General features: G+C 42.9%; 1 protein-coding gene across 1 annotated transcript; it reads left to right on the forward strand.

Moving 5' to 3' along the window:
• The first annotated feature begins 35,563 nt into the window (after nt 1–35,563).
• LOC126273159 (DNA-dependent metalloprotease dvc-1-like) lies at nt 35,564–111,730 on the forward strand. Its single transcript, XM_049976625.1, has 5 exons — nt 35,564–35,615; nt 69,646–69,872; nt 80,232–80,340; nt 93,025–93,364; nt 111,643–111,730. Exons 2-5 carry the CDS (start codon nt 69,709–69,711, stop codon nt 111,672–111,674), a joined length of 645 nt encoding a protein of 214 aa, XP_049832582.1. The 5' UTR covers nt 35,564–35,615; nt 69,646–69,708; the 3' UTR covers nt 111,675–111,730.
• The last annotated feature ends 10,166 nt before the right edge of the window (nt 111,731–121,896 follow it).

Here is a 121,896-nt window from a genome sequence, read left to right on the forward strand (position 1 = left end):
TTGAAAAATAAGCAGCAGTATGAACAGCTTCATACAGAACTGAAGCAGTGTATTGAGAACCGTACATAAAGCAGTAATGAGGTGACGAAATCGGTAGTATCATCTGACGTAGTTGTGGAAAAAAGTCCAGATGTAACCAAGCCCCTTCCTTGTCAGTTGTGAAAACGCAAAAAAGTCATGAGATTCCACTTGAATGTCCACAGGATGTTGTGTTAGTATTTTCCAATCAGAAAGAGAAACAGATGGTAGAAGCAGAGTTGAGACAGGTGAGGGGAGCAGATAATGTGCGTTCACAGCCGACAGCAGTGCAATAAGCATTAACTGCGCGCATACCAACAGAGCGGCAGCCAACCCAGCAAATGATGCGGTAACAGAGCAGTTTATTTCGCCACGCGTAACAAATTCTCAATTTACGAGTTACAGCACAACCGGCCATATAACGAGGTCGATATGAAGCAAGTACAGAGACAAAACACTGATCTTGTAACGGGAAATATAAACGTGTCTTTCAGTCCGATACACGAGGAACGGTACGGTGTAGATAATTGCACACTATTGCGTAGATACGATGCTCGATGGGACTCAAATATGTCGTCTCAGGATCCAAATATGGTAGTACGAATAAAGAAAAATATGATGCAACTGAAGGGAACGAAAAATGGTGCGAAAACACAAACGCCATATGGTGCAATAGAGAAATTTGACAATGATCATTTTTTGACAGTCAGAAAATTCCAACATTACAAAGATACCGGGAACGGCTTACACTCCCGCAAGTTTATACATCAATTCCAAATCAGTTTACCAGAACATTCGCCACTTAGACATAAACTTGATTTCATTTGTGCTCATATGGAAGGGGCAATAGCGGAAACGATGGAAAGATTCGCTGCAATCTGTCAGTCGTATGGACAATCCAGGTCTGCATTCTTGGAGCGATACCCACAATAGGATAAAATATGAATTGTTACAGAAGACGTCATTCGAAAATTCGGGAGAACAGAAGCTTGTTAGCCTTTTGAAGAAATGACGAAAAAGAATCAGTGTTTAGACAGTCCATTCAGTGATGGGGGACTGATACGTATGTGCACAATGAAGTTACTCTAGCGTTATCAGCAATCTTTGGTTGGCATAGCTGGGCATAATATACAGGCATTTAAGGGGACGTTAAGAGAACCTGAATTTATCTTCAGTGAAGATGACGTGAGGAAACAACGTGCAGTGAGAGAAACCAATGCTTACAAAGGAAATAGTAATGTTGGGAAAGGTAATCGATTCGGGAAGAATAGTAATCGCCCATGAGATAATAGCTACGGTTTTTGCAACTCACAGAGGCCAAACAACTGTTATGGTTTTGGTGAGCCACTGAATTACAATAATGACTATGGTTCCAAAAATTACGGAGGTAACTATAATTGGCTATATGACCACCATGCAAACGAAGCAGAAAGGTTCAGAGGTTTTCCAACACAAAACCCAAATTATTCGGGTGGGAGTAGAATGCCTATAACGCAGAAAGGTGAGGAGAATTAGACTTCAGCAGGACGACACACTCGAGATGAACCGGTACAAGAAGTAGAGTTGAGGCCACCAAACCCTGGTACAAGAAGTAGAGTTGAGGCCACCAGACCCTGGTACAAGAAGTAGAGTTGAGGCCAGCAAGCCCTGGTACAAGAAGTAGAGTTGAGGCCACCAAACCCTGGTACAAGAAGTAGTGTTGAGGTCACCAAACCCTGGTAAAAAACGGAACTGACGAGAGGAACGGTACGAAGATCAGTCAGAAGACATTCAGTCGCCATATGAAGTTGATTTTATAATTCAATGTATAAATAGACTTAGCTTTGATCAACAACATTTTGAAGTAGGTTTAGGGGTTGATCAAATACAAATGCCAGCATACTGGGATACAGTTGACTGGGAATCGTCCGCTGATAAGAAACAAGAGTTGTCAACAGTTAATGTAAGCAGGTTCACAAAAACTGATGATGTCCAAATTGTGGACGATGTAGTTCCTCTATACGAAACCGAGAGAGAAATGGTATGCACCATTGGCAACACCAGTATTCATATGCAAGTCAGATGATGTATATAGGACAGGGTCTTATGAAGAGATCATAGAGGCGTATGATAAAGAATATGGGAAAGTAAATTCATCCCAGAACATTCTCGTGTTAAGAGTGATGAGGAGAATAAGATGACTAGCAAACCAATGGGAAATGCAGACAAAACACATTGACAGATTAACGTATGACTCGACAGTGGATGCTTTAATGCATGAAAATAAAACTAAAGCTCCTCGTGAGATTCAACCGATCGTTCGAGCTGAGATACGTGGCACGCTTGTGGATGCCATCCTTGATACGGGAAACGAAATGAAGGCTATTTCGGAAGAACTTTTTGAGAAATGTAACGCTGAACATGCGCTACCAGCGTTGCGGACGGAGCGTGTTAAAGTACCAATTATCGGTTCGTCGACGTTGGTTACTAGACAGACGCGTGTAGATTTTTTCTGTCAGTGTTGAAATAGAAACTAACATGGTAACTGTGCCGAAATCATTGGAGCCGATTTCATGTTTGAAAGTCGTGTTGCATTCAATATGGACGAGGGGTATATGATGCTCTGGAAGATACGTCTTAGATTTGAAGAAAAATTCAGTCATGAAGAGATGCCAAGTGGTTACAAGCAACTGATTATGCAACTGGATCTGTATCAATCGAAGAAGGGCCATCCACGGAATAGGTGGGCGGAAGAAACAATTCCCGCATATGACGAAGTAATGGTGGAAATTCATCAAGAAATAGACAATAAGTTGCTAAAAGCAAGGGATATTTCAGATACAGACAAAGCCGAATTGGAAGGAGTAACACGGAAAAATGTCGAGGTGTTTCTACCCAAATCATGTGCCATAAAAAATTTCAATACTAATTTAAAGTTAGAAATCACAAACCAGTCGGAGTACCGCCTTATACTATTCCATTGTGTTACCGAAGACAAGTATTTTTAGAATTACACTAGACTATGACATTATTGAAACTTCAACCCCGACATACAGCAGTCCATTGCAAATTGCGGATAAGAAGGATGGCAGTATGAGGTTGGTGATTGACGCACGACAGGGAAATTCCATTATCATTCCTGAAACCGATCGCCGAGAAAATTTAGAAGACCTTTTACAAAAGTTCTTTGGGGTCAAGATTTTCTCTTCTCTTGATTTGAGGGATAGTTTATGGCAAATAGAACTAGCACCTGAACTTAGAACATTTGCGGCTTTTATCGCGTTTGGATTAAGTTATCATTCTAAAAGGCTCCCTTTCAGACTGAACATATTCTCTGCTGCCTTTATAAGAGGTTTAGGAACTACACTCCTGGAAATGGAAAAACGAACACATTGACACCGGTGTGTCAGACCCACCATACTTGCTCCGGACACTGCGAGACGGCTGTACAAGCAATGATCACACGCACGGCACAGCGGACACACCAGGAACCGCGGTGTTGGCCGTCGAATGGCGCTAGCTGCGCAGCATTTGTGCACCGCCGCCGTCAGTGTCAGCCAGTTTGCCGTGGCATACGGAGCTCCATCGTAGTCTTTAACACTGGTAGCATGCCGCGACAGCGTGGACGTGAACCGTATGTGCAGTTGACGGACTTTGAGCGAGGGCGTATAGTGGGCATGCGGGAGGCCGGGTGGACGTACCGCCGAATTGCTCAACACGTGGGGCGTGAGGTCTCCACAGTACATCGATGTTGTCGCCAGTGGTCGGCGGAAAGTGCACGTGCTCGTCGACCTGGAACCGGACCGCAACGACGCACGGATGCACGCCAAGACCGTAGGATCCTACGCAGTGCCGTAGGGGACCGCACCGCCACTTCCCAGCAAATTAGGGACACTGTTGCTCCTGGGGTATTGGCGAGGACCATTCGCAACCGTCTCCATGAAGCTGGGCTACGGTCCCGCACACCGTTAGGCCGTCTTCCGCTCTCGCCCCAACATCGTGCAGCCAGCCTGCAGTGGTGTCGCGACAGGCGTGTCGTCTTCAGCGATGAGAGTCGCTTCTGCCTTGGTGCCAATGATGGTCGTATGCGTGTTTGGCGCCATGCAGGTGAGCGCCACAATCAGGACTGCATACGACCGAGGCACACAGGGCAAACACCCGGCATCATGGTGTGGGGAGCGATCTCCTACACTGGCCGTACACCTCTGGTGATCGTCAAAGGGACACTGAATAGTGCACGGTACATCCAAACCGTCATCGAACGCATCGTTCTACCATTCCTAGACCGGCAAGGGAACTTGCTGTTCCAACAGGACAATGCACGTCCGCATGTATCCCGTGCCACCCAACGTGCTCTAGAAGGTGTAAGTCAACTACCCTGGCCAGCAAGATCTCCGGATCTGTCCCCCATTGAGCATGTTTGGGACTGGATGAAGCGTCGTCTCACGCGGTCTGCACGTCCAGCACGAACGCTGGTCCAACTGAGGCGCCAGGTGGAAATGGCATGGCAAGCCGTTCCACAGGACTACATCCAGCATCTCTACGATCGTCTCCATGGGAGAATAGGAGCCTGCATTGCTGCGAGAGGTGGATATACACTGTACTAGTGCCGACATTGTGCATGCTCTGTTGCCTGTGTCTATGTGCCTGTGGTTCTGTCAGTGTGATCATGTGATGTATCTGACCCCAGGAATGTGCCAATAAAGTTTCCCCTTCCTGCGACAATGAATTCACGGTGTTCTTATTTCAATTTCCAGGAGTGTATAGTGGATAAAGGGCTCCAACAGCGTCTCACCTGTTATGTCGATGACATACTAGTAGTTAAACCATCATGTAAACTGCATAATGAGGTGCTAAATAAATTGCTAAGGACATTAAAAGAATATGGAGTAACTGTGAACATAATTAAGTCCATTTTGGGAATAGGAAGGTTGAGTTTTTAGGCCATATTATTACTGAACAGAGAATTGAAGCAAACCCTAGCAAACCGCAAGGAATACAGAATATAGGTACTCTGTACAACAGAAAGACATTGCGTGGCTTCTTGGAGCTCATTAACTTCTACAAAAGGCTCATTTGGATAGAAACCCTTGCTACCCCAGGTTTATGTGTGTTAACTAGTAAATAGATGCCCTGGGTGTGAGATGCCCAAGCAGGACAGGAGTTCCAACAACTAAAAATGTCACTGGTAAAGGCTCCAACCTCGATCTGACGGAGGAATTCTGTGTGGTGACCGACAGTGCTAAAACAGGCTTGGGTGTGGTACTCTTTTCAACAGTATAAGAAAGACGGTCAGTGGATAAGAAAGACGATAGCTTTCGCTAGTCGAGTACTTACTAAATGTTTAAAAAAATTACTCTATCACAGAGTTAGAAGCCTTGCCAATAGTATGGTGGTTTCATAGATTCAGATACTTCCTGTTTGTTCGAAAAACCAATGTTTTTACTGACCATAAGGCACTGGAATTTATGTTAAGTGGAAAACTGTTGCCAGGAAGATTAGACCGGTGGATGTTATCGCAGGAATGTGATTTTCGAATCACGTACGTGCTTGGGCCATCAAACATCATAGCCCATATCCTATTCAGATTGCCGGAAGAAGATAACGAAAGCAGAGGTGGTGGTGGTTAGTGTTTAACGTCCCGACGACAACGAGGTCATTAGAGACGGAGCGCACGCTCGTGTTAGGGAAGGAAATCGGCCGTGCCCTGTCAAAGGAACCATCCCGGCATTTGCCTGAAACGATTTAGGGAAATCACAGAAAACCCAAATCAGGATGGCCGGAGACGGGATTGAACCGTCGTCCTCCCGAATGCGAGTCCAGTGTGCTAACCACTGCGCCATCCCTCTCGGTTATAACGAAAGCAGAGTGAGCAATAAAGAAGAAGAGAAAGTAGCCATGTATTGCTTGAAAAATGTGCCATTTGAAAATTACGCCACCAATACTTTAAAACAATTAGGCAGGGAACATGATAAAGATCCAGATCTCGCCACAGTTACAGCTAAGTGGAAAAACCGTGAATCAAGGGCCATTAGACAGTTCTGTTTCATAAAGGACGACGTCTTACTCTACAGAATTTTTAACATTGTGCAGCCCTTTCAGCAGATGTTATAATTGAACATGTAACAAGTCAGCGTCAGTTGCAAATAGAAACCAATCTTTACCCGGGCTTCAGCCAAAATAATTTGGCCTTCCTCAGAAGCCTGTGGCACTAAACTATTGCATGCCCAACTTTAGCATGCAATAGTTTAGTGCCACAGGCTTGTGCAGAAGGCCAAATTATTTTGCCTGGAACCTGGGTGAATACTGGTTTCTATTTGCAACTGAGGCTGAAGTGTTACGTGTTCTTATTCTACAGACGTAATACAAATACAAATTTATGGGTCGCATGTATACCACAGGATCTTATTTATATTTGGCATACACATTTGAGTAACAATAATTTTGGTCCTAAGAAATGTTTCTACATATTAAAGATGGGCAGAATGAGATTTTCACTCTGCAGCGGAGTGTGCGCTGATATGAAACTTCCTCGTAGGTTAAAAGTGTATGCCGGACCGAGACACGAACTCGGGGCCTTTACCTTTCCCGAGCAAGTGCTTTTAAATTAAAGATGTCTTGTCACTTCGCAAATATGGAGCGAAGAATCAGACATGTTCTGGATAAATGTGAGAGGTGCCAGAGAACAAAACATGTAATTTTTCAAACGAGAAAAAGAAGTTTATTTTTCTGTATCAAAGAAAGTAAAAAAATGACGCGTGAAGAATTATGTAAGAAAGAAATATTTATTTTAGTTTGTTCCGTCACGGACGGTGAACATTTTGTTCAGGAGATATTTTTGGGAACATGAGTGGTATTTATGATTTGTGGAAGTTACCACAAGTTAATACTAAAAAGAGATGTTAGGGAAATGGATGTTAGGAGATAGGAACTAAGAGAGAGAATTCCAAATGAGTACAAACAGGCTAAAGACACAGTATTTTTTTCGTTTTGTTTTGTTTTTGTTTTGAAATCTTATGGGACTTAACTGCTAAGGTCATCAGTCCCTAAGCTTACACACTACTTAACCTAAATTATCCTAAGGACAAACACACACACCCATAAAGGACATATCAATTGAGTCAGGAAAAATTATAGAATATACTACAATTGTAAACAGATCCGTTTTTCCATCTTTCAGATGGACCGTTCTTCTTTAAGCGAACTTCATTTTCAGAATAGTACTCAACGTACCACGTAAACACAGCTCGGTTCCTGAATCTATCGTGCCCAATGTAGTATTTCAGACCGCTTTTAAGACTAGGGAGGTCTCGAACCTCCGCCGGGACCAGACGCACAGTCCATGACTGCAGCGCCTTAGATCGCTAGAGACACAGTTAAAAGAGAGACGAATTTACTGATCATGTGAAAGGTCTCTGGTTCTCTTACGACGTTCGCGTGTAACTTCTGGTTTCAGGAGGGGGTACAAAATGTCCGATTGTCTGGGATAAACTCAGAAGGAGTAGAAGTGGCGATAGTTCAGCGCAGTTTAATGGGATGCACTTTGGTATTGACGGGGGTAGTTTCCACGAGATGAAAGGAACATTCCCATTGGTCTGAAAAGGCCGTGACGCGAAGCATGAAAGGACACAAGTGGGGGACAGTTTGTTATCAAAGACAGAATACCGAAAACTTAGGGGATTCTTTATGACGCCAAAAGAGGAATTTTGTGTGAACATTGTGTTCACTTTGGCTGACATTCAGCTGAAGCACTGTTTGAGCTCCAATAGTGCAGAAACGAAATAGCCACGAAGTTAATTGTTTTTGTGAGAACTGAGAGAGCGTTGAAGTATAAACGCTGCTCCATCTATGCGCGTGTATATCGCTATATTTTCCAGACTAGGGATAAATGCCTGTTTTATCACCTAACGAGAATCATAGGACGGTTTCAGCTGATAAAATCAGCAAAGACTTTGATTAGCTTTTTATAAGATTTTCAGAGGTCGAGAGCAGCCATGCAACTGACAACACGTCGCACCTAAAGGTAAATGCCACTGGCAGAGGGGTAAAATTATTAGATCACCAGCCTTCATCCACAGTGAACACGAGCAACCTTGAGTAATCTTTTGCACATCTTGTCACAAAACCTAACCATCCTCCATAGGCCCGCATCTCGTGGTCGTGCGGTAGCGTTCTCGCTTCCCGCGCCTTGGTTCCCGGGTTCGATTCCTGGCGGGGTCAGGGATTTTCTCTGCCTCGTGATGGCTGGGTGTTGTGTGTTGTCCTTAGGTTAGTTAGGTTTAAGTAGTTATAAGTTCTAGGGCACTGATGACTATAGATGTTAAGTCCCATAGTGCTCAGAGCTTTTGAACCATTTTGAGCCTCCATAGAATTGATTATCATTGTAAATAGTACAGAATTTACAACCGGAATAGAATGATTTGATGTAATATTGGCCAACTCAGACTGTGCTTCACTCTCTAGATGTAAGAAAAATCTTGTAGAGGACCTTCTATTTAGATTTGATATTGTGTTCAGTGTTATTTCTGTTAATCAGGACGTAATACGTTGTTTTGACAATTGTCCTGAAATTGTCATGTCACACTCTGTGTAAACCAGTGTGCTTCATTGACAACAATACAGAAATTAAATTACGGACAGCTAAACTCCGATGTGCTCTGTTGTACAATAAGAGTCCACTCCTGGTCTCAGTAATTTGTTCTAATGACGCTGATGTACTGACAGGGTGCCTTTGCTGATGTCTGGCGAATGCGAAAAGGAGTGGAGTGTCAGGACTCAGCTCCTGAACAGAGCGAGTTAACTTAGCGTCAGAACGAAATTTGCGGGAGAGTCAACGTCTCATCTCACCAGAGCATACTTAGCTTATGTTTTCTGCTCTCTCGTGATGATTAGTGCTTATGTAAGGACATCCTTTCAGCAGGCGCAAGGCTCGTCTCATCAATCTTAACCTGAGTTGTTTACTCTAAAAACGCATAAAGCGGAGAGTTTATTATTCAAAACTGTAAAACAAAGTCATCACTGCACGAAAGCCTAAGGTAAAGTGTAATCTTCAAGAGACGTCTGAAACTCGGCAGTCTTACTGCCAGAAGTGACAGTCATTGTCCAATGAGCGCGGAGATTTCGAGTTCCGACAAATGAAAAATACATAACAGCATTAAATAATCTCCTACTCTTTTATCTAATTGTATGGTAACCAGCGTCACAGAGGCATGTAGCCAGAGCCAGAGACTTGCCACACTTCATGAAATGATTCTAAAGTTGATGAATGAAAAATTGTGCCTACAGGTACAGTGTGAAATAGTGGGCACTCCCGAAAAGTACACATTGAGCTAATGACCCAATGAGAAGGTGGTATTGCGAGAGTTTAAATAGGATGTTCCTTCTCATGGACTCCTACCTTATCGTGATGAGGCGGTTTGTGTGTCTCAATGATCCACAGAACCATGCTGACAGGAGCTATGCTCCTGGTAGGACCACTCATGCCATATTGGTCTGATGCCGAGAGACCAGACGAAGAGTAGCCCCCACCCCCCTCAGAGGTCTCCCTTCCTTGGAATATGTGGTTAGCAATCACATGTCCCCTTAGCTAAGTCTGACATTACTTCCAGTTGTTTGTGTCAGATTTCTCCTGTCTTTTTTCCTTTCTGCCCCTCTTTGCCAACTCTTGCAGGCTGGTTGCGGGGCCCGTTTATTTACGTTGGCTAGTCTTATCATAGAGATGGGGGGGGGGGGGGTCCCTTTAGGTGTAAAGAAGCAAACCCTTTTTATCAAATCCTGGTGCTCCACGCTGATGGTTGGGTCAATGCACCAGCACCAGATTATTCACAAAAACTCTCTATGGTTTGATAATCTAATGCGAAAGCTCCAAACTTGGATGGAAAAACATTACAACTATTGGCATGGAAACAGTCACTGAGAGTGGGTACAACAAACGTTCAGAGGATGACAAATAAGCACACTGAAACAGGAAATGAACTGCATCGACTGAATATGGACATAATTGCTTTATCTGAAACTAAAAAGAAGGGAGAAGGAAATGAGAAATATGGAAATTTTATTCACTTTTGGCCTGGAGTTGATTGACATTAACAGACAAAAGCAGGGTTTCCATTCTAATTGATACGACTCTGAGCACTTGCAGCCAGGACTGTACATTTTTAAATGAAACAACTGTCACTGCCTCCACTAAGTTATACAGAAACGACAAAGTTATAGTAGGAATACATGCATCGAATGATGATATGGCACAGCAAGCCAAAGATCATTTCTACCAGAAATTAGACCAAGTACTCAACCAAGTTAAGAGCCACAAAGAAGTAATAATAGCAGGAGATTTTAATGCAAGAGTGGGCTCTCAGGTAAGTGGTGCAGTGTTAGGAAGATATAGAGAAAGTGTTAATAGCTCTGGAGAAAATCTTATAGAATTGTGTAAACATTAAAGTTTCTGAATTTTTAATACAAGTATATTTACAAGTATACATGGAAAAGACCCTCATTACAGCGGAAATAGTTAATTGATTACATCATTACTAAGCGAAGATCTTAAGTAGTACGTGACTATCGAGAGCAATGAAGAAGAATTGGAACAGACACGGAACAATCTGTTTCTCCTGAAGCAACTCATCGTAAAGGATTTTTTTTTCAGCGAAGATTAAAGTGTGAACTAAAAATGGTGCGAGAGGATGACAATGTTGAAATATAGGAATATTAACGAAGCAATTAGGAAAATTGCTCTAGAGGTGCTGGGGACTGAGAATAAGAGTGTAGACAAACAGGTTTCTGCATTTATGTCAGCTGAATTTAAGAAGTTGATTTGATAAAATAATAATTTACACAAAAGTGGTTATCAACTAAGTCACCTTAAGACGGACAAAGTTACAAGACAGTAAATCACGACTCAAGAAACAGAATTAAATCAGAAAAGAACAAGACGTGGGAACATAAATGCACCAAAATTGAGAGTTTAACAGGTGGATCACAAACGACAGAAGTATGGAGAACAAACACTGATATGAAGAAAACACCAGGAAACAAAGTAGTAGACAATTTAATCCCCTTAAGCAACTGGAAAAAACGTCATACAGATCTTCTAACTGAAGGCAGACTCCAGCACACTAGACACGAAGAAGGTAGGACTGAACAAACATTTCGAAGTACGACCGTCTCGACGGAGGAAGTACGCAGCGCATTAGCTGGAATAAAGAGTGGCCGATCATCTGGTCCTGGAAATATTTCTGTGGAATTATTGAAAACGGGGGGGGGGGGGGGGGGGGCACCATTTGAAGACAAGAATTGTACGCCTTATGAAAAAAAGCTGTCAATAGGTGAAGTTCCGTCGAAGTTGAAACGATCGTATATAGTCTCCATTTTGAGAAAGGGATGTAGAAGAGACACTAATTGCTATAGAGGCATCAGTGTGATTACAGCATGAGCCGCTTATCCGGGAAAATTGTGTGTGAGAAAATAAGACAGAACGTTGAACACCATATTGGAGAAGACCAGAGAGGGTTCTGACAGAACAGATTTTGCACAGATAACATCTTTATTTTTACAACAGCTAATGGAGAAATTCGTAGTAGTAGGGAGAAGCTTACAAATCATCTTTGTAGATTTAGCTAAATCCTTGTAAATTATATATGGATTATCATCTTTTACAGATTATTTTTGAAATGCACAGAGATAATAAGGTACAGATTAAAAAAGGGTCAAAATTGTCGGAAACTATTGTTACAAAAGGGCTGACACAAGGATTCAGTATGTCTCCCACATTGTTCAATTTATATGTAGTAGTGGCTCCCCAAAGATGGAAAAACATCTGTAGAGGAATGGGAATCTACAGCTGCTTTCGTTAAGTTTTGCTGATGATCAAAATGATCTAGCACAAGATGAATTCGATACTGAGTTCATGATACGGCGTTTAAGTCAGGAAAATGATAAATGGGGATTGCAGATGAGTCCGGCAAAAACCGAATACCTGGTAGTAGTGAATAGTGACACTAAATTTAAAGTTCGCGTCAGTGACGGAGCAGTCATGAAACAGGTAGAAAAACTTAAATGTCTAGGGGCATATAATGACAAAAATGGACTGGATACCACAGAAACAAAGCTCACAATACAGCAAAGCAGAGAAGTAGTACGGTGTATGAATTCTTTTTTGTGGGAGAAGAATGTCTCTAATAACTATAAGAAAAGATTGGTAGGGTAATGGTTGGATCTCTTCTATGCTATGGGTCAGAACTATAGATTTTAAATGCTGACCTGAAAAGAAGAATAACAAAATATCAACAATCGAAAAGAAAACTAATGACAAAGTGCGTGTTCGAGTGAAGACAGATGAAATACTGATAGAATTGAAAGAAACTCTCTAAAGTGGTATGGACATCAGATCATCGATGGCCAAAGAAAATTTTTGAATGGAAACCACCTGGCAACGTAGTCGTGGAAGACCACGACGTTCTTGGAATGACCACACCAACGGAATAATGGAGCGTCGCTGGATAGGCAAGGTGGCGGCACTGAATACAGAGACCTGGCAGAAAATGATCAGAATACAACAGACTGTTGACATTAACCTTGACCTATGCATTAATTAATTAATCATGTACTACTACTACTACTACTACTACTACTACTAATAATAATAATAATAATAATAATAAATTGGACGTTATCTTGAGACATCGTAACGATTACTCTTCACACAGCCTGAGGGAAGCCACACCTATCTAAAGACCTTTTATGTCGCTAAAAGGCTTTTGCAAAAAAATTCCAGATTTAATTCGACACCGCTACCTTTGGCCTGGCACCTGCCCAGAGTACATCTGTTCTGTAGAGGAAAATTCCTCTTAAAAGGACCATTACCTCGCGCATCCAACTTGGAGGCTTCCAGGTCTTCGAAATCTGCACCATAACAAAGGCGAAAGAACAAACATTCGGATGGAAAACATCCACTGGCAATACTAATCCAGAAATGCAGTCACACAGCAGTGGAGCTGGACCGCTGCTTGATAAAGGGAATTTAAATATCATGCTCTGAAATATGTTACTGCACCTTTTCCGAGAAAAATGGACACAATACACTAGCAGTGACAGATAATCACCTTAAGAGCTCATGCATCCAAGCTGCTGAGAAGCCTGGAAAAGAAAACTGAGGAGGCTACAGGGGATGTAAAGAAGGCACTTCTGATGTTATAATTGATAATGGAAACCAAGCTTAAGAAAATTCAAGACATTCTCATACTATTCGTTGAGCTAGAAAAAGCCTTCGATAATGTAAAATGGTGCAAGGTGTTCGAAATTCTAAGGAAATAGGAGTAAGCTATTGATAAACGTCAGTAATGACAATATCTACAAGAACCAAATAGGAACAGTAAGACTGGAAGACCAAGAGCAAAGTGCTCGGATTAAGAAAGGTGTAAAACAGAGAGACGGTGTTTCGTCCCTACTATTCGATCCATACATCGAAGAGCAAATGACGGAAGTAAAAGGGAGGTTCAAGAGTGAGATTAAAATTCGGTGTGAAAGGGTATTACTGATAAGAGTCACTGATGGCATTGCTATCCCGGTGAAATTAAAGAAAAACGACGGGATCTGTCGAATAGAATGAACAGTAGAATGAGTACAGAACATGGATTGAGAAAAGACAAAGATGATGAGACGTAGCAAAACGAGAAAAACGAGAAATTTAACATCAAAACCGGTGACCACGAAGTAGATTAAGGGATTCTGCTACCTTGGAAGCAGAATAACCCTTGACGGACGTATCAAGGAGGACGTAAAAACCTCACTAGTACAGGTAAAGGATAAAGGAAGCATTCTTGTCCAAGAGAAGTGTACTGGTATCAAACATAGGACATAATTTGAGGAACAAATTCTGAGGATGTGCGTTTGGAACACAGTATTCTATGGTAGTGAACTATGGAAAACGGAGAAACAAGAACAGAGGAGAATCGAAGCTTTGGAAATGTTGTTCTACAGAATAATGTTGAGAATTTGGTGTACTGGTAACATAAAGACTGTGGAGGTTATCCACAGAATCGACGAAAGAAGGAAGATAAGGAAATCACTGACAAGAAGGAGGGACAGAATGATAGGACATCTGTTAAGACGCCAGGGAAAGACTTCCATGGTACCAGAGGGAGCCGGAGAGGGTAAAACAGAGATTTGAATACATCCAACTAATAATTCAGGACGTAGGGTGCATGCTCTACTCTGAGATCAAAAGGTCAGTGGAGGATAGGAATTCAGGGCAGCCAGTAAACTGATGCTGATTACTCAATATAAATAAATAAATGTAAACGTTGCTGGTACCCGTCTGTGACTTTCCCTTTGGAAACTACTTGACAGCAATAAATATTTCGTTGCTTGCAGCAATATATAAATGCTGTAATACACACTTTAGCTACTGATAGCCAAATCTGTAGAAAGCTTTCTTTAAATCATTCATGTAATGCTGTGTCAGATAGATTTTTTGTCAGCAGTTTATTTGTTGGCTGGTCCTAAATCTACCAGTGGAAGACGTTATTTCAAGAGCGTTACTTGAGTTGTGCGACTCCTATCCACATGTGAAGAAAACTTCTAGGTGCTTCCTTAGCACGGTTATGGACGCAGAAAGACTGTCAGAGGCAGTGCGAAACATTTGGGAGATCATTTACTACAGATTGTACCAATGAGTTTGGTGGGTCTGTATTCTCCAGTGTGGGTTTTGGCTCGTGTTTGACGTGGCTCTGCTGGCTGTTTCCTGCTGCCCACTATCTACAATACATTGGACAACTGCTTGATGGTTTGTGCCTAGTGAGAGAGAGACTTTCTTCTTCTTCATGCCCGAGGCAGGATTCGATCCTGCACCCGTAGCGGTCGCGCGGGTCCAGACTGAAGCGCCTAGAACCGCTCTGCCACCTCGGCCGGCGTCGGCGATTTATTTATAGCTAAGTCAATCATCCTTGACACTGGTAAACAGTAATGGAGGAATAACATCATTCCTGAGAGTGTTTGCAGAAGTTATAAGCAGGGATGTATTTGTCATTAAATAAATTACGCACGCCGGAAACTGTTTAACGAAGGGTATCGGAATTTCTTTTACAATAATGAGACTGGGGGTGTTGTTTAACTTTGTATTTAGTTACATATCTTACAATGGAAGTATGGGTATTTGGGGGAAAATCTGTCTAAAATTGTAAATAGCTACAGGATAAGGAGCACTTATGACATTGGTTTTAACAGTCTATGATGTCATACATCAGCAATACAAGGACATGTTTCGTCATATCAGTAGTTCATTTGTTGCAATGTGGTAGTTGCAGAACTTGGAATGCAAAATGTCTAATACCTCATTGCAGTGTCTCCAACTAGTTTCAGTAGCACTTAGAATAATTTGTAAGGATCCGCGTTGTGGCATTGGGTCAAGCTAGTGCTGGGCAGCAACCATAATGTGGCGTCATATGAGTTATAGCAACATGTCCGCAAAACACACCGAGACGGACTAGCCGTACTTAGCTGACCTCTGCACTGCACAGTGGTAGTAGCCAAAACGGGCAGCACAGCGTCACCTCACAATGGAAGACTCTTGTTAAGAACTACGTCGTTGGCTGCTGTGGAGTATTAGGGTAACAAGTTGTAAGTCCTTTTTGGACAACAAAAGCACGACTGAAGTACTGTTTCTGATCATAAGATGTGACCTGTAACAATAAATGAACTGTCGTAATAAAACGTGTACTGTCGTGATGGGAAAGCAAAGCTGCATTGTAACAGTAACTAACTGTCGTAATGAAAAGGGAAGTATTTCACACTGTAAAAGTTATCAAACTGGCTGCAAGAATTCTGAACAGTATAAACGGCATGAATAATGAACTTTGTCATAAAACCTACAATAATTAGTTTTGCAAAGCTGATCTGAAAAACTGTCTCTGGATAACAAAAGTTGGCGCTGACTGAATAAATAAATAAAAAAACATCAAAATATTTAGTCCTTACCTCTATTCCGCGTAAATCTGGATAACGCGTTACAGCACTGCTCTGTCTTGTGCGCGGCAACGGTAAGCGGCAAATAACGATAGCTACGCAGATACACACGTGACATGCAATGAGCTCTCTGTTAGTTGCAAATCGAAGTATTTTCCGAACTCACCTGGTTCCTTTTCCATTTAAAATGTCAATTAAAAGTTGTAAGAGAAAGGTAGGTAAAACTCTGAAATACGGGTATAAATGATAAAACAAATTTTTTTATTTTTATTTATTTATTTATTTATTTTTGCAGACTTTGAAACAGTGCTCATGACTGATTTCAAAATTAATTAACGTCTTAACATCCAAGTAATACACTTGCCTATCTTTCAAATCTAGCAAATCTCTGTAAAATAACCAAGATAATCCGATGGCGTAGCAATAGTGAAAAGAAAAGTAATATCATTATAATATTTACCTCTAACATTCTACTTCCGGTATACACTTAGTTCCCCTCCTTCACAAATCAGTTTCCGTTACGATCTTGATACAGACCGATGGCCATCAAAATTGCTACACCACGAAGTTGACGTGTTACAGACGCGAAATTTAACCGACAGGAAGAAGATGCTGTGATATGAAAATGATCAGCTTTTCAGAGCATCCACACAAGGTTGGCGCCGGTGGTGACACCTAAAACGAGCTAACATGAGGAAAGTTTCCAACCGATTTCTCATACACAAACAGCTGTTGACCGGCGTTGCCTGGAGAAACGTTGTTGTGATGTCTCGTGTAAGAAGGAGAAATGCGCACCATCACGTTTCCGACGTTGATAAAGGTCGGTTTGTAGCCTATCGCGATTGTGGTTTATCGTATCGCGACATGGCTGCTCGCGTTGGTCGAGATCCAGTGACTGTTAGGAGAATATGGAATCGGTGGGGTAATACGGAATGCCGTGCTGGATCCCAACGGACTCGTATCACTAGCGGTCGAGAAGGCAGGCATCTTATACGCTTGGCTGTAACGGATCGTGCAGCCACGTCTCGGTCCCTGAGTCAACATACGGGAACATATGCAAGACAACAACCATCTGCACGAACAGTTCGACAACGTTTGCAGCAGCATGGACTATCAGCTCGGAGACCATGGCTGCGGTTACCCTTGACGCTGCATCACAGACAGGAGCGCCTGCGATGGTGTACTCAACAACGAACCTGGGTGCACGACTGGCAAAAGGTTTTTTTTTTTCGGATGAATCCAGGTTCTGTTTACAGCATCATGATGGTCACCTCCCTGTTTGGCGACAGCGCGGTGAACCCACATTGGAAGCGTGTATTCGTCATCGCCATACTGACATATCACCTAGCTTGATGGTATTGGGTGAGATTGGTTACACGTTTCGGTCACCTGTTGTTTCATTGACGGCACTTTGAACAGTGGACGTTACATTTCAGTTGTGTTACGACCCTTGGCTCTACCCTTCATTCAGTCCCTGAGAAAACCCTACATTTCAGCAGGATAATGCACGACGGCATGTTGCAGGTCCTGTACGGGCTTTTCTGGATACAGAAAATGTTCGACTGCTGCCCTGGCCTGCACATTCTCCAGATCTCTCACCAACTGAAAATGTCTGGGCAACGGTGGCCGAGTAACTGGCTCGTAACAATACACCAATCACTACTCTTGATGAACTGTGGTATCGTGTTGAAGCTGCATGGGCAGTTGCACCTGTACACGCCATCCAAGCTCTGTTTGACTCAATGCCCAGGTGTATCAAGGCCGTTATTACGGCCAAATGTGGTTGTTATGGGTACTGATTTATCTGGATCTATGCACCCAAATTGCGTGAAAATGTAGTCACATGTCAGTTCTAGTATAATATATTTGTCCAATGAATACCCGTTTAGCATCTACATTTCTTGTTGGTGTAGCAATTTTAGTGGCCAGTAATGTAATCATATTCATTAAACACATTGATAAAATGAGACTTTACATTTGAACATAACATTACAATTGCTTCCTCACTCCTCCATGGCGTAGCATTTTCTGACCCTGCGCCTCCGCGCACACGACAGATAATTAACTATCTTTTGCGATACAGCTTTACAACATGGCTGCTCGCTCACAATCGATTCAGATACCAAATCTATACCTGACACCTATAAAAGTGCGCACCAGAGCCATACAAATAGTAGCGGATTTTGAGGCAGAGGCATTGGGAGTCCATCAGCAACACCACGACATCAGGGGCACACCAAATGATGAGGGGACTGGGCATCGCCAGCTGAAGCTGTGGGCTCGAAACACGGTGAAGTTAGCCGTGTCCTGCGCTGAGTCCTTTCGGGATATGACGTCTGCCGTCCACGCCTCTCGCCATGTGATTCCTGCCAGGGGGCAGGTGGTGTCCTGTGCACCGCACAATAGACGCCGGGGCAGAGCGCCCAAGTTCACGTGTCCGTCACTGCAGACAGACGTCACAGCACAACACAGAGCGCGGGATTCGAACCTCGACTGGGGGGGGGGGGGGGTGTAGGGCGGGGGGAAGGGCGGGGAGGGGGGGGGGGTGCGAGCCAGCCACGCGAACCGTGGCAAGACGCCCAAGACCGCGTGGCTACCAAGCACAGCACCGAGCCTACCAATTGTACGTGTGACCCAGTTGTCTTTTACTCTTTAAAGTACGAGAATCGTGTGTAATGGACCTTTTTTATGCTTTCGTAATATGCAAAGTATTTCTTTTTAACTACGAACATAGCAATTTTTATCTTTTGTATTAGCTGTGTTTGGTTTCTATGATGCTCAATGTGATACAGAACGCTATGTAAATTGAATCTGCGTAATGTCCCATGTCCAAAAGAACAGACACCATGCATTCATGTAACACAGAATAAAGGTTTAAGTTAGTGAAAGTACATACTTCGACGCCTAGGAGGTGCGAAGAAACAATCTACATCTACACCTACTGCTTGATCTACATACAAACTTCCAAGCCTCCATATGGTGTGTGGCAGTGGGTTTGCTGTACCACTTCTAGTAAGCTCCTTTCCTGTTCCACTTACAAATAGGGCAAGGGAAAAAGACTGTCTTTATGCCATTGTACAAACCTTGATCTCTCTATTCTTATCTTCGTGGTCCTTACGCGAAATGTATGTTGGTGGCAATAGAATCGTTTTGCAGTCAGCCTCAAATACCGGATCTCTAAATTTTTTCAATAGTGTTGAAAAAGAACGTTTCCTTCCCTCCAGTGATATCCCTTTGAGTTCCTGAAGCATCTCCGTAAAACTTGTATGTTAACTGAATCTTCCAGTAGCAAATATAGTAGGTCACCTCTGAAGTGATTCGATGTCTTTCTTTAATGCGATCTGGTGTGAATTACAAACACTCGCAGTATTCAACAGTGGGTCGCATTAGTGTCGTATTTCTGGTCTCCTTTACAGATGAACCACACTTTCCCAAAATTTGAATGAGGTGTGGTTGTTTCAAAAATGAAATACCTGCTTGCGCTGTACTATTAAACAAAGCTGCACCTTAAAACGAGCCACATAGATGATTCAAGACTTCGAATATTGAACTGTATCACGCCCAGTCTTATCAAACTTTCCCACTGTGGACAGTGCTGTGTCTCATTTGCCATTTACGAGAGTGAATTGCACTTCCAGCTCATCAGAATGCAACATATGAACAGGCGGACACCAAATAGATTCACTGACCATATCGCACAAAATAAAACATCCAATACTTCGGCACTGATCAGTGGGTGACTGTGCACTTCCACTATTATAAACATATTAAGAACAAAAGCTATAAGAACGCCTTCAAAATAAAACCAGAAGGAATTCCTGAAATACAAACATTAACTGCTGGTGTCACAAGGTGATTTATTGCACTAAAATGTCACAACCTCCGTTAAAATTAAACTTTGGCAATAAGATGAGACAGTGGAAAAGCTTTTAGTGGATTTTTCAGAAAATTGACAACTCATAGTTGGCAAATGGAAAAAGGGAAAGCAAATCATTAACGCTTCCCAACAAAGTTATTACTGATAACACAAACATATCCGACTTAAACCACAAAGTTCTAATGTAATGAGATGAGTCTGCAGACCCCAAGGAACGAACTATCCCTAGATTTACTGAAGTACCGCGAATTTCAACCTCTGTGCTGCCCTTCGCAATGTGCCGATGATCTTATCTATGCTATACGGGGACTGCCTCAGACGATCGTTGGATGACCAACTCTGGAAACGCTTTTGGTGCGCCCAGAGTCAATGAGTTCTGCGTCCACACCCCGAAAGCAAAGTGGCCTCCACGAAGGACGGATCCCGACTTCTGTCCCTGCACCTAGCCGGCCACAACTAGAAACCCTTGTTCCCATGGTGCAAAACGTTTCTCCCCTACATGAATCACAAGCCTCGCACCACAGACTAAAACTAACATCGTATAGAACTGTGCACAAGGGGCACACCAGCGGCAGAATTATTCAGTTTTTGGGAAATTCCGCCTCACTTCCTGTATAAAACACTCGGCGAATGAGAGACGTGTTCGCAACTCTAGCGTGAGTTTGAGAGCAGTACTCCGACCAATCAATTCTGAAGCCTGTAACTGCATCGTGAAAGCAGTCTGGCGTCGAAAGGAGAGACAAAACACCACCCAGAGGCGCCAGCAAGTCGCCTCCTTCGCTTACGATACAGCCCGACACTGTACTCCCGCGGTCGCTGCCCCCAGACACCACCCACGGTGGTCACCCAAGTGCACCGCTTCCAGTGCCCGTCCTTTGAAGCCTGCTGCAGTTCCGCTGTCTATCGGTGCCAGGGTGTCACAGACCTGGGGGCTATGATTGTTTCGCCTGCTGAAACATCCCTGCTTCCTGCGAACCGGCCTAAAGCATACTCTACACAACGTCGAAAGAGGGCCACCTACCGCTGCCCTGCCTTCTAATCAGCAGCCATAGTGGAAGGCACCACCATACACAGCTCACAGAAAATACATTTCCCAGATTAAAGAATATTATCATTATTGTGCCCACTAACTATAGTCATAATGGTTAGCCTTGTGTGATCTCGTTCTCAGTTAAATTATAACAAAAGCCATACTGCCTTATACTAACATAGATTTTCAATGATAACTGAAAAAAGATTCATAAATGAATATCAGAAAAAAAGTGATACAAGTGACAGGTTGACAGTTGAATAATACAGATCTCTTTCAAATGCGAGTTGGTTATTGGCCTATTCTACAGGCCGCTGTATCACCCTGTTTCACGTCCGTGTAGTCGCTGCCTTGCATATTGTCACGAAAAATCGTCTTACTGGCCTGCCTATCCCTCTCTCTCTCTCTCTCTCTCTCTCTCTCTCTCTCTCTCTCTCTCTCTTACCAGAAAACTAAAGCTTTTTCTTCTCTCAGCTGAGTCTTGTCAGTTAATCTGCACTGTAAAACTGTTTTTAATGCCTCTAGCAATAGTTTTTCACTGATTTGACCATGTGTAACCTAACGGAATGCTGTTAATTTTCGGTGGCTATTTGTCTCTTGAATCCTTCTCCAAAGCGTGATGGGGATAATAAGGCTCGATTTGCACATCTAGCACGTGTGAGACTGGTACTGATCTGCCTTCCTACCACAGTTGCGCAAGGATCCTCTTTGAGTGTTTTCGGAATTTGGTGTTGAACATATGGCCTGCAAGGTAGGAAGATAATATCTCATGCATGCAGAGTTCAGAAGAGAGGAGCAGTACAGACAGTGATGTAATCAGACAATGATCTCAATGTCGGTTCCACTACACTCCCTGTATAAGAAACATTACCGCTAACAGAAATTAGTGTACGGATTCAGGCGTAATGATATGTTAAGGTTTATTTTTACTCTAAATATGACTTCATGACATAGTAATAATTTTAATACACAAAGGATGGTAAAATATTGATATTGGGTGTTCACAACTGTGAAGCGAAATTCCTAACTATTCCAAGGTTCTTTAATACCAGCATGGTTGATGACCATGTCTGTGGGTCAATAAAATACAAAACAAATTAAATACAATTGGGGCTAGATATATCAATCAAGCTAAAATGCACAATTTAAATAACCAAATAATAGATGGGGTCGGTAAATGGCAATCAGAAATTAGTACACAATTAAAACAATTCAATCTCTTCAGAATATTAAGCGCTCTATAGTGGCTGATCAATTATGTCGTTAATCGAATAGCTCGCGTGTCTGCTTTCATTACGCCCGACAGTTGTGAATATGCTTATGACTACAGGTCATGGTTGAATGTACGAAAAAATAGGAGAGACTGAGACGACTACAGTTCATCACTTGCTGGCGTAGCGCAAGCGCGCTTGTTTACCTTCTCTCAGCGGCAGCAGTGGCGGCTGTCGGCGCGAGCTGTGAACCTGGGAATGTATTTTAAATGTCTCTCGACTGTTAAACGCCAGCATGTTACTTTTCCTACGTCTCTGGGGAAGCTGAGACTCCTAGTTTTTCTCTAGCTAAGTTAATTGGCACGGTACACGCTATTTGGCTGGAACAGCGCATGCGTTATTGGCCCCAAATCTCTCGCTATTCTGTGTATTATGAGACTTTACCCTTTAACTCCCTGAGGGTTAAGACGAGCCTGTGGACGAGTGTTCACGTAATCGTCTCAGCATGGCACTAGTTGCCTTGCTCAAAGACGACGATTTCCTGCAACAGAAAAAGTGGAGAGCTTTGGCTACAATTTTTTTGACCGTGACTGTCTCAAGAAATATATAAATGTTTTTAACTACAGCTACTCACGTAACTGGCGACCCTTGCCCTAGGATAGAGGTCCCCCACCCCTCGCCTAGTTTCTTCTTATATCAATGAGTAAATCCTGATTACACATGAAAGTTTTATCACTCCTTTTAGTTTCATGGTAGTATTTAGAGTCTGAGCGACTTTAACTAATCTTTACATTTCAGACCTTTTAGCATGTTATTTATTTGTGTTCACATCTCGGTTTTGTGGGTACTGAACCGCGTCCATAAATTTAACATTTCACTGTTGGTGTCTGCGTTGAAAACGAAGTTTGTAGGGGAAATTCTGTGTTATTTGTTTAGTGACTAGGGTGAGGTAGGAGATCAGGTATACTTCCAAGCGAAATAGCTTTTTCTGGGTTCATGAAAATTTTTTTGCTCTCCCTCTCTTTCGTGAATGTTGATGAAGAGCAGAGTGAGGTTCTTACAAAGTCAAGGGCAATTAGATCCTTGTAATAGTATGGAGCACATAAATAACAGAGGCGTCGACTTACCTGTGGTGTTATAATGTGAAGTCAGTGCCTGCATACCAGCTGGGAACGACAGAGAAGAGAAGGCTGTGAGAGGAGGTCAGCCAATACCAGGCTCACCGACGTCCCTCCAGGACGACAAAGTGACAGCAGAGACCCCTAGATGGAGACGACATAAGTGCTGCGCCCAACTGGTGGCGGCCCACTTCGATAGCAGCTTCAAAGTTAGCCACTTCATTAGCTGATGCATCATAGCCTCTTGTAAGGTGTCAGGCAAATCCAACACCTTCCATGAAAACCCTGACATGATAAGCAAATCCAGTAGTATGTCACATAGCTCCGAGTAAATCGTGACATTAAATTAACCAATTAATACGAGTAACGAGTGAGCAAATGGAATACCACAGACTAACACAAGAATACCTAAATGCATGTCGTACCTTCCCAACCGTGAGACCGACGCAGTTCCGAGGGGAGAAACGAGAACAGAAGCCGAGAGCAGAACCGTGTTAAGCTAGAAGGCCCTACGATAAGGGACGGACTGGACATCCACGTCGCCAGCCTACCTCTAAGACTACCACCCGCACGTTTCAGCGTGAGACTTTTTCGCATCTCTGTTACGTCAAGGACCACCCCCCAGCCCATGTTAAATACTAGAGCCCTCCAGAAAAACGGTATAGATCTTACGACAACACAAAAAGGGCCACTACCACCCGCAAGTTTTAGCGTGAGCCTTTTCACGTGTCTGTTACATTAGGACCACTCCCCAACCCATGTTAAAAGATAGAGTCCTCCAGAAGAACAGTATAGATCTTACGATAACGCTAAAAGGACCACACCAGCTGCAGGTTTTAGCGTGAGCCTTTTTGCATCTCTGTTACGTTGCAAACTTTGAAGACATTGCCCCACCACGAAAAGTATAACGTTTCTCATTGGATAGACAGAATTTATGTAGTCGGAGCTTAAGGTTAACATTGATACCCTGATTGGTCAGATGAAAACACAGCCAGTTCGTTTTTTTAAAACCAACTTCGGTAAATTGTAGTAAGGGAAGTTAGGAGAGAGTTCCTTCGGAGATGGCGAGGTGAGCGGAGCTGTGCTGCCGGCCGCTGCCCTGACGCTGCCTAAACACCGACAAGGTAATGAATGCACGCAGAAGTCTCATCTGTTACACCCCCTTTTTGCGTAATACTAGTGTCAATCGTTAATTAAAACTCATGGTGTTCACATTTGCCACTTGAAGAACAGATATGAAATGCGATGATTTTTCTTTTATATAGTTATTGAGAAGCCACATCAGCCACTGTTATTTACAAGTTAGATAAGTAATTAAAGATAATTGAGGGTTACTGTAGACCATTTTGATAGTTTTCTCTTTTGTGAAACTTAAATTTAACCTAGATTATAGATGTGATATGGCATAGGTCATCCTTCGATCGATTGTAGAACTTGGAAACCCATTCAGGGAATATTCGTTCACATTTTTGTTGAACACAGTTGGTTTTTACCATCCTGTATTAAAACATGTCCTTTTATTAATAGTGTAATTTATAAACGATGTTTTGTGAGTAGAATAAAATTTCCAATGGTAAACTTAACTGCTTTTTCAGCTAACTAAAAATAGGAAAGCCTTGAACCCCTTCCACTAAATTTAGTTAGTATTAAGATTCTTTTACAGGGAGTGTAGTGGAGCTGACGCTGAGATCATTAAGTATTTGGTTATATCAGCGCTAGTCTCACTGAACTCTTCTGAATTCTACATGTCATGTGTGGTCTGGCGTCTCCTTACCAGCAACAGGTCCCAGGTTCAAACTAGTCAATTGCCTAAAAAACACGCTCAGAGCGTCGTTGCGCGAAAGTGGTAGGGAGACACGATATAGAACAGACACCACCATGAATGTTTAGACTCTATCATTAGCAATCTCTATGTAGCTCAGTTAGAGATCAGTAGTCACTGCAGTTCGGCTGACACACTTTTGTTCTTAGCGGTGGCAGGGAACAGAAGTGTTACTCATGTTTGTCTCTTCAGAAGAAGACTGATTATTTTGATGTCGCCCATTGCTTGCGAAACATCTGTGAAATTGGACTTGTGGATGACCATGTATAAAAGACTATTTCTCAGATCAAAGTTAAGTATTTGTACTTGTCTTGCTGTAATGAAACTCATTAATACGAGTTGTTTGATTGTTTGTTTACTGAACCCACTATGCAGAATTCCTAGGTACAACAGTGGACGAACTGGTCGCCTTCCCCATGGAGAAGACTGGAGCGACCACAAATGGCAGCTATTGGGTACCAATACATGATGAAGTATGGGAACCTGGACTTCACAGTAGAATCGAGTCTGCCAATGAAGACAACAGGTACCACATAGAGGCTATGGTCACTGTTAGAAATCCAGAAAAAGAGATAGCTCGATCAGGCAACGCCAGTGCCATAGTACTCACAAATCGTGTGTCACATCACCAATTACAGACAGGCATTGTGAACCACAGCCTGATCCAGAGATCACACTGCTCGGTAAGCTGAAGAAGCAGGCTGAGAAAGCAGAAATGACATGAAAACAGGAGACAGAAGAATCAAAAAGCAGCGACGCACGGATGCACGCCAAGACCGTAGTATCCTACGCAGTGCCGTAGGGGACCGCACCGCCACTTCCCAGCAAATTAGGGACACTGTTGCTCCTGGGGTATCGGCGAGGACCATTCGCAACCGTCTCCATGAAGCTGGGCTACGGTCCCGCACACCGTTAGGCCGTCTTCCGCTCACGCCCCAACATCGTGCAGCCCGCCTCCAGTGGTGTCGCGACAGGCGTGAATGGAGGGACGAATGGAGACGTGTCGTCTTCAGCGATGAGAGTCGCTTCTGCCTTGGTGCCAATGATAGTCGTATGCGTGTTTGGCGCCGTGCAGGTGAGCGCCACAATCAGGACTGCATACGACCGAGGCACACAGGGCCAACACCCTACACTGGCCGTACACCTCTGGTGATCGTCGAGGGGACACTGAATAGTGCACGGTACATCCAAACCGTCATCGAACCCATCGTTCTACCATTCCTAGACCGGCAAGGGAACATGCTGTTCCAACAGGACAATGCACGTCCGCATGTATCCCGTGCCACCCAACGTGCTCTAGAACGTGTAAGTCAACTACCCTGGCCAGCAAGATCTCCTGATCTGTCCCCCATTGAGCATGTTTGGGACTGGATGAAGCGTCGTCTCACGCGGTCTGCACGTCCAGCACGAACGCTGGTCCAACTGAGGCGCCAGGTGGGAATGGCATGGCAAGCCGTTCCACAGGACTACATCCAGCATCTCTACGATCGTCTCTATGGGAGAATAGCAGCCTGCATTGCTGCGAAAGGTGGATATACACTGTACTAGTGCCGACATTGTGCATGCTCTGTTGCCTGTGTCTATGTGCCTGTGGTTCTGTCAGTGTGATCATGTGATGTATCTGACCCCAGGAATGTGTCAATTAAGTTTCCCCTTCCTGGGACAATGAATTCACGGTGTTCTTATTTCAATTTCCAGGAGTGTATTTCGCAAGCAATTCCTCTACTTCTTCAGTAAATGTGCGTGTTTGTGAGGGCATGGTAGAGCTTCATGATTTCAGTTTGGATGTCTGCTGAACCCTGTGGTCTGAGACATTTGTAAGGCGACATTCAGCACAACTTTCAGCCTCGTGCCCAATTTTCGTGTGATTGTGAGACAAGATGGGAGTTTGGATGTGGGTTTCACAGTGAGTGTTGCGAGAGATATTAGTTTCTAGCTGGCTGGGAAATAAGCAATGTTTTCTCCGTTTTTTTCCTCCTTTCACTTCCCATTGTCACCACAGCTAGTGGCTGTTACGATGTTCTTGTCATCTATTTTCATTGTCTGGTTTCACACCATCTCTTGCTCTTAAAAGTAGCTCTTTAATTTTTTTTTAAACACTGACCTATCGAATTTTCCCTGACAAAGACAACTCAGACTTAACCTATTCATTTATTATCCACATTATACAATTGCAACACAATCTGACTGCTATACATTGACTACATGACTTCCAATAATTAACATAACAAAATGGTCCTGAATTGTGGGAAACCCTAACAATAATACAAACCCAAAAAAATATGAAATTAAAGAAATATGAAACTCCCTCCAACTCTGTTAATTGCCTGAACTCATTTCAATCACGAATCCCAATATTGGAAACCCCATTCTGTTTCATAAGTCACTCACATCACATAAAATCTTCATAACACGAACTGCAGCCATTACAGCATATAGCAACAACAGCCAGCTAAATAACTACTATAGACTCTAACTACTAGGATGCATATGGTTGAAGAGCAAACAATGTATTTAGAAAATGTTACCTTATTCATGCGATGTCCAGTTCCAAAAATTATGTAGTTGTCAATAATTCCATTGCTCAAAAATTATCAACAAATATCCATCATCATACATTTCCTTGCGTATTTTCTTATAAACACATAATTTCATCTCACTTTACAATGCACATCCTACCAACACAGACTCGCCACTAAGAATATCATGTCCATACTTTTCCCTATCCACTGACTTACTGCCACTCTGTCTAAGCACAGAATCTCTTGCCGAGGACGCAGTGTGCTGTCAGTGATATTAACACAGTCTGTAGCGTTGCCAACATACAAACAGGCTTCTTACCCCTTTTGTGAGCAGCACATAAATCTCTTGAGAGCGGGAGGGTGGATGGGGTGGGAGGAGGGGTGATAAGAAGGTAGCAGGCCCTTCTGGCTTGTACAGTCCACTTGAAAAGCCCATCAGGCCCTTGTCCTTTCGTTCTTTTCCGTGTCTGTCACGCAAATTTTGAGATCATCGCGTTAAAATGCGGCGGACCATTAGTGGTAGAAGAATCCTGTGATTATCTGCTCTGTATATGGATGACATGGGAGTCTGTATGTAAAGCAAACTCTTTTCTCCATACTATTTTTCACTTGCTGCACGCGACTGCTGCATTTAAGCTGAGACAAGGCAACCAGAGAGTGTGTGCGTGTGTCAGAGGTAGGCACACTGTCTAAATATAGGCTGCGTTCACACTGGCGGCCGGGCCGCGCCGACACGGCGTGAGTCTCCCGGAGCCGAGCCGGCGACATCACGAGTGTTTAATATTGCCGGCGCAAGGCGACCGCAGGCGCGAGCCTGTGGAGCAGCACTACAGCTTCTGCAGTACACGCATCACACGTCTCCCTTCTGTGTGACTGCACACGTCTTTTATTTTAAGATGTTACCTCACATTTCACAATCAGTGAGGAAAAATTGCGTTTCTTATAATGATACACGCGAAATTACTTTTATTTCATTTATTTAATCTACCGTATTTACATGCATTTACAACAATAGCTTGCCAGCGATCGCGGCATTGCCGCCACTGAATAGTTCGCATTTACTTGGAGACAGATGTGAGTGTCACTGAGGGACGGAAATGTGTCCCTACCAGATGATAATGCATTGTAAAGTCATGCTGTGGCATTTCCTTATCAGTGGAAATAGAACCATTGACTCAAAGGGCATTACCTCAAAACTCTTCGCCTATCAATCTGTCTATCTTACAAGGTAATTAAAAGAATTCTGTGCGGTCATCAGTGGTTCCACATGATGAACCATCACCACTGCCAAGCGCTGCATCATGAAGAAAAAAGAAGAAAAAGTTGGAAAATTCTGAAGGAGTATTTCTGAGATTCTTCGTTGAAGGCACAGCAAGACATTACCCAAAACGACGGAGCTAATTACTTACTAATGATTCTCAGGAGTCCCATAAACTCTCTTCGCCTCAGAGGTGAGCGTTTGTGAAATTTAAAATACAAAAGCATGGCTACAATTAATTGGAGGTAGTGAATGCTGCACAAAGTTCTACTGCAAACCAAAAAGTGTGTACTAACGGATCTTACCTTATCGTTATACACCATTTTTCTTCTGCTGTTATACTTCTGCGAAAATTTGTGTACTGGTTAAAAATTTTGTCTTGAATGTTCTGCAGCACATACTGAAATGTATTATGATTCATTCTGTAATTTGAATAAAAATTTTCAGGATAGTTTTTTAATTCTTCATCTAAAGAAAAAAACTCTCCTAAATGTCTGTCGCTATTTATGGGATGAATCCATAACCTGCTAGTTCTTCTGTACTTCAAAACTCGATGAGTTACTGCAGAGTCAAAACAATACCAATAAAAGAGTGAGGACATTGTTCTACACGACAGCACAGACTAGCTAAAGACTGCACCTGCGTCTTCTACTGACTTTCTTGTCAGCTGTCGAACGGTGGAGATCTTTTTAAATTTATTTATTTAGCCTCCGGCCAGCCACTTAGCCAAAGAGTGGGGATTACCTTGACAGTGCAGCGCAGCCCGCCAAGGAAGAAAAAAACAATGAAGAACAATGAAACGCACATCTGCGCCGATCTACAGTAGTTTCATTAACTCTCCATTATTTTTTTATGTCAAAGTAGACAACGAGACTACAGAATTGCGCTTCAGTTATCTTTTATCTCGAAATACAAAATGTACATCATACTAATTGTAGGATGTTGATGACAAATAATTGTTTGTCTTTTGTGATGCAACGTATGGCCAATTATAAAAGCATAGCAGATGATTGTCCAGGAGCCGAGGGAAAAATTCTTATACATTTGGATTTATCTAGACAATGATACCATTAAAATAATACGAGGGACCGACACTAGGTCTGCGCTGATCACTAGTAATTAGTTTTTTTTCTGTCCTGCATTATATGACTACACTAAACCGAGCTGTAGCCGCGCGAACTCCGTGGCTTGCGGACGCGCCGCTGACGCCACTGAGTAGCTCGCATTACTTGTGACCAGAGACAGATATCAGTATCATTACCATTTCAAAAACTTTTTGGTACTTTTAACTACATTACATTCCCAACAATGTATGGTCTAAAACGGATCTAACAGTAAGCTACGCGCTACATAACTTTTTCATTACAAGATTTGTAAATCAAGTACACAACGTTGACAAAGAGCATCATTTCACAATGACTGTTAAGAAATATGGAAAGATAAATGATTCAATACGAAGCTAAGATGTTGCACTACCACGTGTACAAAAATCAGATTGTTTAGCAGCATACTTTCTTCAAAGTCGGTTGGGAAGCGGTACGAAACTAAGAAATCACGCGAAACGAAAAGTAGACTTTTTCTTTTTTCACGACGTAAGTAACGCTTTTAAGGAAAAAATAAGTTCATAAAACGATGTGGCGAAGTCTTATACACCGCTAAGAATTTTTAAAAGATGAGAATCGGAGAAGTGGATTTTCCCCCATTTCGCCGTTCCGGCTCGGCTCGGCGCGGCGCGCAATGTGAATGCACTACACGTCTGCCTGGGCTGGCCAGGCACGAGCCGACCCAGCACGCGTCAGCCCAGCCCGGCCCGGCCCGGCCGGCAGTGTGAACGCTGCCTAGACACAGTCACGACGCTCTCTTGTGTCAAAGTTGTTACCGCTTAACAGCTGGAGCGACAAGAGCGCTGTAAGTGGTGAGAAAACAGCCATACACATGTACCGTAAGGATACTGTACGTTTTTAATTATTTCCTACTTAATTAACGAAATAGTTGTTATATTTTTGTGTACCATGCTTTAGTAAATTACTAAGAGACATCAGTAATGTGAAACAGATTTAAAAACTGCCGAATTAAATTGATTCAATTAAGTGAGCTAGAGCTTATTCACGAAAACATACTTTCCAGTATGTGTATATTGGCTGCCTATTCCGCTGAAAGCAAGAGAATATAAAGATGTATATGCTTCTCATTCGCGAAATATTTCTGTTGTTGTCTATCGTTATCATAATAGGCACTTCCCTTGATACTTAAAAATCTTTTCTGGGGTTTAATGATTCGCCCATTCTTGCACTTCATTCGACTTCCTAATACGCGAATATTTTTGTAAATGTAATTACTCTGGCTTCAAAACCGAATGTGTTAAGCATTCTTGCCTTTTGTGGCTCAGATTTAGCAACAATTGTGGAATTGATTTCTTATGTGCCAGGAAAGAGTTATATGGCTTTTATCGATTTATTATCACGTCTGTGTGGTTTTTCCTTAACCTGCAGTTGTGGTGGCTTATTTGGTACATTAAATAACGTTGGTCTTACATTCCATACAAGTTAAGCATTCTTGCCTTTTGTGGCTCAGATTTAGCAATAATTGTGGAATTGATTTCTTATGTGCCAGGAAAGAGTTATATGGCTTTTATCGATTTATTATCACGTCTGTGTGGTTTTTCCTTAACCTGCAGTTGTGGTGGCTTATTTGGTACATTAAATAACGTTGGTCTTACATTCCATATAAGTTTCCTAAGTTCCACGTTTACTGATTTTCTGTAACTTTGGTGAACAAAACTCTGCTTTGTTGAGTAGTTAGATGATGTTTTCTTCCACAAAAGGTAGGGTCTTCTGGAATTTACTTGCTGTTATTTTTTTGTTTTTAAAGAAAAAAATATATATTCAGTAATGTCTATACATTACAAGAGAATCGTAAATAAACTTTCCTGTAGTGTAGCGTTTCGTACCTCCAACGTCCTTGGCAAACTACATAATGACAAAAATGCTACATACGTTCTCTGTTCTAAACACTACGTTACAAATCAGTATAAAAGTTAGTTAGAAGTAGAAATAGTGTTCAGAAATGCAGCTTCCTAGCCGCTTGAGGTGCTGCTATCGCTGTGAGGAACAAAACGGGAGTGTCGTGACTGTTATGTTAAGCTGGGCTCACAGAGCTAACGAAAGTGTAGCTACTCTACTGCAAGTGGGTTACTGCAGTTGCAATGCTATTGCATGTGTTGAAACGCCCCCTTTGAAAAATGAAGACTGACTGTGATGGTAAACTTCTACGCTATTTGATTTTCAAACAGCTGAGCAAAACTGAACGTACTCAGACATTTCTCTCTTTATTAATTCTGATCATCACTAAACTGACACACAATATTTTTAGCGCAACGCAATCTGACTTCCGATAATCCCTACAAAAGAATGGCCCTGACTAACAATAACCTATACCTTTCACGAATCACTTACCTAACAAACATCTACGTTACTCGAACTACTGCAATACAGCGAGCGCCAATACTCCCAGCTAAATAAAAGATTATAACTGCTGAAGGCACTAACTACTGATAGGCATAGTTAGCAAATGAAAGATTTTGATAGAGAACAAACAATGTATTTACCTTAATAGCGTTCAAAAGTCATAATATATATATATATAATTTTGTGTCATCGAATTAAACAAATTTCCTTATTCTGACGGACTCACGTCCAGATCATCTCCCCACATCCACCACTGCTGGCGTGTCATCTCCAACTGCCCAATGCTACGCTTTGTTCCCATCCAACAGCCCAGCACTACACAAGCGAATATTTCAACAATGGGTCCAACCAGCCACAGACTGCACACAGCACAGTCAGCCGTTTTCATACAAAGCACTATGTGGGATCACAAACATTAAAACCTTAACAGCCAACTTACAGTGTGAACTCCGAATTTTTAGTGGTGCAACTTCAGAAACACAGCTTTTGCCATGCCACAAAAAGTTCAGCTTGGTTGTAGTGTGTCATGCCACTTTATTTCAACCACTGCTCGCTGGTGGGATTATTTTGAAATACGAGCATTGTGTCGCAGTTATCATGGAGCAATTGCTGCTGTACTCCATTAGATTTCAGTTTGTTTCCATTTAAGAGAGAGAGAAGAGATGGCTGTGGAAGGCGTCAGCCAATCGCTCACTGACAGACCCCTCTCCAGGATGACAACGCAACACCAGTGGCCCCTGTGTGGACAAAACATAAGCACAGTGACCGACTGGTGCCGCTCAGCTGCTTAGCAGCATCAAGACTAACGTCTCGGATAGAAGTGTCAACGCTCATTACTTCACTTGTGTGCTCTATGTAGCACAGGCTTGAGACTGTTTGTACTGAATAAGATTTAATATTTCGTATGTCAAGCTTTGCTTGCTCAAAGTTAAGTATTGTAGCTTTACCTTCTGTAATAAAAATCATACATACGACTTGTCTGGTTTGATTGTCTAACAAGTACAAAGGATTCGGAGACAGCCCGTATTTGATGAGAAGCATGGAGATATAGTTTTTGGCAACGAGGATGGGATATAATACTAAACAAAGTTATTCGAAATGCCTAGGTCAGCAAATACAAGAAGATTGTAGAATCTTGGAAGAGTAGCGTGTTTGCAGATGATATTTTCATGCCAACTCTTCGCTACTTTTCCACTGCAGACAGCGTTTTCGGCTCCGACTATTATTTACTGCTGTGCGAAATCTAGTTTCGGATTTCCTTGTATTTAACTCTTGTCGCAGCTTCAACGGCGCACATATGATTTCAATTAACATCATATTGAAAAAGCTGTTCAACTAGGTAGAATTCTTAGCATCGTATCTGGACGGTAACTCATTACAGAAAGCTACTCTACTGGCCATTAAAATTGCTACAAGAAGAAGTACAGATGATAAACAGGTATCATTGGACAAATATATTATACTAGAACTGACATGTGATTACATTTTCACGCAATTTCGGTGAAGTCAGTACCCAGAACAACCACCCCTGGCCGTAATAATGGCCATGATACGCCTGGGCATTGAGTCAAACAGAGCCCTGATGGCGTGTGCAGGTACAGCTGCCTATGCAGTTTCAACACGATACCACAGTTTATCAAGAGTAGTGACTGACGTATTGTAACGACCCAGTTGCTCGGCCACCATTTAGCAGACGTTTTCAATTGGTGAGAGATCTGGAGAACGTGCTGGCCAGGGCAGCAGTCGAACATTTTCTGTACCCAGAAAGGCCTGTACAGGACCTGCAACATGCGGTCGTGCATTATCCTGCTGAAATGTAGAGTTTCTCAGGGATCGAATGAAGGGTAGAGTCAGAGGTCGCAACACATCTGAAATGTAACGTCCACTGTTAAAAGTGCCGTCAATGCGAACAAGAGGTGACCGAGATGAGTAACCAATGGCACCCTATACCATCACGCCTGGTGATACGCCAGTATGGTGATGACGAATACACGCTTCCAATTTGCTTTCACCGCATTGTCGCCAAACACGGATGCGACCATCATGATGCTGTAAACACAACCAGGATTCATCCGAAAAAATGACGTTTGGCATTCGTGCACCCGGGTTGGTCGTCGGGTACACTATCGCAGGCGCTCCTGTCTGTGATGCAGCGTCAAGGATAACCGCAGCCATGATCTCCGAGCTGATATCCATGCTGCTGCAAACGTCGAACTGTTCGTGCAGATGGTTGTTGTCTTGCAAACGTCCCCATCTGTTGACTCAGGGATCGAGACGTGGCAGCACGATCCGTTACAGCTATGCGGATAAGATGCCTGTCATCTCAACAGATAGTGATACAAAGCCGTTGGGATCCAGCACGGCGTCCCGTATTACCCTCCTTAACTCACCGATTCCATATTCTGCTAACAGTCATTGGATCTCGGCCAACGCGAGCAGCAATGTCGCGTTGCGATAAACCGCAATCGCGACAGGCTACAATCCGACCTTTATCAAAGTCGGAAACGTGATGGTACGCATTTCTTCTCCTTACACGAGGCATCACAACAACGTTTCATCAGACAACGCCGGTCAACTGCTGTGTATGAGAAATCGGCTGGAAACTTTCGTCATGTCAGCACGTTGTAGGTATCGCCACCAGCGTCAACCTCGTGTGAATGCTCTGAAAAGCTAATCATTTGCATATCACAGCATCTTCTTCCTGTCGGTCACATTTCGCGTCTGTAGCACGTCATCTTTGTGGGGTAGCTTTTTTAATGGCTTGTAGTGAACAAGCTGTGACGCCACAGTAGTTGCGTGCGTTCACTCGGCTTTAGAATGTGGACGCCGGCTTCCTGGAAAGACCGTTCAGCGCGGACAATGGGGGGAGGGGAGCCTGCGTTCGGTGGCCGGGGGCCGCACGGTTTCCTTTGAGTTACTGCTGGGCTCCGCCAAGTCAGCGCCTAGCAAATCGTTTTACGGCAGGCTCCGTATGCGTTGATAGCCGCTATCTCTCGTAGTGCGGAACGCTGGAGCCCTGGCGACAGTACTTCCTGCCACATTTTGTTGTGCTTCGTAGAAATGTGCGTCCTGCATCGGTAGTGGGAGAGCCGCGCTCTCAGTTCGGTGTGCGACTGGCGCAACGGCAGTTACGTTTCTCGGAGCTTCTGCTGGAGAGTAGAGCCTTCTCACTCGTTGCTTGACCGTCGCCGAGCATAGTCGTTTTATCTCTTCCGCAGCAAAGGAGAGATCTCACGGAAGGTTTCTCGTACGGACGTCCGGACCAAAAGTTAACTTTTCTCGCGGTCGTGGAGCAGACCATCTATTGGTCGGAAGTCATCTGCCGACGCGGAAAGCAGCAGCCCACATTGCAGGTTTGGCATCGTCTTCACACAGTTGACAGCTTCACATCGTATGACTGCTGTAGTGGTAAAATTTCGCTGCTTCCGCAAGTAGGGTGATTCAGGCCGTTAACCCTCGTTGCAGTCTTATTTATGCAGTGGCCGCATTCAGATCCTTTATTTCCGCTCATCTAAACATCCATACGTGTGATAAATCACTCGGACGTGACAGGAAAATCTGTATGTTCCGATCCGAAGCACTCCACTCAAAGTAGGTTGGATTGCTAAGACATTTTCAAGTTAGGTCTCCAGTCATGATTCCCAACCATTTAGCCACATACGTCAATGAAATTTTACGTGGTGTTAGTGTATGTCATTCGATATTGTATGTTATGGCCTTCAGTGCGAAGACTGGTTTGCTGTAGTTCTCCATGATACCCTATCCTGTGCGAGCCTCTTGATCTCCGAATAACTACTACAACCTACATCCTACTGAATCTGCTTGCTGTATTCATATTTTGGTCTTACTCTAAAATTAGTACCTACTGCAACCTACATCCTTCTGAATCTGCTTACTGTATTTATCTCTTGGTCTCCCTCTACGATTTTTACTCACCACGTTACCCTCCAAGACTAAATTGGTGATCCCTTGATACCTCTGACATGTCCTACCAACCGATCCCTTCTACTAGTCAAGTTGTGCCACAAATTTCTCTTCTCCCCAATTCTAGTCAATACTTCCTTATTAGTTATGTGATTTACCCATCTAATCTTCAGCATTCTTCTGTAGCACCACATTTCGGAAGCTTCTATTCTCTTCTTGTCCAAACTATTTATCGTCCATCTTTCACTTCCTTACATGGCTACGCTCCATACAAATAATTTCAGAAACGACTTCCTAACAACTAAATCTATACTCGATGTTAACAAATTTCTCTTCTTCAGAAAAACTTTCCTTGCCATTGCCAGTCTACATTTTATATCCTCTCTACTTCGACCATCATCAGTTATTTTGCTCCCCAAATAGCAAAACTCCTTTACTACTTTAAGTGCCTCATTTCCTAATCTAATTCCCTCAGCATCACCCGACTTAATTCGACTACATTCCATTATCCTCGTGTTGCTTTTGTTGATGTTCATCTTATATACTCCTCTCAAGACACTGTCCATTCCATTCAACTGCTCTTCCAGGTCATTTGCTGTCTCTGACAGAACTACAATGTCATCGGCGACCCTCAAAGTTTTTATTTCTTCTCCATGGATTTTAATACCTACACCGAATTTTTCTTTTTTTCCTTTACTGATTGCTCAATATACAGATTGAATAACATCGGGGATAGGCTAAACCCCTGTCTCACTCTTTTCCCAACCATTGCTTCCCTTTCATGTCCCTCGACTCTCGCAACTGCCTGTACAAATTTCAAACAGCCCTTAGCTCACTGTATTTTACCCCTTCCACCTTCAGAATTCGAAATAGAGTATTTCAGTCAACATTGGCAAAAGCTTTCTCTAAGTCTATAAATGCTGGAAACGTAGGTTTGCCTTTCCTTAATCTTTCTTCTAAGATAAGTCGTAAGGGTAGTATTGCCTCACGTGTTCCAATATTTCTACGGAATCCAAACTGATATTCCCCGAGGTCGGCTTATACGTGTTTTTCCATTCGTCTGTAAGGAATTCGCTTTAGTATTTTGCAGCCGTGACTTATTAAATGGATAGTTCAGTAATTTTCACATCTGTCAACACCTGCTTTCTTTGGGATTGGAATTATTATGTTCTTCTTGAAGTCTTCTGGTATTTCGCCTGTCTGATACATCTTGCTCACCAGATGGTAGAGTTTTGTCAAGGCTAGCTCTTCCAAGGCTATCAGTATTTCTAATGGAATGTTGACTACTCCCGGGGCGTTGCTTTGACATAGCTCTTTGATTGCTCTGTCAAACTGTTCACGCAGCATCAGATCTCCCATTTCATCTTCATCTACGTCCTCTTCCATTTCCATAATACTGTCCTCAAGTACATCGCCCATGTACAGACCTTCTACATACTCCTTCTACCATTCTGCTTTCCCTTCTTTGCTTAGAACTGGGTTTCCATCTGAGCCCTTGATGTTCATACAAGTGGTTCTCTTTTCTCCAAAGGTCTCTTTAATTTTCCTTTAGGCAGTATCTATCTTACCCCTAGTATGCCTCTACATACTTAGATTTGTACTCTAGCCATTCCTGCTTAGCCATTTTGCACTTTCTCTAGATCTCATTTTTGAGACGTTTGTATTCCTTTTTGTCTGCTTCATTTACTGCATTTTTGTATTTTCTCCTTTCATCAGTTAAATTGAATATTTCTTCTGTTACACAAGGATTTATATTAGCCCTCGTCTTTTTACCTACTTGATCCTCTTCTACCATCACTACTTCATCCCTCAGAGCTACCCATTCTTCTTCTACTGTACTTCTTTCCCCCATTCCTGTCAATCGTTCCCTTATGCTCTCCCTGAAACACTGTGCAACCTCTGGTTTAGTCAGTTTATCCAGGTCCCATCTCGTTAAATTCCCACCTTTTTCAGTTTCTGCAGTTTTAATCTACAGTTCATAACCAATAGATTGTGGTCAGAGTCCACATCTGCCCCTGGAAATGTCTTACAATTTAAAACCTAGTTCCTAAATCTCTGTGTCACCGTTATATAATCTATCTGATACCTTCCAGTATACAATCTTCTTTTATGATTTTTGAACCAAGTGTCAGCTATGATTAAGTTATGCTCTGCGCAAAATTCTACCGGAAGCTGCCTCTTTCATTTCTTACTTTCCAATCCATATTCAACTACTACGTTTCCTTCTCTTCCTTTTCCTACTGTCGAATTCCAGTCACCCATGACCATTAAATTTTCGACTCCCTTCACACTCTGAATAATTTTTTTTATCTCATAATACATTTCATCAATCTCTTCGTCATCTGCAGTGCTAGTTGCCATATAAACTTGTACTACTGTAGTAGGCATTGGCTTCGTGTCTATATTGGCCGCAATAATGCGTTCACTATGCTGTTTGTAGTAGCTTACCCGCACTCCTATTTTTTTTTTTATTCATTATTAAACCTACTCCAGCATTTCCTCTATCTGATTTTGTATTTATAACCCTTCATTCACCTGACCAGAAGTCTTGTTCCACCTGCCACCGAACTTCACTAGTTCCCACTTTACCTAACTTTAACCATTTCCCTTTTTAAATTTTTTAACCTACCTGCCCAGTTAAGGGATCTGGCATTCCATGCCCAGATCCGAATAACGCAAGTTTTCTTTCTCCTGATAATGATGTCCTGTTGAGTAGTCCCCTCCTGGAGATCCGAATGGGGGACTATTTTACCTCCGGAATATTTTACGAAAGAGGACGCCATCATCATTTAACCATACAGTAAAGCTGCATGCTGTCGGGTAAAAATTACGACTGTAGTTTCCCCTTGCTTTCAGCCGTTCGCAGTACCAGCACAGCAAGGCTGTTTTGGTTAGTGTTACAAGGCCATATCAGTCAGTCATCCAGACTGTTGCCCCTGCAAGTACTGAAAAGGCTGCTGCCCCTCTTCAGGAACCACAAACCACACGTTTGTCTGGCCTCTCAACAGATACCCCTCCGTTGTGGTTGCACCTACGGTACGGCTATCTGTATCGCTGAGGCACGCAAGCCTCCTCACCAGCGGCAAGCTCCATTTTTCATGGGGGGGGGGGGGGGGGGGAGTCCACGGTTCATATATATATATATGAAATTTCCTTGAATATTAAATAGGGAATCCCTTGATGTCTCATAATGTGTCCTGTCAACTGATCCTTTATTTCGGCCAAGTTGTGCCACAAATTTCTTGTCTCCCTAGTTCTTTTTGTCACCTCCACATTAGTCACGTGACCTATTATTCTTCTGTAGCACCTCAATTTCAAAAGCTTCTACTCTCTTTCTGTCTAAACTGCTTATCGTCCATATTTCACTTGCATACATGGCTGCATTCAAGACAAATACTTTCAGAAACGTTTTTCTAACACATAAATCTTTATTCGATGTTAAGAAATTTTTCTTCTTCTGAAATGCCCTTTTTGCCATTGCTAGTCTACTTTTTATATCCTCTCTACTTCGTCCATCATTAGTTCCCTTGCTGCCCAAATAACAAAACTCATCTACTACTTCAAGTATGTTCTTTCCTAATCTAATTCCCTTTGCATCACCTGATTCAATTCCGCTACATTCCATTGTTCTTATCTTGCTTTTGGTTATGTTCTTCTTATATAATCCTTTCCAGAAAGTGCCCATTCTGTTAAACTGCTCTCCCAAGTCCTTTCCTGTCTCTGGCAGATCTCAAAGATTTTATTTCTTATCCCTGAACTTTTACTCCAAATTTTTTTTGGCTTCCTTTACCGCTTGTTCACTGTACAGATTGAATGACATGAGAGACTGCGTACCATGCTGTCTAATTGCCCTATCAATTGCTGCTTCTCTTTCATGTCCCTCGACTTATTTAACTGCCGTGTGGTTTTTGTACAGGTTGTAGATAGCCATTTTCCTCCCTATTTTTTAACCCCTGTTACCTTCAGAATTTCAAAGAGAGTGGTGTATACCTTTTCCTAATTCGTGACCTAGATTTTATTCAGTAAATATAGTTGTGATATTGTACCACCTTTTTATTCCTTTAAAGCATCAAAGACTCACTTCCCTTATCATGTCACTTATTTTACATTGTCTGTGTCAGGTTAGTCAGCTCATTAGGGGTCTACAATTTAACTAAGCATTTAGATTCCATGCACAACGGTATTCATGTGCAATCTCTGATGTGTTGTGGATATCAAGGACTTCATGTTTGATATTTATCTTATGTAAAGCAGGCAGCCACAAACTGACAGCACCACAGGCTAGCCCACAATTTTACTTTAGGATCATCTTCATTTTTCCCTTAGGAAGTTACTTTCTTTTTGACTGTCTTCTGTAAATGTTGTTCGTATTCAGGGAATGGGATTATCTCATGAAAATGTTTTTGTACTTGCATCTGTGTGCTAGGCTTATTTCTTTCCTCCCTTTTTGCTATTGAGACTAGAGCCTCATCTAGGTCACTGCCTCTGACATCTTGTTCGATTTTTCAGTTTTTGAACCCATCGTACATTTGATAAAGTTTTCCAAATCACTTAACGTCATCTAACTTGTCGTCTATCTCTTATTGTTAGCTTCCGAAACAATATCCCCCTCCTTCAATACTTCCGAACCATCTTCTTCCTGAGCCATGAAGTCTACTTCTTTTTCTCTCACTATACTCCATTCCATTGGATCATTTTCAAATTCATGTACTTTTCTCGCTATCGTTTCTTCTCCAGCTCCATGTATCTTATCCTTCTATTGTGTCAGTTGTGAAACTTGCTTCAATTAACCCCACACGCTTTGTTTATCATCCTATCTTCAGGCTGATAGTTGGTTCAAATGGCTCTGAGTACTATGGGACTTAACTTCTGAGGTTATCAGTCCTCTAGAACTTAGAACTACTTAAACCTAACTAACCTAAGGACATCACACACATCCATGCCCGAGTCAGGATTCGAACCTGCGACCGTAGCAGTGGCGCGGCTCCGAACTGAGCGCCTAGAACCGCGGGACCATCGCGGCCGGCTCAGGCTGATAGTACTTTTGCTGTCGCCATTTCTTTTTTCCGCACCCGACGTATCCGAAACCTGCGTAGACGTTAATTTTCTTTATTTGCGTGCCCCCTCCAAATGTTGACGTTGCGTCTGCCACGATAATCGAGAATTACTCTACCATAACCTTTCATTACGTTTATTTGGTACCCTTTCCGGCCTCCTTTTCCAGGTACATTTCGGTTCCCGAAAGTTCTCTGATCCCGTGTTCCATGACACCTATCTTCGTCTTTGATTTTCTCTAAGAAATCGTCGACCGTTTTGTGATTGTTACCGAAGTGAAGTTTCGAACTATTATGCAGTTTCTTCCATAGCTTCCATACTATCTCTGATTTTGAATGCCTGTCTTTTAAATACTGTAACATCTTAAAACGGGACTTAAAGAAGTCCTGCACAGTGCTACGCCTATGATTTTCTGCCAATTTTGCGACAACGAACGCTCGCCATTGCTTATCCCGTTTTTGCACAGACCAAAACTCCTCTAAAAACTTCTGTATGAGCTCTGATAAAGCCATATTTGAAGCGTCGGAGTTCAAAACATATGTTTTTGCACTATTAGTCATAGAATCAATTGCTAAATTACTATTTCTGTGATCTTTTATATCCTTTGGTAGCATGCATTCGCAGTTCTTTACGAAATCCACCGGATATCAGCTTCTCTGGTCTGATGATTGCCTTTCTCATCTTTCCTCAAAATAGTTCTGATTTTTGCATAACCGAAGCAGCACTAGTCGCTTTGTTTTGTAATTCCATGGCTAATGATACTAATTCATTACGAATTCGTGTAGTCACGTCATCTACACTGCCTTGTAATTTCATTTCATTTTCGTGACTATCTCTGAGTGCCACGACCTCGGGATTCGTTCCATCTGTAGTTTTGGTCTTCATTACCAGAACGACCTGATGCAACTTATTCCCAACTGTTGGTTCCACACTTTCTTATATTATTTGTAATGCAGTACCAAGTATTTCGTTGATGCCTGGTTCTAGACTTTTATTAAGTCACCTTTTACTTAGCAGGTGGAAGTTCAGTAATCTTTTGGCTCTGCAAATACAATATTGCCACATTCATTAAGCTCTCGTCTAGATCAGAGATTTTGGTCTCAAATTTTTGGTTCTCAGGTTTGAATTTGGATATGATTCTGCAGTTTTTGGTTATAATATATTACATTTTTTGTATCTGAGCCTTAATATTAGTTTGAAAAATCACCATATTATGATTCATTGTGGTCATTTTCACGGCTACGTTTTTTCACCATTCCATACTTTCGGATCTAGCAAGTTGCTGTTCTGTCCCTTTTGCTTTATTCTGTTCTGCGAAAAATGCAGTTTCATTCTCAGTTTTGATCACCATCGGTGTGGATTCGCCTAACGCGTGCGCAAAATCAAGCGCGCTGTCACTAGCTAATGATGGTGATACTGTTGGCTGTTGTTTTCACTCTCTTCGCTCACGCATCCGCGATTTGCAAGCTCTTTGTCATTGCTAACATTGTTCAGTTCTTTCTTCACTTTTGCTGGCCCTTGATTAATGATAACTCTTTTTCTTGTCTCGCTAATATAATAATACAATCTAATACATACTGTCGTATAATCAAGAACTGCTTTCGGTCCACTACTTTACAAGTTATCGTCATCTACTTTACCAAACTTTCGGTATTTCGTTTTTTCATGAACAGAAGTCAAGTCCATTTTCACAAGAAAACTCTTAAAATTCAGCCACTGTCGCCACGTGCAACCGAACCCGCCGACTGCACGTGAGACTGATTCGTCCTTTATTTTTAAAGTAAAAGAATCGTTCGTAATCAAACTTTTTAATGTTTTCATACCATTGACAGTATTTCTTTTGAACTACGGAAGTAGTAATTTTTAACTATTGTGCCACCTGTGACTGCTGTCTACGATCTTTGACGTGGCTCAGAATAATGCTTTGAGTTACTGGAAAGAAAATGCTTCGCCCTGCCTTATGTCCACGCAGCGCTCGATCCAAACGCTGCCTCGCTTATCGTCGCAGTAAAACCATTCTACTGGTCTACCTCTCTCCCTCTTCGCAGGAACCGTAATCCCTCTGTTCACTCAGCTGAGTAATGGCGTATAATTTGCGCTATATGTCTGTTACTACTTTTTCTGACTGTAACAATACTTAGATACTGATTTGACCATGTTTAACTTAAAGGAATACTGTTATATTTTGGAAGCTGTTTTTCTCTTGGACCTCTCTCCACAACGCAATGAGGATAACAAGGCGCAATTTGCAATGATTTCGGCACATGACGAAGTATATTATTGTGGATAATCACTTCACAGCCTGCCCTGTAATTTTGTCTTCAGCACAGAAGTGAACGGATTGTAGGCCGATGTGTCCTTACTGTACGACAGCCCCTCTGGAAAACATGCTAATTCTATGGACATAAGTTGTCGCCAGCTCTGAAGGAGCAATTTGACTCTATTGCTTAAGCAGTTATTAACTGTTACTGAAATGAATTTACGGTAGTACAGTTAATTTTGAATGTTCTACTCGGAGTCAGGATGAATGCAAGCTGTGGGATTCTGACCTAGCTCCATGGATACAATCTTTACACTACTGGCCGTAAAACTTGCTACACCACGAAGATGACTTGCTACAGACGCGAAATGTGACCGACAGGAAGAAGATGCTGTAATATGCAAATGATTAGCTTTTCAGAGCATTCACACAAGGTTGGCACCGGTGGCGACACCTACAACGTGCTGACGTGAAGAAACTATCCAACCGATTTCTCATACACAAACAGCAGTTGACCGCCGTTGCCTGGTGAAACGTTGTTGTGATGCCTTGTTTAAGGAGGAGAAATGCGTACCATCACGTTTACGGCTTAAATAAAAGTTCGGTTGTAGCCTATCGCGATTGCGGTTTATCGTATCGCGACATTGCTGCTCGCTTTAGTAGAGATCAAATGACTGTTAGCAGAGTATGGAATCGGTGGGTTCAGGCGGGTAATAACGGAACGCCGTGATGGATCCCAACGACTTCGTATTACTAGCAGTCGAGATGACAGGCATGGCTGTAACGGATCGTGCAGCCGCGTCTCGATCCCTGAGTGAATAGATGGGGACGTTTGCAGGACAACAACCATCTGCACGAACAGTTCGACGACGTTTGCAGCAGCATAGACTATCAGCTCGGAGACCGTGGCTGCGGTTACCATTGACGCTGTATCACAGACAGGAGCGCCTGCGGTAGTGTACTCGACGACCAACCTGGGTGCACGAATGGCAAAACGTCATTTTTTCGGATGAATCCAGGTTCTGTTGACAACATCATGATGGTCACACCCGTGTTTGGCGACATCGCGGTGAACGCACATAGGAAGCGTGTATTCGTCATCTGGCGTATCACCCGGCGTGACGGTATGGGGTGCCACTGGTTACAGATCTCGGTCACCTCTTGTTCTCATTGACGGCACTTTGAACAGTGGACGTTACATTTCAGATGTGTTACGACCCGTGTCTGTACCCTTCATTCGATCCCTACGAAACCCTACATTTCAGCAGGATAATGCACGACCGCATGTTGCAGGTCCAGTAAGGGCTTTTCTGGATACAGGAAATGTTCGACTGCTGCCCTGGCCAGCACATTCTCCAGATCTCTCATCAATTGAAAACGTTTGGTCAATCGTGGCCGAACAACTGGGTCGTCACAATACGTCAGTCACTACTCTTGATGAACTGTGGTATCGTGTTGAAGCTGCATGGGCATGTGTACCTATACACGCCATCCAAGCTGTGTTTAACTCAATGCCCAGGCGTATCAAGGCCGTAATTTCGGCCAGAGGTGGTTGTTCTGGGTACTGATTTCTCAATATCTATGCACCCAAATTGCATGAAAATTTAATCACATGTCAGTTCTAGTATATTATACACTCCTGGAAATGGAAAAAAGAACACATTGACACCGGTGTGTCAGACCCACCACACTTGCTCCGGACACTGAGGGCTGTACAAGCAATGATCACACACACGGCACAGCGGACACACCAGGAACCGCGGTGATGGCCGTCGAATGGCGCAAGCTGCGCGGCATTTGTGCACCGCCGCCGTCAGTGTCAGCCAGTTTGCCGTGGCATTCGGAGCTCCATAGCAGTCTTTAACACTGGTAGCATGCTGCGACAGCGTGGACGTGAACCGTATGTGCAGCTGACGGACTTTGAGCGAGGGCGTATAGTGGGCATGCGGGAGGCCGGGTGGACGTACCGCCGAATTGCTCAACACGTGGGGCGTGAGGTCTCCACAGTACAGCGATGTTGTCGCCAGTGGTCGGCGGAAGGTGCAAGTGCCCGTCGACCTGGGACCGGACCGCAGCGACGCACGGATGCACGCCAAGACCGTAGCATCCTACGCAGTGCCGTAGGGGACCGCACCGCCACTTCCCAGCAAATTAGGGACACTGTTGCTCCTGGGGTATCGGCGAGGACCATTCGCAACCGTCTCCATGAAGCTGGGCTACGGTCCCGCACACCGTTAGGCCGTCTTCCGCTCACGCCCCAACATCGTGCAGCCCGCCTCCAGTGGTGTCGCGACAGGCGTGAATGGAGGGACGAATGGAGACGTGTCGTCTTCAGCGATGAGAATCGCTTCTGCCTTGGTGCCAATGATGGTCATATTCGTGTTTGGCGCCGTGCAGGTGAGCGCCACAATCAGGACTGCATACGACCGAGGCACACAGGGCCAACACCCGGCATCATGGTGTGGGGAGCGATCTCCTACACTGGTCGTACACCTCTGTTGATCGTTGAGGGGACACTGAATAGTGCACGGTACATCCAAACCGTCATCGAACGCATCGTTCTACCATTCCTAGACCGGCAAGGGAACTTGCTGTTCCAACAGGACAATGCACGTCCGCATGTATCCCGTGCCACCCAACGTGCTCTAGAAGGTGTAAGTCAACTACCCTGGCCAGCAAGATCTCCGGATCTGTCCCCCATTGAGCATGTTTGGGACTGGATGAAGCGTCGTCTCACGCGGTCTGCACGTCCAGCACGAACGCTGGTCCAACTGAGGCGCCAGGTGGAAATGGCATGGCAAGCCGTTCCACAGGACTACATCCAGCATCTCTACGATCGTCTCCATGGGAGAATAGCAGCCTGCATTGCTGCGAAAGGTGGATATACACTGTACTAGTGCCGACATTGTGCATGCTCTGTTGCCTGTGTCTATGTGCCTGTGGTTCTGTCAGTGTGATCATGTGATGTATCTGACCCCAGGAATGTGTCAATAAAGTTTCCCCTTCCTGGGACAATGAATTCACGGTGTTCTTATTTCAATTTCCAGGAGAGTATTTGTCCAATGAATACCCGTTTATCATCTGCATTTCTTCTTGGTGTAGCAATTTTAATGGCCAGTAGTGTAAATTTTTGCGTTCGATTTTAATAAAAACTAAATAACTGAAAACCAAGTGTATTAGCAAGGCGATCATACACATGAAATGTAAAACTGTCGTTTCCGGCTAAATACACTTGTGAAAATTTTACGGTGTCATAATTATGAAGTTGTTTTATACAACCTTTTGACCTTTGAGATTTAGTTAAATTTATTGAGACACAGTGACAAGGAAATCGTAATTCAGTTTGTGGCTACACAACAATACATGTAATAAGTACTTTTAAATAACTTATTCTATTAAGTAGTTACATATGAAGCTGGTGTCTAATACTCATTTATTTTCTGCTCAGGTAGTTGTAATGAAAAGTCGTGTCTTGTTTGTCGTGGCTGTTGTGGTGTTGCAACTGAAGCTTGTAGAATTGTAACTGGCTAGGCTCCTAATGTCTCCAGTAAGACGACATCAATTTATTACTACCACGTTGTTTGCGGTAGCCATATTTAGTGGAGTTGCGCTGGCACCAAATTTCATCTGAAATTGATGTTGGATAGATCTTGCTTTCGTAGAACTGCAATTTCTGGAGACGACCTTACGACAGAAATGCCACAACCCCCTCAAATTTCAGTCGATTATGCACAGCTTAAGTATTAAAAAAACTTTAACATCGTCAGATGGGGCACAGTTTCGTACGCCACTAAGCCACCCTGCTTGCATCTTTTCGTTTCGGTCTGTTCTTTCCGCACCACGTATCACCAAGGTCATTAACACAACTCTGGGTTGAAACACCGAAGTGGATTCCGATTTCCTTATTTGGTTTGTTGAAGTATTGTACGTTTTCAATTAACTGATGAACATTACACTCCTTATAATTATTCGGCTCCTGCTTAATCCATAGCGTTTTTGTTTTGCATGTTGGTATTCCAGCTGCTACGGGTTTATTTATCGAGTATCACTTTTTGTTTCTAATTCGGTGTTGCTCTTTCAGCTGACGTATTGTCATTTTGTCGTTTTGGGATAGCAACTGGAGCTGTGAGCGGTAGAAAATGAATGCCAAGTGGCGAGTATCACTTTTTGTTTCTAATTCAATGTTGCTCTTTGAGTTAACGTATTGTCATTTTGTCATTTGGAGATAGTAATTGGAGCTGTAAACGGTAGAAAATGAATGCCAAGTGGCGTAATGGGAGCATTTTCGGCATATTCCTCTGTTTGAGATCACTAGGCGGGTGACAGCAGGGGAGACAGCCAGAAACGTTAGCGCCTTGTGTGGGGATAACACCATTCGATAGATCGCAAGAAAATGGTTTTCTCGGTTTAAGGAGGATATTTTTGACATTACCGACTCCCCACGTTCAGGAAGATCTTCGGAGTTTGAAGAAGATCGTTTAAACGCATTAATCTACAACGACTCAATTCAGTGCACTCGAGAACTGCAAATGTATGAACTGTGATCTTGGCTCCATCGTGTGAGATTTGCGTGCAGTGGGAAATGTTGAAAAATCAAGTGTATGAGTACCGCATGCTCTAAGACAAAATCACAAAGATCAGCAAGCGGGCGTATGTGCAGCTCTGCTTACTCGTCATCGATTGGCTCGTGAACAACACCGACCATTCCTAGCCTGTATCGTTGTATGGTGACGAGAACTGGTGTGTTTATGCTAACGTAACTAAGAGAAAGAAATGGCGGAGCCAAAACAAAGCAGCATCACCCCTTAGAAAGACCTGCGGGCATTCACGACATTTAATGTTATGCCTCTGGTGAGACAGCGACGGTGCGGTGTTCTACGAATTGATTCCCCGAGGCGTCACCATCACTGCGCTCATTTGCTGTCAGCAACTGAAACGCTTCGCAGACGCAATCTAAGAACGACCAGGAATGCTCCGTGAAGTACTGCTACTCCACGGTGACGCTCGCCCACATGATGCTAGAGTGACAAAAAACACTGTACAGGGGTTGGCTTCGGATCTCAATCCGCACCCACCTTATTCATCTGAATTTGAGCCTCAAATTTTCACTTTTTCCACTCTCTATCCAACAACCGTAAAGGAAACAAAAGAAAAATTCGGAGTAGGTATTAAAATCCATGGATTAGAAATAAAAACTTTGATGTTCGCAGATGGCATTGTAATTCTGTCAGAGACAGCAAAGGACTTGGAAGAGCAGTTGAACGGAATGGACAGTGTCTTGAATGGAGGGTATACTATGAACATCAACAAATGCAAAACGAGGATAATGGAATGTAGTCGAATTAAGTCTGGTGATGCTGAAGGAATTAGATTAGGAAAAGGGACGCTTAAAGTAGTAAAGGAGGTTTGCTATTTGGGGAGCGAAATAACTGCTGATGGTCGAAGTAGAGAGGATGTAAAATGTAGACTGGCAATGGGAAGGAAAGCGTTTCTGAAGAAGAGAAATGTGTTAACATCGAGTATAGATTTAAGTGTCAGGAAGTCGTTTCTGAAAGTATTTGTATGGAGTGTAGCCATGTAAGGAAGTGAAACGTGGACGACAAATAGTTTGGACAAGAAGACAATAGAAGCTTTCGAAATGTGGTGCTACAGACGAATGCTGAAGATTAGATGGGTAGATCACATAACTAATGAGGTATTGAATAGGACTGGGGAGAAGAGGAGTTTGTGGCACAACTGGACCAGAAGAAGGGATCGGTTGGTAGGACATGTTCGGAGGCATCAAGGGATCACCAATTTAGTATTGGAGGGTAGCGTGGAGGGTACAAATCATAGAGGGAGATCAAGAGATGAATACACTAAGGAGATTCAGAAGGTAGGTACTGGGAGATGAAGACGCTGGCACAGGAAAAAGTAGCATGGAGAGCTGCATCAAACCAGTCTCTGGACTGAAGACCAGAACAACAACAACAACAACCTTCAAGGATATTCCTTTCCAAATGAAAATGCGATCCGAACATGGCCCTTCGGGTTCTTCGCCTCAAAAGCACGTGATTTCTATAGTGGCGGAGTCGAAAAGTTACCTGAGCGTTGGCAGACTGTTGTAAATAGTGAAGGACAATATATTATAGAAGACTAAAGTCTTCTAATATGTATCTGTTGTCTTTATTTAACTTACCGAAAAACGCTACGAACGTATACACCAACTCATTCATTAGTATGCTTTTGGTTTCTTTTAACAATATCTACTACTTCAGTTACCATTAACATATTGTCAAAGACATTTAACATGGGAAACATCGATACATTTAAAGTAGTTTCAATACATCGATACTTTTATGTAACGATTTTTAGGATTACAGTTTAATCGAAAAATTTAAGCTGTTACTTTACACGTATTGCATCTACATCTACATCCATACTCCGCAAGCCACCTGAAGGTGTGTGGCGGAGGGTACTTTGAGTACCTCTATCGATTCTTCCTTCTATTCCAGTCTCGCATTGTTCGTGGAAAGAAAGATTGTCGGTATGCCTCTGTATGGGCTCTAATCTCTCTGCTTTTATCCTCTTCGCGAGATGTACGTAGGAGGGAGCAATATACTGTTTGACTCCTAGGTGAAGGTATGTTCTCGAAACTTCAACAAAAGCCCGTACCGAGCTACTGAGCGTCTCTCCTGCAAAGTCTTCCACTGGAGTTTATCTATCATCTCCGTAACGCTTTCGCGTTTACTAAATGATCGTGTAACGAAGCGCGCTTCTCTCCGTTGGATCTTCTCTATCACTTCTATCAACCCTATCTGGTACGGATCCCAAACTGGTGAGCAATATTCAAGCAGTGGTCGAACAAATGTACTGTAACTACTTCCTTTGTTTTCGGATTGCTTTTCCTTAGGATTCTTCCAATGAATCTGTCTGGCACCTGCTTTACCGACGATCAACTTTATATGATCATTCCATTTTAAATGACTTCTAATGCCTACTCCCAAATAATTTATGCTTCCAGTTGCTTACCTGCTATACTGTAGCTAAATGATAAAGGATCTTTCTTTCTATGTATCCGCAGCACATTACACTTGTCTACATTGAGATTGAGTTGCCATTCCCTGCACCATGCGTCAATTCGTTGCAGATCCTCCTGTATTTCAGTACAATTATCCATTGTTACAACCTCTCGATATACCACAGCATCATCCGCAAGAAGCCGAACAGCAGCCTAAGATACCCTCATTGTGGGGTGAACGGCTTTGCAGTTTTTTTGTGTGATGATGATGTGGGGTCAAGAGAAAACGGTCGTGGTAACTGTTGAGTTAACTTTTGTGAGGCCTAAAGAACCGGTGGATGTGTCTGAGTTTAAAGGTAATTCTAGGGTACAATGGCTAGAGCCTGTGTGATGCCAACAGTGTACTTTGCTTGGGCATTCTAACCCCTTGTGCCGAATCTGTGGCAGTTTGTTTCTCGTGTCGTCGCCCGTGTTACAGGGCTAGGTAATGTAGGGAGTCCAGGTGATTGATTAATGATTACACAGAAGAAGTTAGCATTGTAGTGTTACTAGCTGACAAGTGTGCTGTTTGTATTATTTTCGAATTGTTATTTCTATGTCGTAAATATGAGTAACAGTGAAGCAATGGCGAAATTAGACATATAAGTTGTCACCGGAGATGAGGGTACGCTGTTGTAAATTAATCAGATAATACAGCTGAAGGCAGAGTATAGGTTTGTGAATAATAAATTAGCAGAGAAGGATGAAGAATTAGGAGTGTTGGAATCACAGAGTCTGAGGTAGATCAGGTGTTGTTAATCATCTTTCTATCTTTTTCTGCGAGTAGCTTGAGGATGTGTAATTATTTATAGACTATCTCGTGTCATCGGCTGAGATATGGGACAGGTCAGACAAACAGTTGTTACAGACAGGAAGATTACTCCTGTCAGGTAAAGCGAAGTCATTCGTACAGTCCACAGTGGCACTGGACAAAGCAGAAACTTTTGAGCAACTCAAGCACAGATTGGTACATAGACCTAAGATGCAAAATAGCGTGCGGTTTTTCCGTGAACAGTTGCGTGGTATTTCTAAGAGGCCTAATGAACACTGGAAGATTTTGCCGACAAAATTAGAAAGCGCAACGTACATACGGATGAGTTAATACGTAGTGAGGAGGTAAACAGGGTGTTGCTACACGAGGCTGAGCAAACGGTACTCTATGTTTTCCTGGGGTTTGGCGCCTTACATGTCTAGGAGGGCGCAGCTATTAGGATGGTTTTGGAATTTTCGGACACTGATGTTGCTACAAGGGTAAGAGAACGTTGAAGTGCATTAACAGCAAATACAAAAAGAGGTTTATTGGTGGATATACGGTTCATATGCATAGGCAGTTCCTCCAGCCACATAATAATAGGGGAGGTATGAACTGTCAGCGGTTTGGTGGGACTAACAGTAGGGGTGCTCTAGACCAGCAACAGTATTGTAGAAATAATGATAGGAATGGTCTGAGTGGTAATAAGCACCTGTTAAATTTAAGAAGGAACTCGAGGCCCAACGAAAGGCGTTCTCTGTAAAAGTGAACGCAGTAAAAACGAATGCAGAGACGAAATGTGTCATAGTGGATGTAATAGGTGGTAATGAATATAAGTTTTTGTTAGACAATGGTGCGCATGTGTCTGAAGTCTAGATAGTTAGTGGAAAAGAGGCAACAGAACCGACAGCTTAATGAGTTGCGTGGGTTAGGGGATAGTGTTATATGATCACGAGGATCGATAATAATGATTTTTCAGTCAGAGGCAACCAAGTTTAAGCAGTGTGTGAAAGTGGTGTCTCGCGTGAGGGCTGTTGCATGATCCTAGGGTTAGACTTTGTGTCTGAATCATGCATAATTGACCTTTGACGACGTATAGCTGAGCTTACAAGTAAATTTAACCAAGAAACACTCTTCGATTTTGATCGGCTTTGAATGTGTTGTAGTACAGAGCAAAACTTATAATATATGCCCATACGGCTGTTAAAGAGGTAGGACAGCTCCTTGAAAAATACTGAATTTATATTTCTGAATGAATAACATTGAAATGGTAACCGATATAAAAAAACTTCAAATAAAAGTTCTATGGTTTTTAATGCGCCTTAAAACAGTGCACCTATGTATGTCGAAAATCGTTTTTTAGAAATCCCCTCCCATTCAACGTCTTTTTGACTTGAAAAATTCTGCATTTTCTCATTATGGTATTGATTTACAATTAAATTACAAAAACAATGTACAAACAATTCCAAATGTAACATAATTAATCTTAAAAGGTTACTACTTGAAAAAATACACAAAATTTAAAAAGAAAACGCAAATACAACACAAGATATTATGCATTTCACAAAATCACAAGAAAAAGTATATGTAGAACAATATATGCAGAATATAGATTTAGAATATATTTATCTGGGAAAGATTACATAAATAACCCAGCATGACATCGGCATTGAATCAGACACATATGGGGCGCTCGTACAGTGATATTGAGATATTTCTAGTGTATTACTGACAAATGTGCCTTTGGAATAGCACTTGATCATATATAATTGAACTTGGTGTTAATGATCCTATACGTTTTGCTCATAGTAAAATGTCGAAATGAAAGACAAAACAGTGTGGGGAGAGGATTTCGAAAAAACCGACTTTTTCGACAAATATGGGTTCGCTGACGGAAAGGACATTAAAAACGATAACACTTTTACTTGATTTCATAAAAATATCTGTTACCGATTCAACGGTAGTCATTCAGGAATGTTGAACTCAGTTTTTTCAAGAGTGTGTATCACCGCCTTAACAGGCGAATGGGAATTTATAAAAAATGTAATTTGCTCTGCTCTACAACATATTCCAAATTGATCATAATCGAAGTATATGCTTTGGGTAGGTTTACTTGTTAGTGGGGAAGTATTCCAGCTGCGGAAAGTCGTCATCAATGTTGATCTGTCAGAAGCAGCATCTGTTGTGAAAGGCTGTCTAATTAAACCGTGAACAATGACGTTAACGATTGATTCGCTTGACTGTGTGTCGGTTGGCACCAGAAAGACGCTGTGAGTGAATGAGGAGCCTGACTTTCCAGTAGGTGTGTTGTGTAAACTGGAACCACCGGAACACAGTGATACAGTAGATGCAGCATTTTGTTTAGTAAAATGAAGTATCGTACCGGCACAGGAGAAGTAGGGAGTTGAGGTAGCACCTTCAGTGTCGATAATTTAGGTGACAGGGAGATTAAGTCGTAGCTGTAGTGGGATGAAAATGGTATATGCCGACATAATTGCAACAGGGGCTGCCAACGTCCTCGTCTGTCTGCAAGTGTACCGTGTATCAGGAGATTTGAGTGATCAGATATTCACTCTTTATTCGTAAGAGGTACATACAGGGATAGGCCGAATAATTTGAACAGTGGTAGTAATGGGAAGGTTGTGTATGACGGTCAACAACGCAAGTAAGGCACATGTCGCGCTGGACTGTGCGCCATCAGTACGGACTACACATCAATGCAGGAGTAGTGCACATTTCGTATTCGCGTTCAGAGGCCCAGTTCGACGTGCAATGAAAGACCTAACAGTTCCAAAGAGGGTAGATTGTGGGTGTGGAGTCACCGCCAGACACCACAGTTGCTAGGTCGTAGCCTTTAAATCGGCCGCGTTCCGTTAATATACGTCGGACCCGCGTGTCGCCACTATCAGTGATTGCAGAACGAGCGCCGCTGCACGGCAGGTCTAGAGACACTCCCTAGCTCTCATTTGCAGAGACGACAGTTTAGCACAGCCTTCAGCTACGTCATTTGCTACGACCTAGCAAGGCGCCATATTATTAAAGAATGTATTCTGAACAAATAAAATTGTGACTCATGTACCGTCAAGAGCGACGTTCATCATTAATGGATTAAAGTTAAGTATCAAACTAATTACGACCGCTTTCTGAATTCTAATTCCTTGTCATGTTCCAGACCTCACGTCAGTATAGTCCTTCCCTCCTCACGCCAGCCTGCGTGAGCTAACACGCGTGCATTCCGGCCTCCACTAGTAACATGGTGTTGGCTCTTCTGCCAATACAACACTGGGGGCCCGATTAGATGGAGCATCAGTAACCAAGACATCCAGCTTATTCAATGTTTCAAGAGCAGCTATTTGAACAGTCATGACAGCCTACACAAAACATGAAAGGACATCATGTAAACGTAATACTGGGCGCAAATCAATACTAAATGACTGAGATCGTCGTACTAGCTAACACGAACTGTGTCAAAACTACGGCAGCGAAAATGACTGCAGAGCTCAATAGCCATCTTAGAGACCCCGTATCTATCGACATTGTCCGCCGAGAACTCCGTAAAGCGAATATTCATGGATGAGCTGCTATACCGAAACCATTAGCGACGACAACCAACGCAAAGAAACGTAAAACATGGTGCCAGGAGCATAAATCCTGGACGGTTGATAAGTGGAAATACAACATATGGTCCGACGAGTCAATGTTTTCGTTATTTCCAACATTGGGCCGGGTTAACGTCTGTAGAATGCCAAAAGAAGCCTACAAGGTGCTTGATTCCAATGGTTAACCACGGAGGTGGAAGTGTGATGGTGTGGGCAGCCATATCATGGTATTCTGCTGGTCCCATCATTACTCTCACAACCATCGATAACATGAACGTTTTAGGTGATCAGCTGCACACCATGATTCAAATGTTGTTCCCCAGGAATGATGCGTATTTCAGGACGGTAATGCATCTATCCGCACAGCCAGGACAGTACAATCGTGGTATGAGGAGCATGCAACTGAACTGCAGTGTCTTTCCTGGCGAGCACAGTTCCAGGACTGGAACATTATCGAACTCTTGTGGGTTCCGCTTGCCTCGTCACTACAGGAGTTAGAAGAGGTTCTGATCGAAGAGTGGCATAACATTCCACTGAAGACTATACAATCATGCCAGTATTCCAAGAAGAACTGCAGCTGTATTACGGGCATATGGGGGTCGAACCCCTTATTTATAAACCATTCCCAAGTAAAGACAGGCGTTCGCATTATTTTGCCAATCCCCTGTATGTAGACATTGGATCTTTTTCATAAGTTTGTCAACTGAGTCTCGTCTACAGCCCCCTTATAAACCTGTAATAGGAGTTGTGAAACACCCTGTGCAGAAGGAAACTCCTAAAAAAGAGTAAGATACAGTGTGCTAGAAAAACCTAAAAGGAATTAAAACGCAGTTAGGTGGATGACCAAGGCTGGTGGCAGAAGAAATATGATGGGCATTCGGGCTCAGCACATGGTGGGAGAAGTCCCTTGTCCCAGTCATGCGACACAAATGTTTGTTTAAAATGAAGTAATACCCGAGAAAACAAAAACTCATAGAGGAAACAAAGAACCAGCGGAGCTGTCCTAGAAGCAAAGTACCCAGGAGCAGACTTTAGTAAATAAGGGAAGGCTGCAGGTTGGATGGAATGTAGGAACGGTCTATATAAAGTCAACGAACATGGAGTCAGTACTGTAAAACATTTAGCCACAAAAGCGGATCACACAATTCAGGCATCATAAATATTCATGATCACCCACCACAGTAATATAGTTAAGTATCTCCAGAGACCCACAGAAATCTGTAAAACGAATTTGGAAACACCTTGTACATTTAAACATGTAGCAGTATAGTTGTTGTAAACTGTTACCAAAAAATAGTTCGGATTTAGTGTCACGTAATCCACTGTAGGCAAATGCAGGAAATCAAGTTTGTGGTACGTCAAAAAGCGTGGTCACAGGTCGATTCTTCTTTTTCCTCCTCCATCCTTTACTCCAAGTAGCAGAGTGGGCTGTCTGAGATGCGACACATCAGTCGCAGTTCTGTTCAACCAAATGTTCCAGAAGGCTGGGAATATTTGGAAAGGGGCTTCCTGCTATGGCGTTCACCTGTTAACCAACGGAAACCTTCATTGGTACCGCGGAATAGGAATATCGAGAGGCGTCAGCTTGAGACTAGGTTCCCTCCGCCCAGTTTTAATTCATTCCTTATTGCCGATCCCCTAATTTGGGAACTAAGTAAATCGTGCTTGTGACATTAAACTTCCTTGCGGGGGTTCATGAGTGTTAAGTGATCCATTTGCAGTTTCACTTTCTCTCCTCCTTTGGTTGAATTTAGGTAAAGTGTGTACAGTGCACGCTTTTAGTAACGTTAATGAATGATAGTGAACATTTATCATTTATTGCTAAATTATAAACCTGTTACCTGATGTTTTAAAACAGGTCGTACATCTTACAAGTTTCTTTTTTCATCTTTTTACAGTTTCCTTTTCTTTTGTTTTATCTACAACATTTGCAAAGGATGACAGTTTTTAAAATAAAAATAATTTAAGGTTGAAATATAAATACATTTTGTTGTTTTTAAGAAGAATATAAAAAGATGACAGGATAGAGGAGAGGTTTGTTAGTACCTTCACTGAATGTGACTGACGGTGAATACCTCGGAATGGTTTCTTCAAGCCGTTGACTTCCATTCACACACACACACACGCACACACACACAGAAACACATGCGCACACGCGCCCTCACACACACACACACACACACACACACACACACACACACACACACACACACACACACACAAATGGTTATTAGTAGAGAAATAGTATAATATTCATTACTAATCCTACGTATTAACTTCAGGTGCCCATCCGTGTACAGCATCTGGTGATTTCTTGGCTAGACCGCCAGCACCTTATGCTCATTTACTGTCACAACTCGGCTTCCTCCCCCTGTTCCCCTTCGTTATCACTGTTTTCGCTGTTCACCCTCTGGAGATTGTTGTTACGTTGCACATAGGCACGTCTGTTATGTCGTGTCCTCATGTACTCTTCATGTGTTGTTTTTGGAATACTGTTTGTCAGTACGTTTAATTGTGCCCATTGTTCTCGTCTCTTATTGCTGCGTATATATCTATGCCTGTATCTGTGTAGTGTAGGTGTAGTGTATGACTTTTGTTAGCGTATAGCCCGCAGAAAAAGACAGTGTGTTCTGGGGAACCTTCTTCCCCGTATGTGCATGTAGGTGTCTGCCTCAGACTCATGTGGTTCAAGTGAGTGAGATAAGGCCCGCGTCCGGTTAAGAAATGTACCATACCGCGGCTGGGATCGATATGTTTCATTCTCAACCGCTCTCTTATGTCAGGGAGGAAGTCGTGCAGTCTACGTCCCTTATTATTTACATCCCAATCAGCCGGCTGCGGTGGCCGAGCGGTTCTAGGCACTTCATTCCGGAACCGCGTGACTGCTACGGTCGCAGGTTCGAATCCTGCCTCGGGCATGGATGTGTGTGATGTCCTTAGGTTAGTTAGGTTTAAGTAGTTCTAAGTTCTAGGAGACTGATGACCTCAGATGTTAAGTCCCATAGTGCTCAGAGCCATTTGAACAATTTGAAATTACATCCCACTCACCTTGCCATGTATCCAGACGCCAACTTTTAAGGTGATGTTTCGTCTCTATCGACACACCGGTTATTGTGTGTACCTTATCTAGTCTGCCCACCTTTAACCAGTACCTTGCAGCTTTGTATTTGATCGTGATATCTACGGGGCATATTCCGAGCGCCACACACAGTGCATCCGCTGAAGGCTCCAGATAGCCTAAGTAGGACACTTCTCTGCCCTCGTCTGATCTGTACTATTTTGAATTTAGCCTCACCAGTTTGTGTAGTATTTTTCTGCTTTGTCTGTTGTTCGCCTTATGTGTTCGTGGAAATTCAATTTTTCATCTATGTGTACCCCAAGATAGCGCGTAACGTGTGCTCGTTTGATGATTGTGTCCCCAATTTTAACCGTAGGGTTCTTTTGAGGTGATCCTTTCAGTAATGTGTATGTTGCTTTATTTTCGGCTATCCTGAGTTTGTTGTTGCCACCATTGTGTAACTGTTTTTAGTATCCCACTGGCTTCCTCTTCTAACTGGGCTCTGTTGTTTGCAGTGACTACAACTAATAGGTCATGTGCGTAGGCGACAATTCCGTCTGGGTCCCCATCCAGAAGTTGAAGGAGGAGTTCGATTGTTATGTACCCGCAGATGGGAGCAGCAGATCGACCCTTGAGGAGTGTCTTTGGTAATTCCTTTAATTACTTTCCGGCTGTCCATCTGCCATTCGACTCTTTACAGTAGTCTAGGAAACTGTTGAACAGTGGCTGCGGTACCTCAAGATGTTTTAACCTTTGAAACAGTGCGGGCCACCAGAGGTTATCGAATGCTCCGGCAATGTCAATCACTATTGCCATGGCGCATTTCTGTTTTGTAATATTAACTATGTGTAGGGCCTGGTTGTTGGCGTCATCTATTGATCTGCCATTATGAGGCCGAATTGGTGTTGGCTCATACCCCTGAGAGTTCTGTGTGTTTGCAGGCGCTTACACAGTAGCTTCTACTGAATCTTTGCTGGGGTGTTTATTAGGCATATTGGCCTGTAAATCTTTGGATCTGAAGGATCTAGTGAGCAACGGAGAAACCTGGTAGGGAGAAGTGGTCCTGTTTACCTGTAGGCCGCCTCGAAGTAGAGGTTTCTGGCCTACGAGGGATCACTGACCGTGGGTCGATAACTATGATAAGGGCGGTGCGTTAGCAGGCTCTGGTGGTGATGCTATGAGCTGGATATCCAGTCCGTGCACGGCAACTGCCTGCAGAAACGGCCTCTCTCCAGAAACATAGCGAGCAACTGATTGAGTTTTAACTGGCAAAATACACTGCTGGCCATTAAAATTGCTACACCAAGATGAACTGCAGATGATAAACGGGTATTCATTGGACAAATATATTATACTAGAACAGATATGTGATTACATTTTCACACAATTTGGGGGCATAGATACTGAGAAATCAATACCCAGAACAATCATCTCTGGCCGTAATAACGGCCTTGATACGTCTGGGCATTGAGTCAGACCTTGAATGGCCTGTACAGGTACAGCTGCCCATGCAGCTTCAACACGATACCACAGTTCATCAAGAGTAGTGACTTGCGTATTGTGACGAGCCAGTTGCTCGGCCACCATTGACCAGACGTTTTCAGTTGGTGAGAGATCTGAAGAATGTGCTGGCCAGGGCAGCAGTCGAACATTTTCTGTATCCAGAAAGGCCTGTACAGGACCTGCAACATACGGTCGTGCATTATCCTGCTGAAATGTAGGGTTTCACAGGGATCGAATGAAGGGTGGAGCCACAGGTCGTAACAGATCTGAAATGTAACGTATACTGTTAAAAGTGTCGTCAGTGCGAACAAGATGTGACCGAGACGTGTAACCAATGGCACCCCATACCATCACGCCGTGTGATATGCCGGTATGGCGATGACAAATACACGCTTCCAATGTGCGATCAAAGCGATGTCGCCAAACACGGATGCGACCATATTGATGCTGTAAACAGAATCTGGATTCAGCCGAAAAAATGACGTTTTGCCATTCGTGCACTCAGGTTCGTCGTTGAGTACACCATCGCGGGCGGTCCTGTTTGTGATGCAGCGTCAAGGGTAACCGCAGCCGTGGTCTCCGAGCTGATAGTCGGTGCTGCTGCAAACGTCGTCGAACTATTCGTGCAGATGGTAGTTGTCTTGCAAACGTACCCATGCGTTGACTCAGGGATCGAGACGTGTCTGCACGATCCGTTACAGCCACGCGGACAAGATGCCTGTCATCTCGACTGCTAGTGGTACGAAGCCGTTGGGATCCAGCACGGCGTTCCGTATTACCCTCCTGAACCCACAGATTACATATTCTGCTAGCAGTGATTGGATCTCGACCAACGCGAGCAGCAATGTCGCGATACGTGGTGGTGGTTAGTGTTTAACGTCCCGTCGACAACGAGGTCATTAGAGACGGAGCGGAAGCTCGGGTTAGGGAAGGATGGGGAAGGAAATCGGCCGTGCCCTTTCAAAGGGACCATCCCGGCATTTGCCTGAAACGATTTAGGGAAATGTCGCGATACGATAAACCGCAATCACGATAGGCTGCAATCCGACCTTGACGAAAGTCGGAAACGTGGTGGTACGCATTTCTCCTCCTTACAAGAGGCATTACAACAACGTATCACCAGGCAACGCCGGTTAACTGCTGTTTGTGTACGAGAAATCGGTTGGAAACTTTCCTCATGTCAGCACGTTGTAGGTGTCGCCACCGGCGCCAACGTTGTGCGAATGCTCTGAAAAGCTAATCATTTCCATATCACAGCATCTTCTTCCTGTCGGTTAAATTTCGCGTCTGTAGCACGTCATCTTCGTGTTGTAGCAATTTTAATGGCCAGCATTGTAACATATTCAGTGAACGCACTGTGGTTATAGAAAACTTGAAGACAGCTTTTTTTGCCAGAAGGACGCATTCCTGATCGTCTGACTGAAAACGATACAAGATAACTTCTTTCCATGTTGCACGGAAGCCATCACGAGCAATATATTGTTTTCTGTTTTGTGGGGGCGGAAGGGAAACAGCCTTGTTCTGAACCGGGAAGAAATTTTGGGCGGGAATTTCCGTATTCGTGAACGCAGTGTATTGGCTCATTCAAAAGGTTACTGTATCCAGAGGAAACGATTTCGTTATTAAACTTTCCATTGGACGGAAGCGGGAAAGTGAGCACTCAGACTGGCGGATGGAGATGTACGAAATTATAAACACAACTCTGAAGATGAGGAGTCTCGAGGGCTGCACAGCAGGCACTTGTGGAGTGAGAATGCTGAGAGCGTTGGCTTTCAGTACACACGTTTTGTACTCGATATGGATCCTGCCTCACGACGATAATCTGCAGACAAAAGCCGTCGGAGACGATGTATATCTGGCCGTCCTGCGACTGATGCTTGTGGCTTATCTGGCTGTGGTCACACACGTCATGCAGTTGCAGTTTCCTGCACACCACAGTAACATGTGCCTGCAGTAGGGGGTTTTGAGACTTTGATGAAGTTCAGGCGCAATTGGAACATTCCATATACACTGATGGAAAACAAAAATCGCAACACGGAGGAGGAGTTGTGCCACATAAACGGACAAGCGTGTTTCTTTATTTGAAAGATGTCTGTTGAAATTCGCAACGATGTTATAAGAGTGGCGCTTGTAGTGTTACTATGAGGATGAAAATCAGATTTGTTTTAAATACAGGCTGTAACGGTCGTGGACATTAATTACCTTCTAAATTCGACGTGGCGAGTTGATGCCTTTAAGGCCACAGAGACACCATAATCAACACCTCACTGGCATTGAACGAGGTCGTGTAATAGGGTTATGAGAAGCTGAAGGTTTCTACTGCGATACTGCAGAGAGGCCTGGCAGGAATGTAGCCACTGTTCATGACTGCTGACAGCGGTGGTCACGAGAATGTATGGTCGCAAAATGTGTGAGCTCTGGACGGCCATGTGGCACTACCAGGAGGGAAGACCATCGTCTTAAGCCTAATGTTATGGCACGTCGTACTGCATCTGCAGCAGCTGGCACCACAGTGACACAACGAAGTGTTATGAATCGGTTACTTCGAGGACGGCTCCGAGCTAAATATCCTGTAGCGAGCATTCCACTGACCCAAAGCTATGTGCGACTAAAGTGGTGTCAAGCGATATCTGATTGGAGGGCGGGGTGGAGGTCTGTTGCGTTTTCTGATGAAAAACTGGTTCTGCCTCAGAGCCTGTGATTGCTAAGTGATGGTCAGCTGCAGGCCAGTTGGGAGACTGCAGCCAACCTATCCACGTGCTCGACATGCTGCAACTACGCCTGGAGTTACGGTCTAGGATGTGATTTCGTGTGACAGCAGGAACACTCTCGTCATTACCCCACACACCCTGACTGCAAATTTATACTTCAGTTGGGTGATTCGACCTGTTATGGCGCCATTCATGAACAACGTTTCTGAGGGTGTCTTCCAACAGTTTGAAGTTCGCACACATGTCGCTGTTGTAAAACCACGTGCTCTAAACGGTGTCGACTTGTTGCCTTGGGATGCTCGAACACAAGATCTTTCTCCGCTCGAGTACATATGGGACATCATCGTAAGACAACTCCAGCATCATTGACAACCAGCATTAACCATACCTGTACTGACCCATAAAGAGCAACAGGAATGCATCCCTATTCCACAAACTGACATCCAGCACATGTACAGTACAGTACAGAATATGCACATTTGAATGCTTGCATTCAATGTTCTGGCGGTTACACCAGTTATTAATGTAGCAGCATTTCAAATTTGCTATGGCTTACCTTGCAGTTACATTAACCGGTGATCTTGCAATGTTAATAATTTCAATATGTTATCTAGACAAATGTATTCCCAAATTTTCATTATTCCACTTTTTTTGCTGTTGCTGTTGTGTTGTTGTTGTTGTGGTCTTCAGTCCAGAGACTGGGTTGATGCATCTCTCCATGCTACTCTATCCTGTGCAAGCTTCTTCATCTCCCAGTACCTACTGCAACCCACATCCTTCTGAATCTGCTTAGTGTATTCATCTCTTGGTCTCCGTCTACGATTTTTATTCTCAACGCTGCTCACAAATACTAAATTCGTGATCCCTTGTTGCCTCAGAACCAACCAACCAATCCCTTCTTCTAGTCAAACTGTACCACAAATTCTATTCAGTACTTCCTCATTAGTTATGTTATCTACCCAACTAATCTTCAACATTCTTCTGTGGCACCGCATTTCGAAAGCGTCTATTCTCTTCTTGTCTAAACTACAGTCCTGGAAATGGAAAAAAGAACACATTGACACCGGTGTGTCAGACCCACCATACTTGCTCCGGACACTGCGAGAGGGCTGTACAAGCAATGATCACACGTACGGCACCGCGGACACACCAGGAACCGCGGTGTTGGCCGTCGAATGGCGCTAGCTGCGCAGCATTTGTGCACCGCCGCCGTCAGTGTCAGCCAGTTTGCCGTGGCATACGGAGCTCCATCGCAGTCTTTAACACTGGTAGCATGCCGCGACAGCGTGGACGTGAACCGTATGTGCAGTTGACGGACTTTGAGCGAGGGCGTATAGTGGGCATGCGGGAGGCCGGGTGGACGTACCGCCGAATTGCTCAACACGTGGGGCGTGAGGTCTCCACAGTACAGCGATGTTGTCGCCAGTGGTCGGCGGAAGGTGCAAGTGCCCGTCGACCTGGGACCGGACCGCAGCGACGCACGGATGCACGCCAAGACCGTAGCATCCTACGCAGTGCCGTAGGGGACCGCACCGCCACTTCCCAGCAAATTAGGGACACTGTTGCTCCTGGGGTATCGGCGAGGACCATTCGCAACCGTCTCCATGAAGCTGGGCTACGGTCCCGCACACCGTTAGGCCGTCTTCCGCTCACGCCCCAACATCGTGCAGCCCGCCTCCAGTGGTGTCGCGACAGGCGTGAATGGAGGGACGAATGGAGACGTGTCGTCTTCAGCGATGAGAATCGCTTCTGCCTTGGTGCCAATGATGGTCGTATTCGTGTTTGGCGCCGTGCAGGTGAGCGCCACAATCAAAACTGCATACGACCGAGGCACACAGGGCCAACACCCGGCATCATGGTGTGGGGAGCGATCTCCTACACTGGCCGTACACCTCTGGTGATCGTCGAGGGGACACTGAATAGTGCACGGTACATCCAAACCGTCATCGAACCCATCGTTCTACCATTCCTAGACCGGCAAGGGAACTTGCTGTTCCAACAGGACAATGCACGTCCGCATGTATCCCGTGCCACCCAACGTGCTCTAGAAGGTGTAATTCAACTACCCTGGCCAGCAAGATCTCCAGATCTGTCCCCCATTGAGCATGTTTGGGGCTGGATGAAGCGTCGTCTCACGCGGTCTGCACGTCCAGCACGAACGCTGGTCCAACTGAGGCGACAGGTGGAAGTGCCATGGCAAGCCGTTCCACAGGACTACATCCAGCATCTCTACGATCGTCTCCATGGGTGAATAGCAGCCTGCATTGCTGCGAAAGGTGGATATACACTGTACTAGTGCCGACATTATGCATGCTCTGTTGTCTGTGTCTATGTGCCTGTGGTTCTGTCAGTGTGACCATGTTATGTATCTGACCCCTGGAATGTGTCAATAAAGTTTCCCCTTCCTGTGACAATGAATTCACGGTGTTCTTATTTCAATTTCCAGGAGTGTATTTATCGTCCATGTTTCAGTTCCATACATCGCTACACTCCATACAAATACTTTCAGAAACGGCTTCCTGACATTTAAATCTATACTTGATGTTAACAAATTTCTCTTTCTCAGAAACACTTTCCTTGTCATTGGGAGTCTACATTTGTATCCTCTCTACTTCGACCATCATTAGTTATCTTGCTCCCCAAATAGCAAAACTCATCTACTACTTTAAGTGTCTCATTTCCTAATCTAATTCCCTCAGCATCACCCAATTTAATTCGACTACATTCCATTATCACCGAGCGAGGTGGCGCAGTGGTTAAACACTGGACTCGCATTCGGGAGGGCGACGGTTCAATCCCGAGTCCGGCCATCCTGATTTAGGTTTTCCGTGATATCCCAAAGTCGCTCCAGGCAAATGGCAGGATGGTTCCTCTGAAAGGGCACGGCCGACTTCCTTCCCCATCCTTCCCTAATCCGATGAGACCGATGACTACGCTGTCTCGTCTCCTTCCCCAAACCAACCAATCAACCATTCCATTATCCTCGTCTTTCTTTTGTTGAGGTTCATCTTATATCCTCCTTTCAAGACACTGTCCATTCCGTTCAACTGGTCTTCCAAGTACTTTGCTGTCTCTGACAGAATTACAATGTCATCGGGAAACCTCAAAGTTTTTATTCCTTCTCCATGGATTTTAATTACTATTCCGAATTTTTGTTTTGTGTCTTTTACTGCTTGCTCACTATACATCTTCAGTAACATCGGGGAGAGACTACAACCCTGTCTCACTCCCTTTCCAACCACTGCTTCCCTTTGATGCCCTGTCCATCTTATAACTGCCATCTGGTGGCTGTACAAATTGTAAATAGCCTTGCGTTCCCTATATTTGACCCCGGTCACCTTCAGAATTTGAAAGAAAGTTTTCCAGTCAACAGTGTTAAAAGTTATCTATAAGTTTACAAATACTAGAAACGTAAATTTGCCTTTCCTTAATCTATCTTCGATAGGTCGTAGGGTAAAAAAATGGTTCAAATGGTTCTGATCACTATGGAACCTAACATCTAAGCTCATTAATCTCTAAGTTCTAGGAGAACTTAGAACTACTTAAACCTAATTAACCTTAGGACATCACACACATTCATACCCGATGCAGTATTCGAAATTGCGACCGTAGCGGTCCACACTGTAGCGCCTAGAACCACTCGGCCACACAGGCCAGCCTCGTGGGGTCAGTATTGCCTCATGTGTTCCAACATTTCTAAGCAATCCAAACTGATCTTCCCCGAGTTCGTCTGTAAAGAATTCGTGTTAGTATTCTGCAGCCGTGACTTATTACACTGATAGTTCGGTAATTTTCACATCTGTAAACACCTGCTTTCTTTGAGACTGGAATTATTATATACTTCTTGAAGTCTGAGGGTATGTCGCCTGCCTGATACGTCTTGCTCACCAGATAGTAGAGTTTTGTCAGGGCTGGCTCTCCCAAGGCCGTCAGTAGTTCTAATAGAATGTTGTCTACTCCCGGGGCCTTGATCGGACTTACGTCTGTCATACTGTTCACGCAGTATCGTATCTCCCATTTCGTCATCATCTACGTCCTCTTCCATTTCCATAATATTGTCCTCAAGAACATCGTATAGACCCTCTATATACTCCTTCCACCTTTCTGCTTTCCCTTCTTTGCTTAGAACTGGGTTTCCATCTGATCTCTTGATATTCATACAATTGGTTCTCTTTTCTCCAAAAGTCTCTTTAAGTTTCATGTAGGCAGTATCTATCTTTCCCCTTTGATACATGCCTCTACATCCTTACATTTGTCCTCTACTCATACCTGCTTAGCCATTTTGCATTTCCTGTCGATCTCATTTTTGAGACGTTTGTATTCCTTTTTGCCTGCTTCATTTACTGCATTTTGATATATTCTCATTTCATCAATTAAATTCAATAGTTCTCCTGTTACGCAAGGATTTCTACTAGCCCTCGTCTTTTTACCTACTTGATTGCTTCCTTCGCTATTTCATCCCTCAAAGCTACCCATTCTTCTTCTACTGTATTTCTTTCCCCCATTCTTGTCAATCGTTCCCTATTGCTCTCCTTGGAGCTCTCTACAAATTCTGGTTCTTTCACTTTATCCAGTTCCCATCTCCTTAAATTCCCACCTTTTTGCGGCTGTCTGTATTGCTGAGGCACGCAGATTCCTTGACTTGCGCCGTAGGGTGGTGGGGTTTCGGGTTCCGCTGAATAGGAGTTCACTACACTCAGCTGGCGGCTACACGGGTAGTGGAGGCTGTGTGGCGTGGACTGGGCGGTTTTTTAGGTTAGAAGGCCTCGGGAAAGTATGGAGTGAGCTGCAATCTCAAAGGGTGCATGGTAAATACAGGACGTGCTTGGATCTAGGAACATTCGGAATTGTAGTTGTAAATTGTTGTAGTTGTGCTGGGAAAGTCCCTGAGCATCAAGCGCTAAAAGAAAGCACAGAAGCTGAAATTGTTATAGGTACAGAAAGCTGGCTAAAGCCTGAAATAAGTTCTGCAGAAATTTTTACGAAGTCGTAGACGGTGTTCGGGAAAGATAGATTAGGCAGAATTGGTGGTGGAGTGTTTGTGTCTGTCAGTAGTGGTTTATCTTGTAGTGAAACAGAAGTAGATACTCCGTGCGAATTGGTATTGGTGGAGGTTATACTTAACAGCCGAACTAAGTTAATAATTGGCTCCTTCTACCGACCCCCAGACTCCGATGATATAGTTGTGGAACAGTTCAGAGAAATTTGAGTCTCGTAACGAATAAATACCCGACTCATACGGTTATAGTTGGTGGGGACTTCAACCTTCCCTCGATATGTTGGCAAAAATACTTGTTCATAACCGGTGGTAGGCAGAAAACATCTTCCGAGATTGTCCTAAATGCTTTCTCCGAAAATTATTTGGAGCAGTTAGTCCACGAACCCACGCGAATTGTAAATGGTTGCGAAAACATACTTGACCTCTTAGCCGCAAACAATCCAGAGCTGATAGAGAGCATCATGACTGATACAGGGATTAGTGATCACAAGGTCGTTGTAGCTAGGCTCAATACCATTTCTTCCAAATCCACCAGAAACTAACGCAAAATAATTTTGTTTAAAAAAGCGGATAAAGTGTCACTAGAATCCTTCCTAAGAGACAATCTCCATTCCTTCCGAACTGACTATGCAAATGTAGACGAGATGTGGCTCAAATTCAAAGATATAGTAGCAACAGCAATTGAGAGATTCATACCTCATAAATTGGTAAGAGATGGAACGGATCCTCCGTGGTACACAAAACAGATCCGAACGCTGTTGCAGAGGCAACGGAAAAAGCATGCGAAGTTCAGAAGAACGCGAAATCCCGAAGATTGGCTAAAATTTACAGACGCGCGAAACTTGGCACGGACTTCAATGCGAGATGCCTTTAATAGGTTCCACAACGAAACATTGTCTCGAAATTTAGTAAAAAATCCGAAGAAATTCTGGTCGTATGTAAAGTGCACAAGCGGCAAGACGCAATCAATGACTTCGCTGCGCTAGCATGAGTTTCTTAGAAGTAGATACCTTAGGGGTTGCGAAGCAACTCAAATCGCTTGATACGGGCAAGTTGGAAAGACCACATAGATAATATTGTGGGGAAGGCGAGCCAAAGATTGCGTTTCATTGGCAGGACACTTATAAGATGCAACAAGTCCACTAAAGAGACGCTTACACTACACTCGTTCGTCCTCTGTTAGAATATTGCTGCGCGGTGTGGTATCCTTACGAGGAGGGATTGACGGAGGACATCGAAAGGGTGCAAAAAATGGCAGCTCGTTTTGTATTATCACGTAATAGGGGAGAGAGTGTGGCAGATATGATACGCGAATTGGGATGGAAGTCATTACAGCAAAGACGTTTTTCGTTGCGGCGAGATCTTTACGAAATTTCAGTCACCAACTTTCTCTTCTGAATGCGAAAATATTTTGTTGAGCCCAACCTACATAGGTAGGAATGATCATCAAAATAAAATACGAGAAATCAGAGCTCGAACTGAAAGGTTTAGGTGTTCGTTTTTCCCGCGCCCTGTTAGGGAGTGGAATGGTAGAGAGATAGTATGATTGTGGTTCGATGAACCCTCTGCCAGTGACTTAAATATGAATTGCAGAGTAGTCATGTAGATGTAGATGTAGATGTAGATGTAGAAGCCTCCCACCAACGGTAAGGTCCATTTTTCATGGGCTGAGCATTATTTGCTATTTTCATTCTTTTTTTCTGTCAGTGTTTGTAAGTATTTGTGTGGCTCACCAGCGACCCACTGATGTGTGGTGCCAGGGACTATGTATAACATAGTGGTCAGAATCCTGTAATTGCTCAAGCAGATAGTCTCAAAAGGTAAATTCTGTGATTGTCATTTCAGCCCAATATGCTTACATCTGTGTTCACTTGCAACCAATACAGTGTTTCCATTCTAATTGTATGTCAAACTATTATATAAATGTTTGTTAGTGGTAGAAACTCAACATTCTGCTGTACTTCATAATATCGAATCATTGTACCTTGTTGTCATGTGAACTTAAATAAGAAATAATATGATTTCACTGGATCTTGAATTCAGTGTTATAACTTAAAATATCTGTCCCACTTCGTGTTAGGCACTTTAAATGCAGGGACCAACACCATAACATTGTACTTGGACCTAGCTTGGTATCATTTAAACAATCTTAATTAAAATTATTATTATTTATGTTGTGTACACTCTCTGTAGATAGATAGGTTCGAGGGAGCTGACTGTCTCATGAAGGTACAAGTGCAGCAGACTCCTTCCATCGTACACAGAGTCGTAGCTCGGTTGGTATCTTGCAACGTTTCTGAGACAATATTATCAATTTACAAACAAACGCCAGCCGGTGTGGCCGAGCGGTTCTAGGCACTTCAGTCTGGAACCGCGCGACCGCTACATATAATGAATTACATTCAGTGCATGAATTGTCTCGAATACCTTGTATATGCGAGATATTGTGACCAGTACGTAACAGTGGGTCTCATTTGATTTCAGTGAGCAGTGGTGAGTCAGCGGGCAGACAGGCCACATCTGGCCAGGAAACGCTCAGCAGCAGACATGTGCTGCCCTAAATGTGGAAGACGTTTGTCACTGGTGGACCCATCCCTGGAGTACACGGACCCTACCCCAGACATCCACGCACTCTTCCTACAGTTTAACGACCGCTTCTTTAAGGGGCGCCTCGGCGCAGTGGTGGTGGAATGGAGTTCCAAAATGACAAAGTAAGTATGGCGAATGGAGACGTCAGAGTCGAATGCTTTATCTTAGAATTCCTCTCGTGACTGTCGTGCACATGCATCTCGAACCAGTGTTGCATGGTTGTCCCACTTTCTGCTGTTTTGGATGCATTTCCCTGTGTACTTCGTCCCTGGCACTGCATAATGTACAGAAAAATAAGAAAAAAATGAAGCTACCAATGAATTATGTAACAATGACATGTACATGAGTGTGTTGTTCATATCCTTTCCAGTAAATTAGAATATTAAGGTGTCACTGAAAGGAAATTTGAGACACACATAAGGATGGAAGTTGAGAGATCAGAAGCAAAATGAAAATATTAGAGTAATTAATGACGAATTAATAAAACAGAATAAAGTGGCTAGATCATATTTGTATACCAGAACTACAAACATGAAGAGCAGGATAAGAGTTGACTAGGAAGCGATCTGAACTTATTTTTCTTGTGGCTGTGGTGGTGATGGGGGTGGTGGTGGTGGTAGTGGTGGTGGTAGAAGTTTTGTGAGTTATCTGCAACGAAAGTGTCAGTAGGCAGTAGATCTGTGTTATGGAATTAGCCTTCGTCCAGAAGTAAACTTGGGTGTCCAGAAAGATACAATATTAAGCCTCTTATTTCTTCTTAACCATATTAGTAATACTTCAGTAGATACTGTACTGTGGGCTTCTTTTTTCTTGAATATGAAGAAAACAATGCAGTAAGTAGCAAATAAAGCACAGTTTTGTAAATACTTGATAATGATATTGCACATGGGTGTTTTAGGTGAAAACTGTTCACTCTCATATAAACATTTATTCCTTTCACTGTTACAATCTATAATAATGAACAAACAAAACACCCTCCATGGGGTTACAACTCTTTTAGTGAGTACATGCCTCCCTACAATGGTACCCCAGCCTTTGCAGCATGACTTGCCTTCCTGTGTTCCAAGTCTATACTGCCACTATCTCTTTACCTCTCTCTCTTTCCATCAGATGGTCTTTCTGGTGTGGACCCCATTTTCAGCTGGTACATAATATAGGGCTCTAGTTCTCCATTTCACTTCTGGCATTCTACATCTTTTCATAAATAAATACATGGTCTCCACTATTGGGTTTGACTTTCCACCACTTTTCCAAATTTTTCAGAACAGCAAATCGCAGAGGCAAGATCACCCATTGTCGTCCCTGTTCCACCTTTGTGCCTTTCCATTTTAGCACCATTCCTTTACGGTAACATAATACTCCAAAAACACAGCACAGTACCCATCATGTTAAGTAACTGACGGTTCTAGCCCCCTAGCGAACACAGGTTTCGCACTATTGGTGCCTGAGCTGAAACCTCCCTGTGTTTACGAAGGAGTGTGTGCCTATCGTGAATGGGGCACAGAGACTCTGAACAATGGATTACTGGCCAGGAATCTGTTGCTGAGGTTCGATAGTGCCCATGGAGAGAGCCCCCATTCAGAGTGGGTGGCACCACAGCATATGACTTGTATACAAAGTGGATGAAGCTTTCTCCCACAGGTGGCCATATGGCCCCAGCAATCTCTTCAGAAGGAGAGAACTCTTTCAATGCAGAGAAATAAAACTCCAAAAGTTTCCTTCCCTGGCTAAAACCTGGGAGGAGTGTTGGGCAAAGCAACTAGCAGACAAGTACTATCCCCAATAACTGGTATGTACAGAAAAATCAGGTTTCCTTTTTGACTATGAAGCCTTTATTCTTTGTAAAGATTGTAGAGAACAAATTTGGGGAAGTTACAGACATCTCCAGAATGAAGAATGAGTCAAATTTGATTAAAACAGCATTCACTGTCCACTCGTGGGCGTTGCTTGTTTGTGACAAGCTGGGTGACATTCTGATGACTATTTCTATCCATAATACTCTAAACATGTTCAAGACATCTTTTTCCATTGTGATTTCCTCTTGCAGTCTGGCAATGAACTACATGCTGTCTTGGAGCAATGGGTTGTATTCTTTGTAAGGTTGTTTCGAAAGGGGGCCAAAGGACAATATGGATGCTAAAGGGGCTTTCATCTTGGTGTTTATGGCGATTCATTGCCTGGAAAGATTAAGGTGATGGTATACGGATGTCATGTGATACTGTTTGTCCTCTTTATGTCTATGAAATTCGGACACTTGTCTTTATGTTGTGATGGCAGTCCAGTCTGTGTGGATTGTTTATGACTGTAGCACTCTAATGTTTCTTTTGGTGCCTCTCCCTCCTCCCCCCTCCACTTGCGTCAACTGTGGAGAGCACCATTCTCTCTGATTACCAAATTGCACTGTCTTTCAGAGAGAAAAAATACAAGAATATAAGGATCTGACTTACATACCAAGAGACCAAAAAAAGTACGAGCATCTACATTCTACATGCATGAAAATGTCATATGCTACAGGTATGACATCACACATAGAACGCCAGTTTTCTTTCTCCTGATAATGACGTCCTCCTGAGTAGTCCCTGCTTGGAGATCTGAATAGGGGACTATTTTACCATCATCATTTAACCATACAGTAAATCTGCATGCCCTCGTAAAAAATTATGGCTGTAGTTTTCCCTTGCTTTCAGCCTTTCGCAGTACTCAAGGCTGTTATGACTCCTACAACAAGCCCTCAGTTTCATTGACTGTCTCTCCCCCTGATAGTTGGGACTCACCTCGTTCTTCTTCCCCCACACTCACTTTCGGAGCAATGGCTCCCCAGCCACCAGGAACACAAATCCCCATCCCACAGAGAGGCACACATCACCCTCGTTCAGCTTGTCAAGCCAGGAAGAGGTCCCGTGGGACATTCCCCCTCCAAACTTCCTGCTGGTCTGCAACTGGATACCAGCCAGAGGCTAATGGAGCCACAGACTGTCAGTCTTTGAAAATAATGCAGAAAAACTCTAAGTCATCTAATCCCACTAAAGAAGAGAAACACAAAAAGAAATCTTCCAAGACGAACGAATTTCAGGCGACCCCCATGCTACCAGATCCCGCATGTTGTGTATCTGTAGCTAAGGCAATGATCCTGTGGCCCTGAGATGTTATTTGTTACAGGAACGCCTGTCATGCAGACTCCACAAACTGCAAGGTGCAAACTTTAAGAATGACAAAAGGAGGTAAGTTTTAGGTTAAAAGGTTTAACAAAATGCAGACTGGAGATGGTTTTCTTAACAAAATTATGTGTAGTGACTAAGCTGCCTTCCATACCTGCTGTACACTGAATAGGCTTAATGTTCGGCTGTGGGGTGCTCAGAACCAACGTTATGTAATCGGATGTGTATGGGCCTCGTCTAAGGTAATTTTTTTTTGTACTGTAAACTGTAACAAGATTTATAGTCCCTTTGTCTTTTTGCCAAGTCAGCTGTAACTAGCGTACTGTATACGGAAATTCTTTTGAACATCATCTATGCCTCAATAGCAAACGGATATGTGCACAGAATTTATTTTCCAGCAAAATGTCGCGCTACCACAGTTTATATAATCATACCAAGTGTAAGCCTTCTCCCACTCACTTTGGTACAGAAGTTCTCATGGGGGGCCATACTGCTCATACAGGATGACATTCATAGTCAATCGATCTCCATGAGTACCCATTTTTCAAGCTGTTACGTATCGCCTTTTCCACCTGACTTTTTCCGTCTGTACCATTTATGTCCCTTCATCATTCGATGTCATCTGGACAGACTTCCTTCAGCTTATCGGGCAGCTACCTGCCCCATTTCTGCTACTTGGTGACTTGAATGTGCATCATCCACTTTGGGGTTCTCCCAGGACCTCTCAGAAACGTGGCATCTTGGCTGACCTTCTTAAACAACTTAACCTCTTCTGCCTCAACGCTGGAGCACCCACTTTCCTTTCCAACACCTCACACACATATTCCCATTTGGACCTATAATTCTGCACTGCCCAGCTTGCCCGTCGTCTTGAGTAGTTTGTTCTTTCTGACACCTACTCGAGCGACCGTTTCCCGTGTGCTATCCGTTTGCAGACTTCAACCCCACCCACGTGCACACCAAAATGGCAGCTTGCTAATGCTGACTGGCAACTTTACTCCTCCCTGGTAACCTTCAAGGCACGAGATTTCTCCAGTTGTGACGACCATATGGAATATCAAATGTTATCCTTACTGCTGCAGAACGTTTCATTCCTTCTACTTCCTCTTTTCCATGTCGTGTCCTATTCCCTTGGTGGACAGAGGCATGCCGCGACGCAATTCACGCACAGAGATATGCTCTCCGAATAATTTCTAACAATATATTGATGTTCTAGAATGAAGTCATCAAATACAACAACTGAATTGTCTTTACATTCATGTAATGGAATAATTTCTTCATTATTTTCAATTAAACTAACAATTTGTTTATTAATGTTATCTTCAATTTTTTTACATTGTTTTATAAATTCTTGATGCTTTGGTTGTTCTAAACTTTTTGAATAAATGTACAAATGTTTAATTTGGTTCCAATTCAACTATCCTGTAGCTAAAATATAATTATCAGTCATTAATGTTGTTTTACCACAACCACTTGGTCTAATTATTGGACATCTTATAAAATTTGGTAGAGGTTTACGATGTATGTTTTTTAACTTATTTTCCGGAATTCTTACTTTAGGGTTCCAATCTGTTTTGTTCATTTGTTTATAATATTTAACGTCTATTAATAATTTTTTCATTATTTTCATTAGTAAATGATTCACCTACTTCAACTTAGTGATAAATCATCTGTACTTAGAAAACGATTAACTGTTCCAATATGTGATAGTTATACTACTCTTTCACTATTTGCTTTTTATTTAACATTCCAACCACAAATAATAATAAACTTTATTGTGATGGATAAACAATAGAAATAGCTATAGGTCAAAATATTTTAAAAAAGTTTTAGATTTGAATTAATCCAAAATACACATTAAAGCATATGAAATTTTAAACAATGTAACCATTGAAAGTGATATAAAATTGTAAGTGTATATAGCAAATATTATTGGATGTTTACTTGGTTTTAGTAATCAAGTTGTTCAAGCTAATGAGAAAAGATGCTTCTGGAGTGATTTGAAGTAATTAATATAAATTTCAATCTTACTGATGGAACGTATGTAAAACAGATTGATCATTTTCATAAAGAGACTAATAAAAAATGGTTCAAATGGCTCTGAGCACTATGGGACTTAACGTCTATGGTCAACAGTCCCCTAGAACTTAGAACTACTTAAACCTAACTAACCTAAAGACGTCACACAACACCCAGCTATCATGAGGCAGAGAAAATCCCTGACCCCGCCAGGAATCGAGCCCGGGAACCCGGGCGTGGGAAGCGAGAATGCTACCCCACAACTACGAGATGCGGGCAAGAGACTAATATTATCCCTTCATTCAAACATAATGCAGAGTTTGGTGGACCAATAATTCATGAACCAAATTGTCCGATGAATATTCCTATTTTTAAAACAATTCAAGATTTAGAAGTTACTATAACTGATGAAAATGATAATTTAATTATCTTAAATGATGCTTCTGTTACAGTAGTTTTAGAAATAACTTAATAAATTTTATCCTCAATAAATAAGTAATTTCTAAAACAGTCATGAATATAAAAGTAAGTTATCAGTTTTGTTCATTCCCTGCTAATGAAAAAAAACAAAAATAATTTAAATGCTACTAATGAACATACAGAAATTGAAATAAATATTGGAGATGATTGGTTTCATCCAAATCATGCACAATTGTACACGAATTTTAGTATTATTGGAAATGATGGTACAGATTATCCAACTCATGGTGAAAAATCAAACAAAAATAATTGATAATTATGTAACAAAACTGTTTGACTTTGTAATAACAAAAAAAGGAAACAATATATTGTCTAGAACTGAAGATCCTTCTATTTCATCAACAGTTTTACTACTCCTAACTTCATCTGTTACTGACAAAATAAGTTTAGAAGGACATATTCTTAATACAGGGAAAATAAATAGTAAGAGAAATGAAGTACTTTATCCACTGTCAATCCTTGGTGGATTTTTAAAGATTATAAATAAATTATTTTTCTAGGAGATTTAACTATAGTTTTTACATGTAGTTCATCTTTTGGAGGTGCAATTCTATGTTGCTTTGATACAAATTATGCTGGTATTGAACTAAAAGATACACTTCCTAAAGAGCGTAAAATAGTTGTGGAATCTATATAAATACGTCGCACTAATAATATCTGCAGCAGAAACAACCATTGTCGCTACATCGACACAATAAATCTTTAACGTCTTCCGATTACGGCCTGGTCGGCCGCTTAGTATTATGGCGATGTAGCGACTATGGTTGTTTCTGCTGCAGATATTATTAGTGCGATTTTATCCGTTAACAATAACGTTCTTAGCATAGCTATCTTTTTAGTTTAGTTGTAATTTCTACCAAATTCTAGTGCCTCCATATTAGCTTGTGGCTGATTTACCATCCGTGTACAAAGTTTGTCGTGCGTTGCTATTAAATATGTCTTAATTCCCGCGCTATTTGTGCGACAACTTTTGGCAATCAGTTAGGTCCCGATCCGTGTTAACTTTGTAATCGCGCTCTCATACATAAGAAGAACGTTTCCTGGCTCCGCGCATGCGCAATGATTTCAATAGCCGCACGTGTGAGTAGCCTGCGGTGCCTGAGTTCCATGGAGAGCCTGTGACCAACGTACGCTGGCTGGGGCGAGGCAGCACACACAGGGCTAAGATAAGTAACATTATTGACTTGGTACATATGTACCATGTATTTGTAAAAGTGTCCATGGGGTCTTGCCGCTGTAGGTGTTGATTTTAGCCTTTGACTGTGCCTATTTAGGGAAGCTGTTTTATATTTGTTCCGAAGAAGGCGTGGTTACCCAATCTGAAACCTAGGTAAACACCAGGTAGTTTGCGCAATCGAGGCGGACTTTTCATAATCATTTCGTTACTTACGATTGCTGACGCGCTGCAATGATGAAAGGCGTTTGTACACACTGAAGGACTGACCGTGGTGTCATGCGTGCCTTCGTCATTGGCATCGATGTTTTTCGGTATTGGCTTCTGGAACATTGTTCAGTATTTACAGCAGAGCTTTTCGCCCTGTATCAGGCCATCCAGTACATACAGCGACAGAGGCTTTTCAATTGCGTCATCTTCTACGACTCTGTCAGTGCCGTTCAAAGCCTGTGTGCTGCACACCGATCATCCCTTAGTGCAACGGGTCCAGGAAGGCCGTCACTTGCTCACTCTTGATGGAGCTTGTTTATGTGGGTTCCTGGTCACATCGGTCCGACAGGAAAGGCGGCTGCTGATGCTGCTTCCAAAGCCACAGTCCTCGTATCTCATCCCATTAGTTTTTACATTCCTATCGCACAGGGTAGCCGCATGGTCTCAGGCCCTTGCCACAGTTCGAGTGCCTGCCCCTTTCGGATGTTCGAGTCCTCCCTTGGACATGGGTGTGTGTGTTAAACGTATGGTAAGTTAGGTCAGGTAGTGTGTAAGCCTAAGGACCGATGACCTCAGCAGTTTGGTCCCATAGGATCTTACCACAAATTTCCAAATTTATTACATTCCCTTTGATGATCTCTATGTTGCTGTTTGTCAGCAGGTGGTGTCCTTTTCCTCCACGAGAAAAATCTACTGGTTATTCTGCCTCTCCCAGATGCTTGGCCAACCTCCTCTCGGCCCTTTCCCCATGAGATTGTGCATTGGGCACTGTTGTTTTAGCGCTCGCCATTTGTTAAGTGGTGCTGCCCCACCACTTAGTACTCACTGCACTCAACTTTTGACTGGCCGCCATTTCCTAATGGAATGCCCTTTTTTAACCCTTATGTTCTTGTTTGGGTTTGCCGTTTGAGTTATCGGACGATTTAGTGAACGACGCATGGGCTGTGCACTGCGTTTTACTTTTTATCAGTCGTAGCAATATGGCAAAGGCCATTTAACTTTTAGTCCAACATCTCCATTTGTCTACCACGTATTTTGTAGATCTGTCTCCACAGTCCCTGTTTTTAGCTGTCTCCTCTTCCGTCAGTTAATATTAACATGTAGACGTTTTTATCTCGTCTTTATCTTCGTGTTCAACAGTTTTGACATGGGCGCGTATGACCCTAGTTGTTTTTGCACCCGAAAACAAAACAGACATACAAACGATTTGGTTTTACAATTCGCTTTCAGCTCCAGGCCGTGATGGCTTCGCTTACACAGCTTGAAGCTGTTGTTGAGCGGTGTCACTGTTGTGGGCCGGCCGTGGGGGTCTAACGGACTTGCAGCACGTCTGAGTATGCTGATTGGTCCACACCAGTGCTTAGCTTTTCGCACTGAAGTTGACCCCTCACCTGTAGTCGAGTGGTAGGTCGCCTCAGGGCGTTGCAGGTGGCGAAAGACGTCCAGGAGGCAGCACGTAAGATTTCCCCAGTTAATCTGACAAACAGGTTACAGGTGCTGTCTGCGACTGATAGCGTCCCTCACCCAGATGCAATCGCTTGTCCCGTTTCAGAGGAAACATCTCAGGTCCAGGAAATCAGAGGATGGTATTCTTGGTAACTAGGTGCTCGAAAGTTATGTGCATTGTGGGGCCTGTTACAGACATGGCTGTCAAGGAGAGGAAGAAATACAATGTTCACTTTGTATGCATACGGGGTGGAGTCATTCCACATGTGGAACATGTCCTTCCAGATACCATGAGGACACAGGGTACAGTCAACTGCAGGTGGTGGCAACTGTCGGTACCAATTGCTTTGGCTCAGAAGGGATTCTCTGTGGTTTTGAGCGGCTAACAGAAATGCTAAACGCTCCAGTCTCACTTGCGAGATGAAAGCAGATCTCACCTCTGGCAGCATAGTTGACAGAATCGATTACAGACCTCTGGTACAGAGCCGAGTGGAGGGTCTGAATCCGAGGCTCAGCCGGTTCTGCGACCGTACAGACTGCAGATACCTCGACTTATGCCTTATGGTGGTTGGGTTTCGGGTTCTGCTGAGTAGGTTAGGAGTCCACTACATGCAGGAGATGGCTACACTGGTAGCAGGGGCTGTTTGGCGTAGACTGGGCGTTTTTTTAGGTTAGAGGTTCTCGGGGAAACATAGAAAAGGGCATCAGTTTCAAAGGGTGCAGGTCGAGCACAGGAAGAACTTAGATTCAGGAACCATCGGTATAAGGAAAATGGTCACATCTGTGTTGGGAAAGTACCAGAGCACCAAGCCCTAATAGAAAGCACTGATGTTCAAAACGTTCCAGGCACTGAAAGCTGGCTATGTCTGTGGATAAGTTCTGCCGAAATTTTTGCGAAGAACCTAACGGTATTTCGAAAGGATAGGCTAAACACAGCTGGTGGGGGTGTATTTGTTACTGTTAGAAGTAAACATTTCCTGTGAGTTGGTATGGGCAGAGCTCATTGTTGACAGCCGAAATAAAATACTTGGGTCCTTTTACCGCCCTCCCAACTCGTATGTTACAGTCACTAAAAGGTTCAAAGGAAACCTGAGTCTAATTTCAGACACATACCCGACTCCTACGGATATAGTTGGTGGTGACTTTAATTTATCCTTGATATGTTGGCGAAAATACATGTTCAAATCTGGAGGTACGCATAAAACATCACCTGAAATTGTGCTAAACGCATTCTCTGAAAGTTAATTCGAGCAGTTAATTCATGATCCCACGCGAATAGTAACCGGTTGTGAACACACACATGATCTCTTAGCAACAAATAATCCTTAGCCCGTAATTTGGGTTCGTTGAATGCTGTGCCAGGTATTTAAGTGTGATCTGTGAAGTCAATGAAGATGAGATACGATACATTTAAGTAAACGAGGTTTTGATTAATTGAAATTGTGGCAGATTTGGAATCGTGGAACTGTTAGCATTGTTTTAGCAGTTTTTTTTAAGGAAATGCTGCTAAAATATTTTTTCGGTTACGGAGTCACATTCGACCACTTGTAAAACCCCATTTGATCGGTTGCTTCTGAAACACAACGGTTATTATAAACATGAAAAGTAGTTGGCGAGGTCGTTCGATGATTATGCGAAATACAGTACACTATGCAAACAAATGTTATTTCAACGGATGTATCGTACAATTGACCTGAGGGGTCACTGTATATTCATTGGCAATATTACCCATTATGTAGAAATTTGTATTGAATAAGTCACGAGTTAAATTAGGAATACTAGTAGTGTTGGCTGAAAATCTCTGGTGCTGGGATGTTGGCAGAAAACTCTTCTCTGACATCTAGAATAGTGTGGCGTCAAAACTCCTTTTATAAGCTCTGTAAGGCCTGTTTGTGCGCCCATCCAGCTTAGTTACAAGAATCCCTCAAACGTTAGTGTTACTAAATGTCATTCAGTGTTCAGAATATATAACTATTAGGAAACATCTGCCTTAGGAATGCCGGTTTCTGCACATTTGAAGGAGGGGATGGACTGTGCACTATCAGACTGAGTGAACCATTGCTGAAGCTGCGTCCAAGGAGAGACCTGGTTGAAACACTCCTGGTAAGTAGTTTGTTTTATATGCTAGCCCATAAAAACCATGTCATAGACAAATTAGACACTGTTACAATGTTGACATATACACTCCTGCAAATTGAAATAAGAACACCGTGAATTCATTGTCCCAGGAAGGGGAAACTTTATTGACACATTCCTGGGGTCAGATACATCACATGATCACACTGACAGAACCACAGGCACATAGACACAGGCAACAGAGCATGCACAATGTCAGCACTAGTACAGTGTATATCCACCTTTCGCAGCAATGCAGGCTGCTATTCTCCCATGGAGGCGATCGTAGAGATGCTGGATGTAGTCCTGTGGAACGGCTTGCCATGCCATTTCCACCTGGCGCCTCAGTTGGACCAGCGTTCGTGCTGGCCGTGCAGACCGCGTGAGACGACGCTTCATCCAGTCCCAAACATGCTCAATGGGGTATAGATCCGGAGATCTTGCTGGCCAGGGTAGTTGACTTACACCTTCTAGAGCACGTTGGGTGGCACGGGATACATGCGGACGTGCATTGTCCTGTTGGAACAGCAAGTTCCCTTGCCGGTCTAGGAATGGTAGAACGATGGGTTCGATGACGGTTTGGATGTACCGTGCACTATTCAGTGTCCCCTCGACGATCACCAGAGGTGTACGGCCAGTGTAGGAGATCGCTCCCCACACCATGATGCCGGGTGTTGGCTCTGTGTGCCTCGGTCGTACGCAGTCCTGATTGTGGCGCTCACCTGCACGGCGCCAAACACGCATACGACCATCATTGGCACCAAGGCAGAAGCGACTCTTATCGCTGAAGACGACACGTCTCCATTCGTCCCTCCATTCACGCATCCGTGCGTCGCTGCGGTCCGGTCCCAGGTCGACGGGCACATGCACCTTCCGCCGACCACTGGCGACAACATCGATGTACTGTGGAGACCTCACGCCCCACGTGTTGAGCAATTCGGCGGTACGTCCACCCGGCCTCCCGCATGCCCACTATACGCCCTCGCTCAAAGTCCGTCAACTGCACATACGGTTCACGTCCACGCTGTCGCTGCATGCTACCAGTGTTAAAGACTGCGATGGAGCTCCGCATGCCACGGCAAACTGGCTGACACTGACGGCGGCGGTGCACAAATGCTGCGCAGCTAGCGTCATTCGACGGCCAACACCGCCGTTCCTGGTGTGTCCGCTGCGCCGTGCGTGTGATCATTGCTTGTACAGCCCTCTCGCAGTGTCCGGAGCAAGTATGGTAGGTCTGACACACCGGTGTCAATGTGTTCTTTTTTCCATTTCCAGGAGTGTATGTGGAAGCACTGGACACATATCCCTCCATACACTTCCTAATCCAGCACACTGATATGACAGTGGACGTATCTTTGGGAGGAGAGTGGTTCGAGTACCCACCTAGGCATCCAATCTACGTTTGCCATGATTTCCTTAAACCACTTAAGGAAAATACTGGAAGGGTTTCCTAGAGTGTGGCCGATGTCATTCCTTGCGAAATTAATACTTCATGCCAAGTCCAAGAATCTGATGTTACCTTTTCTTTAGATGGTAATTTTAGAAAGTGGATAATTACACAACCGTGAAAAAAACTGAGCTATAGTTTAAGCAGATGCACCTTGATTTACCATGGTTTGTGGATCTAAAAATGTCATCACTCACACTCATGGATACATGCAACAATTCGTATAGAGTGATTTGACTGAACTGAGCGTTCGATAGGGCTTGGAGAGCATTGTGAAGTTGCAGGTAGATAAACATTGGTGTGCCCTACGAATGTGTGACTATCACATAGAAAGGTATAAAAGTCACACACAGGAAGAAACCTTCCATATGTAGGTGACCATGGAACCTCATTACCTCTACCTTGCTATAAACTGTGATTAGGATTATGGGGTTGTGCACATCATGACTGAACACATGGTGGCTAGTGGTCAAAATGTATGTTTTATAAGGTAAAATTATTCAAATCAGACAGATACAGAAGGATTCATTGAACTTGGAAGGAGTTCATAACTAAAATATACTAGCTTCAATTTGAAGGCTGTGTTGCTGATGGCTGAAAAGTTTAACACTGTGGGAACACCATCAGAACTTAGACCACACGAATAAATAAAATTCAGTTTGCTGCTACAAGGAATACTGGATTTCTTGACAAGTTATTTACCTCATTTTTAAATTGCAGATTTTGCACAGAGCACCAGACTTAACGATCATTTCCCAGAATGAAACAAGATAAATGAAGTTCTTACATCAAGATACATAACAGTCAAGACATACAAATACTACAGAGCTGCATTGAGCAACTGATTTAAACTGAAATGCCAGGCTGGTATATATTTACAGAATTATGTGTTCACAACCTCAGAGCAGACTAAGCAGAGTGCAGTCACTATTAATCAATCCATGAATGAACAGTGAGCCAAAAGCTTTGTCTCCCAGTGCGCCCCTCCTCCCAGCGGTTGGTTGGGGGAAGGAGGAGGCACTTCTTGCCAATACTTGCACCTTGCTTCAGAACGGAGCATTCACGTCTGGAGCTATGTCTCTCGACTTATCCCACGTCCTCAACTTTCATCACCCTCTGCTTCAGGGAAAGAAAAATCCAGAGGTTGTTTAGCTAATAACAGGATTATTTTCTCTTTAAATACATTTCTGTACGTACTCTGGTATTTAAAATTGAGAATGGTACCCAATGTGCTTTTTATTACCAGTTTTTTGAAAATGTCAAAAAGTGGAGTCAACATAAAATCCTTCCAATGTACATGTAACTTCATTTCAAATTATGAAAATAAAGTAGAAATGGCGTTTAATATGCTGAAAATATCAATATAGCAATAAGCCATATGTGTTTCAGTATTGTATGTTCACCAATATGCACATGTATTATAAAGTGATTTTTCTGTAAAACTCAAGACAGAGAGATAAATACCTAACACTAATGGTAAGAGAGCATACAAGTAATATCAAAATATACATAAATGATTTAAGACACCACACATGGTGAGTTCAAAAATAGGCTTTCTCATAGAATTATCATGTAAAACAAAACAAGAATATTAATAACAATGCACCACATTAATTGAACAACATACAAGTATCTGAAAATTTTGACATCTACTAAAATGTGACTGCTTCATGACTAAATTAATATTGACACATCACTCATCCATTATCCCATTACATCTACAGCAGTAACCCAAAATAATTGCTTGGTATTAGTAAGAGAAAGTACATATATGTAGAAACTAACAAATAATCAGTGAATGTTGGATGACTTATATTCATAATTTAGACTAAGTAAGGGTTGTGCCCTTACCACTATCATACCATAATAGCCATAATCTTAGACAGTTACCAACAAGTATCAAAACAAGAAAACAGATGTATATGTATGTACACATTGTGACAATAACAACTCCAAGTAAGAGACTGTAGACAACTGTGTGTCGAATAAGTAACACTTATGAAAGATACAAACAGAAAAAGGGCAGTGACCTTCAGTCACAGAATCATATTTTTGTAGCAGTGTCATGAAAAGATTAAAACATGATACAGACTATATGTAGTAATATCATAAATACATAAGTCCAAAAGGAAAACACAGCACACTGAAACTACCAAAGCACCATGAATGCACATCAATAAACAGTAATCAAACAAATACACAAAAAACAAACGCAGAAATTATTTATAAACACCATGTCACTCTTGATCATGTAATTAACATAACTTTTTCATTTTAACAGCCTTCCTGTACATGGAATATCTGTCACTCTTAGCACATCATTGTGGGTAATTTCTAACTGCAAGTATATTGACAGAAAATATGTGAAGACAGTAACAAAATGAGTGGCTTGGTTCGAGGGAACAATAATTCTTATGATATGTGACTTCAGGGTGACAATGCAAGTCCTCTTTTACTTACATGATTTGGAACAAAATGGTTCAAATGGCTCTGATCACTATGCGACTTAACGTCTGAGGTCATCAGTCGCCTAGAACTTAGAACTAATTAAACCTAACTAACCTAAGGACATCACACACATCCATGCCCGAGGCAGGATTCGAACCTGCGACCGGAGCGGTCGCTCAGCTCCAGACTGGAGCGCCTAGAACCGCACGGCCGCACCCGGCGGCGATTTGGAACATACTGTCATTTAATTTTGGCTACTCTTACATGCAATCTCCTTTATTAGAATATTCGTTCCTATATCGAGTGATTTTCTTGCACAAACTCAATGCTGAAATGGTGCTTAATTTTGACCTGCTCATCGGCATCCCTGCTCAGTTCATCTGCCTTCAGTAAATTCGTTGTAAGTCCTTCTCTTGTATGAATAAATAAACTAACACAATCATTTCAGTACATTAAATTACAAAAAAACACATCAAACACTGTAGTGCTCCTTCCTTCCGCTGCACTGGCTCCATCTCGTTGCTTACTTTGCACCACATACTGTGCTTAGTCACATCAAGTTTCTTTTCAATCACATCATCTGTGATTAGCTCGGCGCATACCTGTCAGCCAGCAATGAATCCTGAATTCCTTCATTCCTCAGATACTGGTCATCAAGAATCTGTAACAGTAGATTATGGTTCTACATAAAGGATATCCACTCCACCTCAGTTTCGAGTGATTTGTCGGATCTTACTCATCCTTACAATCCTAAGGAAACAAAAAACAAATTCTTAGTTAGTGGTATCCAGAAAATCTAACACAACAAATAAACATATTAGAAACATAATAAAAATAAGAGATTAGCTGCCTATGTTCATTAATCTAAAAGCATTCCCACCCTGTACCCATCCAATGCCAACTCCTGTGATTGCATTTGTTGTAGTCGACTTTGCCTGGCCTCACTAATAGAGGAACCGCTAATTGTCCTAATAGCGATAAGCTCAAATTGATGTCGTCTCATTGATTTCATAGATGAAGTGACCTACCTTATACGTAGACTCCACCAAATCACATGACATATCCTTCCATGTAGTCATCTTCATCTTCACCTGCAGACTGTTCATACTGGGCTGATTCTTTGCCTGACGCAGTGTCAATTCAGGGGTACTACTGATCCATCTTTCTATTCTTAATAGTACTTCAGCGTGTACTACTGATCACATACATTCACATGCTGTATAGTTTCCGTTCAGATGGTCTACAGACTCAAGACTAATCATGCACCAATTTTCGCACAGTGGTTGACACTTTTCCCTCAATTCATTTATACTTTGGTAATCTTGTAAGAAACGTAGTCATAAAATAACACCTACAAAAAGTAGTGGAAGAAAAAAATTTACATTTAACACATGGGACTGACATATAAACACAGTTTGGTGTGCCTTTCAACTGCAACTCTTCTCAGGTATTGCCCCACTGATATTAGTTCCCTGCAAAGGCAAGACGGACCGAAACTCTTTCTTCTGATATTTTAAGATTTTTTTCTAAGCGCAGATTCTAGCACCCTGTGTCAACAATACATTGAAAAACTAGTCTTGATTAAAATATCCAGGCGCCTCCTCGTCCTCTTATTGCAATATGTCCCCTATGTCACATGACCTTCCATTCACATGACAAATTCGATGCATCTAAACCATCCCCACATCTAGTTGCCCTGGCCGTCTGTCACTCCCTATTATTCTGGCCCTGTGACACGTTATATTCATCACTGCGGGCGTCTGGTCCTCGAATTTTCAGTATCTATGGCGAGTGATCTTCATTCTGATGCTGTGAATATTCTATAAAGCGTTCTCAATCGCCGTAGTCTCATCGTGGATACTACCCAGTTCAGCCTCGATTCAACATCCACCTTTAGTTACGCTGTTTGAGGAAACAGCTCTCTTCCATCACTGAAATATCACGATCACACCTCTTTGTTGACCATTCCCAATCTGCAGGGAAGTTAGCCTTTCTTGTCCGCTATGTACATAATCACTCTGACTTCTGTCACATTTGAGTTCTTGCAGCAGTGCCTGAAACGACCTGATGTCTCCCTTGTCATGTGGCAATAATTATTTGCCTTTGTAATAAAGGTGGAAGTTTCCTCTAGCATATCCACACTGATTTTGGTAGTGAAGATACTGGTTCTTTTTGAACATTTCATTGAAGAAGACGACTGGGTAGGGAAAATTTCAGTCAGTGTAATTGGGCATCAACTATATATTTAACCAGATATTAGACATTGCGTGGCAAAAAACTGGCTGGAAATGCACTCCTACATTTCTCAAAATGCTCACAATCGCTTATTATTAACTCATTCGTGCAGCAGGTTCATAATGAAGGTTACTATACACGATCTACATCCTGATACACGATCCACAGGATAATGGAAGCGCATGTTCATATTGCTCAAGCCAAGCACACTGATGTTATTTTTTCTGTGAGCGAGAGGTTCTAGGCGCTTTAGTCCGGAACCACGCGGCTGCTACGGTTGCAGGTTCGAATCTTGCCTCAGGCATGGATGTGTGTGAGGCTATTAGGTTACTTAGGTTTACTTAGTTTTAAGTCTAGGGTATTGATGACCTCAGATGTTAAGTCCCATAGTGCTTAGAGCCATTTGAACCATTTTGATAAACTGTAAATGAAGTGGGACCTATTTTTGTCGTCTCTCAGCTAGTTTCTCAACTACCTTCGTATTGTATGAGGGGTTTCACTTATTATCTGACAAAGACTGACTTCTAGCTCTCGTGGTAGCTTTGTTGCTGCTATTACTATGATTATACGCCAGGGAAAAGTGCGGGTTCATGTCACTCTCTGGCAACATGGCTGTGCTTGACTATGAAGATAGATTATACCTCGTCACTATCTCCTCTTCGACGAGCAAGTCCCCGAAGTGGTCAGTCACATCGAAAGACTTGCACCTGGCGAACGGACTACACGACGGGAGGCCTTAGTCACACGACATTTACAGTTTTACTGTCACCTCTGGTAGTTTGCTGTGTGCGCTCCGAATCATTGTCGCTACGCAATGTTTAGCTGCTCTAAAGTAGTAGTCAGCACTTCTGACTTATCGCTTACTTTGTGGATGCCGTTCTCATGCTGCAACACATGTTTGGATATAATCTCCAGTGCCTTCAGTTGCTCGCTGTCCACTTCCCTACGATTTCACCAAAGCCAACAGTTACTGTTACATCTCAGCGCTGACTAATCTCCCGTTCTGTCGCTGTGATTCTTGCTTCCATTTGTTCCTGCATTACCGGCCAGGGTGGCCGAGCGGTTCTAGGCGCTTCAGTCTGAAACCGCTGCGATCGCTCGTTCGAATCCTGCCTCGGGCATGGATGTGTGTGATGTCCTTAGGTTGGTTAGGTTTAAGTAGTTCTAAGTTCTAGGGGACTGATGACCTCAGATGTTAAGTCCCGTTGTGCTCAGAGCCATTTGAACCATTTGTTCCTGCATTTCCTCCTGACGTTTTCCAATCGCCTCCATCAGATTCACAATTTCATTTTTCCAAAGATTCACTACTTCCACCTCAGTCCTAACTTCAATAATGTGCCAAGATAACGACCATTCGTCATTTTTGTCCTTCGGAAATTTTAGTTTTTTTACCCTGCTTGTGAAAGAGTTCTTTGAATTCTTCACTGTTTTTTAAACTTCTCAGTCCGCCGTCCGCCCTGTTTCTCATCCAGTCCATTGCTATGTCTTTTCAACAGATTTTCAAGAAAATGTAAGTCTAATATACGCCACGACCGCAATTGGTTCTCGCACAACTATGCTGTCAATTCATGTGACAGGATCGATTCATATGACTCTTTGTTGATTCAGTCATTCTCTACACTCTCTACCTGATCGTTCCCTATGCCTTGTGGCAAACTATCCTCACATGCATTGAACATACCTCGACTGTCTTGCATTTCAAGACTATATGCCTCATCCACGACATCACTCATGGTTACGCTTAATGTTGCTCTGGATTAGGTAGTTACTTACTGCAATCAAAACTCCGTTACACAAAGTATAATTAATCGATATTTTGCTAGTCTTACTAAACAACACCCCATCACTTGCACAAATTATGCACTTCAAAGCACAACACAAGTATCCCAAAAGAAAACAAACATAACAAACACAATGACCCATTTTTTGGTTAGGTTTGCCTCATGCACTTGCTCTTTGACAGCTCGTACGCATAACAAGATGCGAAAGCATCATATGGCATGTGTGGCCAGGTTAAATAATTAATGATTAATTTCTGTAGCATAGTGGATAACGAATTAAGGTTCAACTAGAATTTATGGACATACAGGTTCAAGAGGAAAATAACAATGTGAGCTGTGCAAATAATACTTACAATGCGTGACGTTAGTCTTTCTTTCATTTATCATTACTTTTTGAGATTATTATTATTATTATTATGTTGTTATGTTCTTCAGCCCAGAGACTGGTTTGATGCAGCTTTTTCTTTTCATGTTGATTTTTAATATAATGTTACACATTGAATTCGTCAAGTCTTCCCTGAATTTTCGATTGCGATCCTTGCTGTGCTCGTCTTGGCTAAATAAATTACGTGCCATGTTCTGCTGATTTTGGCCAAATATTCACTTGAAAATGACGTTCCAAAAACCACAAATGTCGCACTTTTCATCACACCTCAGTTCTGTGCTATGTATTTGCTGGAATACATTTGCTGTGTAAAAATACTCATGTTTTCTGTCTTGTTAGAAATTCGTGAATATGAATCCTGCCGATGATTACATAGGGGTAGCAATTACCATTCTAGCTTTCTTGCATTAACAAATCGAATGTCGTCGTACATATGAAATAAGCTTCATGTCTGAATTGATTTTGTCACATGAGCTTTGCATGGTCTTGAGTGAAATCGTGAATTACTACATTCAGCGCAGTAGACTCACGAACTTCTTGTAGCTGTGCAATTGACACTGAACTGCAACCCCCTCGTCTTCTTTCTCTTCCCCATGTTGTTTACTGTCCTGGGTATGATGAAAATGTTTGGTTTTCATCGTCTCCATGTTCTTGCTCCTCAAATATGTGAATGAATTTTACATTTCAAAATGAATATTTTCCACATGTTTGTCCAAACATTCGTCCAGACCTCGTAAGAAACGTTGCGATGTTATATTTTGCTCAACGGTTCATTATGAAAATTTAACTTCTGAATATTTATATGAGTGCATACTTTCCCCTGAGTGTAAGCTAGCAACACTAACAAAACGCCCTGATGCCCCCCCCCCCCCTCCCTCCTTGTCCCACTACTCTTGCACTACCACTAATTCATATAACTGATTCACCTAGATGAGCGACGGATCCACCTTCTTCACCTCTTCTGCAGGTGCAGAAGTACGTCCGATCTCCTGCAGGAATCTGTGCAGCGAGCCTGGAGGAAATGGACAGGGACTGCAGACAGGTGGTGCTCACTGGGAATGTGGGTTAGATGTGAGGTGTGCCGAGTCTGTGCAATTGCGATAACAGTATGTCCTAGATGCCACAATGGTTAACACGCCTGCCAACACAGGAGATCCCAGGCTCTAATCCGTCTCCTGTACACATTTTCACTCGAGTTGTTGTTTCCGCGTATTGCCCCAATGCAACTGACATCAGTAATTGCTTTTTTTTCTTCTCCATCCACCTTCAGTTGACATACGCTGAATATTTACCATGAAATCTGCTTTCAGATTTTGTCAAAATTAAGTTTCCTTTTCCTCATTCCATACATGAGCAATACGAAAGCTGTCTGTCACTGCGTTTCGTGATTCAGTGTCTATATTGATATTTGAACTATCATTTTCAGTTGTCTTTGTAATATGAATATTATTAATTAATCCTAATTCATTAATGAGGTCTGTATCGACACCTTTATTAACACTGTCCTCTCCATTAAATAAATGATCGTTCTTGGCATGGCTCAACATTTTTATTCAAATAAATACAGTGGATATCTAGTTTACCACTAGCCTATTTGTTTTTTCCTATGTAACATTGCTTGAAAAAAGAAAAAGGACACTACTGAAAATCTCAACATCACCCACCAAAATCTCGCACTTGGCTGTTGGGCTCTGGACTCAAAGACTATAGGATGCGACTTCCTTGTGACCAGTCTCCATATTTAAACTGACGTCTCGTAATACATACATAATGTCAGACGACACTGCCTTACGTCTCTCCACTCCAAGAAGTTAAAGATAGTTTCTTTGACTGGTAATTTCAGAAAGCGGACGGTTCCAGAATCTATTGCGAACAGTGATTAGTGAATCATATCTGTACGTTTATTACAAAAGTTGTTACTGATTTCAAAGAACTGAATTACACCCAGTTTTAGCAAATCGTTCTGAACCATAGTGCAACATTAATCACTTCAAGAAACTCTGACTGTCAGAGTACAGAGTGGATAATTAGCTTGAAGACACGTTAGCAAGCAAGGCCGATCTACGATATACCTTGCTGCAACTACTGTCTGTACGGAACTGCTGGTCTGCGATGCCAAGAGGGCACCCAAAGCAAGAACAACCACAACGTCAGGAACACACTGGAGGTGGACCAAGATTTCTGTATAATGCTGGACTTGGCGTAACCAGTGATAGATGCAGTAACACAACAGCTCATCTACAATGAAGCTTATAGATAAATTTCAAACAAACACTATCCATACAAGCCTTGAAGGCACAAAGGTACGGTCGCCATGTCATCCTCAGCCCTTAGGCGTCACTGGATGGGGATACGGAGGGGCACGTGGTGAGCACACCTCCCTTCCCGCCGTTGTAAATTTTCGTAACTGGTGTCGCTATACCTCAGTCAAGTAGCTCCTCAATTGGCCTCACAAGGGGTGAGTGCACCCCAATTGCCACAGCACTTGGCAGACCCATCCAAGTGCTAGCCATGTGTGACAGCACTTAACTTTGGAACTGGTGTTACCACTGCGGCAAGGCTGTTGGCTATAAACTTACAAAAGTTGTCACGAAATAATAAATATTTCGACCTGGGAGGCTACGGGATGTCAGACACTTAAATTATCTTGTCGCCATCGGTGCATTATACCTTAATTTCCATCCTTTCCTCCCTTTACAACCACTTTCCTTTCACCCCTGCCACATCCATAGGTTCACATCCACTGGACATGTTCGTAGGTGGTTGTATTTTTGTTTAGTGGGACATCTGGCTACAATCGCTACTATTCAAAGGATTCAAACTCTTCACTGAAGCAATTTCTCAAAGCTGATTTTAAACGTGCTGTGTTGTATGGTGGATATTTCTACCTAACAGGTGACTATTTGACAGAGACCTATGAACGTTAGATAATCTAAGGCAAAGGAAACCCTACACTTTTTGATGGAGCAACAATAATATTATCTTGGAACTCTTCCATTTGGTCCGTGTTTGCGTAGAACAGCAGTAATATCGCAAATTGAGTCCTCCTTGATGCAAACACCGTGTTATTTGTTTATTATACCGAACTAGTTTCGGCGACAAATATCACCATCATCAGTGTTGTTTTTTTTAATCTTATTTATTGTATGCTACGGCGTGTTTTAAGATATTATTGGCGCTGCTTGTGACATATTTTCTGTGCTCTTCTTCTGTTGCGAACAGCAAGATGGATCAGAAACAAAGTGCAAAATTTTTGTTTTTCTGTGTAAAAAGCAGCCACACACCATCCAACGAACATGAGATGATGGCTCGCTAAGTATAAAAAGACGGAAACAGAAGAAGAGCACAGAAAATATGTCACAAACATATTACTCTTGATGGAGCAACTTAATACTAGTCCAGAGACCCTTCTTTTTTTTCTTTTCTTTATTGTTATATTTATGACCTTATACAAAGGCGGGCTGTCAGCAGCAGAGTACGCCGCTCCTCTGCCTTGAGTTTGACAATAAGTAGTACATAGAGGAGGCACAGAGAAAACAATCAAAACGGCAGGCAAAAAAGTAGATACTAAAAAACAAAAAATATGGAGCCGTTCACGCTGGACGAGAAATATCACTAACACTAGTTGACACGGCGCACGTAACATGGATGACGGCGATGGCACACGTGAACAGTGGTGGCGTGACGGCGAATGAACACAAAACACAAACGAAGGCACACACACGAGACACTGATGGTGATGATCTCCGGCGCGCGAATGTTCACTGGGCGTGTGCGAGTCCGGGGACCTGCCAAGAGAGGAGGAGGAGGAGGAGGAAGGGGAACGGGAGATGCCATGGGCAGGGGAGATAGGGGGAGGGATGGAGGGGGGAGCCCGGGGGAAGAGGGGTGGAGAAAGGGGACGGGGGAAAAGGAAGGGGAAGGGAGGGAGGGTGCCAATAGGAAAGGACACAGGAAGCGGGGGTGGGCAGGATCAAAGTTGATAGGAGGGGTAGATGGAGGGGAGGAGGACATCATCAGGGAGGGGGAGCTGGCGAAAGCCACCTTGGGAGAGGGTAAGGAGGGTGGAGAGATGGAGACCGGGTGGGATGTGGGAATACAGGCACGGCAGCGGGCGGGGGTGGGAGAGGATGGGCGAGACAAGCGGGTGAGGAGGGTTGAGTTTGCGGGAGGTGTATAGGATCTGTATCCTTTTAAGGAAAAGGAGGAGGTGGGGGAACGGAATGAGATCTTACAGGATTACCGTGGGGGAGGGGAGACGGATGCAATAGGCAAGGCGGAGAGCATGGCGTTCAAGGATTTGAAGGGATTTATAAAAGGTAGGGGTGGGCGTTAGAGACCCTTTGGCCTCCAGGTGTATTTATGTCGTGTTGCAGCACGAGATGATCCACGCATACCTTATGGTCTACAAAAGAGACGGCAGTGAGTATGGGCATGGGCCGGAGTTCCAGAAGCACGCGCAGCGCATCAACCGGGAGGCGGGCACGGCCATCGAGCAGTTCCACCACTTCCACGAGGAGGTGCACCTCTACAGGCAGCACTGGTACCAGTGTGACGGCCCCTGCCGACAGTGGAGGCCCTGCATCGCCACCAAGCGACACAAACGCTGCCCCCCGTGGCCCCGGGACCTGAACTGCCAGCAGCACAAACAACTCTGTGGGGGGACCTTCCGCAAGGTCCGCGGCCCTCAGGGATACACCAGAGGTCCAAATAAAGGTACAGAAAATGTTACGGTTCTAAAAGGTACTTCTCTATACAGCACTGTGCTTCTGGGCTTCAGGGTCAGTGCCTGCGTTCTCGTCCAAGTTGGTTATATACCCTTGGAATATAGGAGCCTCGCTAAACTGATGGGGAGGAAGGCGTCGGAAGCATCACTGTGGGTCTGTCAAAGCCATTTAGTTGTATCATGACGACATGGGCTCTGACAAATGGTTAAAATGGCTCTGACCACTATGGGAGTTAACTTCTGAGGTCATCAGTCCTCTAGAACTTAGAACTACTTAAACTTAACTAACCCAAGGACATCACATACATCCATTCCCGAGGCAGGATTCAAACCTGCAGTGTAACGGTCGCGTGGTTCCAGACTGTAGCGCCTAGAACCGCTCGGCCATGGGCTCTGACACATCGACACACTGCATCTGCAGCTGAAGACTTCCAACTGGAAGAAGCTCGCCACCGAGGCAGTGTATGTTTCAGGAAGGTGAAACAGGAGTCAGTCTGACTGTCGTGGCCACACCCGTTTCCACAGTTAAGTCTCGGAATTGCTCCTTGCATAATTATACTTGTGCATAGTTAAACTGTGTGACAGACCTGAGGAACAAACTGTTTTGTAGAGGGGGTGCAAGAATTTGACCCAGGATGGCGACTGTGACAACTACCCAAAGGCTATCATACTCAAATAGCATTTTTCCATACAGTAAGCAAGCATATCTGAAGGTTCAGGTCATAATGGGCCAATTGGGACAGAGCTATAACAGTTCCGTCCTTTTGCTATGGCGTTATGGCTGTCGTATGGAGAGCCATGGGTTTAGCTGACTGCTGTTGTCGGCTTTCTTGACTTCGGAGCCTCGGTTGTCGTCATGAGGCTGAATGCACGCCGTTACAATCGTCTTCTCAAGAACAAATTGTTAGCCGTACAAGGAATCAAACTTGGGTCCTCCACACTGCAAGCAGACCACTCAGCTAAGGAGGCGGATTTTGCATATCGTAATGAGTACCAAATTTGATGGAAATGGCCACGGACATCCCATGATACATAGTGATGCTTGTGCCTTAGATAACACTAACGTAAGGTGTCCATTTATTTTTTTACGAAAAGGTACACTTTAAAAAGGTTAGAAAATCTGGGACAATAAAAGAAAAAAAAATCGGGACAGAAACTATGTTGGCAAAATTTAATTTGCATAATTTACCCTTCAGCTCATTCTCTCAGAAGATCTGAAATTATTTTTTACAATTATACTCCTGGACTGTCAGCGCACGTTTAACTATTATAGGTTTCATCCAGAAGTTCATTTTCCTTTGAACTTCAAGCGAGGATTGTTGGTCTTACAGTGATTCCCAGTGCTTGACAGTCCGCCATGTCCAGTAGGAAAAAAAAAAAAAAAGGATTCAAATGGCTCTGAGCACTATGGAACTTAACATCTTTGGTCATCAGTCTCCTAGAACTTAGAACTATTTAAACATAACTAACCTAAGGACAGCACACAACACCCAGTCATCACGAGGCATAGAAAGTCCCTGACCCCGGCGGGAATCGAACCCGAGAAACCGGACGTGGGAAGCGAGAACACTACCTCATGACCACGAGCTGCGGACCCAGTAGCAAAGCTGGCTTTTAGTTTACTGACTTTGAGCTGCAGGGGACGATCTTTGATAATAGATTAAAGAAGACAAACTAGCAGCATCCTAGTTGCAGTGGCGTGCTCTGCTGTGAGTGGGATAAGACAAATACTTGTGGTGAATAGCTGGGTACATAGCTTTTTTAATTTTTTACATGCCGATGCATCAGTCTTTTAATCTTGCAAAATTCATTAGAAAGAGTGCTTTAACTCCTATTTTAAGAAATCTGCAATAACCTGTTTTTAGCCCCTTGCCACGGTTCACGCGGTTCCCTCCGCCGGAGGTTCGAGTCCTCCCTCGGCCATGGGTGTGTGTGTGTGTGTGTGTGTTTTCTTTAGCGTAAGTTATTTTAAGTTAGATTAAGTAGTGTGTAAGCCTAGGGACCGATGACCTAAGCAGTTTGGCCCCATAAGATCTTACCACAAATTTCCAATTTCTAATAACCTATTTGTCGAGATCTGAAGAAGGTAACAATGATTACCGAAACCGGTCATCGCGAATAAAAATTATTATTAGCGCTCTCGGCAAAGAAGAGAGGTAATTGTATAACAGGTCAAATTTATGACTGAGATCCTTGAGTCCAAATGGAATATCTCCCTCTTCCCACCCCCACCCCCCCCTTCTCTCTCTCTCTCTCTCTCTCTGTCTCTCTGAAGAGGGACTTGTGAAGTCTCTGTTTAATCCTTTTATCCCTCCCCCCCCCCCCAGGCCCTCCGCCGTTCCCTTCACCACCAATCCCCCGATGAAATAATCATCATTGCAAATTTCTGGGATGTTATCAGAACACTTACAGGTGTTTCTATTTTCTCCAAACGTCTTTTTAATTTTCCTATACTCTGTTTCTATCCATACCATAGTCAGCATGCTTCGACAACATTGCATTTCACCTAGCCATTTCTTATTTGCCATTTACACTTTGTTACTCTTTTTTTAGAGGTTTGTGTTCGCTGCTACATTTACTGAATTTTTATATTCTCTCCTTTTTTCAGCTAGATTCAGTGCCTCCTGCTGCCCAATGATTTCTGCTGGGTATTGCCTTTTTCCCTTTTTAGTACTCTGCTACCTTTAGTATTCATCTTTTGTTATTTTCCTTTCCCATGAATCTGTTAATCGTTGCCTAATGTACCTTTGAAACTCTCAGCATCCACTGGTTCCTTAAATATAGCAAGACTCAATTTCCCAAGTTTGCTACCTTACTACAGTTTCTTCAGTTTCAATCTGCAGCTCATAACCAACAAATCATGCAGTCTACGTATGCTTTGTAAATGTTCTGCAGTTTAAAATCTGTTTTTTAAATGATCCACCATCAGGTAATCCTTCTGAAACCTTCCATTCCAAAGTTTGCTAGCAGTAGTGTGATTATATGGAACAAACAAAATTTGTGACTAGATTTCTCGATAGGCGGGATAGAGCATGTTAATTCCTATAGGGGCAAATCGAAAAGAAGTAGCACTAATTTCAGGTATGCACCAAGGAAGTGTCGCAAACTTTGCTGCTCAAGTTGTAAGAGGATCGTTCAATAAATAATGCCCTTTTTTTTCTTAAGACATATTTGTTCTTAGAGTTACAATGTGATGGTAACAGCAATCAGCGTACCTCTTCCACGCATTACGTTTCTGCATGGCCTCCATAACTTCCTCCGGCGTACGCCAGCGTTGTGTGAGAGTATGTATTCTCTAGGTAGGTGGTAGCTCTTGTCCTGTGGTCGTAGCCATGTTTCCACTGCATCTATTAAACACTGATCTTCAAAATGTGTTCCACGTAGAAAATTGTTACGTGCCCCAAACAGATGGATGTCAGAGGGTGGGAGAGCTGCACTGTACGGAGGATCAGGAAATATTAACCTAACTTGGCCATGTACTCCTGGGTGTTCAAACTTTGGTCGAAGTGCTGTGTCATGTTGCAGCAAAATTTCTTTCAGACTACTGTCTGACCCAATGCGTCAAAAACAGTTCTTAAGTTTCTTCAGTATTATCCTGAATTAAAAGTTGACTCTTTAGGCAACATATATAGGAGAATGGCATCTATGCTATCCAAGAAGACTGTCATCATGGCTCTGCCAACAGTGAATTTTTTCTTCTTTTTTGTATGCTGATGAAGCCTATCCAATGACAGTCTTTTTGTTTCCAGCCCGGAACGATGCATCCAGATTCCGTCACCTGTAACGATCCGTAGCTGGAGAACTCTTCATTGACCTCAAACTGCTCCAACAATTTGGATGAATTGGCTCCTCTTTGAAATCGTGATCTGTAGTGAGCATCTATGGAATCAGTCTTCAGGAAACCTTTGAATATCCAGGAGTCTCATTGTATACGCTCTTTTAGTGATCAAAAACAGCTGCACAGCCAATTCTCGAGTTGATGAGCCGGTCTGCATGAATAATGACAGCGCGATTCACCATGTCGGAAGCAATGGCTGTGACACGTCCTCCCGAACGTGGCATATCATGGAGATCAATTTCTGTAATTCTTGACGCTTTGACCCTTCACCCGTCGCCTAACAGCACCGCTACCAACGACGTCATTACCATGCACAGAGAGAAACATTTACCGGCGTCCATCACTGAATTCTATGTTTCGGAAAAAGGAGCCTTTAAAGCACATGCTTTGCGTAGACGCCACTTTTGCGATCCACTACGCTCTGCCATCTGCCCAAATTGCTCGAAACTTAGCGCACGTGTACAAAAGCATCAAATTAGAAACACGTACAACAGTGTTGTCTTATATGTATCTTAACGGCTGTAAAAAAAAGGCGCGCTATTTATTGAACAACCCTCGTATACTAACGACCAGGCAGACAATAGTAGCAGCACATTTTTCGCTGATAATCCATTTATCTGTAATTCAGTATTCTCTATAAAAACGGCGCAAAAGTATCAACACCGATCTCGATAAGATGTCAAACTGGGGCAGAGAATGCAAACTTGTTTTACATGTTGTTTTTGTTGTTGTGGTCTTCAGCCCTAAGACTGGTTTGACGCAGCTCTCCATGCTAATCTACCCTGTGCAAGCTCCTTCATCTCCCAGTACCTACTGCAACCTACATCCTTCTGAATCTGCTTGGTGTATTCATCTCTTGGTCTCCCTCTATGATTTTTACCCTCCACGCTGCTCTCCAATGCTAAATTTGTGATCCCTTGATGCCTCAGAACATGTCCTACCAACCGGTCCTTTCTTCTTGTCAAGTTGTGCCACAAGCTCCCCTTCTCCCCAAATCTATTCAATACCTCCTCATTATTTATGTGATCTACCCACCTAATCTTCAGCATTCTTCTGTAGCACCACATTTCGAAAGCTTCTATTCTCTTCTTGTCCAAACTATTTATTGTCCATGTTTCACTTACATACATGGCTACACTCCATACAAATACTTTCAGAAACGACTTCCTAACACTTAAATCTATACTCGATGTTAACAAATTTCTCTTCTTCAGAAACTCTTTCCTTGCCATTGCCAGTCTACATTTTATATCCTCCCTACTTCGACCATCGTCAGTTATTTTGCTCCCCAAATAGCAAAACTCCTTTACTACTTTAAGTGTCTTATTTTCTAATCTAATTCCCGACTTAATTCGACTACATTCCATTATCCTCGTTTTACTTTTGTTGATGTTCGTCTTATATCCTCCTTCCAAGACACTGTCCATTCTGTTCAACTGTTCTTCCAAGTCCTTTGCTGTCTCTCACAGAATTACAATGTCATCGGCAAACCTCAAAGTTTTTATTTCTTCTCCATGGGTTTTAATACCTACTCCGAATTTTTCTTTTGTTTCCTCCACTGCTTGCTCAAAAAACAGATTGAATAACATCGGGGAGAGGCTACAACCCTGTCTCACTCCCTTCCCAACCACTGCTTCCCTTTCATGCCCCTCGACTCTTATAACTGCCATCTGGTTTCTGTACAAATTGTAAATAGCCTTTCGATCCCTGTATTTTAGCCCTGCCACCTTTAGAATGTAAAGAGAGTATTCCAGTCAACATTGTCAAAAGCTTTCTCTAAGTCTACAAATGCTTGAAACGTAGGTTTGCCTTTCCTTAATCTTTCTTCTAAGATAAGTCGTAAGGGTAGTATTGCCTCACGTGTTCCAATATTTCTACGGAATCCAAACTGATCTTCCCCGAGATCGGCTTCTACGACTTTTTACATTCGTCTGTAAATAATTCGCGTTAGTATTTTGCAGCTGTGGCTTATTAAACTGATAGTTCGGTAATTTTCACATCTGTCAACACCTGCTTTCTTTGGGATTTGAATTATATTTTTCTTGGAGTCTGAGGGTATTTCGCCTGTCTCATTCATCTTGCTTACCAGATGGTAGAGTTTTGTCAGGACTGGCTCTCCGAAGGCCGTCCGTAGTTCTAATGGAATGTTGTCTACTCCCGGGGCCTTGTTTCGACTCAGGTATTACAGTGCTCTGTCAAACTCTTCACACAGTATCGTATCTCCCATTTCATCTTCATCTACCTCCTCTTCCATTTCCATAATATTGTCCTCAAGTACATCGCCCTTGTATAGACCCTCTATATACTCCTTCCACCTTTCTGCTTTTCCCTCTTTGTTTAGAAGTGGGTTTCCATCTGAGCTCTTGATATTCATACAAGTGGCTCTCTTATCTCCAAAGGTCTCTTTAATTTTCCTGTAGGCTGTATCTATCTTACTCCTAGTGAGATACACCTCTACATCCTTACATTTGTCCTCTAGCTATGCCTGCTTAGCCATTTTTCACTTTTTGTCGGTCTCATATTCCTTTTCGCCTTCTTCATTTACTGCATTTCTATATTTTCTCCTTTCATAAATTAAATTCAATATTTCTTCTGGTATCCAAGGATTTCTACTAGCCCTCGTCTTTTTACCTAATTGGTCCTCTGCTGCCTTCACTACTTCATTCCTCAGAGCTACCCATTCGTCTTCTACTGTATTTCTTTCCCCCATTCCTGTCAATTGTTCCCTTATGCTCTCCCTGAAACTCTGTACAACCTCTGGTTTAGTCAGTTTATCCAGGTCCCATCTCCTTAAATTCCCACCTTTATGCAATTTCTTCAGTTTTAATCTACAGTTCATAACCAATAGATTGTGGTCAGAGTCCACATCCGCCCCTGGAAGTGTCCTACAATTTAAAACATGGTTTCTAAATCTCTGTGTTACCATTATATAATCTATATGATACATTTTAGTATCTCCAGGATTTTTCCATATATACAACCTTCTTTTATGATTCTCGAACCAAGTGTTAGCTATGGTTAAGTTATTCTCTGTGCAAAATTCTACAAGGCGGCTTCCTCTTTCATTCCATACCTCCAGCCCATGTTCACCTACTACTTTTTCCCTTCTCTTCCTTTTTCAACTATGGAATTCCAGTCACCCATGACTATTAAATTTTCGTCTCCCTTCACTATCTGAATTATTTCTTTTATCTCATCATACATTTCTCCAATTTCTTCGTAATCTGCTGAGCTAGTTTGCATATAAACTTGTACTACTGTAGCAGGCATGGGCTTCGTGTCTATCTTGGCCACTATAATACGTTCACTATGCTTTTGTAGTAGCTTACCCGCACTCCTATTTTTTATTCATTATTAAACCTACTCCTGCATTACCCCTATTTGATTTTGTATTTATAACCCTGTATTCACCTGACCAAAAGTCTTTGTCCTCCTGCCAACGAACAACACTGATTCCCACTATATCTAACTTTAACGTATCCATTTCCCTTTTTAAAGTTTCTAACCTACCTGCCCGATTAAGAGATCTGACATTCCACGCTCCTATCCGTAGAATGACAGTTTTTCTTTCTCCTGATAACGACGTTCTCTTGAGTAGTCCCCGCCCGGAGATTGGGCAATAAAAAAATCGGGCAATTCGGACCGCAAAATAGTATTACAATACATGAGTGTGAAGTGTGCCATCCGAGACGTATAATTCTGGATGAGCCACCCCACCTGAAATGACTCTTCCTAGGTTTATTTCTTTTTGACCACTCTGCTTGCTAGTTTAGTACACGTAGAAAAATCATTCGGAATTAAATCTGATAAATATCCATCCTAAAGGATTTTCATCTTTCCTTTGCGGCGCTTGACGTCTAATTAGGGGATGAATATGTCCACAAGTTTTTCACCTGTCAGTCAACGCAATATTTCTTCTAATGTATTTCATATTTTGCGTGTCATACATACTTAAAGCGCGACATATGGTTTCTAATGCAAGAGAGACAACTGCGACTGCTTATGTATATAGCGGTGGCATCCGCATATAGAGCAATCTCTCTGCCAATCTGCCTAGGAATATCATTCGTGTATATACTATAGACGACAGGACCTAAAACCCGAGCCGCGTGGTATTAGCCAAGCGGTCTACGTGGCTGCAGTCATGGACTGTGCGGCTGGTTCCGGCGGAGGTTCGAGTCCTCCCTCGGGCATGGGTGTGTGTGTTTGTCCTGAGGATAATTTAGGTTAAGTAGTGTGTAAGCTTAGGGACTGATGACCTTAGCTGTTAAGTCCCATAAGATTTCACGCAGATTTGAACTGTTTGCTCTCAATTTTTCATAACGTTTGTGTATATGTAAAACAGAATTTTGCACAATGTACTAGAAACTCGTCGAATGTACAATAACATCTGGTTTAAGCAACACCGGTAAATTTAAGGAAGATATTATCTTTTTATAGTTACAAAAAGTTGATAATCGAAACAGTAAGAAAGGATACTTTATGTAGTTCTAAAATCAAGTTAAGAACTTTCAAAATATGGAACGTCACAAGATTCGTTAACGTATTCTAATATTAAATTTTCAGACCAAGAGAAAGTACGAGGGTAGTTAAATAAGTAACGCAACACATATTGTTTTCTGAAAGCAGATTGGTTTTCTTCGGGATTCCAATACACCTTATTATTCCCCACTGTTTTGGCTGTTTTTCAAACATCTCCGTTCAGTAAGACGGCCCTCGGCCACGCTACTGGAAATTCATGTATGCCCACATGGTACCACTCCTACCCGCCGACGTCAGAGCCAGCGTCTCGCAGCATCAATAACCTCCCCATCATCCACGTAATGCTTTCTGCGGAGTGCATCCTTCGTTAAGCCAAACAGGTGGAAGTCGGAAGCTGAGAGATCCGGGCTGTTGGGTGGATGAGGAAGAACAGTCCGGTGACGTTTCGTCAGGTCCTCTCGGGCGTGCAGACTTGTGTGAGGCATCGCGTTGTCATGCAGTAGTAGTTCATTTGCATTTCCGTGGCGACGAACACGCTGAAGTCGGTTCTTCAATTTCCTGAGGGTGGCCAATAGTCATCAGTTGATCGTCGCACCATGTGCGAGGGGATCAATCAGAGTAATCACTTCAGAGACCCAGAAGGCAGTCATCATGACTTCACCGGTTGACGGTGCGTCTTTAAACATTTTTTCCGGAGGACAGGTGGTGAGACGCCACTCCATGGCTTGCCGTTTTGTTCCCGGATCGAAGTGATGATCCCAGCCGGGCGAGGTGGCCGAGCGGTTCTAGGCGCTACAGTCTGGAACCGCGCCACCACTACGGTCGCAGGTTCGAATCCTCCCTCGGGCACGGTTGTGTGTAATGTCCTTAGGTTAGTTAGGTTCTAGGGGACTGATGACGTCAGACGTTAAGTTCCATAGTGCTCAGAACCATTTTAACCATTTTTTATGAACCCATCTTTCGTAGTCTGTGGCTGTGTTCGACAAAAAATTGTCACGATCAGGCTCGTAACGAGCAAGCAATTACGCCCAGGCGGTATTTCGTTGCTGTTTATGGTGTTCTGTTAGGCAGCGATGTACCCAGCGGGTGGACGAGTAACACCAACAGACGTCCAATTGAGCAACAAGGTGTTTGTGATCCGTCGATCTCCTCGAATGAGTGTGTCCGCATGTTCCAACATTTCAGGAGTCACAGCTGTGTACGTCTAGCTCGCACGAGGTAGATCGGACATGTTTGTCCGGCCATCCTCTGATGATGGCAGACACGTCGCCCAGTAACTCACTGTGCTTTTAAATCTTCAAATGTGTGTGAATACCTAAGCGACCAAACTGCTGAGGTCATCGGTCCCCAGACTCACACACTACTTAAACTAAACTATGCTGAGAACAACATTCACACCCATGCCCGAGGGAGGACTCTACCCTGTCCGTGACATGGTGCCTTTAACCGCGTGGCCACTCCCCGCGGCTCACCTTGCTTTTCTTCACTGCTATGTCTCCATAGGTATTCTGCGAGTGCCTGTGAATATACGCGAAGCTGTGGTTTTCCGATAAACGATACTAAATGATAGCTCTCTGCTTGGAACACGCCTCTGTTATAGACGCAACGTTGAAGGATACTTATAGCCCCGCCACCTGGGGTTGAAGCAGGAATATTCCAAGATGTCCCACAGAAAATTCCGCATTTTTAACCCGAAACTGACTGAGAAAAATTGTTATGCTATAATTACTGGTGCTTTGCCGACCGGAGTGGTCGAGAAGCTCTAGGCGCTACAGTCTGGATCTGCGCGGCTGCTACGGTAGCAGGTTCGAATCCTGCCTCGGGCATGGATGTGTGTGATGTCCTTAGGTTAGTTAAATTTAAGTAGTTCTAAGTTCTAGGGGACTGATGACCTGAGAAGTTAAGTCCCATAGTGCTCAGAGCCATTTGAATTTTTGAACTTACTGGTGAAGTTAATTATGTGTTCTTCAATATAGTGTAGACTCTTTACCTGACGATTAATCAGAAAATCTCGTAGAAAATTTGAAATTCGGTATTTTAGTGAATACTGAGACGTTTATTATAAACTGTGTAAATGAAAGGAAAATTAATTACATTCTGTAAAGATAACTGCTCCTGAATACAGGTTTCTGTAAGGTTTATTTCTATACCCGAATATTTTTCTTAACATTACACTTTCGTATTGTTACACGCAAGATGTGTTATGTTACATTCCGTATAATTTGGAAATGGAAAATAATTTCGTAAACACTTCAGAGTATGGTGCACTTTCCTCACGCCTCTCAAAAAAAGGACCAACGGCCACAGACTGCACGCCGAAGAAAAGAAGAAAAGTACGTTCCTCTTCACTCCTAGAAGATAAAAGGGGGAAATATTCACAGAAATCGAAGTTTCTGAAGGGTAAGAAGAATAAGCAGAAAGGTAATCCACTTTCTGAGGCTTCGGAAATTCCGCTCCCCATCCCTGCAGGGGCCGAGCCTATACGCACAATCGCACAATCCAGTAAACTAAGATGGTAGCGAAGTTATCACACCCATATTTCCCATTCACCACTTTCCTGACTCCAAAGCTCCTTCAAAAGAACTCTAACGACTACCATCTGACCGAACTCAGTCATTTTTTTTAATGGCTGCTTACTCCGTAACTGGAATAGCACTACAGGAAATACTGTTTGCAGCAACGCACCTCCCTGCTCTGAAAAACTATATATCCTACTGTACCAATCGTATTAATGTCGAGAGAGCGTTCGGTGGGGTCTGCAACCTCATACGCTTTGATATTTCTAGTGAGCAGTGCCCCTTACCACTGCACTAGAGGCCATGGCCGTTAGTATCTACCTGTCAATTCGGATGACAATATGTAATGTTTATCTACCTCTAGATGGACCTTTCCATCACCACGAGTTCTTAGTCAGTGGAACTTCTACCTCCCCCCTTCCTCTTATTAGATGACTTTAATATCCATAATCCTTCGTGGGGAGGCGACACTCTCTGTGTCGCCGAGTACTAGAATACCTTCTTTCAAACTTGGGCGTCTGCCTACGCAGCACTGGAACTGCAACACCTTTCTGTGCGGCCAACGGAATGTACTAAACTATTGATCGAACAGTTTGCAGCCGGAGTGTCTTATCCCTGATTCAATGGTGCGTCCATGGCGATATTTGTGAAATCGACCATTTCCCTAACGGTCACCCTCCCCACTCAGACATCTGGAACATGCTCCAGGTTTATCGTTTCGGGACGGTAACTAGCAGGCTTTATCTGTGCAGCCACTGTTGTGGCCAGTCATGCGACGGATACCAGCGAAGTGGTACAGGATGCAATTCATACTGTTACTCATGCTGCAGCAACAAAGATATCCTACTCGTCCAGTTCATACAGACCATCGCCGGTGGCAAGGTGGTCTGAAGATACAGCCCCAACTATCAGGGAACGGCGCAAGCAGCTTCAATGGCACAAGCGCCATCCATCTGGATAATCTGATGGCATTCAAGAGACTCCAGGTGAAAGCGAGGTTTTTAATAAAGAAAAGGAAACAAGAAAGTTGGGAGTAATGTATATCATCTCTGCAATCCTACACCCCATCGTTCGAAGTGTGGACTAAAATCCCCCATATTTGCAGCCAGTCACCACCTAAAGTGGTGCCTGGCATCCTTGTCCATGGTAACATCTGCACTGATCAGTTGTACTTGCCGAATATTTTGCGGTACACTTCGCTGAAGTTTACGCTTGCAGTATTATCAACGAAATTTCCTGACCCGGAAACACTGAGTGCTGACGGCTATTCTTCCACGCACACGGCTCCCTGTCATACAACATCGGCTTTATTGAATGGGAGCGTCGCAGCACTTTGGCAGTGTGTCGAGTTGCGGCCCTAGAGGTTCTAGGCGCTCAGACCGGAACCGCGCGACTGCTACGGTCGCAGGTTCGAATCCTGCCTCGGGCATGGATGTGTGTGATGTCCTTAGGTTAGTTAGGTTTAAGTAGTTCTAAGTTCTAGGGGACTGATGACCTCAGCAGTTAAGTCCCATAGTGCTCAGAGCCATTTGAACCATTTTGAACGGCCCTAGACCTGACAAATTCCACAACCGAATGTTCAGACACCTTCGTGCTAACAGCATGAAAGATATCCTCGGACTTCCTTATCGTATTTGGCCGGAAGGTATAATTATTCCTATCAGGAAACTGGGAAAGGACCTACACAGATAGTCTAGTTAGTTTGGAATCTGCACGGCACAAAGCTTCCGCGCACCGCAAACATCTGACTGCTGGTTCTTTGACTTGCAGAAGGCATACGTTACCATCTGGCATACTGTCTATATAGCATGAGCACGGTTTCTGGGGGAGTTTACCAATTTTTATCCAGAATCTCCTCCTACTGTATTGGGTCTGGATAGGTTCGACTCTCACCAAGCAATATATACAGGAGACTGGAGTCCCTCAGGGGTCATCAGTTCTGAGTGTAACGTAGTTGGCTATCACCATCAGTGCATTCTCAGAAAATTATTTTGAACAATTAGTTCATGAGCCCACTCGAAGCGTAAATGGTTACGAAAGCATACTTAACCTCTTAGCAACAAACAATCCTGGACAAATAGGGAGTATCAGGATGAATACAGGGACTAGAGATCACAAGGCAGTTGCTGATAGGCTGAATACCGTATCACCAAAAAAGAAACGCAAAGTACATCTATTTAAAAAAGCTGATAAAATGCTCTTAACACCTTTTTAAGAGATAGTCTCCACTCCTTCCATATTGATCACGTAATCGTAGGAAAGATGTGGAATGATCTCCAAGAGATAGTATCAACGGCACTTGAGAGATACATACCACGTAAATTAATAAGTGGTGGTACTGATCCCACATGGTACGCAAAACAGGTCAGATCGCTGTTGAAGAAGCAAAGAAAAAATAATGCCAAATTTAAAAGAACGCAAACCCCCAAGATAGGCAAAGTTTTTCAGAAGTTCAAGTATAGCGCGTACTTCAATGCGAGATGCTTTTAACAATTTCCACAACTTTACTCTGTCTCGGAATCTGGCAGAAAACCCAAAGAGATTCTGGTCATACATAAAGCACACCAGTGGCAAGACGCAATCAATACCGTCACTGCGCGATAACAACGAGGAAGTCTCTGATGACAGTGCCACTAAAGCAGAGATTAAACACGGTTTTCCGAAACTCCTTCACCAAAGAAGACGAAGTAAATATTTCTGAATTTCAATCAAGAACAACTGCCGAGGTGAGAAACATAGAAGTAGATGTCATCGGTGCAGCAAAGCAGCTTAAATCACTTAATAAAGGCAAGGCCTCCGGTCCAGTTTATATACCAATCAGGTTCCCTTCAGAGCATGCTGATACAATAGCTCCATATTTAGCACTTATATACAACCGCTCGCTCACAGAAAGTTCCGTACCTAAAGACTGGGAAATTGCAGAGGTCACACCAATACCCAAAAAGGGAAATAGGAGTAATCGGCTGAATTACAAGCCTATATCACTAACATCGATTTTTAGTAGGGTTTTGGAACGTAAACAGTATTCGAACAGGCAGCAGCGGTGGCCGAGCGGTTCTAGGTGCTTCAGTCTAGAACTGCGCTGCTGCTACGGTCGCAGGTTCGAATCCTTTCTCGGGCATGGATGTTTCTGATATCCTTACGTTTAAGTAGTTCTAAGTCTAGCGGACTGATGACCTCAGATGTTAACTCCCGCAGTGCTTACAGCATTTGAACCATTTGTGTTCGAACATTATTAATTACCTCGAAGAAAACGGATTCAGAAAACATCATTATTGTGAAAAATCTAGCTCTTTATATTCATGAAGTAATGAGTGCTATCGACAGGGAATGTCAAATTGATTGCATATTTTTAGATTTCCAGAAGGCTTTCGACACCGTTCCTCACAAGCTCAGACTGTTTGTGTTGTGTTGGCAGAAGAGCCAACAGCGTGTTACTGGAGGAGGCCGAAATGCACGCGTTTTAGCTCCCGCAGGCTGGCGTGAGGAGGGAAGGACTATACTGACGTGAGGTCTGGAACATGACAAGGAATTAGAATTCAGAAAGCGGACATAATTAGTTAGTTACTTAACTTTAATCCATGATGAACGTCGCTCTTGATGGTACATGATTCACAATATCAATATCAATAGTAACTGAATATGGCGCCTTGCTAGGTCGTAGCAAATGACCTAGCTGAAGGCTATGCTAAACTGTCGCCTCTGCAAATGAGAGCGTATGTATACAGTGAACCATCGCTAACAAAGTCGGCTGTACAACTGGAGCGAGTGCTAGGGAGTCTCTCTAGACTAGACCTGCCGTGTGGCGGCGCTCGGTCTGCAATCACTGATAGTGGCGACACACGGATCCGACGTATACGAACGGACCGCAGCCGATTTAAAGGCTACCATCTAGCAAGTGTGGTGTCTGGCGGTGACATCACATTTTGCACATCACCCGAAACTGGATAGACTAGATAGGATCCGACTCGATACTCTACTGAAGGACCTCCAAAGTCTCCTTTAGTTTGTGTTCCTAGAGATTCCTCTAGACACCCCCCGTGGTGTGTAACACGTCCTGTGATGTGGATGGACTCTTTTGTGGCATCAAGGAGGTTGCTGATCCTGCCCTTCTCAGACACCTGTTTCGTTCGATTCTCCACGATTATCCTAATTCGGTACGCATCTTCATTGACAGATTTAAAGTCAACGACAGGGTTGGTGGTTATGCTGTTGCACATGCAAGGGGACACGTAAAGGCTCTGTGCAAGTGCCTGCAGTATATGCACTGCACAGTTGGGTGCCATACCTGAGGCTTTGCTGTACGTCAAATCACTGGCCACGACCAGCTTTGATTTGTAGCGATTCCACGAGTTGCTTAAAAGGTATATCGCTGTACTATCCAAAAATACTTTTGGTCACCAACATCCAGGACCTACTGGTTGGCCTCTAATGCTCTGGGAAAAGAGAACATCTGTTCTCTGAGCCACATAGGCATTCCGGGAAATGAACTCGCCAACCATCTAGCTACAGACACCACTACAGATCAACTTGACGTCGGAATACCGGGCACCGACTTACGATTGCAATTTGGACGCAACATTTTGAGGCTTTGGGAGTTAGATGGTAGCCTACTGCAACCCAAAACAAGTAGTGAGCTATTAAAAGATCCACTAAACTGTGGCATACATCTCTTCAGGCATCTTAGGAAGATGCCATTGTTTTGTGCTGACAACGCATCGGCCACACGAGACTCGCCCAGGAGTTCCTTCTGCGTCGGGGAATGCTCCTCGCTGCGGTAGGCCAATGACGATAGCACTTGTTCTTGTTGACTGCTCCTTGCTGGCCGATCTGCGGCACAATCTCAGCTTGGCTACCTCCCTACCTCAGATGCTTTCGGATGTCGAGACAGCCACTGCGCAAGTGTTACATTTCCTGAGGGAGAGCCGATTTTAAACTAAACTATAACAATCGAGTAAACTCTACACTAAATTATAACAATCGACTTTCAGTTTTAGTTGTGGTTGGGGTTACTTTCTTCCCTCCCTCACCTTGTTGTGCCTTTAGATCCTCTTGCGCAACATGCTGCCTGGATTATTTCTATTTTCTTTTACCTATCGTGTTAAAACAACTGTTGCCCGCTTTCTCAAACTCTTGACTTGCTTATATACACTATGTAATCAAAAATATCCTGACACCTGGCTGAAAATGACTTACAAGTTCGTGGCGCTCTCCCTCGTTAAAGCTGGAATTCAATATGGTGTTGGCCAACCCTTAGCCTTGATGACAACTTCCACTTCGTAGGCATACGTTCAATCGTGTGCTGGAAGGTTTCCTGGGGAATGGCAGCCCACTATTCACGGAGTGCTTGCTGCACTGAGGAGAGGTGTCCATATCGGTTCGGTGAGGTCTGGCACGAAGTTTTCTATGGGATTCAGGTCAGGCCAGTCCATTACAGGGATGCTATCGTTGTGTAACCACTCCATCATAGGCCGTGCATTGTGAACAGGTACCAAATCGTGTTGAAAGATGCGATCCTGATGCAGTTTGGAATTCCTGTGTGATGGTCTGGATAGATATCTGCCTACTACTTGTTGCCGAGCGGTTCTAGCCGCTTCAGTCCGGAACCACGCTGCTGCTACGGTCGCAGGTTCGAATTATGGTCGTGTGTGATATCCTTAGATTAGTTAGGTTTAAGTAGTTCTTAGGGGACTGATGACCTCAGATGTTAAGTCCCATAGTACTTAGATCCATTTGAAGCTACTACATATTACGACTGTCTTCAACTGTCGGCGGTCTCTGTCAGTCAACAGACGAGGTCGGCCTGCACGCTTTTGTGCTATACGTGTGTGGCACAAGTGTGAAACAAGTATGACGCAAGTATGACACAAGTGACACCCAATCACCTGACCACGTTCGAAGTCCGTGAGTTCCGCAGAGCGCCCCATTCTGCTCTCTCACGATGTCTAATGCCTATTGAGGTCGTTTATATGGAGTACCTGGTAGTAGGTGGCAGCATAATGCACCTGATATGAAAAACGAATGTTTTTTTTGGGGGGGGGGGGAGGGGTGTCCAAATACTTTTAATCTTATAATGTAGTTGGAGCAGCAAAGCCCCTGTTTTTGCACTTTTCACGTGTTTTCCATGATGTGGAGGGACTGATGACACAATCCCTTTAAACATATATTCACCATCAACAAATTCTGCCACACCTTTACTCCGGCTTACAGGAACTAATCACAGACAAAATCTGGTGCACTATCCCATTTGGTGGCAAAATTTTAGGTAGCCTTACAAAAAAGTTAAAAGGATTTTAACCACAGAACTGTGTTTTACAACAACATGGCTTAAGAACTATTCAGTAGTAGTTACAACCATACCACTGGCAGAAACTGGTGCAACACCACCTTCAAGCAATGTGGAAATACTCAAGTTGATCAGACAGAGCTGTGGTACTTACGTGTCTGGACGTGAAAGAAACTGGGGACTGGGAAAGACAGATTCAGGTTGTGTGTAACATCTTTTAACAGAAATCCATTTCTACAATGAACACTGCTACGTTCCACATTTCGTTAAGAAAAATAGTTGCCCTACTGGACAGACTTGACACCAATAAGAAAGAGTTTTATATGAACATATAAAGTTTCCCTTTCCCTGTGTTAAATTTTGATTCTGCGAATCAGAGAAAACGACACTACAGTATTAAAATGTGATTTGTTATTGGCTTATTACATAAGACTTTCTTTGCAATTTTTTTTAAATTTCATGCGATTCTTTGTAAGAATACAATCTGTATCACTAACCTGTTGCACGTTATTTTCTCTGTGCTACATTTAGCTGCCACATATTACGGCAGAAGTCGGGAACAGGTTTGTAAGTACATGTATTACAACAGATGAACGCAGTATTTCGTTTTCTGTTACTATTGCTGCCTTTTGCCAAGCACAGGCGGAGAATTCGCTTTTAAAGATGTCGTAATTTTTCTCTGCAGGAAGCCAAACAACAACATTGTACTCACTATATATTGTTACCGTATGTACCATGAAGTTGAAACAGTATGATTTCGAAAATAGTCACAAAAGATTTTGCTAGAAGGTAACCGAAAAGGCGGACGTTCGAGTCCTCCCTCGGCCATGGGTGTGTGTGTTTGTCCTTAGGATAATTTAGGTTAAGTAGTGTGTAAGTTTATAAACTGATGACCTTAGCAGTTAAGTCCCATAAGATTTCACACACATTTGAAAATTTTTTTGTAACCGAAACATGGCTGCATTTCAGTGTTCTCAGCATTCCCTCACTTCAAATTTTGTTAAGATATGAATCTGCTTAGAAGTATTTTTGCAATAAGCAGCAATTTCTCTAAGCTGCAAAGAAAAGCTTGGGGAGTAATTTGACTGACAAAACTCACCCATATCAAAGAGTAGCAAATTCTCAATTTCATGTGTTTATTTGCAGGGTCAGCATCTGGAAACATCAAATCACAATGAAAACTGGAAGACACCGTGGTGGTAAAAATTTTTATCCGGAGCAGGATATCGAAGAAGAAATAATTACATTTTACCTGGCTTCAAAGTGTGTGTGTGTTTGAGGTTTACGGGCGCTAAACAGCGTGGTCATCAGCGCCCACTGGCTTCAAAGATATTGAGTTGCTTGTCAATAAAAATGTATTTTTAAAAATGTAGAAACGATTTATTAAAATTGTGATAGCAGAAGTCCTGAGAACCCAACTTCCCACTGGTGTGCATAAAATTTTCTGCGATCACTGACAGTGATGGCATAATAATTAGCACTGTAGTCGCATTTCAGTGGCTGGCAGTTCAGGCACTTAATTACGTACTCCATGGTTTCGCAAAACCATAACTGGCTTTCTTTCTTGCTTGCTTCCGTCGCTGCTCTGCCTGATTGCTCCACCTTCTGTCCTTAATATTATTTTAATGACAGTGATATGGATCACATGTAAGTTATTTATTTCATTTGGTGACAAATTTCGACCTCTTACAGGATCATCAGACCATTTTACTCTGTGAAAAAGAGTAATACTTTCTTAGAGTCAAAGGGCTCTAGCACAGTCATAAGAGTGAATTTTAGAAAAAGTATGATCCCGTACGCCCTTGATGACGGTGTGAAACGGTGATGTGGAGCAAGCCACTACGGAGAGGAGTGGAGGACACTGCTGAATAAAGCTCTGTCGCTAGAAGTTATATATCGACGGCTATGTTCACCGCCTTTGGCACTTTGTGTCTGACAGCCAATAGTTCAGGTATCACTACACTCCCCGGAAAATTATATGTATTTGTTCGTACAATGAACAGCTACGGATGCTTTAAGTATCACTTCCAATGAATTTGCCAAACCAAATCGACATTAGCCGTTTTAACTTCACTAACGCACCAAAAATTTTTCAAATGCACCCCTTGGCTACACAACACGAAAAAAAATTTAAAATAATTTCACGGCCCTAACCACCAAGAAACTTAATAGATTAACAGTTTTCAAAAGCAATGACGGGTGCTTGGCAGTTTCAATTCAAAGCACTAATGAAGCTAATAGTCTAACAAGACATCCTCAAACATAGGCCTCGACCGATAGAGCGCATGAAAACTAGCATTAACGGGTGCCTATAGCACTGACGACACACCCCGTAACACAGGGGACTAGCTGCTTGATAATCACATTGGATTCGCATTAGGGAGGACGACGGTTCTAACCCGTCTCCGGACATTCTCATTTAGGTTTTCCGTGATTTCACTAAACAGTCTCTGGCAAATGCCGGGATGCTCCGTCGCTAATGACCTCGTTGTCAACGGTACGTTAAACACTAATTTCCTCCTCCTGCTTGATAATCAGACATAATGTTACGACTTATCAGTGAGTAAGCTCACAAATCTTGCAACATAACAGGTGGAAAGCTTTGTTTCGTGATAACAGTTCAAACACAGAGGTGTGATTGGAGGCTAGTCATAAACCATTTCACTGCCACAAACTACGCTGAAACAACGCATATGGCACTACTGCTAGAACACGTTAAAGATGGCAGGAAGAATAATTAGAGAGAATATTTGTAGTAGGCGGCTCTAGCCCACGCATTTAAACCAATAACTCATATGAAAAACATCCTTTGCTAAAATAGTTCATCGGTCTATGTCGGTACCAAACGTCTGGCTTAAAAAATATCATAAATAATTTCCACTACAGCTGTACAACAAACAGCTTAGCGGGCCTTTAGCCACTCTGCATTTTAGATGTTTTTAAGCTCGCAATAAGTTTAAGTAATCCTACACGGGAAATTGCTATTCGGTACAAAACAGCATTATCCCAGATGTACAACGCCTGTTAATTTTCGTCACAATGCTTTACATTTGTCGCACTAACAAGGGCGCTGGCGACGTTAGGATCACTGATTTACTTCAAACTTTGTAGACCTTTAGCAGTCCATTAAAACAATTTGCAAGAAGTAAGGTTGACTACTCTGGCAATTCCGCGAAAATCGCAAGATAAGTTTTACGCGTCTATTTTGTGACTCATATATCTGTGCGTAGATGCTGGGCGTCAGAGTTCGTGATGGTCATGCGATCAGCCGCACAGTAGCTTAGCTGCCCTCTGTAGTAAAAAAACTGAGTGAATGGGTCAACAACGTACTTTAACGGATGTTATGGGGCATCCGCCCCGAACAAACGCAACAAACGATAACGAACAATATGTGATCAAAAAAAAAAAGTTATCAGCGTTCGAGCTTCACTCGACGAACGTATATGAGGCGATGGTTCGACTCCCGCTCAACTTAATTACTAATCTCTTTTTCTTCACTGGTAGTATTATTTAATTTATATATGACATTTGAGAGGTAAATTAACGACGAAAACCACGTCTATTTGCATGACGTCTCAGTTTGTTTTCGATGTCTGTTTGACAACTACCACCCTGCAATGTGTGATGCCGAGAGCACGTCCGACAAGTAATTGTGGATTACTGATGTGGTCTGGAACATTGTGACTTCCTTTACTACTAATTGCGAATATAGCCATGGGCATTGTAAAAAGGTCATAAACAAACAGAATTATCGAATGGAATTGGCTCATTTAAACGTAAGCTGCCCCTTACACAGACTTGTGGTTGATGTAAACATAGCAAAAATGTTACGAACTGTAACAGACTTCTGATTTTGTTAGCAACTTAATCTGCCAGGAAGTTTCATATCAGCGCACACTCCGCTGCACAGTGAAAATCTCATTCTGGAAACATCCCCCAGGCTGTGGCTAAGCCATGTCTCCGCTATATCCTTTCTTTCAGGAGTGCTAGTTCTGCAAGGTTCGCAGAAGAGCTTCTGTAAAGTTTGGAAGGTAGGAGACGGATACTGGCAGAAGTAAAGCTGTGAGTACCGGGCGTGAGTCGTGCTTCGGTAGCTCAGTTGGTAGAGCACTTGCCCGCGAAAGGCAAAGGTCCCGAGTTCGAGTCTCGGTCGGGCACACAGTTTTAATCTGCCAGGAAGTTTCATATCAGCGCACACTCTGCTGCAGGGTTAAAATCTCATTCTGGATAACTAAAGTAGTTTATGACCTGTTGAAACCTTACCACAGTTTGGAGAAACCTTATTGGCCAAAGTAAACAGTGCCCTCTATCTGTAAGAATTGTGCATATGTACTAAGATGTTATTTTTTTATCACCATGCATATCAATGGCGAATATACTTTTTAATAATACGACAGTTCTTAAAGAAATAACATTTACGCAATCTTTTTTGAGTGGACCATAAGTTGTGATTTACGAAAAAGATTATGTGGATAAGACAATGCAGTTTTTCAAGAAAATGGAATTAAAGAAATAAAAAAAATCTAAGTTTCAGATAGATTTAAAGGCTAGGGTAGAAGCAATACAATTTTTATTCACTCCAAGCGAAAAAGCTTGATTAGAAAGATGAATCCAAGAACACCTGAAGCGAGAGCGCAAATAAAGTTACACAAGGAGAACAAACCAATGCGTGTTGTTTGTAATGGTAAGGAAACCGTTAATGAGCTCTTGAATATGGTCTTGTACCGTAAGTTAAAGTCTGCATATAAATACCACCAAGTTTACAACGTAAAAAATAGTGTGTGTTCCGTGAACGAAGTGAAGGACATTACAATTTCTGAGGAGGCCGTCCTAGCCTCGTTAGACGTCGTGAACCTCTACACTAATATACCAACTGCAGAAACTTTACAAATTGTTAGGAAAAACTTGATAAAAAAATGGGCCAATGAGTACGGGTGAACACATGGATATGCTAGAGTTCACACTGAGTTTTAATAGTTTCGTCTTCAACGACAAGGTTTTTATTCAAGGTGAAGGTTTAGCTATGAGAAACAGTCTATCAGGCATCTTAGCTGAAATTTTTATGAATGACTTGGAGAACAAAGTTTTCAACTCTTTTCTAGAAAGTAAGGAGAAGTTAATTTATTACAGACGTTATGTTGACGACACTATTTTATTATTCAAAGGGAAAAAAGAAGAAGTAGTGGAAATGACTAAAGTTTTAAAAAGCATCCAAAAATTCAATTCACGCTAGAAATGGAGAACAATGGGGCGATTATTTATTTAGATTTGGTCATCAGAAAGGAGGGAGGTAGGTACGTTTTCGGCGTCTATAGAAAAGACACTTGTTCCGACAACATTATAGAACCGACGTCGCACCACACGGCACAGCATAAAAGAGCGTACTTTCATGCAATGTGCAACAGAGCCCTGAGATTGCCACTAAAGGAAGATGGGTTGCACAAAGAACTAGGCATTATTAATCAAGTAGCAACAGTTAACGGGTACAGGACACAAGATGTTACATGTATGTTCAACAAGATAAAAATAAATCCGCGGGTATCAGTGATGATTCTAGGAAAATAAGTTGAAAGGAAGTTTGCACTCTGACTTATAAAGGACTTGTGTCGGAAAGAACTGCAAAATGCTTTCCAAAAAACATCGCTGTGGCAGTCCAGAATGAAGGGCAAATGGCACATAGACTGAGACATAAACCAGCAACGACAAAACAAATAAAATACAACAATTCCGTTGTACATAAGATCAAATTGGCTGAATGTGACAGTTATTATATAGGACAGACAGGGCGGAATTTTGAAATTGAATACAGGGAACATTGCAGCAATCGGACAGCATTTGGAGCGCATGTAAGGGATAGTAAACATTAAGTGAGTACTATAAATGAACAAACGTTACATAACGCTCCGAAAAGTCTCTATCTCAACGTGCTAGGAGAGATTGAAATATGCGCTCACCAAATAAAAAACTCAGACCTACTACTTAATGAGCAAAGTGATTTTATGCACAGGACTTATTATGAGATTTTTAAAGACATGTTTTAGGCTTACTCTTGAATGCAGCAGCACACTCCAATAAGAACCAGCTGCAGCGGAACGGCATCGAGGTGAATTGGGCGCGGCGTAAGAGGACATGGCGTGGCGCTATGTAGCCTACGTCCTGACATAGGGAAATTCTCTCCACCACCAATCAATACAAAGAAGAGGAAACGCACGTTTCCGAAAGATTATACAAATATTTTAATTACATTTTTATGTTTCTTTAACAATTTTTTAACTACAGTCAATTACATCAGTTCATCGTCCACTCAAAAAAGATTATGCAAATGTTATTTCTTTAAAAATTGTCTTATTGTTAAAAAGTATATTCGCCATTAATATGTATGGTGATAAAAATAACATCTTAGTACATATGTACAATTCTTACAGATAGAGGGCACTTTTTACTTTTACCAATCACGTTTCTCCAAACTATGGTAAGGTTTTAACAGATTATAAATTAATTACTTTGGTTATGACAGTAGTTCTGTACTGACAGGTTACTTCGTAACTGCAATATATGGTATGTTTGCATTTTAATTAGTTCCAAACATTTTTTTGGAAACTAAGATAGTTCTATCAGTAACTATATAATCTCTCTTATTAATTATATTTTAACTTTATCTAACAGATCTGAAGATGGGCAGCTGGCCTGAAACCGGTTATTGAAAATAAAAAACAGCGATCAAAGACTGACATGCCATATTTATATGTGAAGCTTTTTGTCTTGCAGTCATCAAGGGCACACGAGTGGGCCTTCGGTCTAAAAGCCCATATCGATTATGTTTCGTTGTATGGTTCGCATGCTGACACTTGTTGATGGCCCAGCATTGAAATCTGCAGCAATTTGGTGACGGGTTGCACTTCTGTCAAGCTAAATGATTCTCTTCAGTCGTCGTTGGCCCCGTTCTTGTAGAATCTTTTTCCGGCCGCAGCAATGTCGGAGATTACATGTTTTACTGTATTCCTGATATTCACTGTATACTCGTGAAATGGTCGCGCGGGAAAATCCGCAATTTATCCCGTCGCTCGTGCGCCGACTATAATACCACGTTCAAACTCACTTAAATCTTAATAACCAACCATTGTAGCAGCGGTAACCGATCAAACAAGTTTTATACAGGATGTACATAAAGTCCGGGAACACTTTCAATTAGTTATTGCACAAGAACTTAATATTGTACAGATGTCATACATATTGCATTTTGTAGAGAAACTCCGAAAGTTTTTTTTTTTTTTTTTTTTTTTTTTTTTTTTTTTTTTTTTTTTTTTACAAACGTTCGATATGCGAACCATGAGTGACCCGGCAGACGTCAATACGGTAATGGAATTCTTGCCATACGCGTCGAAGCATGGCATCGTCGACTGTGGCAGTCTCTTCCCATATTCTCTAGCTCCAATTTGAATGGTTTCATAGCTTCCGTCGCAAGACTTTCCACTCTGTCATTGGAGCCATTTCGAGTTCACAGGATGTACGACGCACCGATTTCTTTGGACTCCTTATGAATATTTCTCGTACGCACACCACATTCACTTCAATCACACTGGGACGTGCGCTTCTCTTTGCCGGGCACAAGCAACCTGACATCACGAATTTGTTGTGCCAGTGGTAAATGGCCTTTCTTGTTGGTGGCTTCTTACCGTATTTCGTTGCAAACGTGCGTTAAACAGCTGCAGCACACTTGTTTTTGTCGAACTCCAACACACAGAAAACTCGCTCCACACCTGAAGTCGCCATGTTTGCGACTAGCGCTGACTATCGACAAATTACCAAACTATGCTGTTGCCGTATACATGAAAAAAAAGATTTCTCTTTAAAATGACGTATGTTTGATATCTATACAATATCTGGTTCTTGTGCAATAAATAATTGAAAGTGTTCCCGGACTTTATGTACACGCTGTATATGTGTTGCCGACCGCAGCGCTCTATTCTGTCTGTTTACATATCTCCGTATTCGAAAACGAATGCCTATACCAGTTTCTTTGGCTCTTCATTTTATATCTGTGAATCACTTAGTAAGCAAAGATGCTGTTTGGTCTGTTGGCCACTCAACTGGGTGGTCATCAACTCCCGTACAAAGTCTCAATTTTTACAGTCTAATTTTTACACAATCCAACCTAGCCACTGTCACGAATAATGATGATGAAATGATGAGAACAACACACCCACACCCCGGGAAGTGAAAATCCCCAACCCGGTCGGGAATCGAACCCGGGACCCCGTGATCCAGAGGCAGCAACGCTAGCCACCAGACAACCAGCTGCGGACAAAAGCAAAGATAATTTTAACTTCTGTACAAGTTTAAAGAAATGTCTGTTATAGTTGCAGTTTTTATGTATGAACCATACATTAATTATGTAGAAAGTATCCTACTGTGTAATTTATTGTGGAATGGTGATTTTCTAAGCATCATTTCCTATAGTTACGTGTTGCTTCGAATGTAATTTTGTGTGTAGGTTAGTATTTGAACAGTAAAGTAATTACTGTGCAACCTAACCGTTACATAAGTATACCCTACATAACTTGGCCTGTTGACTTTCTACTGCTTATTATCATTTCATTCATCGAGTAAATGCTCAATATGTCACACAGTTACTAGTTATGGTTACAAAGAGGGTAGTAATGTTAATGTTTTCACGGCTAATTCGCTTTTAATGTGTTCGAAAAGTAACCTGAGACAGACTGAAATTTACACTGCGTTATTAAAAGATTCAGTAATTTTGATTGCAAATTGCAAAGTTAGTAAGGAAAACATAGGTACAAAGAAGGTAGCTCCGAAGAAACCATGGGTAACAGAAGAAATACTTCAATTGATTGATGAAAGGAGGAAGTACAAACATGTTCCGGGAAAATCAGGAATACAGGAATACAAGTCGCTGAGGAATGAAATAAATAGGAAGTGCAGGGAAGCTAAGACGAAATGGCTACAGAAAAATGTGAAGACATCGAAAAAGATATGATTGTCGGAAGGACAGACTCAGCATACAGGAAAGTCAAAACAACCTTTGGTGACATTAGGGGAAGTGGCAACAAAACGACTATTGACGTTGGTGTGTAGAATATATGAGTCTGGCGACATACCATCTGATTTTCGTAAAAGCATCATCCACACAATTCCGAAGACGGCAAGAGCTGACAAGTGCGAGAATTATCGCACAATCAGCTTAACAGCTCATTCATCGAAGCTGCTTACAAAAATAATATACAGAAGAATGAAAAAGAAAATTGAGAATGCTCTAGGTGACGACCAGTTTGGCTTTAGGAAAAGTAAAGGCACGAGAGAGGCAATTCTGACGCTACGGCTAATAATGGAAGCAAGGCTAAAGAAAAATCAAGACACGTTCATAGGATTTGTCGACCTGGAAAAAGCGTTCGACAATATAAAATGGTGCAAGCTGTTCAAGATTCTGAAAAAAGTAGGAGTAAGCTATAGGGAGAGGCGGGTCATATACAATATGTACAACAACCAAGAGGGAATAATAAGAGTGGACGATCAAGAACGAAGTGCTCGTATTAAGAAGGGTGTAAGACAAGGCTGTAGCCTTTCGCTCCTACTCTTCAATCTGTACATCGAGGAAGCAATGATGGAAATAAAAGAAAGGTTCAGAAGTGGAATTAAAATACAAAGTGAAAGGATATTAATGATACGATTGGCTGATGACATTGCTATCTTGAGTGAAAGTGAAGTAGAATTAAATGATCTGCTGAACGGAATGAACAGTCTAATGAGTACACAGTATGGTTTGAGAGTAAATCGGAGAAAGACGAAGGTAATGAGAAGTAGTAGAAATGAGAACAGTGAGAACATCAGGATTGATGGTCACGAAGTGAATGAAGTTAAGGAATTCTGCTTCCTAGGCAGTAAAATAACCAATGACGGACGGAGAAGGAGGACATCAAAAGCAGACTCGCTATGGCAAAAAAGGCATTTCTGGCCAAGAGAAGTCTACTAATATCAAATACCGGCCTTAATTTGAGGAAGAAATTTCTGAGGATGTACGTCTGGAGTACAGCATTGTATGGTAGTGAAACATGGACTGTGGGAAAACCGGAACAGAAGAGAATCGAAGCATTTGAGATGTGGTGCTATAGACGAATGTTGAAAATTAGGTGGACTGATAAGGTAAGGAATGAGAAGGTTCTACGCAGAATCGGAGAGAAAAGGAATATGTGGAAAACACTGATAAGGAGAAGGGACAGGATGATAGGACATCTCCTAGGACATGAGGGAATGACTTCCATGGTACTAGAGGGAGCTGTAGAGGGCAAAAACTGTAGAGGAAGACAGAGATTGGAATACGTCAAGCAAATAATTGAGGACGTAGGTTGCAAGTGCTACTCTGAGATGAAGAGGTTAGCACAGGAAAGGAATTCGTGGCGGGCCGCATCAAACCAGTCAGTAGACTGATGAAAAAAAAAAAAAAAAAAAAAACACTATTATGCTTGCTAAGCTTGTGGAGCAAGGAAAATTTTCCTTGCGTAGCCTCAAGCAAATCTTGCTCCGGGAGGCAACCTAATAAAAAAAGACGACTTACTACTGCAATTTAAAGACATTTGAACCTCGTCACGTCTCGTGTCGGGGTTCTGCCAGACATCATGTCTTCCATGTACAGTGTTTTGACAACGTGAATGGTTTTCTGCGTCAGGCGCTACAGGAGGCTCCTCGTCGATAGGATAGGGTCTGATATTTATACCTGCTGTCTTCCCCCTCCATGGTCGATTCTGGGCGCTCCGTTTGTGGCCCGCTCCCATGAGAATCGTCCTGAGACTTTCCGTCTGCGGTCCATGCGCCTGGACGCGAGCTGGCGTTCTGTTCTAAATACGGTGCAGCTGGTGCTCTGACTGGGGTCAATTCCTCATTTCCACATGATCAGTCCTTTTTATTCAGTGCTGCTGCAACCGTTGTGTTTTTAACAACTTTGCAGGTTCCCAGGCTACGCTGAGTTGGTGCTCGGTGTCACGATTCGGGGGGTTTCCGCCACCATTACCTCCTCTGACTCTGATAACATTGACCAATTATATTCGATATATATTTTTTAGTGTGTGTGTGAGAGAGAGAGAGAGAAGGAGAGAGAGAGAGAAAGAGAGGAGGCAGTCTTCTTTTTTACATCTCGTAAATCACCAGAACGATTTCAACCCAACTTTGAACAAATTTTCCTTACTGTTCCAGAACAATCGCTGTCGAAATTCCCGCATCATATGACTTTTAAACATATTACTTCTGTGCTGCTGACTATATTTGGAATAGATTTTGCGAACAGTGTCCATATACACAGCTAATCCACCTACAAAATTATATCATGGTACCACACGTAATATGATGTCGTAAAACCTGAGATGCGTGAAAAAATGACGCATCATG

This window comes from Schistocerca gregaria, chromosome 5 (genome assembly GCF_023897955.1).
Source record: "Schistocerca gregaria isolate iqSchGreg1 chromosome 5, iqSchGreg1.2, whole genome shotgun sequence".
Classification (NCBI taxonomy): domain Eukaryota; kingdom Metazoa; phylum Arthropoda; class Insecta; order Orthoptera; family Acrididae; genus Schistocerca; species Schistocerca gregaria.

Bases quoted from the DNA above. Each gene is read 5' to 3' on its own strand.
- LOC126273159 (XM_049976625.1), top strand. From the start codon at position 69,709: ATGTGCTGCCCTAAATGTGGAAGACGTTTGTCACTGGTGGACCCATCC. The intron at 69,873-80,231 runs GTAAGTATGGCG...CATCTGCCTTAG, and splicing joins TGGAGTTCCAAAATGACAAA to GAATGCCGGTTTCTGCACAT. The intron at 80,341-93,024 runs GTAAGTAGTTTG...GTCGTGTTGCAG, and splicing joins ACCTGGTTGAAACACTCCTG to CACGAGATGATCCACGCATA.